Raw genomic sequence first — 144,179 nt, 5'->3', positions numbered from 1 at the left:
CAATCATTCACCTTGGTAACACGATGGACGCATCTGCATACGTTTGGCCCATTTAGCTTCAATGATGACCTTTCTTCTAAACCAAATGAAAAATAACTAAAATAAAATACGTTTTTTCTAATAATGAAGAGGTTTAACTACTAAGATTGTCGGGGGTGTTTCTAACAATTGTCATAGGTGTTACCGTTGTAGTAATTTATCTGAGATTTGCTAAATCATGAAACCAAAAAAAAAAAAAAAATAATAATAAAAAAACAATAACAAAAACAAACAAATAAACATATTTTAATGTAGGAATTTTCATATGGAATAAAAAAAGACCTCCCCTGTAAAATCAGGTCTCAATATGTAAGAAAGTACGCATTCAGAGCATTCCAATACAATAAAACTTAATTTTCTGGCATTTATGATGCCTATTCTGATGTATCCAATGCGTTTGATCATTTAATTGACATTTTCAGAACTTCAGATTTCACCCGTTTTGATTATTTTGTTAATATTGTGATTCAAACAAGCTTTTCTAAGATACAGTGCCTTTATTTGGCGTCTTTTGTTTGAGACCAAGTAATAAATCTTTGGACTAACGATATTTCATGTTCATTAAGGAATAAAAGTGTCACCCTTACCACTGACAAAATATTCTCAACTTGAACCAAATATATAATTATAATTAGCGTATAAATGTTGTAAAAAGGACAAGTTGGCACATTTGTTTTAGATATTGATGTCTCCACGATTTTTTTCATTCAAGCACCTTAATCTCACATTTAATGTGACAATAATTATTATACATGACAAAAAAATAACTAGGTATATGTCTAATGCTTATATAGCACTATGCTTTACCTAAGTACGCTATACTACTACTCCGTCTGATTGTTGTCTTTTCTTGACCAAATCAAAAAAGGGGAATCCCGCAGTTCTTAACCCCGCATGGAAAGAATTGTGAATGATATTGCATACGATGTGGACAAACCGTTTTGTAGGTTTAAACTGGTCTAAAGTCTTATGTCAGTTAAATGTTAATAGTAGTTTCCACAAAAGCCATAGTTAAAAGGGAATGAGTATGCGATTTTGCAACCCTGATGCATTGTTTCGTGCCTGCCGAAATACTTAAGTCTGAAAAAAATATTTACTTCAATAGTAACGCCAATCAAAGTCTTTGAAATTGAAGACGTCACAAACAGTTTGAAATTTTTGCTGACTTAAGTAACTTTTTCAAGTTTTATTGCGCTGGGGCCAGGTAAAGAAATCAGTTAAAATTGCAGTAAAAAAAATTCTTACTAAAATATGTCTTATTTTGTCACATACTTTTGCATCAAAATGAGAAACAGGTTATGAAAAAACATGCAAAATTGCATTAACTGCAAAAAGTAAAAAAGAAAAAAAAAAAGGAACATAAAACGAAACATGAGCTCATTGTACCAATCTCCAAGCAGCGTTACTCTTTCGTTTTCTCTCGAACAAACTGCTGCAAACAGGCCTTCCGAAGTTCTTGGAAATTAGTTGAATCAATTGTCATTTGAAAATTGGAATATGCCACATTGAAAATTTACTTATTCCCGAATTTTGAAAGATTTTTTAAAAATATTTAATAATTTTCTGAGAGACTGCAAAGTCTATAGTCTTACAGTATATCCCGAAAAAAAAGGACTAAGTTTCCTTTTCCAGAAGTATACTTCATGCAATTTATAATTTTTTTGCATTTTTTTTATTAGGATATTTTACCAGTTTGAGCCAGACATGGACATGGATATTCCAGAAATTTAAAAAAGTATTAATCGGGCAGTTCCGAGTTTAGCATAGAAAGAAGCGTTTTATCTTTTCTATCGACAGAAGATTTTTTTTAAATGAACAAGTCACGTTAACCTTTACCCTACCGGTGCACCTGGTCGATTCTCCAAGTTTTTTTAGTGGAGTTCGATCGCGCAAGTTGCTTATTTACTTTTGTTGCTTTTTGTGAATTGTTTTGGTTACTTTATGTTTTTTGATATGTTTGTCAGTTTCCCATGTCTGGTCTTTGTCTCCGGATTTTATTCTTTTGGTTTTCGCTGGAGTTCTGGTTCCCTTGATTACTTATTGTATGACGAAATTTAGGCGAATGTCTATACATTTAAGATCTAGCTCTATGTGCTTATTAAGTACTATGCTATTTAGTGTATCAAGTCAAAAGAAATCCTAATACTCAAATATTTTATCGGTTAATTAATATTTAGCGAGAAACTAACGCGTAAATCTCACAACAACATTCAATTAATAGATAGTATAAAAATGCTAAAACAAGGTACCATTTAGAAACGGGATTCTAATATCGATTATCGCAAGCATATGGCAGTTACCACTGTTTTTTTTTAATGAAAAATCCACACCTATACATGTAAATACTGATTAACTTTAAAATTCGCACTGCCCTGGAAGACCCCGACAAAACGTAATTAATCATGGCAACAGAACGATTACAATTATTCAAAATCAAATAAAAATGTAATGCAAATGCATCATGATACAACGACATACTAATGACCAACAACTCTTGACTATTGACTGTGCATACAATAACTGTGGTGTGGTTTAAATAGTTTTATTAAGTATTAACCATCCCCTGTGATATAAGGTCAAAAATAATTAAAACATCAAACAAATACATCATACAAATCAATTAATAAAACACCCAATTCTCTCGTTGATACACCTAGACATACACCATAAAGTGACAATTAGTGAAAGTTAGTTTAGGTCATATTTAAGAATGGAAATATCATGAAAACTACCTGCATTAAAGATAATCAGGGCAATTAATCTTTGAAAGAATGGATTACAACTTATAGGGAATTATAGTTAATTGACATACTCTACTCTCAATTGTCAATTTTAGCGGTAGAAGAGATACAATCCTGGTTCGATTCATTGATGTATGTGCGTACATTACATGTAAAGATATTGATTACGTAAATGTATGGTAATTTTCTAAAAGGGTTAAACTGTTTGACATACAATTAAACCTCATTCCCAAAATATATACACCAAAACAACGCCGATTAACACATCAAACTGTACAATCTTAATTAGCATGTATCTCACTGATTCCATATACAAACGAAAAAAGTAAAGAAACATAGTAAGGAAAAGTAGGCAAAACAAGGATAACGGAGATAACTATCGAAATCAGTGATATGTTTGTATCATATTCAATTTCATCAAAGCTTTTCAAACATTTACTTGAAATAAAATGAAATCAATGTAAATTATATTTATACTTTTACATGGAATTAATGTAAATTGATTTACACAAACGAACCAATGACTTGTAGAAGTTATGCCCATTAGGCTAGGTCTACCTGCTTTCCTTTAACAGTTCTAGCACTATATGTGTCATTTCTCTTTCTGAATAACAGCTTCGAGTACACAAATCGTGTTTGAATGTATTTGTCTACAACGGTCTTCAAAGATGCGACGATATTCATTCACAGCTTTTTCTTTATCCTGGTGATCTCGTTCTGTCGATAATCCCGACATCAGCAATTGTGTCAACCATGTCAGATAAGGCAAAATGATTTCTTCTGAAAAGATGTTGAATTATCAAGACGGGAAGAATAAACTAATGATCCATGAGACAACGCTGAGAGGAATAGTTTGTATCGAGAAGCAATACATTTATAATATATTCTAAATTTAATATTTCATAATTGAACATCCAGTAATTGTTCATATAATGAACCATAATGTTGTCTTTATAATATATAGGGAAAATGCGAAATATGACCGTTCATTGTTGTCTTGTCACGCTTGATCGAACTTAAACGTTGTTAAAGGATTAACCCCCAGAACATTTGAACATTCGTTAGCTAATGAGAATCGGAAAGAGAAATACGCGAATTATGATAAAGGTAATACTGCCCCATCAATGAAAAAAGGAAAACTGTTGACCGGGTAAACAGAATAATCAAAGTCAAATAGAAAATAAATGCGGAAGTATGATAATAGTAAAAAAAAAATAATAGGAACATTTGTTGTAACTTAAATTGATTTGTATCGATAAAAATATCTAGAGAACAATAACCCAATACTATTTTTTTTTAACCAGAAAGTTACATATAATATTTTATCAATTGCATTGTGAAGGAGAAATAAAAAAAATATAGGTTTTAGATGAGTCTCTAATTGAGATTTATGATCTTTTACATGCATGGCTATTACAAAAGTGTGCCTGAGACACGAGTAGAGCACCCGAGAGGTAAGGGCTGGCGTAGGTATTAGTTAAAAAAGCAAATTAACAAAAATACATTTCTATCACAAAAAAAAGAAGAAATCTAAGAGATCAATGTTCTTCGGAAAAACGTTACATTTAATAGAAAATCAACCTGTAGCACAGTAATTTATCAATATTATTTCCAACAACCATTTTGGGCTGTTGAATTATTTCGTTTATTTGTTATAATCTGATAATCCATAAATCAGCTACATTGTAACTGAGGAGGAACAATGCAAAATAATAAACGTAATTTCAAATGAAGAGCAAATTAACTAGCATTTTGAACCAATTTTGGATGAAAAGTATGATTTAAAAAAAACTAAAACACACCCAATACACAATACATAAAAACGTGTCAGGCCATACAAGATACAATCTATTTAAAATAAATGTTTTCCGGTTTAAGAAGTCAATGTTTTTTTTCAATATTCATTTCTCATGAAAGTAAGGTGTATAAGTCTCAAAACGTTGTTAACGAGAATAAATCCTGGTCTAATATGTAAAAGAATGTAATTTTGTTACAGAACTTTGAGCGCTATATTAAAGAAAACACCTCTCTTTGTAAAATGTCAATGAAAAATGGCAAATATCTATTTCTATCCGATAAAAATGTTTAAAAAAACAATAAACAGTAGATTTTGTTTTGTAATGTTGCGTTTGGAGAACCTGGAAGTAAATGATCCAATGCAGGTCGGTCTTTGGATTTCAATACGTTCTACATCGGAAATTATGGTAAGGAAAATCAACTAACTATGGGACTTACAGACCATACAGCATAAAACGTTATAGGTGTTTCATGTACTAGTTTCGGAAGTGATTGGTATGTCTACGTATGTAGATGATTCCTCATACTTTGTAAAAAATCATTCCAAATAATTTTCCAAATATACAGAGTAAGATGTTTACAAAATGCTGGAATTTTTAATCGACAACACATTTGTCCAGTGTAGTGGCCGTTTTTTTTTCAATAAACGGTCGACATTCCAATGGGAACAAATTGTGCTCCTTTAATTGCTGACGTATTCCATCACTTTGATGAGGCTGATTTTATAGCTGAACTGACCCGAAAGAAAAAATATCGTTAGATACTTCAATCTCAGTTTCCGATGTATAGATGACGTATTATCTTCAAACAATCCTAATTTCAGGGATTTTATACATCGCAAGAACTTGAGATAAAGGATACCACAGACACCGTGAAGTCAGCCTCATATCTTGACCTTTACTTAGAAATTGATGGTAAAGGAAAACTATTGACCAAATTTTACGACAAACGTGATGACTTTTTATTCATAATTTCCTTTCTTCTATGACAACATCCCTTCAGCACCTGCATATGGAATGTTCAGCCCATGGTCTGGGAGGGTCCACCGTGCAGCCCCCACTCATCAACTTCATGGTGATGTTTTAGGTACCTTTATACCTCCCATTATAAATCAATTGCTTGACCGTCTAAGTCTTCCTGGGATAGCATGAATGAACAAACTAAATATATTTAGATATTATCATGTAGCCAAATGTGTCAGCTTTTCAATGATGCCAAAACAGTTGCGGTAACAATCAGAGTTTAGGGGTAAAGTGAATAAAATTAGAACATCCCTTTGTTTGCATTTGTGTGTAAATTCTGACTACGAAAATTCGCAAAATTTATCGAAAGAACCCAAGAAGTATAAATTGTGATAATACTAAACAGAAAATACCAAATAAACCATTTTTGTACTGAAGCATAAATGCTATAGGGGTTTTGACATTGAAAAATATATGTCAATTTAAGCAATTTGTCGGCGGGGTAGGGGTACATTTTATTCCTTTTACCCAAAACCCTACGTGTTACCGCAACGGTATTGGTACCATTATAAGGCTGAGACATTAGGCTACATGTTGATACATTCATATGTAAGTTTACTTCTTTTTAAAGACGAAGTTCGTAGAATCAAAATACTCAAAACAAGGATTTTTGCCTTTACTAGGTATAAAAGTAGCCAAAAAATACAAAAATGCTTCAGGTAATTTTTTGGCAACAAAAATATTGTTAAATAGGAGGTATTAGGGTACCTGAAAATCAATTTTTGGTTGATGAATGGGGTGGGGGTGGAGTGTTATCTCAGCCCACGTACTAGTTCATATCACAACTCATACGTTATGCCAGAGCTTGCCGAAACTACGCAGACTTTTTGTATCGCGCTAGAACTCCAACAAATAGGCTTCTGGAACAGGGTTTTGTTGCCATAAGATTGAATTCATCACTACAGATGTTTTATGGTCGTCATCATGAACTCGTGGATCATTATGGTGTATCCATCGGCCACATGAAAACTGATTTATTCGATGGGTCATTATTTTCCTTTCCTCGTTTGTCCACCTCGGACTTGACTTTTTATGAGCAACTCTGCGGGTGCTTCTAGAAAGGCAGAAGACGCTTACTCTACCTGTACATCTGGTCCATGCTCCCAGTTTTAAGTGGAGTCCGAGTTGCTCATTTGCTTTTGTTACTTTGTATGTATGATTTTAGTTACTTTATGTTCCTTGTTGTGCATGTCTGTTTTCATGTCTGGTCTTTGTCAATGGATTACATTCTTTTGATTGCCGCTATGGCCTTGGTTCCCTTGATTACTTTTACTCACCATAACCTATATCACCCGATATTTCAGAATGATTGACATCAACAAGTTTAAGTTGAAGACTGAACGTTGTATCTTCAAACGGTGCTCGAATTTCATCTTCGCTTCTCTCATACTGCATGAAGTTGATATTTCGTAGTTCTTCCTAGTAATAAACCATATTATAATATAGATCGCAACGATTTATCGAATGGTCCCTTGTAATAAATTTCGATAATTCACTGTGTGAAGTAAAAACTCCCTTCCACACTTCCCCTGCGAAAACATCACTTCACAATTGTCATTCCATCGATCACGAACTTGTAACAAACAACATATTATTAAAATAAAATTATACAAATAGATTCCGTGAATATCCAAATTATTCGGGCCGGACCAAATTCCGTACATTCGTTCAAATTTGGCATTTATCGCGATCGGTACTTATAATATATTTCAGTTTTTCACTTAAAAACAATCATATAAACAAAGAATCAAACAAACTTGGTTGGTAATTTGGTGTTTTGATTTCCGTAATTAGACCTTCCGACTTCAACACCCTTCTTGTGCATCACTGCTTTTGTAAAGGAAAAAAAATAAGAACTTTGTTTTAGCAACGTAAAATATTGTTTTAAAAATACAATAAAAACGGGTTTTTAAAGGATTAGACAAAATCCTATTTCATATTTTGGATCAGTTTAACTTGATAAGCGATGTTTTAAACCTTCAAAATATAGTCGTGCAAGCATAACTGGTAAAAAATTGAAGTCAGTTTTAATAGATTGATCTTTCATCCAGTCCAGTCCAAGTTAACATTAAGTTTAGATCTTAAATCAAAAAGTTACAAAATTTTGGGTTATTTGAATCGCAGAGTGCATGCAGATTAAAGACGCCATGGTGCTAAGTTCATTAATACTAAATAAACCAACTGTGTTGGTCATAGAAGGTCAACCTTTCTGAAGGCTTATTACAAATTAGCTCATATTGAGAAAAGTACTATTTTAAAAAAAGATAGCCGACGCAGTAAAATTTTGTTCTTTTTACTTATAAGTTTCTACATTTCAGTAAAAAAAATTAGTGCATGGTTTCGATACAGTTTTTTGGAACGCCAGTCAGTTATTAGTATTTGGCCCATCGGAAAAAAAAAGAATTTCCATCAGGTGACTTGCGTATCCAACGAAGAGCGCCCTTAACGTCAAAGGGTAAAAAGCGAAACTATACCGAGTGCGTCGGAAGAAAATGCTAAAGTTTCAATCAAGTACAATGAAATGTGAATCACGAATTTCTATCTGTTTTCAAAGAACTGTTACAAGAACATTGAGCTGCAGTGAATGTTTTCGTTATATGATTTTTTCGCGCATCTAAATCTGCGCGAGAAGTTAATGACAGAAATCGGGAACAAAGACTGTCTACATTTGTCGGTTTATTGAATATATTTTTAACAAAAGACAGGGAATAAAATACACATATTAAGAAAGTAAGAAAAAACAAGTACAAAGAAACAGTGTAAACAAGCAAAACAAACTCAACTAAAACATTGATGCAGGCATTGGTAGGCTCAAAATGACAAACTTCATTGTTTCTTTTTATTTAAATAAGACTATATCTATGTTTTTCATTCTTACCTTGGTAATTAACCCAAGCTTATAGATATCAATAAATGTGTACTCTAAAGCTTTTGTGTAAGCCGGACATTGTTTAACAGATCTGATGACAAGATATCCACCTAAAAATAATAATTTTGAAATGAACAAAATTATGGTAAATGAAAACAAAGGACATTAGAACTTATCGTTTGAAAATGTTTTTTTTTTTCAATTCCTTGCTTAATTAAGGAAAGAAAATGGGCTTCGAGAGATCCTAGTAACATGGATATATAATGTGTATAAGTAAGCATAAATTATACGGAACGGGGAAAATAAAAAAAAGATACTTCAATATTTTAAAAGTAATTAAAAATGAATTTTCATTTGATTTTTCACAAAAATCATCGTTGTTTTTCATGCATCTCTTGTATTTGTTCTGATATAAGTCATTTGTCAATCAATGTGAATCATAGTTAACGTTTGAATAAATTAACGTATTCTTTCAGTAAGCAGCGTTCTGTACTAAAAAGTTAGAGAAACCACTAATGACTGTTAAATAATAACACGTTAGAAAATAACATCAGAATTGTGCATTCTCGCAATTTTTCGAAAGTATATATTAAGAGCATAACTCATCCCCATTTGTATTGCTTTTTATGAGCCCTCAGGTATATATCGCTCTCGAATATAACGATCCTTTGGCATATGTATATGTACAAATATATGGCTGATAAAACGTTATTCAAGAACCTATATTTCCTTTCCTGATTTCAGGATTATTTCAAACTTAATTTTAATTACGTATTCATTTTATCATCTATGACATGGCATGTGTGTGGGGTTCTTTGCGCTTTTGTTGGATATTATATATCAATTTTTCGAACAGTTTTGTACAATTTGTTGTCTTTTGTTGAAAGGGTACTTCAACTTGCAGTATGAGTTAGATAAAAAAAATATGAACAGGCTCTGGGGAGTATCCATCCTCCCTGTTTTAAGGGCATAACCTAGCTTCTTTATTTTAGAGAAAACTATTCTTTAAGTACGTACGAACCCGTTTCATCGTTATCGTTTATAATTGGTATCAATTGCTGTTAGCAATATCTTATTATAAATGATACGTCAGTCGAAACGGTTTACAGGTTTACATGTTATTACAATAATGAAACTGATACCGATTTTCATTTCTTCATATCTTTGGGTTAGAAAATGTCTCCAGTCACTTGCAGCCTGGTCTTTCATCCACTGCCTTTCTGTCTCAGTTGCAGTATGCCATCCTATCCCGTTTTCTATTCTTCCCCTGTAAAGATGAATTTAAGTTTAATAAAATGTCTTTCGCCGTTTTTGTTTTTTTTTTGTTTTTTTCCTCAAACTAACTGCATTCCTCATAGTGTCTTCCAAATTTTGGCAGAAGCCGTATTTGATTGATAAAACTATAAAACATACAACTTTACGGATTTTTGTCTTTGTAAAACTAGTTACTTTTGTCAGACAATATTTATTTTTCATTTTCAAAGTTGTTTACATGAGGGTTTTACATGTCACCTTTTCCCCAATACCTTAAATGCGCGATTTTACCTAAATTGGCTATCAAGAGAATTGAGGTGGGTTGGTCATTGATGCAAATAACTTTACCATTTTTGTCCTCAAACAAATACGAAGTTTCTAAGCCCTATCTAATTATTCTTACTTTGTTAAATTTAGTATTGCATATGTACTAGTGCCTAAGTCCAGAAAATCTTTTGGGAGACATCTTTCGAACATATCACACGGATTCATCAATATGTGTACAGTCATTCCTTCATCTTTTAATGCTAAAGGAAAAATTTACATAATTGATTTATTTTTGTAAATGTCGAAGAATTCATTCTTCTTTCATAAATGTCTCCAGATGTTTAATCAGATTGCATATACTGATAATTAAATATATGTTAATTCAAAGTTAATTGGGGATTCTTTTTGTTTTTGTTTTTGTTTTGTTTTTTTTTGGGGGGGGGGTGTTTCAAAGTTAAATTTGAAAAAACGACAGTACAAAACATACTCGAATTCTTGAGATGTATAAAATAAGTAAACGAAGATATAAATCATCTGACACCTAGAAAAAGGCACAACGGATATCTTTAAGAGCACTTGAAAGGTTCGTGAACTGTCCAACTTGATAACTATAGTTTCCATAAATGTTGGTCGTTAAATTACGGAAATCTTACCCCTGACCTTCTTGCTTAATACGTTATAATCAAATCCAGGTAAGTCATTGAATATGAGTGTCAATTCTCCAGAATAATCTTTGCTCTTTAAAAAATCTAAACAAAAGACATATATACCAGATTCTACTGGAACTCTGTTTAGTCAATTTGAAAGTATAGACACATTTGAGGAGGTAGAACAATGGTAATGAAAATAAATCTTACAAATCATTCAAACGATTGTATTAACCATTTAACATCAATCTCATGTAAGCATCAACGTTACTTGGACTGATTTCAATCTGTTTCAAAAGAAGTTTTGAAAGGCTTTGGTGAAATTGAATAATACAAAAATATCACTTATTTTAAGACTTATGTCCCTTTCCTACCTCCGTAATATGAACAGAACTTGTTCACGTTTTAAGTTTAGCAATGCAATGAATCTATTCAATTTTCAATTTTAACATGAGACCACAGTAAGAAATATGAGTCCACTCACTTGAAACTGGTTTGCTTTTCGACGATAAATTATTGGAATTCAACTCAAAATAAATCAAAACTACTTGCTTCAGACGATTGGTACTGAATGATTTTACGGATACGTTGAAACATGACATGTAGTTTATGTTAAAGTCATATGCATAAAGTGTTTCATTTTCAACACCCTAATATCATAAACTGATCGAATGAAGATGACAGTATTTATTTGCAAAAAATACAAATTTGCACTGGTCTGGTCGTGGAAGCTAGTTAAATATTGAAAGACTTGCCCATCACGCTTTATTGTCCTCTACCTGTTTTCTTATGTAATTTATATGTGCAAGTATAATCAATTTGGAAACATGTTTTCATCCAGACAGGCATGTTATATCCAATTATTCATGAACTGATATATTTACTGATATATACTGGCCTTTGTCCCTGGATTACATTCTTTTGATTTCTGGCTCTAATGACTACTCTTATTTCAGCTTAACAAAAAACATCTTGTATCTTATTCGACATTCTACCAATAATGTGTTTCAAAAACGGGATGACGTTTCCACCATCAGAGGTACCGAGGTCAGCTATCACCAAACTTGTAGTTTTTTCTTTCGTAAGATTTTCTGAAATATTACCAAATATTGTGAATTTGATAAATCACCGAAAAAAATGTAGAACAGTAGCTTTGTACAAATAAAAAATACTAATTAACGTTTTGAAGTGAAATATGAAACAAATCAGTATAATATTGTATAAATTTTTATATTTTTTTTATATGTTCCACAATCATATAATGCAATACAGTTTTGTTTAACGTTATTTTAGTCTTAAATATATAATGGAGACAATAAAAAGTACATTATTATCTATTTCAAGAGATTCGACCAGATAACTCAGCCTTTCTAAAAAAATAACATTTGCTGAGTACCCTACGCTTCGTTGATTTGAATTAGGATTATTACTGCATTAACAATAAAGAATCCCGCAATCACAACTTCGTTTGTATGACCTTTAATACACTAACTATCTTCCCTGTATTATAAAAAAAAGGATGAACGTCTGTCCCTAGAGTGCGTTTAAACGCATAATAAACGAATGATACAGTTTGTATTTGAGTCATGCATATAACTAAAAACTACTATATGTATTACATCTGTCAGTGATTGGCTATCTACGTGAAAGAACACATATGTAGAAGGTGTTTTTAACATAAAGTATAGCAGGTAGTTTTAACTTCATACTCTTTTTGACATTTGACAGTTGATAAGACTCTCCAAAGGTGATTCAAAGATCAATAATTGTCCTTCTCCTCTAAGTTGCGAAGTCATTCTAGTATTTCGTCTGATTATTAAGTTTCTTCTGCTTCAAACGGAAAGACATTCTTCTTTTTTTTAAATTAATAATGTTATCAAAATCATTTTTTATTATTGGCTGGCATTACGCAATGTCTTTATGGTACTTACTATACAGTTTAATCATCTGGATGGCTCTTTAACATTGACCCAGATAAGCGATTCAAGCCCCTAGCTACAAGGCTGTGCTGTTTACCTCTTTTAACGGTATTAAAGTAAGCGTATTTTCTATGCATAAATAAATTTAGATTAAGTATGACCTTACTCATAATATACACGCAAATCATTAAATATTTACTGGTCAAAGAGAATACACAACCACAAATTAGTTATATATATTCATGTTAATTGTGCTACTTTCGATTTTAATTTGTATACACATTACAATGGAGTCTCTAATATGTATGATTGTTGGGGTTTAACGCCCGAGCAGCAATATTTCAGCTATATTCAGGCGATGTACATGAAATGGGTGATAAAATGAAAAAAATGGGATGGGACACAAGGATAATAGGGTCGACAAATTCTGATTGCCACTGGAATCATACATACAAAGTAACAAAAGCAAATGAGTCTCCACTAAACACTGGGAGCATGGACCTGGTGCACTGGTAGCGTAAGCGTCTTTTGCTTTTCTAGAAACACCCACCGAGTTGCTCATATAAAGTCAAGTCCGGGGTAGACAAACGAGGAAAGGAAAACCATGACCCGTTGAATAAATCTGTTTTCATGGTGCTGATGGATACACCATAACGATCCACGAGTTCATGATGACGACCATAAAACTTCTGTAGTGATGACTTCAATCTTGTAGCAACATAACCCTGTTCCAGAAGCCTATACAAAAATTCTGCTTAGTTTCGGCAAGCTCTGGCATAACGTATGAGTTGTGATATGAACACTCCAATACCGAAGGTGCCGAAGGGATGTTGCCACAGATGTTCCCATTGGAATGCCGACCGTTTTTTGAAAAACACGTCCACCACCCTGGACAAACATGTTGTCAATCAAAAATTCCAGCATTTTGTAAACATCTTCCTCTGTATATTTCTTACAAAGTATGAGGAATCTCTACCAAGAACTATATATTTGTATCTAGGTGTACCATCTTTTTTGGAAAAATAACGATGTATAATGTTTTTAAGTCGGGATTTTAACTAAGTATGGCAAATAGAAGTATACAGTGTTGAAAAATCATAGGTTTTAATGCTATTATATTCAGATAATAGTCTTGAACTGATTGTCTCCAAAAGATCTTTCGAATTTTCTGTTAGCTAGTTCCGTCTTGCCGGCCACTACTGATTTTCCAGGGACCAAAACAATCCACTTCTAAACTTATAATGCTTGGACTTTTTCAGTTTTTCATCGACTCCTGAACTGGTCGGAAATATACTGAACGAACTTCCTATGTTTCTTGTAAATGTCAGCTTTGCGCACCCTTTGTCCAGGATTGATATTTTAATGAAGCTTTTGCATCAGAAGCAAAGATGGCGATAACGGTGTCGGAGTATCGGCATCCAATGTTGGTGCTGTTAGAGGCCTTGAGGTCATGATTGCTGATTCTACAGAGAGAAACGTTACGAGCATTTCATGTGTGAATTTGTTTCGACGATGATCCATGAGAAGACAATTTATTAAACGACGAGTGACACCGATGAGTCTCTCCCATACTACTCTCATTTGCTAAGCATAAAGCGGTTAAATTGCCGGACGGTTTTGTTTTAATATAGAAAATCCTTGACTCGGACATATTCAACGTTGGTCACCTGTATTCTTAGGTCATCGTTTCACCTAACAAATTTTGTGCTTATATCTCATCTGAATATCGTAACAGGTCTTATGGTTGATACAAATCTACGTAAAGCCACGACGAAAGAGGATGAGCTGATTGCTTTAGTGTGAACAGCTCGTGTAGTTAAACATGTGAATATTACAGCCCAGCTCCGTTAGCTAGTCTCGTTTTGCCGGCAACTACTGATTTTCCAGGGACCAAAACAATCCACTTCTTCTCGTGTAAATGGAGGTCCGGGTTGAAGTCAGTCTGTTGGAAGATCAGACCTCTTCTATTCGCCAAAAGGTCTCCTTAACTTGCGGCATCTAAAACATTTATGTATGACATGAGACGAGAGGTTTTGTTTTTGTAATCCAAATTCCAATAGTTCCTCCGGTGATTTGACGATTTTGGTGCGTGGCAAGTTCGTGGTAATGACGAATTATTACGTAAGATGTGGGTATTTTCATTAACGAGAACTAGATTCCTTTAAAGAGCAGATGATGTTCAGTTACGTAGTCTTCCTCCGACCCTTAACAGTCCATTTGCGTCTAGGAACAGGAAAAGACGATTGAACTTGACATAGACAACTATATGCCCTTTAATAGAAAGTATGTCTCATCCTTGTACACGTCGTGGTGTGCTTGTAAGAACTAGAAACATGTAGCAAGATTTCTCAATATTGAGAATTTTTCAAAGCATGCACTTGGTCGATGTTTTTTTTAGTTTCAGTCATGTAAACTGAGATGGTCTGTCTGAATTCTTTGTCGTGCACTGGGTCTTGTAATCGAAAGATTTCCATAATGAGTTTTTTTCATGTCCGCTTCACGTATGCCACGTGTGCTTTGATCGACTGGAGTTTTCAACGTGGAAGTGCAATTTCATTGATTTGGTGTACTAAATGTATCGATTGGCAACATAACTATAGAAGTGCTACGTGTCGTTGTTGATATATCATATTATTATATTTCATGTCAATATGCTGAATTTTTATTGGTTCATACATAATTGTAGAATCGATTGGTATCGTTGTTGATATATCATATTATTATGCTTCATGTCAATATGCTGAATTTTTATTGGTTCATACATAATTGTAGAATCGATTGGTATCGTTGTTGATATATCATATACTTATACTTCATGTCAATATGCTGAAATTTTATCGGTTCAATACGAGGGTAATATTCTGTTCTATCACATGTCTCAGAGGGTGATTATTGTAATGTCTATTGCCATCTCGTAAAAGGCTAAACTGGTTCGGGTAAAAATTAGTTACTAGTTCAGTGTTTGTCAGGTTGGCGTTTGAAGGAATTTATATGCAGAAGGACTGTTATGACATCGATTGATAAATTAATTTCACCAGGAAATGTAGTATTTTTTTTTTTTGGTTATGATGCCAATTCTACTTCACTCAAACAATGCTATTAGTATTATCCAGTTAAAAAGTCACGGAGTTTGGAATTGGAAAATGTTCAAATGAGAATTTGTTGTTAAATTTCCATACACCGCATTAATGACATTTTAAGTTTTTGTTTTGTTGTTGTTCATTCTGCCACGGAAATACATACGGTAACAGTTGGATTTAATAAATATATACAAGTAAATAAAAGCCGAGAACAAAACTTCTTTTCATTGAAAAATTATCATTTCATGTATAAAACTGAAACAAATATAGAAACTTATGTCCTATCACCTCAATGTTTGAGTAACCCCTGCTAGCATCCCCTTTTTTCTGTGTAACCCCAGCTGGCACCCATCATTTTCTTAGTGTCTGGATTTGTCCATGATGTCAATCACCGATACATTAAATAAAGGTCACAGAAAGGTGTATGATCCAAAATTGACCTGAACGAAAATAAACAAGTAAAGCCAAACATACAAAACTTATTGTTATGGCTTACTTAGAAAAATAATGACAATGGAACATACAGTATAACAAAATACATATCATATACGTTAGAGAGTGACAGAGTTTGTTACCCCTTGAACATATAATGCCACCCTCGGCTACGCCTCTATCACCTCCTTACCTCTGTATCATTTATATAGTACGACCTTGCTGTCTGAATAAAACATGAAGTATCATGTTTTTTTTTCTAAATTGTGTCAGCTAATTCGGTTGAACGTACGACAGAACGAAATTCTAAACGTAAAATGGTGTGTTCAAATGTTGGTGACACTTTTGAGTTCACGAGAGAGAGAGGAAAACTGATTTCTAGTATGTTTGATGAGTTCCTGACGAGTGAGTATGCTACCTCAGTTATTACCTTTTCTGACGCAACGCAAAATGTATAGACAATTTTTTTCAGAGAAGTGAGTAAGGCTAAATGTAAGTTGATCCAGGTTTTGTAAAGAGGCTGTCCATCAATTCCAATTGCTGTGGTTTTCTACAGGCAACGGTTCATCCAATCGTTGGTTATTTTGATTAAATCTGTCTTCTAGTATTAATGGGCTTAAGAATCCGAACGGATCGTAAATAGATTTGATGATAGACAAAACTTCTCGCCTTGAGAAATACTTTTCGTTATCTGTTCTTTCGAATATAAGAAAATCAGTTTCTAGATTCCATCTTATTCCAAGACTGCGTTGAGGCAGTAAAGTGGCAGAATTGTCAAAATATAGATATTCAAAATCCTATGCTAAATCTTCTGACAGAAAATTTCTTACGACGTTGTTGTTATTTGATGCGATTTTATACAATCTGATGTTTCATTTATTTTGAAGTACTTTTTGATTTTTCTTTAGTAAGTTGATTGCATCATCAGTGGTTGGTAACGAGAACAGTCCGTCATCCACGAGAAATTCATTTTCTACAAACTTGATGGCCCCTGATTCCGCTAATCGTAAGCCTCATGTTTCGATTGACGGTGATGCAGTGTTGCCAAATATGTGACCTCAGAAGAAGTGGTTTCATGTGGCTTTGCCGTTGGTAGAATCAATATCTGAGGCCAGATCATGAATATCGTAAAGTTTTATGCTTTTCTTTATCCGATAATTTTGAGAATTTTACTGCTCGTCTCCCAATGGCAGCTTCCAACATCTCTGAATAGCCATATCCCTCTTCTAGTCATCTCCAGACTTTTTCGAGGCCTCGTGCTGGATAGTCGCTGTTTGCTCAGTACATATCGTTTTGACTTAGTACCATTCTATTTAACTAGACGATCCAATTATTCAATTGGTCTTGCTGACAGTTCATGCATCACTGTGCGGAATGACGATTTCCATGTATGGAAGGTCTCTGGTTTGTCGTCTTATTGAAACTCATTTACCTTTGGGTACAGTAATTTAATGGATTCTGTGAGTTACCTCACAGACAGTTATTACATCTGCTGCGTCATCTGTGTAATCTGAAATTCCTTTCATCTTAATGACAGGTTTTTAATCTTTTTGGCGATGGTTCTTGTGTTTTAGTATAGTTCATATCCCCTGTCCCTGTCTATTCTTGCAAAAGCTCCTCTACCTTCTTTAGTCAAGTCTGACATCGTGAGATATAGCTTATTTATAGGGTAATCCTGAGAAAAACGGGGTGATCGGTAGACCATCTTAAAGAAAAAAAAAGAAACAACGTCAAAATATCAAAATTAAACAAAAAATGACATTGAACAGTATTAAATGCAGTTTAATCTGACTATCATAACGGTTAAAATAACAACAAAATTGAAAAAGTGTATAAACGTGGTGAGTAAACAAAGTAATGACCTAATTACACGTGTAGCGAGGATTACAGAATAATCTATTTTTTTTCTTAACGTGAGTGCCGAACAATGAAATAAAGTACAAGGCGCAGGTAACAATGCAAGTAAATTTAGAGAAAAAAACAAAACTAAAGGAAAATGAGAATTTCGAAATATAACCAAACCACAATGTAGTTTTTGAATTTCGTCCCTACCCAGGTAACACAAACCTTTTTGAAAACATTCTTTTAATGACATATTGGTGGTGCTAAAAACGTTCCATAGAAACATTATTTTAAAATTACAAAACAATTTCTGAACAGAAAAAAAAACCCAGTATAGACACATTTCAAACAGATTTTGATAGAACGTAAAGAGTGATCTGTACTCATAAATAAATGTTTTAAAAATGTTTTGTCAAACATTCTAAACAAACATATCAAAAACTTTTTCAAAATGTTTTTTTTTTATCATTTTTGACATTAACCATTAAGAAAGTCAGGAAAAACATTTTAGTCAAATTTATATCGAAACGTTCTTAAAAATGTTAAACAGAAACACGTTACACCAAAACGACGTTATAATTGTTTTAAACTTGCATAAAAAGTGGTAATAAATCATTTGATAAAAAATTCTAAGTTTAAAAGTAAAAACATCGAATAGACTTTGAAGCAGTGATTATAAAGAGAAATAAAATAAAAAATCAAAGTGTTGAATTCAAATCAGGAGTACTTGTACAAAACACGTAATTTGATATTGTCTGCTGAACGCATAACATGAAGTTCTTGGCCAAATGACTTAAAATGATCTCGTAGCTGTGATTACTGTTAATAGAATATAAAAGATAAATGTAACATTAAGTTGAAACTTGAAACACTAGTACTTGTCTTATTAATTCCTTATAGTTTTATTTTTTGTTTAATGAAAAAACAAAAAAAAAATTGTACAAATAACTTAATTGATGTTATAAATCTGGAGTGTCTTGCTACAAAAATGCTGCATTATGGGAAAAGAATGGGGAAAACGGGGAAAACACTTTTTCACTATATAAACGGTCAAAAAGTTTTTATGTCACAGATGCCTCAGGACAAATTCAAATAACTTTTCGTTTGCTTCCCAGATGTATTAAAAATATTTGCAGCAAAAAAATACAATAAAATAAAAAAAATAAAAATAAATAAAAAAAAAATAAAATAAAAAAAATAAAATGAATTGAAATAAAAAATAAAGAAAAATGATGTGCCACTCATAGTCTGATTCTTATACATACCGGTACTTTATAGATTTGATAGCTTTTAAAGAAAATAAATTACATGCAAAAGCAAAGGATACTGCATATATATAGGAAAGTTTTAAAATAAATATGAGTTTTGAAAACTTGTTTTGTATCAATCTACTGAATCTTTCACAAAAAAAAATCTTTAAATAAAAACAAGGAATCCCAATTTTAACATTTAATTTTCTTGAATTTTAATCTGAAATGTTTTTCTTTGGACACACTATTTTTTTCTGTTTATACATTTCATCTGACATTTTTCAAAAGTAGTGATATTCATGAAAAAAATTGTTTTCTTTTACTGAAATTTACTTCAATCACTATGTTAATAAAAAAACAAAACACAAAAAAAAACAAAAACAAAAAATAAAACAAACAAAGAACCAAAAAAAAAAAAGCAAGAAACAAACAAACAAACAAACCAAAAACACAAAATGATATGTTTAACCAGGTCAGACTTATATTGATCATCATCATTATCATAATTTTGATCTCTTGTCTAGATTGACAGAAAAAAGTCATCATTATAAAGCCTAAAATATTACATTTTTAAATATAAAGTGCATTATTCAATTTTAAATTAGAATTAAATTGTCGAGAAATGATCGCAAAACCCACAAAGTTCACTGCATCAATTTATTAGAAAAGGTACTGATTCATTGGTTGTGTCCCTATACCAAGCTTTTCTACAATGCAAATTCTATATTAGAAAACATGTATCTAGAATATCTTTTGCAGTAATTTTCCTACATCCAAGACCAAGACACTCTTATGTTATTAATCCGCTGAACGATACAAATGATTGACAAAAGATATTAGTGCATTCAAACTGACCAGTTGCTATTGTAAGAGCTGATAAATACTCACTAGCTCCTGGATATTTAAATCTGGATTATTCTATATTTTTCATTGGTAAGGAGAGTACAAATATGATGACTGAATGTTTGTTTTATATTTTGAAGGGAAGTTAAAAGAAGATTTATACTACTATTTTGAATCAGAATTTTAATCTTAACCAAATTGCACAAAAGTCTCAAATATCAAAATAAAAATAATACCTCTTTTTTTTCTGCTCTCCTTCATGAAATATGAAGAGTCCTAATAAGGAAACATTTCAATGATGGTTGTATAATTTCTATTGTAGTTAAGGAACAAGCATTATATAAATGCATAAATTTTAAGTTTCATTGGTAATATGGTTTTTGAAATACCCCTATGATATTTCTATGTGAATTTGTAAAATGAGGGCTGAGGGCTTTCAAACTGTGAATGATTTTGTTATATTGTTGATTATAATTATTTCTGACGTTTAAACCATAAGAAGGAGGTTTAGAAGTAGAGTTTTTATATAACTCACATTATTTTTAAAAAAACATCAATATCCTCAGAAACAGAGCATTTCTTCTGGGTAATCAGCAATAAATGATGAAACATTCCTAAAAATAGTTTATGCTTTATCCAGGTTTGAACTGAATTATTTAACATATTGTCCAGAAATTCTCCATTAAAAAAATATTTTGAGCACACAGACAAACAGCTTATCAACTAAACAGCGAACATCAATATAGGCTTTTTAATTTATATCTTATCGATATGCGATAACAAAAACACAATATTCCATTACAAAATTGAGACATCACAAAATCTACCAAAAATATTGTCTTACCTTGTCAATCAATAAATAAAATCATCAATATGAGGACAAAAGACTATCAATGAATAATGGTGTAGATTTCAGTCCATTAAATGATTTGATTGATCGTGTTTTATGCTTAATTTATTACTACCGCCAGCTGCATTTGTCCTGTTTACAGGTCAAAACCTAATATTTACATCATAGAAATATGCATAGTCTGATGCAGTGATATGATGAAAACAATAGAGTCGAAATAATATCTTCATAATGATCATAGGCATTGTAATTCTGTCTATTTCTGACCAAAAAAAAAACAATATTTATAATATTTCAATCCTGAAATGCAAACGAATTAGGAAAGAAACTGGACAAACAAAAAAGAAATAAACAAATACAATATAAGAAACAGTACACAATACGGAGGAGATATCGACATGTACAATTGCTAGACCAGTTTGTAATTAACAAAATGGACAAACTTAAAGTTCGGGATTTTAACCATTAAGAAAGAAACTTTCTGTACTTCACTCTAGCTAAACGAACACTTTTTCTAACAAAGGTAAAAACATTGTCATTCCTATATATTTCATGGAATAAAAGTCACATTTTAGGTTACTACTCCATAGTTAATTAACAGTTTCATAGATATATGAATGTGAATGTAAATTGATGATATTTTCTTTCTGGGGCTTCAGCCATTATACAATACTTATTGTCGTAAAAGGCGACTATATAGTGCTGAGAAACCTAGCCGGGGGCTAGGCGTTCTGCTCACTGAGCAACTGGGATGTGTGCCCCAGGTGGTGGAATGGGGTACCTCTGACATGTTACATGCTGGAGTTGTCAGGCTATTATACGGAAAACCTGACCGCAGTAGTATACCCTGTTGGGAAAGATGCCACGTTCCTCGCACGTTAAAGAACCTTGCTGTGGTAATCGATAGATGTAGAAACCTTTGAACTCCGCCACAGGAAGCTTAATTGCCCGATCCTACCCATCTCTCTCTATTTCCAATGGTAATCAAAATTTGTTGACCCCATTATCCTTCTGTCCCATCCCATTTTTCATTTCATCCTCATTTCATGTTCATTTAATCATCCATTTCATGTTCATTGGTTGAATATAGCTGAAATATTGCTGCTCGGTCGTTAAACTCCAACACTCAATATATCAATCAATGCACTCTGTATCTATCTAGTTTGGTTCATTCTGTTCACGTTTCACCTTATTGGTAAACATTGATCGGTAATATAATTAATAAATAATCACACAATATTCCTCAAATTGTGAATCTGTGTTAAAATATATCTGAATGCGAAATGCAATTGAAGTATTTGTGATGATAATAAGAACCTGTTCTTGGAAAGGGAAAATGCTAAAGACCGATATCTGCGGCTTAGAAGGGAGTTGCTCTGATAATATTATTACGCAAATAATAATAATAATTTTTATTATAATTCTGAGTTTTGCGATGCGATTAATATTCCATAAACATACCGGAAGTGAATGTTAGTATTATAGCACAATTTACTCGCACGACAGGACCGTAATTTAACATTTATGTCCATGGTATGCAAACTATATTAAGATAAAGAACAACCGCACTTTGACGTTATTTGACATATCGGGACGTATCGGGACGTAAATATAAGAGAACCGGCTATTGTATAATTATAAAATCATGACAAAACAAGCGTATGACAAATTGTATTTCATGACCTATGTATTAACTTTATTTTTTTCATTTTTTGTTAATTTATCTAAACTATAAACCATCTACAACAATTTTTTTTATCGTAAAGAATGTGTTCACTTAAGGAGGTAGGATATGGAACATAACTCATGGAATCAGTGATATAATTGTATTATATTATTCAATTTCACCAAACGAAGGCTCTCAAGCATTCGTTTGAAGCAGAATAAAATGAATCCAAGTTAATTAGATGCTTACATAAGATTGATGTAAAATGCTGCATACAAACGTTCCAATGATTTTTAAGAGTTGTGACCCTTACCCTCGGTCTACCTCCTTTATCAGTAAGTCGGTTACGTGTCAGTATGTTCTCTTATGTTCTTGTAGACTGCTCCAAGTTTACTATTTTTGATTAAATGGGTGTAAATGTTTTCTTTAATATTTAATGAAATTATTCGCAAAGCATGGAAGCATGTCACAAGAATATAAAGAATAAGTAGTTTGAACTAACGTTATCATATACATAAAAATTCTTATTTTTGTTTTATTAGGACAAAATTATCCGATTAAACAAGATCCCATGTCACTTTTCAAATCCTAAATGTAGTATATAATTTCCACATTTTCTGTCTGTCAGTGTAAACCATTCAAGACTAGCCTTCTTACTACGTGTATCTGCATGTAATTTTCATCAGTGTCAAATTAAGTCTATTATAATTCACAAATATCAAGTATAAAGGGATTGGTTAAAATTTGCATTTTCCGTACCAACGTTCCCCTAGCACCCAAAAAACTTTTTTCACAAATACTCACTATTACAGAAAATTAGGATTTCGAAATTAATCAAGATATGGAGTTAGAATGTTTTGTCCATATTTCCAATGAAACTTAAAATGTATGCATTTATATAGTGTTTGTTCTTTAACTACAATAGAAATTATACAACCATCATTGAAATGTTTCCTTAGTAGGATTCTTATATTGTATTTGTTTATTTCTTTTTCGTTTTTCCAGTTTCTTTCCTAATTCGTTTGCATTTCAGGACTGAAATATTATAAATATTGTTTTTTTTTTTGGTCAGGAATAGACAGAATTACAATGCCTATGATCATTATGAAGATATTATTTCGACTCTATTGTTTTCATCATATCACTGCATCAGACTATGCATATTTCTATGATGTAAATATTAGGTTTTGACCTGTAAACAGGACAAATGCAGCTGGCGGTAGTAATAAATTAAGCATAAAACACGATCAATCAAATCATTTAATGGACTGAAATCTACACCATTATTCACTGATAGTCTTTTGTCCTCATATTGATGATTTTATTTATTGATTGACAAGGTAAGACAATATTTTTGGTAGATTTTGTGATGTCTCAATTTTGTAATGGAATATTGTGTTTTTGTTATCGCATATCGATAAGATATAAATTAAAAAGCCTATATTGATGTTCGCTGTTTAGTTGATAAGCTGTTTGTCTGTGTGCTCAAAATATTTTTTTAATGGAGAATTTCTGGACAATATGTTAAATAATTCAGTTCAAACCTGGATAAAGCATAAACTATTTTTAGGAATGTTTCATCATTTATTGCTGATTTCCCAGAAGAAATGCTCTGTTTCTGAGGATATTGATGTTTTTTTTTAAAATAATGTGAGTTATATAAAAACTCTACTTCTAAACCTCCTTCTTATGGTTTAAACGTCAGAAATAATTATAATCAACAATATAACAAAATCATTCACAGTTTGAAAGCCCTCAGCCCTCATTTTACAAATTCACATAGAAATATCATAGGGGTATTTCAAAAACCATATTACCAATGAAACTTAAAAGGTATGCATTTATATAATGCTTGTTCCTTAACTACAATAGAAATTATACAACCATCATTGAAATGTTTCCTTATTAGGACTCTTCATATTTCATGAAGGAGAGAAGAAAAAAAAGAGGTATCATTTTTATTTTGATATTTGAGACTTTTGTGCAATTTGGTTAAGATTAAAATTCTGATTCAAAATAGTAGTATAAATCTTCTTTTAACTTCCCTTCAAAATATAAAACAAACATTCAGTCATCATATTTGAACTCTCCTTACCAATGACAAATACAGAATAATCCAGATTTAAATATCCAGGAGCTAGTGAGTATTTATCAGCTCTTACAATAGCAACTGGTCAGTTTGAATGCACTAATATCTTTTGTCAATCATTTGTATCGTTCAGCGGATTAATAACATAAGAGTGTCTTGGTCTTGGATGTAGGAAAATTACTGCAAAAGATATTCTAGATACATGTTTTCTAATATAGAATTTGCATTGTAGAAAAGCTTGGTATAGGGACACAACCAATGAATCAATACCTTTTCTAATAAATTGATGCAGTGAACTTTGTGGGTTTTGCGATCATTTCTCGACAATTTAATTCTACTTTAAAATTGAATAATGCACTTTATATTTAAAAATGTTATATTTTAGGCCTTATAATGACTTTTTTCTGTCAATCTATACAAGAGATCAAAATTATGATAATGATGTTGATCAATATAAGTCTGACCTGGTTAAACATATCATTTTGTTTTTTGGTTTGTTTGTTTGTTTATTTGTTTGTTTGTTTGTTTGTTTGTTTGTTTTTTTGTTATTAACATAGTGATTGAAGTAAATTTCAGTAAAAGAAAACAAATTTTTTCATGAATATCACTACTTTTGAAAAATGTCAGATGAAATGTAAGCAGAAAAATTAGTGTGTCCAAAGAAAAACATTTGAGATTAAATTCATGAAAAAAATGTTAAAATTAGGATTCCTTGTTTTTATTTAAAGATGTTTTTGTCAAAGATTCAGTAGATTGATACAAAACAAGTTTTCAAAACTCATATTTATTTTAAAACTTTCCTATTATATAATGCAGTATCCTTTGCTTTTGATTGGAAACGTAATTTATTTTCTTTAAAGCTACTAAATCTATAAAGTACCGTATGTATACGAATCAGACTATGAGGGCACATCATTTTTCTTTATTTTTTATTTTATTTTATTTTATTTTATTTTATTTTTTTATATGTTTTTTTATTTTATTTTATTTTATTGTTTTGCTGCAAATATTTTTAATACATCTGGGAAACAAACGAAAAGTTATTTGAATTTGTTCTGAGGCATCAGTGACATAACTTTTTGACCGTTTATATAGAGAAAAAGTGTTTTCCCCGTTTTCCCCCATTCTCTTCTCATAATGCATTCTTTTGTAGCAAGACACTGTTTAGATTTATAACATCAATTAAGTTATTTGTACAACTTTTTTTAAATGTTTTTTCATTAAACAAAAAATAAAACTATAAGGAATTAATAAGACAAGTACTAGTGTTTTAAGTTTCAACTCAATGTGACATCTATCTTTTATATTCTATTAACAGTAATCATAGCCACGAGATCATTTTAAGTCATTTTGACCAAGAACTTAATGTTATGTGTTCAGCAGACATTATCAAATTAAGTGTTTTGTACAAGTACGTCCTGATTTGAATTCAACACTTTGTTTTTTATTTTATTTCTCTTTATAATCACTGCTTCAAAGTCTATTCGATGTCTGTACTTAGAAACTTTTTATATCAAATGATCTATTACCACTTTTTATGCAAGTTTAAAACAATTATAATGTCGCTTTGGTGTAACGTGTTTCTCTTTAACATTTTTAAGAACATTTGGATATAAATTTGACTAAAATGTTTTTCCTGACTTTCTTAATGGTTAATGTCAAAACATTTTGAAAAAGTTTTTGATATGTTTGTTTAGAATGTTTGACAAAACATTTTTAAAACATGTATTCATGAGCACACCTCACTCTTTACGTTCTGTTTGAAATGTGTCTATACTGTTTTTTTTTGTTTAGAAAATGTTTTTTTAATGTTAAAATGTTTCTACTGAACGTTTTTAGCAACACCAATATGTCATTAAAAGAATGTTTTCAAAAAGGTTTGTGTTACCTGGGTAGGGAAGAAATGCAAAAACTACGTTGTGGTTTGGTTATATTTCGAAATTCTCATTTTCCTTTAGTTTTGTTTTTTTCTAAATTTACTTGCATTGTTACCTGCGCCTTGTAGTTTATTTCATTCTTCGGCACTCAGGTTAAGAAAAAAACTTTTAATCCTCGCTACACGTGTAATTAGGTCATTACTTTGTTTACTCACCACGTTTATACACTATATCAATTTTGTTGTTATTTTAACCGTTATGATAGTCAGCTTTAATTGCATTTAATACTGTTCAAGATCATTTCTTGTTTAATTTTGATATTTTGACGTTGTTTCTTTTTTTCTTCAAGATGATCTACCCATCACCTCGTTTTTCTTAGGGTTACACTATAAATAAGCTATATCTCACGATGTCAGACTTGACCAAAGAAGGTAGAGGAGCTTTTGCAAGAATAGACAGGGACAAGGGATATGAACTATACTAAAACACAAGAACCATCGCCAAAAAGATTAAAAACCTGTCATTAAGATGAAAGGAATTTCAGATTACACAGATGACGCAGCAGATGTAATAACTGTCTGTGAGGTAACTCACAGAATCCATTAAATTACTGTACCCAAATGTAAATGAGTCTCAATAAGACGACAAACCAGAGACCTTCCTTACATGGAAATCGTCATTCCGCACTGTGATGCATGAACTGTCAGCAAGACCAATTGAATAATTGGATCTTCTAGTTAAATAGAATGGTACTGAATCAAAACGATATGTACTGAACAAACAGCGACTATCCAGCACGAGGCCGCGAAAAAATCTGGAGATGACTAGAAGAGGGATATGGCTATTCAGAGATATTCGAAGCTGCCATAAGGAGACGAGTAGTGAAATTCTCAAAATTATCGGATAGAGAAAAGCATAAACTTTACGATATTCATGATCTGGCCTCAGATATTGATTTTACCAACGGCAAAGCCACATGAAACCACTTCTGAGGTCACATATTTGGCAACACTGCATCACCGTCAATCGAAACATGAGGCTTACGATTAACGGCATCAGGGGCCATTGAGTTTGTAGAAAATGAATTTTGCGTGGATGACGGACTGTTCTCGTTACCAACTACTGAGGATGCAATCAACTTACTAAAGAAAATTCTAAAAGTTCTTCAAAATAAATGAAATATTAGATTGTATAAAATCGCATCAAATAACAACAACGTCGTAAGAAATTTTCTGTCAGAAGATTTAGCATAGGATTTTGAATATCTATATTTTGACAATTCTGCCACTTTACCGCCTCAACGCAGTCTTGGAATGGAATAAGATGGAATCTAGAAACTGATTTGCTTACATTCGAAACAACAGATAACGAAAAGTATTTCTCAAGGCGAGAAGTTTTGTCTATCATCAAATCTATTTACGATCCGTTCGGATTCTTAAGCCCATTAATACTAGAAGACAGATTTAATCAAAATAACCAACGATTGGATGAACCGTTGCCTGTAGAAAACCACAGCAATTGGAATTGATGGACAGCCTTTTTACAAAACCTGGATCAACTTACATTTAGCCTTACTCACTTCTCTGAAGCGTTCAATGCTATGAAAGAAAAAAAAATGTCTATACGTTTTGCGTTGCGTCAGGAACGACAATAACTGTGGTAGCATACTTACTCGTCAGGAACTCATCAAACATACTAGAAATCAGTTTTCCTTTCTCTCTCGTGAACTCAAAAGTGTCACCAACATTTGAACACACCATTTTACGATTAGAACTTCGTTCTGCCGTACCTTCAACCGAATTAGCTGACACAATTTAGAAAAAAAAACATGATACTTCAGGTTTTATTCAAACAGCAAGGTCGTATTTTATAAATGATACAGAGGTAAGGAGGTGATAAAGGCGTAGCCGAGGGTGACAATATATGTTCAAGGGGTAACAAACTCTGGCACTCTCTAACCTATATGATATTTATTTTGTTAAACTGAATGTTCCATTCTCATTATTTTTCTAAGTAAGCGATAACAATAAGTTTGGTATGTTTGGCTTTACTTGTTTATTTTCGTTCAGGTTTGCAGTTGTAAACGTCAATTTTGGATCATACACCTTTCTGTGACCTTTATTTAATGTATCGGTGATTGACATCATGGACAAATCCAGACACTAAGAAAATGATTGGTGCCAGCTGGGGTTACACTGAAAAAAGGGGGATGATATCAGGGGTTACCCAAACATTGAGGTGATAGGACATAAGTTTCTATATTTGTTTCAGATTTATACATAAAATGATAATTTTTCAAAGAAAAGAAGTTTTGTTCTCGGCTTTTATTTACTTGTATATATTTATTAAATCCAACTGTTACCGTATGTCTTTCCGTGGCAGAATTAACAACAACAAAACAAAAACATAAAATGTCACTAATGCGGTGTATGAAAATTTAGCAACAATGACATAAATTCTCATTTGAACATTTTCCAAGTCACTTTATAACTGGGTAATACTAATAGAATCGTTTGAGTGAAGTAGAATTGGCATCACAACAAAAAACAAATACTACATTTTCTGATGAAATTAATTTATCAATCGATGTCATAACAGTCCTTCTGCATATAGATTCCTTCAAACGCCAACCTGACAAACATTGAACTAGTAACTAATTTTTACCGGAACCAGTTTAGCCTTTTACGAGATGGCAATAGACAAAACAATAATCACCCTCTGAGACATGTGATAGAGCAGAATATTACCCTCGTGTTGAACCGATAAAATTCAGCATATTGACATGAAGTATAATTACATGATATATCAACAACGATACCAATCGATTCTGCCATTGAGATGCCCAAACTGTATACTAAGTACCGTAAAGACATGTCGCAAAACTTGTTTGCTGTGGATGTCGATGAAAAATCAACAAAAATGATAATAATAATAAAATCAGAAAAAAAAGATCTTTCCGTTTGAAACGGGAGAGACTTTATAATAAGAAAAAATACTAAAATGACTTCCCATCTGAGACGAAAAAAGACAATTATTGATTTTAAAATTACTTTTGAAGAGGCTTATCAACTGTCAAAAGTCAAGAAAACTACGAAGTTAAATTACTGGCCAGTTCACTTGACGCGCTCCTTTTCCAGGTATCAGTTTGCCCTTTGTATTTATTTATACGTAACAGATCAATGAAACAACGATACGGTTTTTGAATATATAAGAAAAGTACAAACAATCTGATTCATGGTTAGGCTGTACATAAATATAAAAATATTCAACATTATATTTCCCTTGCTTTACATGTTATACTGCGTACTACGTTTATATAAATAAAAAATGACATTTAATGTTCACAGTACTAATTGAATACTGACAATCTTGTGTTAGTTTATAGCAAGTATTTTTAAAATTTGCATTATGCATGATAGAAACGTTCGTTTAAGTTGCATATGTGCATTTACTGATCGTTTAGCATGCTTGCGGGGAAAACTAAACGTCTCAGAATGCATGTAGCTGTTTCATCGGTTCACTACGCAATCGTATTCTTTTTTCATAATACAGAGTAGATTGCTAGTGTAGCTGTCTTTATCGTTAATGCAGTTATAATCCTAGTTCAAATCGACGTAGCGTATTCAGCAATTAATTCATTTGCATAAAGCCTAAGATATCTGGCAAAATCGTCTTGAGGTAGATAATGTACCTCTTGTTTTATCCTACATCATATATAAAAGATTAAAACAACATAAAACAAAACTGAATAGACTGTAAAATTGTAGAACATTTATATAGAAAAATTCCCAACCATGTTAGAACTGTCAAATTTGAGAAGCAACTTTTTGGTCGTTCCCTCTGCGGGACTCGAACTCGTACCGCTGTGACATCTATGGCAACACAGGCTGCAAAAGCTCAAGCGCCCTAAACCACTCGGCCAACTAGGCTATATAAACATATAGCTTTCGCTGGCTGGGTCATTCCTCGTAGGATTTATCACACGATGTATGGTAGTACGTGACAGTAAATAAAGTTTTAAATGACAAGTACCAAGCAACCATGAATGCATAAGTTCAAAAGATATTACGATAATTTAAAACTGGAAGTGATTTGTTTGTTTGATCTGTAACCATATATCTTTGGGTTCAGATGGTTCAAAATAAGACAGATACGATGTCTGTAAATCGAAAGTGACGTTTTATCCATAGCAACAGGCTTAATAAACGTCAATAAAACCATGTTGTTTTTAGTTCAGAGGTTTTGAAACAGTAAAGACTTGATGGTTTAACCCTTAGCGACAACTTGTATTTAACAAAAGTCCCTTCCAACCATATGCGTTTGAGTGCAAACGACCTGAAATAATGGGACATTATAATTGGAAACTGGATGTGATGCTTTTCCCTAGTTACAAGGTTATTCATTATAAATGCTCCTAGCTGCAAAAAAGAAAGACAATTGCGACATTCGATACATTTTGAACACCTGAAGGGCCTTTGATATAAATACTGCTGAGCGATTTCATTTTAAGCTATAGAAATATTTCCCGTATTTAACAAAAAAAATCACATTTCGTAATAGGTTACGCTATTTCGCGGTTTCAAATGAAATGTTGTCGGTCGGTCACATAAACTCTTAAATGGTAAGTCCTAGAAATGTAGAACCTTTAAAATTAGCGTTAGATGATATTCTGTATGTATGACTATGTCAAGGTCAAAGGTGAACTAGAAATTTGGCATGTGCCATGTTATAAAAACTACCCAAAAACGGTAACAAATAGGAAACAATTGTATGACACGTAGAAAGAAAACCTTGCTAAGATATACATGTCAATAAGACATAAAGTATTTGAATGTTTCAAAGATGAGTTTTGACTAATAATCCGAAAACTAGTATTGTAAGTAATTTTTTGCACTTTTTCGGGCAATACATAATAACGGTAAAGACTAAGGAACGTTTACGACTTCATGATTCATTCCAATATATTTCTCCAGAGATTCGTTTTATTTAAGCATTGAATGTTTATTTTTATCATTGGCGTTTAAAAGCGTTGACCGTATCACATTTTCAATGACGCGTGCTATCGATTTTAGTCCAAAATGAGTGACCAGTCAATGAACAAGTTTGATAGTCTGATAATATTGTCTGCCTACAATGAAATCAAAGTGCATGCATACGAGTTACCTATTTCAAAATATCATTGAATTTTATTCCCGTATTAGATACAAAAGTCTAGCATTAAGTCAATTTAGTCTGAACATCGCGTGTGGGTGCATTAATCAAATTGCATTAAAATTTTGATTTTTAGGAAAGGTAAAGGACAACGCATCGCTTTATATATTTTAACATTGTAGTGGACACATTCTTTCTTGAGTCTGAATGTTCTTACCTTTTAGCCAATTTAAGATTTACAATCGATTATTTGTTGATCAAGACCTAGATAGTTTTTAATTTTTGCTTTATTTAGTACTTCTAAAATGTCTGACACACATTATAGGGCGAAATGTTTCTAAAAATACTTTAAAATGGGATGTTGGGGAAAATATATTAAAACAAAGAATTATACAGTAAATTATGACTTCGTCACTGACTTGGGTCAGTGTTTATTGAAAGCAAGCAAAACGGAAGTATATATGAGGATTACAAACTTACCTAAAATTGATTCTTTGTAGAATCGCCATCGCCTTTTCAGTAGTTGATCATGTAATATGATTGCATACTTTGCATATTCCGAATATGAATTATTTCCACTGGTACTAAATATAGCAGTCATCCTTAGATTGACTTTCAACGAAATTGATGATTAAGCGCCTGTTTTTTCAAAGATCCCTAAAAAAGAATATTCAAGTGTTTCAAGTACGCGTCTTTAATATATTGTGCAAAACCTCTTTTCTAAGACGTTTACAATGACCCTACTAATAAAGATATTAGCAGCAATTTATATTGCTGGATATATTCAGACAGCTCATTTCACTTATTTTCTGAGTTCTTAAGAAAGTACGAGAGAAACTATTCAAATATTTTTGTATGATACATTATTGTCTTCAACACTTATGAAAAGGAAATTGAAAAGCCTTTTAACATGACTCATATCTCTTTTTTGAAAATAAAAGCATTTAGATCAATAACTAAAATAGTGTATACATAATAGAAAATGAATGCGTTACAAGAAATACTTTGAAGAACATACTAGAACTAAAATAAATCAACAAAAACAAAAACAAAAAACAAAAAACAAAACAAAACAAAACAAAAAAAGAAATAAAAAATAAACATAAAAAAACAAAGAAAATAAAAACAAAAACAAAACCAAAATACAAAAATAAAAACAACAAACAAACAAGAAACAAGAAAAAATAAAAAAAAAAAATATTCATTATCTATACATCATGTATAGCCCAAAGTTTTGTTCCGTTGTTTTTTGTTTCTCAATCAGAAGAGGAATACATGATAGTCTTCCAACTCAAAGCCATTATGTGTTTTTGTTAACGGTAAGCTCAAAAATGTTTTGACTACAAAAGTTTTGACAACATTATAGAAAGAAATAAGTATACAACTAAGTTTACAAACCTGAAATGTATTTTGTATGAACAAGCTTCTATTTTGTTCACCCTAAAATATCAATGCGTGAGCTACGTTTTAGATAAAGAAAATAAATCTTCGATTAAAAAGTATGATAGGCATGCCAAGATGTAGAGACGGGAAAACGACCATTCTTAAAAATGGTAAATGGTCACTGAATAAACAAATAGAATCTAGCCAGAACAATTTACTTGTACCGCCTTTATGCTTTTGTATGTTTATATACAGTTAAATAATGAAAACAAAAACGGCAACGGTTAAAGCACAAACACTTATTTAAAACAATAAATTGTCGTTTTCCCCTTTATACAATGCAGACACAAATATTATGTTGGCAATACGGGGACGTGATTTATTGGAGGAACTGAGTGGGGAGATGCACAGGCGTTAGCAAACAGCCAAACTAAAACATATGTCGATTTAATTTCATCAATACTTTAACAAATATGCAGTTTTGTAAAAAGTCCTATTCAATGACCATGAAAAAAGATAAATGAATAATAATTAAACAAAATGGAATTAGTATTCAACATTGAGCTGATATATTTGTCGACATCTATTACACAGGATAGAATCAAATGAAAATAATACCAATGACTGCAATACACCTGGATTTGTTTTGGTTTTGAACATTGAATCAATTGATCTTCTATTGTCAATACCACAAGATACAAAACTCCATTTTTGCAGTCGTAGATTAGTTATAGTTGGCGCTTAGAACTGTTTCGCTTCACCATGGAATCAACAATCATAGAAAAAAATGAAATTCATTACCTAGTCTAAATCCATGTTGTCGATTTATTATGCACACTCCCTGTCTTACTATTTCACGTTAAGATATATATATATATATATATAATTTATCTATTCACCCTAAAAGGGTGGATACCTTGCAATTGACAAGGCAAAAAAGAGTGCTTATATAAGTAATACCAAAAACAAAAACATTAATCATATATTTTATTAATTTCAGTATGCTTTATGCGCTCTCTTCAGCAGAATTAGAATCACATCGTACGAAGATCAAAATCGAAAATTCAATGTAGTTATTACGTACTCAAAACCAAAACTATCGAAATAGGAAGCCAAATCTATCCCCAAAGATTCAACCATATGCAATAGTAATCAAGGGAACCAATATTGAAACACAAGGGAAAAAGTCAAAGTCTCTAGGATAATTTAAAATTTAAAATAATACAAATTTAGATAAAGTAACAGAATAACTGATGTAATAATAAAAAAGACAATTAATAAGGCAACGTTCTGTACAACGCTGATTTCATTATTTAAATGCACAAAATATTTAGATCTTGACTTTTACACAAACTATCAGAATTTGGGAAATCGCACTTCCTGTAGAGAGTTAGCTTCTCTTTAAAACGAAATAAAACTAAGTTAAAACCGCAACATGTATACACAAGACGGGAAAAGACATTGGTATGTATGGGAGCCAATATTATAAAGTTCGATATCGGTTCAACTGCAAATGAATATCGACAAGATTGAATTTCGGAATTTAATCACAAACAGTTATAGTCAATGGGCCAGATAAAGACACCCCACCCCCTCCGTATAAGAACTTTTGCAGACGTATATAGATTGGTTGTTATTTATGATTGGAACAGAAGTCTGCTTTTTTCTGCAATTCAGATGACCTTTAGAATACGATTTCATGGACAGGCGGCTGTCTTTTTCAACATGATTCATCCACTACCTGATCATTTCAGAGAAAAGTATTAAAATAATAATAATGTGTTAAAAGCATCTACTGCATTTAGCAGAAATCACAATTATTTTTAATGTATGTACCAAGGTTTAAACACTATATATAATGATGACTTATGACAATTCAATACGATATAAAAACTAAATAAAAAAATCTGCATTAGTCCAATCAATACAAAGAATACCATTCACAAATAATTATGAGGCAGCAAAAATTGGGGAATAGCAACTCCCATAATCATCTATAGGGAGTTTACTTCCCTACAAAATGAAATAAAAAGTTAAAACCACATCATGCATACACAAAACGGAAAAAGAAATTAATATGCATGGGTGCCAGTATTATAAGAGTAATCAAGGGAAACAAGGCTCTAGCAGCAATCAAAAGAATGTAATCCAGGGACAAAGATCAGACATGGAAAACACAACAAAGGACATAAAGTAACTAAATTATTACATACAAAGTAACAAAAGCAAATGAGCAATTCAGACTCCACTAAAAACTGGGAGCATGGACCAGGTGCATCGGTAAGGTAAGCGTCCTCAGGTGTACGATATCGAGTAAACTGTAAATGAAGGTTGGCAAGATTGAATTTCGGGATTTAATCACAAACCATTCTGGTCAGTGGACCTGATAAAGACGCCATATCCCGCCTTAGAGGGATTTTTGTGGACATATATATATTTGATTGATACTTATGTTTGGAACATAAGTCTGTATGTCTGCCAATTTATATTCATGGAATAGTGTTGTTTTCTTTTACTGAAATTCATTAAAATTAATATGTAAATTAACAGAAAATGAAATGTAAAAAAATATGAGTAAGAGAAAGAAAAAAATTACTGCGTCGGCCATCTCTCTCTTAAAGAAAGTATTTATTCTTTAGATATTTGAAGCCCACGGACAAACAGCTTATCAACTTAACAGCTAGCATCAATATAGGCTTTTTATAGTATATATTATCGATATGCGATAACAAAAACACAATATTTATTTACAAAATTGAGACATCGCAAAATCTACCAAAGGTATTGACTTACCTATTCAATCCTGTTATTGTTGATGTGTTCAGTTATCCTTTCAACAAAAGAATTAATGCATATTTATAGAAATTCTAAACATCACAGATCACTGTCCTACTAATATACTAACATACAGCACAAATCTACTTGACATAAGTTATAAAATAAAAAAAAATCAAGGATTAACACGAGGGCATAAATAATGATTTTCCTGCATTAAATATTTTGATTGATCGTGTTTCATGCCCAATTTATTACTACCATCTGCTACATTTGTCCTATTTACAAAACACAACTTAATATTCACATGATATAAATATGCACGAGCAGAAGCAGTGATATGATGCAAAAAAAGAGTCGAAATAATATCATCATAATTATCATAGGCATTGTATTTCTGTCATTTCTTGAAATAAAAGCATATTTATAACATTTCAGACCAAGTCAACGCTTTTGCTCTTTAACATATTATTTCTTTCAAGATGGACTTTTGATATTTGTCAGGTGGGTAGATACAACCTCAACCTTGAAGTTTGACCTTTAGGTACATTTTTAGGTCAATGTAGCTTTTTCTAATTTTCATGTAAAAAAATGTGCCCCGGCTGTAAATATATTATTATTCTTTTATCTTTTGACATATACAAATAACTGTAGCATTTTGATATTTAGCACGTGGGTAGATTACCAAAAGAAGAAAGCTTTCCAGAGTTGATGACCTTAAACACTTGCACGTTTTAAAAAAAATATATTGAAAATATCCATAAGGCAGCAACAAATTCTCCTAAATACCAGATGGTCATTTTACATGTACATATTAAGGTTAATAAACAATCTTGAATGATTGTCCACTTGGTGCTTAACCAGGTCAGTGGTGTGTGGTTACAATGTACACTGTATTTCCCACATCATCTTCTGCAATACTTGTATTGCATCAATCATGACCCATGACAGTCTCTTGCTAATCACACAACAATGAATCACTTGGATAAATGTATTTAAGCTTCTTTACCTGAAACAGTCAGAACAAAGGCTTTATATTTTTCTTTATAAAATAGATTTACTCTACATGCACATTTTGTACTAGTAGCAATCAATTGAAAAGAAGGGGTACAGTAAAACCAATGTTCAAAACATACACAACTACATTGGATAATTTAATACCTTATTATTGTACTTAGCATTTAGTTGTTTGATTAAAAATACATGCACATGTAAATATATTTAGACATCAAATATCACAAGCATTCTATATTGTAGAGACGGGATTCGCGTACATGTATATAAGAATTTATTGACATGGTGATATACATATGCATGTACGTTGATTCATGTAGACCCCATGTGGCCCATCCCTCCTATGAAATTCTAACTCTAAAAAAATATTACATTTTGTATTTTAAGACACTAAAAATATTTAGAAAGAATTAAAATAAATCAAGCATATCTGTTATTTATCATTGCAGTGAATATACATACAAATATATGTACATGTACTGGTTATTTTTATCCACATTTTCCTGGAGGAAAAATTTAGGTAAGGGTCTTTTTCCTTTTGCAAACCTCTGGATTTGCTCAAATTAAGCAAAACAACATATACAAAAATAATATACTCCATTGCTGCTAAGCATGCCAGTAGAGGTCAAACCTTAAACAGATGGGGCAAATTAAGTTTTGTTAGTAGCGACCACATATACATGTATCCATGTGTGTGGAGGCCCAAGTGGTTTGAAACATGATGTTACTCCTTAATTTATAGTTAAATAAAGAGTTTTGCAGAGCAGATCATAATACAACTACAGCATGTTAAACTCTCCTCACTTTGGGCAAGTGTAGACAAAGAGTTAGTTTTTAAACAAAGCAACTTACATGTACAGCTCAACTGGTTTTGAGGCAATATTGCACAAAATTTGAAGTTCAATTTAAGTTGAAAGAATATATATATATAAGACTTTTTCCTTGAATGAAAAGCATTTATAAAATGATCGTTCCTTTGTATACTCAGGAACGACGCACATCCCGACGAACAATTTGTGATACATTCATTTTCTGTAATTCTGAATATAAGAACACATTCCAATCATGTCAGTAGTTACAATGTACTTATGAATAAGTCTTTTTATACTAAAAAAATTAGGCATTTTTAGTAGGGATAACATGTACAGGGAAAGGAAACGTCTTCCAGTACACTGCACTACATCGTACCAAGACTAGCTCGTCTCATACACGTGGGTTCTCAGAAATTTGTTTTCAGTGAGTCTTATATGTCATGCTGTGTTAAATTGATTCGAAATCAATTATTTCTGTACTTGATATAAAACTTGAATGGGTATACTTATATATCCTGAATAAATCACTTAAGAATTGTCCCATTTTTGCCAAAAATACCTCTATTTCACATGTTGAAAAAAATATGAACATATTAAATGCCCAGCGTGAAACTTTATAGCATATAAATATAATACAGTTTCTTCTTTTTGATTACAACGATGATAATTTTAAGCGTTATTTAAGCTTGTATAGGCTTTTTGATTATCAATGGTAAGTCATATGAAAATTGTCCTCTATTTTCTGAAACTTGGCACACAACCAATTTTCACAAAAGGCTAATTGACTGACTATTTCACACTTCTATGTATATAAATATAACAACTTTACATAAAATTTGGTCACTTCACACAACATAACAAATATTAATAACTGATGACTGTGGTCCATATTTGTCCATGAAATACGGTACATCATTAAAGAAATGCCCTTAATACCTAAAAATGACTGTTACTAAAAATAGCACAAAGTCTGGTCATTATCATATGCATTTTTGGGAATCTCTTATGACCTTCTTTCATTTCTAATATAAAATTTACAGCAATTACAAAATGACTTTCGGACAATCTTTTTCAGTCTTTTTTTGGATTTCTCGTAGACAGGCTCTTAAATTGCATTGTGATGGGTGTCAATCTTAAAACAGCTAAAATGGTAAACTAAAGGGATTCCTTTATATGTCATACTGAATGAAATGCGGTAGAAATAACTGATATTGTTTACACTGTAGGTCGATTTTGACTTCTCAGTGATCCATACTATAAATATAAGCAGCAGTCCAGGTAAGAAACCCTGCAAAAGTCGATTAATGCATAAATACAAAGAGGAAGACAAAGTTTTATTTAATGATCAATATAAGCTTTTATCACTGTAGGATAAAATTTTTGAACCAAAATAAACAAATTAAGAAGACTAGTAATGTACGAATACTGTTTTCCTTATTTTGCATGATTCTTACACGGATTGATACTTAAGGAGGTAGACCTAGGGTACGGGAAACAACTCTAAAAATCATTGAAACTTTTGTATTTAGCACATTACATCAATGTCATGTAAGCATAAAAGTAACTTAGATTAATTTCATTCTGTGTCAAATGAAAGCTTGATAGGCTTTGATGAAATTGAATATGATATCACCGACTTCATGAGTTATGTCCCTTACCCTAGGACTACCTCCTTAATTAAATCCCATGGGAATTCTCTATAAAAAGATCCACAAAAGGGAAATTTCATGTAATACATAGCATATTCTTTAAAATATATGTGTACCACACATAGTCTTATGTAACAATTAATAGCCACAAAATTGTTTTAGTATAATATTGGAGAACGCCCTCGAAATAAAGGCCCTGATAACTTATACATTTCTTTGAGTATGGATGAATCTAAATATACAAAACATAATCAGTTGTGTATTTTAAAATACCTTATCCTTGAGATGTTCTTTATACATCACGAGGATTTTTTGAATATGGTTGAAACGATGTGTATTCTAGAAATTATCTTCAAATACCACACGGATTCAAATAATATAATTCCAAATGTTATATTAGGTGGAAATACAAAAGAAAATCAGGATTTTAAAAACGCGTCTATACAGTGTAAAGTGAAATACTTACCTTCCAATGATTGGTTTGTAAAAGTCTTTTATGGGACGTAGCGGGCATAATTAGTCGTTTCCATGAGCTCAACTAAAACTTATTAATATATGTAGTAATTATTTTGAAGTAACCATTTCATGATCATTCATTTGAAAATTCTATTTTAGTATAGAAATATAGTTGTGAGAATTCTATTCCGTGCATGCTAACTAATAGAGATAGCACACAACAAACGATGCCTTTTGCGCTATGTTTGAATGGGTTATGTGGCGATAGGTAGTACATGTAATGCGTTGATAAATACAGATACGTTCAGTAATGTCCTCTATCGGGAGGCCAAGAAACATAAAAGAATACATCCGTATTAAATAAAGTTGACAGAATGGCACGACATAAACTACAGTGGAACAAATTTTGAAACATATGTAAATCGATATATTTTTTTCTTAAATGTCTTGTAAAATTGATGTATTGAAATATACTTGAAGATCCCATTGTATCTGAGCTTTCGAACTTGAAATTACTCTAAGAAATATTGTTACTTATACAAGTTATCATAGTCATTACCTTCAATTCTTTCTTACCAATATTTAATTGGATTATTGTTCTTGAGATCGAGAAAGGCATTCATGGTTACATGACATGGTATTTCAAATAATTCATAAACCAAAACATGTATAAGAGTTCTAACATACGGAAAGCATTTTGTTCAATGCGGAAGGGTGCAAAAAGAAACGAGACAATCGAAAATGGGGCAGTGTCGCAATGAAGGGCAGGGCATTGGACAGGGGGAAATGCCACATAGTGCAGTTGGGAAGGGGACATAGGACGGAAGGGAAGGAGACATTGGGCTAGGAGAAAGGAAATTGACATTATTAGACACACATATATGATAAACAAATGTTTACTTTATTTGTATGGAAAATAGTAAAACTTAATAAATTTTGTAAAATGCGTAACCAGGATAGGAAACTCACTCAAATTCTAGCCAGTCCTGAATACAATTTTTCAATAGATTTACTATATGGCTATATAAATTTTTGCTAAAATTGGCCAGTCCTGCCAAAAAATAGCCAGTCACGGGCTTGCGGGCAGGCTACTATTTCTGACTCTGACGTAACTCATGTTTTATTACGTGAGAGCGATATCGAACATGAATGAAGAATACGACATGAGAGATGTGTCAGTTGATTAGTGGGGAATGGAATGAGAAGTTTTCCCAATGAAGTTGTCAGAAATTATTAGTTTAGACATTAAGATTAAAAAGTGTCTAATTAAAGTAAATTATGTCTACAGAAAATAAAGAATTGCTTTGTAATATGAAGGGATAAGGAAATACATTGACACATTTACTTATACATTAAAAGAGTATTTTGTATAATCTTCGGCCTTTGTAAGAAAATTTAATTTCTCAAAAGCGTAAAAAGCTTTTAACTATTTATTTCTTCTACTTACTTGACGCTGTGTTTCAATTCAAATTGAACTTTGAACAAACAAACAAAACTGACTTATTTCCTTAAAATGGAAATATATGACAGCCTGAATAAATAAATGCCCTTTTGTTTTGCTTCCTCAATAAAATTGGTAACAGTTTAAAGTACACATTTGCTTTTACATGCAATAATATCCATTTATACCATATGTTTAAATAAAAATATAACTTTTTATATGCATTTTAAGTGTGTGCTCAGACCGCATAGCATATAACGATATCCTATATCGCAACCCCTATATCACACCTCTAGACATACCCTTTATCACATCCCTAGGCCTGTATTACATACATTATATCGCTCCAAATTACAGACCAAGTATGGTTTAGGTATTTGATATAATGAACATGACATGTTAAAATGTTATCAACCCTCGACCTACATCACCCCGTGGACCGGTAGCCCTTGGTGTGATATACGAGTCTCTGTTTGTAACAGAATGTGATACATATGTTGACATGTAATATTCAGTTTTGATTGCCCCCTTTAAGAATGTTCGCTGCTCTGTTAAAATCTGTTTTGAGATATAAGCATTTGAAAGTTTGCCAGAAAAAGCATTTCTCTGCATTTTGTATAGGTTTGTCGTTAGAAACGAAATGTAATTGTAAGCAATTTCGACTATGAAACCCCCTAACCTTGGCAAAACAATATATTCGAAACGATTAAGTACTTTTACCCAATAATGTCGACTTATTACTATACCATTGTCTTCCTTTCGATTGATGACTGACCTATTGCGAAATCGTCTGCATGTACATTCAAGGATGCGTTAATACGTAATTCAGGTCAATATGAATGAGGCATTTCAAGCGTAGTTGTTTTCTCCCTTTTACTCTATTATCATTTATTGATATGATGTCGAAATCAAGCACGATCCACTCCTAAAATACGAGTACAATTGAAACTTGCATAACTCGTACAAATATTGCTACAATAAATATTCCTACATGTACTCAATTAACCTTAATATAAACAACGTAACCTTACTCAATATTTTTTAATTTTTGTTTTCTTGAGAGCAAGGTTGTTAGAGATCATTTTGTTTTGGGTTTCTATTGTTTGTTTGTGTATTTTTGGTATTGATTTTTCTTTGCAATTATATTTAGTTTTGTAAGCGTTCTAGATGCTCTTTTAAATATGAATTCAAACAGCAAGCTGTTCATTTTAATTACGTGTTGTCATCTATTGCTTTTGTTAGATATGCGAGATACGTCATGTTATATAACTATCTTCCATTCGTTTAATGAATAAAGAATAATAAAGCTTTTATATTCTTTCATTGTTGTTTAATAAATGGATTAAACCTTGAACTCACATATGTTATATGAATCATTTTAATTGGTAATAATTAAAGTTGCCCATAAAACGATTTAAGGTACATGTAGATCATACCTAATATTTTTAGTAGATTAATCACCTTTTTTTTTAGGTTTACATTAAGAACACTTACATAACATTATGTCATCATTCAAAAAAAAAACCAAAAAACAAAAACAAAAAAAAAAACAAAAAAAAAAACAAAAAAAAAAAAAAAAACGAAACATTTTCTTGTAATATTAAAAGAAAAACAATAGAAACCCCATTATTTTATTCTGCCAATTAATCAGTCCTTACAATAGTTCAATAGTTTTAACAATTAATTTTTATCGTTCTACTAAACAACTTTTTCAGGTTTTTTTCTTGTAATTTAAACATAGCGTTTTTTACATCATTTAAAATATATTTGGTTCTTGAAAATGTAATCGTTTGAACGATTTTGAAAGTTAACAGAAAAGAGTGCTCAATGTATTAGGTATGATCTGCTTTAAGATAAAAGTTCTTTACTAATTAAGTGAAAGAAAAAAAAACTTTTACAAAATTTCATTAAACTTTGTATTTTGTATTCTATTTTCATTAATTGTTATTGATTGTCATGTTTCCAATTTTTAACTAGCTTAGAAAGGTTCAACATTTTAACACGTGTTTATTAAATGAAACAAATAAATACCTTGAACAAAAATTTCCTAGGAGCTTCCTACTCTAAGCATATTTTGTCAGAATCTTGCTAGGACATGTATTTTATATCTTAACAAGAATGTGATGCAGTTTGTAAAACGATATTTATTTGATTCTTGTTTAATAACCATCTAAGTTTTCTGGTTAAATCGACATTAAATATTTGACTCCTTTTAAGATTAAACTTCATGTTGTTGTAACGTCATACTTGTGGGAGGTAGAAAACATCATGAAGTACTTCATAGCAATAATGTGGTGACGCGAAATTTCCGGTAAAAAGAGAGTCCTACTCGTGGAAAGTAAAACTAAATTGAAATAAAGGAATTACTTCAGAGTAATTCGGATAATAGTCGGCAATATATTCAGTGACACTTGTAGTTTTATTTATACAATGCATTACGTGACAATAACTATTTACAAGCTTTATAACAAATACTGGGAATATGTCAAAAAGACAACAAACCCACCTGGATGAAAAATGTCGGCTCGAGACGTATCAGAAAACGTTGTGTTCGTAGCATACTTGTGCGTCATTGGTAGTTAACTGTCCCCATGCATTCAAATTAATGTCGTAGACATATACAAAGAAGTCAATCGGCCGTTTTCCCAATCCTATAATTAGTAAAATTGTGTTTCTGATTATAAAAGATGAAGAGAAACCTCTCATAATTCATAACCTTTTAGATGGAATTTATAGCACATTAAGAAAGCCTACACTATTGTTTACAAACGCAGTAAATTAGTGCTAGGTAGCATATTCACATAAAAGACTTGTTCTAACGATCTTCGTGTAGCTTACTCATAATAAATACTACGTGAATAGTAAGGAAAAAAGTTAGCATCATTGTCTTAACAAATTAAGTCTAAAAATGGAGTAAGTCGTTATAACGAAGTAAACATTCATTCATGTCCATGCCAGTTTTTCATTTTCGAATTTACATTTTTATTATATCAATATTTACCATTCTGGACTCGATTTTATATTGTAACAGCATTGATATCATATTACTGTCCCATGTCCACAGCCCACCAAGAATCAGCCTGATTCGTATCCGTATGAGTGCAGTATATACCATAAGGATTGTTAAAAGTCTGATTTCTGTTCCCATCATCCGCCCAATAAGCACCGCGGTCAACAAATACAAAGTCGGAGTTTTGATGCGATTCTTTTCCATGTGCTTTATTCTCTTGCAAAACTTCTGAAGAGACAAAAAAAGATAAAGATATGCTACATTTACTTTAAACGAGATATAAACGATATTGCAGTAATGTTATCGTTAATAAAATTGATACAATAAGTTTTACCACCTTTAAGTTTTACAAAAATGAAATAAAAGTTGATTAATGTAATCGCTGATATGAATCCGAGTGTCAGCTTTTTGTTAGTACTCTTCACGAGAAAGTCTTATTATTTCTTACAAATAAAATATATAATTTGCGATCTCGCCATAGTACTTTAACGTTGCCACATTTTTGCGCCTGCCAAAGTCAGGATTGTCTGGCCTCTGTGTGACTTTTTCGTTTTCACTTTCAGTTAATTTATGTTCCTGGAATATACAGAGGTAGAGTTTTCATTGTATCTGTGTATAATGTTCTGTTTGGGGCCAACTGCAGCTTGCCCAGTGGTATGAGGGTTGCATCGTTGTTCATTGAAGACCCATAGATGGCCTTGAGCTGACATTTTTGTCCCCGTCTGGTTGCTGTCTACATTGTATATTCCATTATACTCATACATATCATATTAATTTGGTTAAACTATAAACATGATCAGCCAGCTTTATTAATGTATACCAAAATGCCCGCCTTGTCGAATATCAAAAAGCTTATGTACAACTTCAGATGGAATATGTACCGCACACGTATTGGAAGTTCCGTCAGAGTCCTCATTACGGTTTTTAAAAATCGTTGGGACAAATTCATGGTCTTGAAATTGAAAGATGATAAAAATAATGATAATAAAAACGAAGTAGAAAACAATAAGTCAACCCCACTTTGTAGTTGGTGACTTAATAATAATAAGGTTCAAAGAAAGATCAATAAGTATTTTACTAACTTCGTGGTCGGTGATCATAATTATTTATCCATTTTTACAGGAATAACACCGTCAAAATAGCAAAGAAAGGAACTTATATAATATATTGATACATTACCACTTTTCCACAGTACAAATATAGCTTTGAATGCAAAATAAAATTCCGAATTTCAAACCATGCATGACTATTACAAATGATTTTATCTTTAAATGAAATGATGAAGAAAATACATAATCACATAGATCTCAAACTATTTATCCGCTACGAGAATATATACATCTAGAATCCAAATGCCGTAATAAGAATTTCATTTCATTCCTACTTTAAACTGCTTTAAATCCTATTTTATTGAATTTTGATAATGATTTTTGATCCGCTATCATAGTTAAATAGCGTATTTATAAGTGGATTGAATCGTTAAATGCCTAATCGGGTAACACATGTTTTCTATTTTTCTTTACTTAGAACAGATATTTCTAAAACAAGTTATGCCCAATAAAAACACAATGTCCCAATCTTATTCAAAGTTATTTCCTCATATGGTTATGTTAGATAATAAAGAGTAAGTTTTTTTTTCTATTGAATTTGAATAAAAGAAATATGTTCACTTAATATTTATGTAACTCCTTTTGAAAAATCATTTCCCTTGATAAAGTTTTTTTTATAGTGCAAACGTACTATTTCAGCAGTCAAAATGTTTGGTCCGAATATTTGTAAATGATATACGGTCACTGACTGAATATAACTTTACTGTTATGACGACACGAACGTTATATTGTTTTGAAGTTGCCAGGATGTTGTTCGATTCGAATAAAAACAACATTGTTTTTCTTGCATGAAACGTTATTTTTTGTCTATAATTTTGTTGCAGTATAAAGAAAATAAATGTGTACTGACTTAACCAGTACTTTAATATACGACTCGACTCGAACCAGTGAAAACGATCGACACAGACTCGCATTTCCCGCGGTTATAAGACTCATCCGTATATCAGTCAGTGCACTGTTATTGTCTTTCGTCATCACCCTTATGTTATATGTCCTCAATTCAAAATCCAAAAAAAAAATGTACACTTTTTCTGCCAAGACATTTCTATCTTCCCAAAAGGATTAAGTATATAAAGTTATATCCTATGTGTCAGTCTCTGTAAGAATCAGGCTGTGGATGAAACATGGTACATATAAGAAAAACTCTCCATTTCAAAGTTAATTTGGTTATTTGCACCATCAGAATCAAGGAAAAATGACAAGAATTTCCACATTACTTCGGTAAATTGTGTTATTATTTCATTGCGATGCACTAAAAATGACAATTTTAAGGGCTTATAACTCTGTCTCATTAAATAACACTAAAACAATAAAGTTATTTATAAAGCTAAGACAACGTAGCTTCGAGGATATAATTTGACGGTCTTAGTGGATATAAACCACAAAAATTCCCCAAAACCTTTCGTAACGTGGTGTTAACCAATCAAACGCTCGATATGGGTGACACTGGCGATCAGTTGAGTGTTCCTGTACTGTTCCGTTTTTGTGCTAAGAATATATACTCAATTCTTTGCACTCATTTGTTGTATTTGATTATGACCGACTAAGTGAGTGATTCTTAACGTCCTTGGCCATTATTTGTTCATAGTACTATAAATACTAATTTTATTATTTATTTTACAGTCTCTGAAAAGCCAGCACTGATGAAATGCACAGGAAATTATTGTAGTTCTTTCTCCTAAAGGTGCAAAAATGTTGGGGAAATGGCACCAACTTTATTGCTTTGATTGTAAGAAAAGTTCTAATTCATGTAACTTCACGTAATCTATAACAACCATGCAGCTTCCTTTCAGAGTTTTGGAACTTAAAAACTTCAGTACAGAAATGTCTTTATTCAATGTAACTGATAGCTACCACACTGTTACTTTCTGTTAAACTAAAAAACCTTAAGATAGTCCAGATTTAGAGCAACTAATCTATATTTAGCGAAATGGTCAATCCTAAACATGAAATAGCGAAGTTCCACAAATACATGCAAGTACACCCTAAGATAAATATATGTATATAACTTGACATAACATATAAATCTAAACCTTAGTTTCTAAGAAATAGGACTTCAACACTGAAAAACAAGCACCCTCCATTTCCTGTATAATATGTGTCATGATTTCATTTAGAATGGTATTGATTTATTTGGGGATCTTTATTTTCTATCATGAAATAAATCGAGTTTGCAAAGGTGACTAATGTCAAAAGACCAAGAGCCATGACTACATAAAGAAAACACTTTTTTTTTAATTTTAAGTAGCAGTCTTTTTAAGAATCATGCAAATTCTGTAAAATGTGATGCATCGCCAAAAAAAAAAAAGGCTAGACTTTTAATTTTTTTTATTAAGTTGCTTTATAGGTTTATATGATGAAATGTATAATTATTCATTCCGATCCATCTGCTTTTAATGAGACAAGCCGCATGGAAAATCAAATAGTTTCTATTGTATTTTAGTGTCATTCATAAAGTTATATCCCTTGATTTTGAATCAAGTACAGTACATTCTATATATATATTTACCTCCTGTGAGCATGGGTTATTTAAAAAACCACATGTTATCTGTTAACTATGACATTTTAAACAAAATATCAAATATAAAAATATGTAGGCTTTCCAACCAGTAATCACAGTTTGCATGATTTTGTTTATGTAGAGTGCTGCTTAAAACATTTTATACCAATTTTGGTTGTATTTCCAACACTTATTGTATAATACTATGTCCACATGTAAGAATTATCAGGCACCCGAGTTGTGAGATGTGATATTTTTAACTTTTCAAAAAGATCTGTTAAATAAACATTTCGCCTACATATTACCGTATAGTGCACACAATAAAATACATTCTTTACCTTCTCCCTCTTTTACATCATTATTATTAAATCTTCTGAATACATATGTGTCAATTTTAGTTTTATACTGCAAACGCAATTTATGTATTTTTTATGTTTGTTCTCCTTTTTTTTCTTTTCCTTATGTCAACTGTGTAAATTTATGAACAAGTCGACGGGTGTATCTAACAAAGCAAAGCCTTTAATTTTATTTCTATGTATGGGAATTTTGATTATTATTTTCTCTTTGCAGGTGTCTATTTTTTGTGTTTAATGTTATCTCTGGAGAGTGTTCTTTGTTTGTTACAGTTCCTCTCGTGCTTCCTCTGATTAACGCATTTCCTTGTACACACTCAGTTGCAGGTGCTAAACAATGAAGCGTTGTAACAAAACATAAAAGAAGTTCTTTACAATTTATTCTCTGTACTGCACATAAATTGCTTCCTCATTTATTCTACATGCATTTTAACACCTTGTTATGCATATTAATTGCTTCCTCATTTATTCTACATGCATTTTAACACTCTATACTGCACATAAATTTTTTCCTCATTTATTCTACATGCATATTAACACATTGTTATGCATTTAAATTATTTCCTCATTTATTCTACACGCATTTTAACACTCTGTACTGCACATAAATTTCTGCCTCATTTATTATACATGCATTTTAACACTTTGTACGGAACCTAAATTTCTTTCTCATTCATTCCAGATGCATTTAAACACTCTGTACTGAACATAAATTCCTTCTTCGTTTTTTCTACATGCAAATTTACACTCTGTACTGCACGTAAATTCCTTCTTCAATCATTCTACATGCATTTTATCACCCTGTAATGCATATAAAGTCCTTTCTCATTCATCCTATATGCATCGTTACACTTTTTACTGCACATAATTCCATTTCCCTTTATTCTTCATGCATTTTCATACTCTGTCCTGCACACTATTTCTTTCCTTATTTATTCTACATGCATTTTAACACTCTGTAATGCATATAAATTCCTTCCACATTCATTCTATATGCATTTTTTAACCCTTTACTGCACAGATTTCCTTCCTTCTTTATTCTATATGCATTTTAACACTCTGTAATGCATATGAATTTCTTCCTCATTCATTCTATATACATTTTTAAATCCTTTACTGCACACAATTCCTTCCTTCTTTATTCTATATGCATTTTAACACTCTGTAATGCATATAAATTCCTTGCTCATTTATTCTACATGCATTTTTACACTCTGTATTGCATATGAATTCCTACCTCATTCATTCTACATGCACTTTAACACTCTGTACCGCATATAAATTCCTTCCTCATTCATTCTACATGCTTTTTTATACTCTGTACTGCACATAATTCCCTTCCTCATTTATTCCATATGCATTTTAACAATCTGTAATACATATAAATTCCTTCCTCATTCATTTTTTATTCTTCTTTTCTCTCTTTACTGCACATAGTTCCCTTCCTCAGTTATTCTACATGTATTTTAACATTCTGTAATGCATATGAATTCTTACCTCATTTTATTCTACATGCAGTTTAGCACTCTGTCATGCATGTAAATTCCTTCCTCATTCATTGTACATGCATCTTGACACTCTGTACTGTACATACATATCTTCCTCATTCTTCTTTATGCAGTGTTATACACTCTACTTCATATATGTTTTTCTCACACATTTTAAAAAGTAATTTTGCCAACAAATTTTAACGTAAATTCCATTTCAAGCATTAGACATGCACATTTTCATCAATACTACACATTCATTCCATATAAACTAAATTTATGACCATGGTGCGGCAGTTGTGTAAATCTGATCAAATCAGATTAATCTATATAATATTATTTCTGTTAAATTAAATTGACCTTCGATTCCAACATTCATTCATGAATTTGATAGTTATTTTAGTATTTCTATAGAGCTACTGTTTAATATATCTGCTATGTCTCTTGGTGTAAGGTGAGGTTTGGATGAAGAAATTAAATTATGGTTGTCTAATTTCATTCTGTATTGATTTCTTTGCGATGTGTAGTGGGTGCACACCGAGAAGAAGTGATATTCACCCTCTATGTTCCCACTATTACATGATTTACAAATACGTTTTTTTTTTCTTTATATTTTTGTACCGAACCCTTTCTATTTCTAGTGCTTGTGCACTCAAAAGAAATTTACTGGTGATAGATCTTTCTCTTTTTGATTTGCATAAATCAATATATGGGGGTCTTTTTGACGATATATTTTACGGGAAAATGACAGTTTGTCACTCATAGCTAGTGAGCCTACCAAAATTTGCTAAAATTGATCGTGTAGTTTTTGTTCGATTCTTTTGATATGACAGAACCCTAATTTAGTTTTTTTACATGGGACATCCACAAGTTGTTGTTTTTAACTTCTCTGAACATTTCGTAGACTAGTGTATCAGGGGAGTTAAGAATTTGGTTTAAACATTTAATCGTATTCAATTGAAATTTTAGATGTAGAGATGTTCTGTTCAGTTCTGCTAAGCATGCAATGTTTGTAGTTTTGCTGTTTACTCCAAGGATTTCTTGCATGAATTTCAAATGTTCATACATGTATGGACCAGAGTCCCTGAAAGTTTTTCCAGCTCCCCAGACCACACTTCCGTACAGAATTACAGGTATTACCAAAGTGTCAAATAACATTTCAAGTAAATTACTAGGTACATCTATCTTTTTCATTTTAAACCAGGCCTTTTTTCTCTTCTCCATTAGGTTAATTTTGATAGATTCAAATTACCATTATAGTTAAATGTAATGCCCAGGTAGCAGGAAGATTTTACTGCTTCTAGCCTATTTTTATCAATATTAAAGTGATTGAGAAAACTTTTACCATGTGAATTGAATGTTATAATTTTTGATTTTTTTGTATTCACTTCGAGTTTCCATGAAATGAAAAATCATTCAGAATTTTAAGTGCATTTTGCAGGCCTTTTTCTGTTTCTGACAGCAGAAAAATATCATCTGCATACATAAGTTATGTAATTTTTAAATTATCAATTAATATTGGTTCAGTGCTCCCATTTTTAAGCTGAACAAAAATACCATTTATAAACAGACTTAAAAGGGTCGGACTGAGGACATCAGCTTGTTTAACTCCACAACTGGAGGGAAAATATTGACTTAAACTGTTTGGGAATTTAACTCGGCATTTTGTGTTCTGATACATAGAATTAATGATATTAAACATATATTCGGGACTTTATGTTTTGATAATATACAGAAGAGGCCCTCTCGCCAAACCGTATCAAACGCCTTTTTAAGGTCTAAAAAGGCGACAAAGTCTTTCTTTTTCTTTCTTTTGTAGTTATCTATTAGTGATTTTAATGTAAATATGTGTCCAGTAGTTCATGATTTTGGTTTGAATCCAATTTGATTTTTATCGATCAGTTTATTGGATTCAAGAATAATTTTATTAAAATGTTTATCTAGACTAGAGATAATTGATATCCCTCTATAGTTTGATGGGTCTAATCTATCTCTTTTTTTGGTAATAAAGAGATGTAGCATTCATTCCATATTTTAGGGAATGATCCTGTATTGAATATTAGGTTAAATTGTTTACATAGTGGTTTCAATAAGACTTGTGTACCACAAATGATCATTTCATTGGAATTAAATCAGCTCCTGCTGATTTGCCATTGTTAGTGTCTTTATTGCCTTTAATATTTCATTTGAGTCTATTCTGTTGTTTAGAGTGTGATCATTATTGAGATTATTTTCTGCAAGGTCATTCTGAAGGTTTGAAATTATCATTTTATGAAAATTGTTATTTTTTGAATTACCAGAATTCATGTCCTTAAAAATTTTTATGAATTCTTCTTCATAAAACTTTTCATCTTTATTGCTTTCTGATAACCTGTTTAGTTCATTCATAAGTTTTCAAAAGGAAGTTGTTTGATATCTTATCATAGATTTGTGCTTTGTATTTTTTCTCTTCTTCTTTACACCGCCTTCTATATTTAGATCGGAAGAGTAAAATGTTGTTTTTTTCTGTACTCACCATTATTGGGATTTTTATTTACAAGTGAACAGTATTTGTGTACATTTACATGAAGGTCATGGCAAGATTATGTGACCCATGGTTTGGGGGAATTTCTTTTATTTTTATTTTTTTTGGGAAGCTTTTAATAAGTTTAGTAGAGTTTAAGTCTGTATCATATGAACCTGTATTTACGTTTTCAACGGCTGTTCCACTGTGAGTGTGTGCAGTTGTCATGAAATCATTTAACTTTTGTTTTACATGAGGGCTTTGAATATTATTTGAGTATTTAACCAGTGTTTCTTCATTCCATATGAACTTGCCCGGAAGGGGTTTATGGTTAGCTTTTTTGAATTTTTTAAGTTATTAAAGCACGTGAACAGTGAGCAGCTAGTTGCGCAAATGATCTGAAATAGTTGTAAAGTCATGAACATTGAAATTTCCAATATTATTGAAGAGATCATGCGATGCTATTGAATAATCAACAACACTACATTCCTTATGTGTTATACAAGTGTAATTACTAAGTAAATCACCTGGTTTTCTTCCAAGTAGTATTCCTATACCTCCTTCTCTACATAAATCTAACAAGAGTTTGCCACTTTTATTTAGGTTTCTTATTGAGATTGTTTCTATAAAGCTGAGAATCACAAACATATTTTGGATCAGTCATTTTTGGGAATTGTGTATCATCAGTTAGAATAAAATCATGAATATTACCGATGTATGCATATAAGTCCCCTTGGATAAGAATATCTTCTAGGCTATAATATTCAATATTTCTAAGTAAATGAGAATATCTTTCATTCAAGTCATCTATTCTATTAAGAGAGTTTTCTGGAGAAAAATAAGCTATTCCAAGATATATGTCTTTCTTCAGATTAAAGAACGTTTTGTCTAACTTGGCCCATACAATGTCTTTATGATTATTCTGCAATGCTGTTACGCATTTACCTAAATTTTGATCAACATATATGGATATACCACCAGAGTTTCGTCCGTCTTGTTTATGTTTACGTCTATTGCTATTACAAATACATACAAATCTAGTGATATATTTTTGTGGGTTACATGTACCACTGTCACACCATGTTTCAACTAAACTAACTATTTGCATTTTAGAAACAAAATTTACAAATTCTTGACTGCTTATCGTTTCATTTGATAAGCCTTGTATATTCCACATTCCAGTGTTAAGGTTAGAATTGATATTATGTATTTTTGTCATTGTTTTCATCTTTCCGAATCACCATGATGCATCAATTTCCCAAAGTTAGGATTGTTTAAAGATGATACGTCATCTATATAACGGAAACTGAGATTAAAGGATCTAGCTAAAATTTGAATAAGATATGTAAATAATTAGAAGAAAAATACCTTAAAGCATATATTTTGAATAAAGAGCCAGTTTTCAGTGGATCTAGATTTGAAACTGGATAATGTTAACGAACTGTAGCATTAATTTCAAGCTTTTTTTAAAACACAAATTAAAAAAAATCAATGGAAATTGATGGTATTATTTTTCCGTACATTTTCCGTTTATTTAATCGGCGAGTTTCTTAATATTTTAACTTAAGTTCATTACAATAATTCTGAGGACTACACAACAATATCGGATGAATATTATAATGATTTAGGAATGCAAGACAGTAATATATACGAACCTATATCTGGGCCGTATCTTGGACTTAAATGCAAATATGACAACCACAAAGAGACAGGTCCTGGAGGATACTATACGGATTTAGGAAATGTTGATGACGGCCAGAACAATAAAACGTCTAATTTAAAGAAAAACAAAACAGAACTGGGTGTGCTAAAAGGACCCGATTCTCAAGTGAAATCGGAAAATTATAAAATTTCAAACCATCTTTAAAAAAAAACATGCGGTTATACTGATAGTAGTAGTACTTGTATTGGGTACATGTGCCGTATTATTCTTCAGTTTTGCTTGGCCTGAAATAAATCAGGAAAAACTTACGGAAGGTATGATATTTTTTCATATTGCATGCTTTCCCTGTCTTTTTCCATTTATTGTCCTTTCCTTTTTCAAGCTCATATAGATATATGTTTTATTTGATAGAACCATAGGATATGCACTATTTAGAAAGTATATAAGAATAAAACGTCCAACATTATATATTTTCCTTATTGTTATAGATAACAATGTTTTATCGAATGTTCCCAGTGTAATACATTTCGATAGTTCACCCTGTGAAATAAATTCGGTAATTTTACTCTCGGATTTTCTCGCGCCAAAACGTCACACCTTTGATATCAATTATGATGAAAGTCTACATAATAATTAGGATAATTTATTGATTTATCTTGAATAACGAAAATATGATCACTCGTGTCAAGAACAAGTTCCTCACATTCGTGAAATGTAGGCTTTCTTCGGCAATTGTGATAATATTTCGGTTATTCACTCTGTTCAATCAATTATCCTATTATTATATATACGACTTCCTTTTTCTTTTAGAATATTTCATCCTTTTCATATTTGCACCATTTTTATCCAAGAGGTTACATTTTGTGGTTCCTCAGGATTAAGAATAAAACTGTCTCCAAAATAAATTAAACTTATTAAATGGTCATGTCACAACCATTTTGGTAGCAGAACGAAAACAGTTTTTAAGAGTATGAAAGTCCTATAATCCTTATTAAGATCAAGCTTGCTTCTTGTTGTTTAAGGGTCCAATTGAGGGCAGATGCGGTATTGATCGTAGGTCGAATGCTCATTTATAAATTGGATGTTTTTGAAATCCCCATATTTTTTTCTTTTGAGATTTATAAAAAAAAAAAACCGTAACTAAAAGATGTATGGTAAAAATATACAGAAAAATGCAAAGGAAATAAATGACATCTGTTAAATGAGAAGCGATGACTACGAACTCCTATAGCATGTTCCTAAAGATGCGGTGTATTTCTGCAACTCTGCATGCTTGCGTGTCAACTGAACGATATTTGTAAATGGCGGAATTTATACCATTTAAGGAGGTAGACCTAAGGTAAGGGACATAAATCATCTTATCATTGGAAATCATTGGAACGTTTGTATTGTATTCAATATATTACATCAACCTCATGTTAGCATCAAAGTAACGTGGATTTATTTCACTCTGTTTCAAAGGAAAGCTTGAAAAAAGCTCTGGTGAAATTGAATATGATACAAACATATCACTGATTTCAAGAATTGTGTCCCTCAATGTAGGTCTACCTCCTTAAATGCGTTTAACAGTGTTATAAAACTCAATTTATAATAAGTATATCCCTCATTACATCCCTTTAAAATACACATGAAAGTGTCACAGCAATTATTTTTCTATTGGTTCGCGGTATTTGTATCGTTTTATTATACGATGAAGACTACTTGTATTGAGCTTAACAATTTGATGCACAAAGAGTCGGATTGATTAATTTTAGTGGATTTGACTGTTCTTGTCAAGAAGGATATTACGGAAATCAATGCCAAAGTAAGTTAAACAACAATCTCATGTGTTGGACATTTTAAAAGTGAACTTTAAATGACTCTATTAGTCCCTCAAAGTTTGTTAGTTTGGTATTTTCCCCTTTATTAAGATCAAGCTGGCTATTTGTGGATTAAGGGTCCGTGATATAACGAGGACGCTTACCTTACCGATAAACCTGATCCATGCTCCCAGTTTTTAGTTGAAAACGTTTGTTAATTTGTATGTGTTATTTTAGTTATTGTATGTTCTTTATTGTGTGTGTGTGTCTGCTTTCCATGTCTGGTCCTTGTCCATGGACAGCATTTCCTTTCCGCTAGAATCTTGGTTCTTTTGTCCACTCTTTTAAATTTCTTTATGTGAAAGCTGACAATTGATTAAGAAGTTAAGGGTAATTTTGTTATTAATAATGATGAACAAACATTCATCGCCTAGTTTCAGATTTATTTATTTCAATGCAACATAACTGCTTGATCGAGTGCAAATCCCAATAGAGTTTTCTGGTCTCGCCATGTGACTCTCTGGTTTCACGACAATGGGTCCTGTAGCTTCCATTTAAATTTGAGAAGCTTTGTTACAGAGTCTTTTAACAGAGTCTGAGTTCAGTATTAAAGGCAAAACATCTTTCATGTAACAGTACCGATAACAAATGAAACGTTTATATTTCTACATAATAAAAGTGTTGAGAAAAAGCATAAAACAAAACAAAAACAAAACAAAACAAAACAAAACAAAAACAAAAACAAAAACAAAACGTATCGAATACTGCGCTACGAGATCCCAGAAGTAAACAATTAAATGCAGATCGGTCTCCGGTTTTTATGACATTTCACGCCAAAAACGTCGGTAAGAAAAAGAAACAAGGACGAAACTTTCAAACCCAAATATATTTTTCATTATTCAAAATAGTTATAAATTTGAGAGTCATCAGAAAATATAATGCATTTGATTGTTTATATTTCTTTGAAATACATGCCATACGAAGAGCGCATAACAGATTGCTTTTTCATAATTTTGTACATGGTATACATTTCTTATACCTATTCTTATTCTTTATATTATAGAAAACTACTGTGATAGGCGTCCCTGTCTCAATGATGGAATTTGTCTAAGTACAAAAGGTGGCTACAATTGTTCCTGCTTAGAGGGGTACAGTGGGAACCACTGCGAAAGTAGGTTGAAAAACATACGTATCACTGATTCTATATATTAAGTATAAAGTTAAACCTTTGCTGTTCGAATCTTGCAAAAGGCTTGATGTCACCGTGCTATTTTCATATTTAATATGCCAAATTAGGGATGAGCAGCATCGTCTCGACATATGACAATTTTTTTTCAATAAATTTTCATCCATTTCATATCACAAATGCATCCTGTCTCAAAGTTTAAAGTTGGTTTTTGAAAACTGCAACGGTTAAAGAGAATCACAATGCATATAAAACATTAACATTCATTAAAATGGGAGATAACTGTTTAGTTTGTGCGAAATTTGGTTTCGTTGTTAAGGAACTTTATAATCGTTTTCCGGGCCATCCATTGTCGATTTAAAACATCTTTTTACTGTTTGACATGCACATTGAATCAAAAATAATACAAATGGATAAAATTTACCCTGTGCCAACCATATAAGGACAGCTTCTTAAATGTTGATTTGCTCTCCCTTTGAATGTTATAAACACTGTTACAGTTCTTTAACGTTTAATCACAAGCGGTTGACAATGATATTCCATAAACAATACTCCATGTAATTAGATATGTTATGATCAGCCAATTAAAATTAATAGCGGAATCTTTCTAAACTGAACCCTAAAAAGACGAAAAACGGTCTAAACAAACAGTTATAAAGTTCTTTCATGGCTTGTTCAGAATTTCAAACGATTCACGTATGATACAATACATGAAAAACTAATAATTTGTTTGCCATTTTAATGGAGGGATTTTACTTATATATATGTAAGCTTTATTTTTAAATGTTCACGGGTAACAGATGATTAAAGCCATCTTCTAACTGTTGATTTATCTTTATATGAAGGACGATTGTAATGTGCGATTCCTTCTGGATTTCTTACCAAATGTATATATGAAAATGGCTGAAATGAAACTGAAATCGGTTGTTTGTGACAAGTGTTATGATTTCAATCATTTTAACAGGGACTGGGCTGACGCTAAGGTAGGATTGACGGACATGATTATGGTTATATCAAAAATAGAATTAAGATGCTCAGAGTAAAAAAATAACCTGTTATCGAAAATTTACGAGACAATATATGATATTCGGCTATGCCTATGATAGACGGAAGTCAATGTATGCCTTCAAACTTTCGTTACAGCAGGTGGACGGTGGATAAATCTTTGTTTAAGGCGCATCGCCGTTTTGCTATGGTCGCAGCTTAATTCGGTGAGGAGAATGTGTAACTCACAGGAAAGCTTGATAGATTTCTGCACAGCCAATGATTTCGAAAACATTTTTAAATAAATGAAAAAAAAATTATCGACGTATATAGAGACAAAATGTCACATCCGCACTTGCGCAACCGTCTACTTCTGTGTCGACCCTCTTCCGTCGCAATATATTTAGCTATTCATAGTTCTGGTCTTACATTCTACATGTATAGGACATAGATGACGCTCCATTCGTATTACACCCAGAAATGAACGCTGGTTTTGTTTAGTAAAGTTGACAATATTCACTCAATTCGTGTTTATTGTTTTAAGTGTAAGGTTTTGTAAGAATCAGGCAAAATGAAAACCATGCATGTCAAAACACTACCGATCTGATAGTACAATTTCATTCAAGAATACTTTCTCCACGTGGAAGGACCAGTCTTTGATATCTGCGTCACTGGATTTGCTAAAAAACGTCTCAAAAGAATGTTAAAACAATGATCGAGTTCTCTTCCACTGAAATGTACTTTTTCTGTGCTTTCCAATGAAATTATAACTGAATTTACCGAAATGACATAGAAAATTTTTTGTTTGTTCAGATGGCGCAAATATTCAAATTAAACTTTCAAAATTATGGTTTTTCATGCCATATTTCATACACTGCCAGATTCTTAAAACGACTGAAACTAAGTATCTATCCTTTGCATGTTTATTACCGTTCTTCCCTTCATGCCTGTTTCCCTCAAAATTTGTCTTACTGTGATGTATCCGAATTTCACGATAAACCAAGACTTCACAGGTCGCTTTTTTTCATTTTAAACCCAAAAATGGAAATTTGGTTTTTTTTTTGTTTTACCATTTTTTCTTTACTTGTGTTCCTTCGTTAAGTGTGAGATGTCCTTTGTGCTGTAATTTACGTAAGAAATGTCTTTTAATATCATTTTAAGTTTCCTTAAGATTTTCAAGTCTTCAATATATGGTTATTTCTTTCACAAATGCTTCCCCGATGTGTTACGACCAAACCATTCCCTTAACAGTACACTTATTTAAATAATTATAATAAAAAAACACTTTATTCATAGTCTTTCGGGTAATTATGTTCGAAGATAGTGTGCAGCGGGTATCAATGTTTGTGTTTCGATTTCCATATAATGAACGTATAGTTTGCAAGCATTAGCGTAATTTCTTGGTACTATATATATTAATGACTTTACAGTCTCGCTGTGAAGAATACAACAGTTATCTAGCAGAGCCGAAAACTTCATCTGAAATCGCCTTTCTCAGGTCCGAGGCAAGATCAAGGGGACACAGTAAGTGCCTTTACTAAAAGGGATTGAAAAAATGACTCTTGTGTATTTCGTTTCCTTTATTTTCTGAATAAAATTACACGAGGACTAGTATGATAAAGGAAATAGATAATTATAGCATCGAATCAAACAGAAATGATTTACTTGTATTCATTATATTGATAGCAGTGTTTTATCGAATGTTTTCAGTGTAATAAAATTTGATAATTCACTCTGCGAAATAAATTTGGTAATCTCATTCTAAGACTAATCATAGAGTCGAATCGTACATAATTTTTTTACTTGTATTTCACTTAAGCATGTGCAGAAGTAATCAAGGAAACCAGTGGTTATTTTTATATAACACATTGCAGGGAAATAAAATGTTCACATACGTTTTAGTTACTTGTCGACAAAGTGTTTCTATAAAATACTGAAGCCAGTTGATTATATTCGAACATTCTCACCTATGCCTCTAAATATTTACACACTAATATTTTCATTGCATTTAGTCTAAGTTTAAACTATCATCAAAATATTATTTATCCATAGAATTGTTTTTTCATTCATTTCCCAGACACTTAACTTCAAAATATTCAAGGGAACCAAAGTAATAGGTAATCAAAAGAATACAATCCAGGGACAAAACCAGCCATGGAAAACATGGAAAACGGACAAATACATACATATACAACAAAGAACATAAAGCAACTAAGATCACACATACAAAGCAAATGAGCAATTCGGATTCTACTAAAAACTAGAAGCATAACTAGGTGCACCTGTAGGCTAAGCGTCCTCTGCTTTTCTAGAAACACCCGCATAGTTGCTTATAAAAAGTCAAGTCCGGGTTAAGAGGAAAGGAAAACTATAACACGTTGAACAGATCAGTTTTCATGGCGGAGATGGATACATCGAAACGGTCCACGAGTTCATTTAGGGCAAAATAAAACGCAGTAAAAGGAAATAACTACATACCTCGTATTTCTATTTTTGGTCTATTTTTTTTTATTTGTTGTTGGTGTAATTGTTATTGTGTTTTATTTATGTGGTAAAATACTTTAGATTTCAGTTAATTCAACTGTCTTTGTATTCTATAATGCAAATAACTTAAAAAAAAATAAAAGTCAACTATTCGGATTTAAAATATCAGTTATAAAATTTTATCGCTAAATAAACATGTTAGATCAGGAAAACGGTAAAAGTGGTATTTCTCATAAATTGATAATTTCTAGCTAGTTGAGTGGGAGTATTTATCATCTTCGATGCTAGTTATTGTGAGTAGTAAACAAACATACTACAGATCTTAAATGGTATAAGCGTCACACTTATACCATATACCATTCCAATTCCCGATTGAAAATTTCCAATCTCCATAAAAAATCCTCATACCCCCATAGAATCCAAGTTGCGTATTTTTCTTTTTTTTAATGAAATATTTACATTATCATTTAGATTATATATTTTTCTATTCTTTATACATTTTAACTGATATTTTTAATAAAATTCAATACATATTTTTTTTCAAGAAATACGTTAAATTCTAAATTCCAACACTTCATATACCATCCTCATTCCCTATCCCCATCTACCATAGTATGTAAAGTTTTCCCCATACAAGTACTGATTTGTAGTCCACGATAAAACATTTTAAAGCATATTGGCTTGGTGCAACTGACAGACAATGGGAGTCCTCTTGGAGATGGGAACATAACAGATCATGGGTTACCATTACGGACTGGCATACCAGGACTATCATAGAGCCTAACAATGAGGATGGGAATGAAGATTGTCTGGCTATATCACACGCTCTCGACTATGAATGGAACGATGACAAATGTTCTAGAGAAAACGATTTTATCTGCGAAAAGAAGTAAGAGGACAATATATTTTTATTTATTTTATAGATAGCAGTGTTTTACTGAATGTTTCCAGTGTAAAACATTTCGAAAATAAATCTGTAATTTTCCCGCCAAAACATCACAAAAAATATATTGTTCCGCCGTTCACAAAAATTGAAATTTAAGGTTGAAAATAGGAACGAATAATGTAGGAGAACTATATAGGATAATCAATTCTCAATAACCACGATCGCAGTAATATATAACTTGTGCGCGGAACAATTCCCGCCCACTCATTAAATCTAGACGTTCGACGGCACTCGTGATCATATTTTTGTTATTCACTCTTTCAAATTAATTAACCTATTATCATTTGCTACATCTGTAGAACAGAAATATTTTGGTGACAAATCATATCTTATTTTAACGTTACATAAAATTGAGCGAAAAAAAATGGGACAAAAGATAAATGTGCCTAGCATAAAATTTGTGTACGCCATTGTTTACATTTCCTGAACATTTGTGGTTAACATTTCTTAGAATAATGAGTGATGTTCAACATAGAACTTGCATAAGTACAAGTTTGATAAACGTAAGTTTGTATGCATACCATTGGGTAAGCAAAGCTTTTTGATGGTACATGTACAAATTTTCAATTTACAGTATATATCATCCCCATTCCCTATCCTCATTGTCACCATTTGCCTTCCCAATAGCAAAAATCCCCATCACCCATAGATTCTTCATTGCTTTTTCTTTATGAAATATTTACTTTTTCAAGTTAAATTGTATATTTCAACAACACTAAAAATGTTATTTTCAATTGAATTTGAAATGCTTATAAAAACATACACTTTTATAACTTATTTTCCCATCTTACCCATTGATATGTATATTTTTTTTCAAAATATCATGTGGCGTAAAGTGTAATGTCATTTTTTTCTGTGACTTAAGTATTAACTCTTATTGTAGAGTATTTTGGTATCGCATTGCTTCTAATTGCAATAACTATCATTGAAAAATTGTCTTTTCAACAACATACTGTTTTAATTCTTTTACACACTTTACTAGTACGATTAAAATGGAAGATCAAGTAAAGGCTTCTGGATCATACTGTCACCGTGTTCTTTTAAATACACATATTTGTTAGTCATAACCGTTAACGTAGATTTGTCCTCTCATAACCGCGTTTTCTTAGTAAAAATTATCAAGGGAATTCAGCGTCGAGCGTTAGTTAACAGAATATTTTCCAAGGATAATTACTAAACAGGGTAAATAGACACAACCACAATAAACAACAAACATCACACAAAGCAAAGAAAATCAAAATTAATGGGAGCATGGACAAGGGTCGCCGGGCTAAAGGTGATTTTGCACAATGACGATCCAAAAGTTCATGATAACAACGACAACATTTATTGAAGGAATGAGTGTTATACTTTTTGGTCCATGAAAAAATAACCTAAATCACGTGGCACACATATAATTACCTGCGTATTAGACCATGTTAAAGTGTGCACCAGGGGAATTGAGGTTATTTCAAAAAGACCGAAAATATATAACAGTCATTCCTTACAATTTAATTTAAGTATTAAAATTCAGCGAGTAAATCACACAATTTGCTCTATGAGATGATAGACGAAATTTGTTATCCAATTAGATATTGTGTTACTTGTGAAATTAAATAATTAGTAATGCTTTCAGTCTTGTTGCAACGACAAAATATTCTACAAATTCATTTGAGAAATAATCACATTAAATTAAACTGTTATAGTTAAGAAGGTGTACCTAGGGTAAGGGACACAACTCTTAAAATTAATAATGTTTGTATCACATTCAATTTCACCGAAGCCTTTCAAGCTTCTTTGAAACAGAATGAAATCAGTCCAAGTTCCTTTGATGCTCACATGAGACTGGTGTAAAATGGTAAATACAAACTTTCCAATGATTTGTAAGAGGTTGTGTCCCTTCAAATTTCCCTTTTTTATTTACATTCTTCAAGCCTTAAATCTTTCAGAAAATCACATGTATGATTAGAGAGCAAATAAGAGTTGTATATTAGGTAGGAAAAGTAATTATTTTGTTCAAACAGTCTAGTTGCAATGCAGTTTTTCCCATTAAATTTGTTCAAAACAGGTCGCTATGTAGTATGTAAATTAGCTTTTTCGCCATCTTCCTAGCCTTTGATTGCTTCTGAATCAATATGAACAGTACTGGATTCATTTGCATGTTTGAAATCGACGAAAAAGTTATCCCCCTTTGAATAGGTCAACGGTCAACAATGAAAAAAAAACATCCTGTGTATATTCTTTCAGTATATATAATATGTTCTTTAAAACAAGAACTCTTTTTCCATTTTGTAATATGAATTGTATGATGTGCTTAAACATAATGAATAATGGTATGAAACAATGATTAATTATTACCTGTACAATAGTACCTGTATATGTTATAACATATTCAAGTCATTGACAGAAAATCCTTCTATTTGTGCAATTTTGAAAGTTATTAGATTTAAGTGAATTAAAATATAATTTCATGTAGTAAACAAATAAGAATATTGTTTTTTGTTGAAAGGTAATATATGTATACACACCAAAACGAAATTGATGTTCCTTATAAGATCTATACAATTTTGCCTGAATTATCATATTGTTATGTAAGATGGGATTTATGGTTTTGTATTTGATTTTTCGGGTTTTCAATTGAGTATCAACTTTTGTTTTACATTTATGTATTATTATGTCAATCTCTTATATCAGTAGATATTCGAATGTTAAAGCCCATATTATCAATAAATGACTTATTTACACATGAGTGGGCCTATATATTTGTATTCTATACCATTGTAATGATTCTCATGAAATTAGTTTTCTTAAGTAACTGTCTTTGTAAGAATCGTGCAAATTCTGAAAAATGTGATACATCCCAAAAAAGGCTACATATTTAAATTTTTGTAATTAAGTTGTTTTATGGGTCGATACTATGAAATGTGTAATTATTCATTCAAATCTGCCTGCTCTTACAAGATAATCAACATTGAAAATCCAATAGATTTTATTGTATTTGAGTGTCATTTACAGAGTATTATCCCCCTTAATTTTGAAATCTACAGTGCATTCTATATAATTTTATCTCCTAAGAACACGGGTTATATGAAAAACCAAATGTTTATTTCTGTTTACTGTGTCAATTCAAACAAAATATCAAAAATAAAAATATGTAGGCTTTTTACCCATGAATCAGATTTTGCATGATTCGTAGCTGGAGTGCTACATAACAAGTTTATAATGCATATTTAGACTATGCAATTTATTTATTTCAAAACCGTAAATAATCATGTATATCTCTTATATAAGACTATTGATATCAAAATGTAAAAGCGTGTTTTGATATTCCTTATGAATTAATTTTAGTACAAAAATTCAACGAGTAAATCATAGGAAAGGTTGATGACGTCACAGTCTTAAAAAAAATTGGCTATTGAGATGATGGGTAAACTTTTATCCAATCAGAAAGCGTGTTACTTATGAAACTAAACTATTGTAAATTATCAAAGATCCCACATTCAATTATACTAGTAGACAAGATTTTTGAATAGAGATAAATTAATGATTTTCATTTATTCGCAGAAAAGATGTATGTTTGCAAGTCCATTTACTTATGTCTTTTTGGTTATAAGAACCATTTCAGAAATGCACATAATGAGGCTGAAAATAATTCGGTCTTAATTTTGCCTCAATTCCATTTCTTAAGATGTCATATCAAAGCTATTCGCAAACTTCTTAAAATGGTGGGCAGAGTTGCGAACTTTGCAAGTGTAAAAGTGGGTTGTTAAATTTTTACAGTTGTGTATTACTCTTACAAACACTTACAATAAATATCTGTGTATAAATATCTTTACCTACTGCATATCAGTTTCAGTTACCGTTGGCAATTTTGTTGACGAGATTAAATAGTTTCATAAACAATATGGCACGTTTTCAGTCATTTGCAACAAGGTTTAAAATTGCGTCATGGGACATTTTTGTTACGACGAAAATTTCATGTAAATCCTACTTAATTTAAACTATAAAAAAGTATCAATACATATTCAACTTTGTCTCCTTACAGGTTTCTCATATTATCAATAATGATAATGTAAAATACATGTTGTAGTTATAAAAAAGGAACGGGAATTCTATGAAGAATTTGGGTTTGATTTACAGGAATTAGGCATTGAGGTAATATATGATGTATTTTATACAGTTCAATAGATGTAGTAAAACTATTGTCTATATATCTCGTCATGTTTTACTCGAATTTCTTGTCAAATCGCATCTATTATTTTCAAGGAAAACATGTAATGTGTATAGTCAAGATACTTGAACTTATATATAAATGTAAATATCAGCCTCAATCTTTATTTGTTTATTTGATAACTGACAATACGCTCTTGACTTTTTCACTTAAGAAAACTTCCTGTTAGAACGAGGACATAGTCACATGTTACTATAACTAAACTATCAAAGTGCAACACTGTGGTTAATAGGGCGAATGTAACGAGGACACTGGGAATTTTAAACGATGTCATATAACTATTAAGTATCAGTCTTTATAAAAAAAAAAACTAGACTGAAAGTGATTCATGCATGTCAAAAACCCACCGAATTTCAGTTTTATATCTCGTGCAGAAAACGTTGAAATTTACATAACCAGTCTTAATTTTTCATTTTGGGGTTGCGCTTTTAAAATTTAAAAATATAGAACATGTAGACCACAAAAGCATTGTCTGATTTATATTTTTTACACCATGACTCACCTTACCATAGGCAGTGTCCTAATTGTATATGGTCTGGTATTAAATATGTTAATAAGTGGTTAAACCATAAGTTTTCAGTCGATATATCAACCACATATATATTTATCTTTTCATAATGTTATAATTGTGACACTAACTTAATTTGATGAAAGACATGTTCCTAAAGTCAATTTGCTATTAATAATTCAATGAAAATTCCTGTTTCCCCAAAATATACATTTATGGTTGCCGTAAATCATTCGTGTCAGTATATACGATTCATTTTTTTTACATTTTGTTTTGATCTATTTCACACTTCCTCTAATACCTCTTCTCCATTTCACCATTATCAACTCCCCCTTCTCAATTTCACCATTATCAACCCCCCTTCTCAATTTCACCATTATCAACTCCCCCTTCTCCATTTCACCATTCCCATCTCTAAATGTCCCATGCTCAATTTCTTGAGACCGTTTATTATTAAGTAGTACTTATTTTTGTTTTAAATGTTATTGAGAACAGAAACTAACATGTGGCTTTTCATATATACATGATATAACCCTAGCTCTTAGGAGATATTATAATTCAAAATTAAGGGAAATAATTCTGTAAATGACACTAAATTACAATGGAAACTGTTGGAACTTATTTATATCGAAGAGTTTCTGTTACGAGTGAATTGATTATATGTTGGATCCGGGTTAAATTTAGGTAACTCAACTGATAACTGTGTCTTTTCACCGACAACATCTAGGTGAAAACCATAATTTACATGGTAACCTTTTAAGTGATATTTGTAAAGATTTTCAATTACGAATATTAAATAGGAGATTTCTCGAAGATTCATAGGGGTACATTTTTTTTCTTTACTTTTCATAATAGCAATGGAGAGAGCATAGTTGACTATATGATTGCTTTTCACAATATTTTGTATAACATTGAACTTTTTATGGCACATAGTCCTGCTGAATTTTCAGGCCATTGTTTGATTTCAACTTATATGAAATCAAACGTACAAAGGGATATAACTCCAAAACAAAATGTAACCTATACACGTAATTATAAATGGTATAGAAATCAAAGTAGCACCTATTTAAGACTCAAGACTTAAAATATTTTTACCCTTAATTCATTGATTAAGGATGACAAATATGACGATATTGATATTATCGTATCAAAAATGAATGACATATATCTTAAAGCAGTCCCTAAAAGGTTCATTTTACAGACTTTCTAGAAGGCCTTATAATAATTTCAAAAATACCTAGAAAACCTAGAAAAACCTAGAAAATTTGGATGTCAAATGATTGTCTTTCGATGAGAATAGAGGTAAGGTCTTTTTTTGGGGGGGGGATTACAAAAAGATCCTTGCAATATTTTAATACGTCACACTTATTGCAACTGTGTTCAAGAATATAATTAAACAACACTATAACGATAAAGTTGAAAAAGACAGCATTTTCCGTGTATCCGTTACACCCTTCCATTATAAAGCTAGGACATCGTTGCTTCTAGGAGATAATCAAGTGTCTTTGTTGATATAAACAACTAAAATCCTCAAAAATCTTTCGTAACATAGTGTCAGTCAATCATTTGCACGATATGAGTGACGCTGACCATCGGATGGCTGTTCCAATACTTGGTTTAATTTTCGTTTTTATGCAAACATATACAGTCAATACTGTTATACCCGGTTTGCACTCATATGTGGTATTTGCAATACATGACGGACTGAGGGGTTTCCTAACGCCCTTGACTATCATTTGAGGTTTCTCACGGACGGTGTAAGCGAAGCGTTAAAACAGCCCCAGGACATAATGTTTACGCTCACCATTCTAAAATTTTGTAGGGTCGGTAGGTGGTGATTTATTTTGATTTAAAATTTTTGAAATGAAATTAGACATAATGACACCAAACTAAGAATTCAATGAAAACCAAATATCCAGAGACTAAACATGTAATAGGGTATGTAAGTCTCGTTCTAGTTTCATTTTCTTTACCGGAATTTACGAAGTAGAACGTATTGAAAACCGAAGACCGATCTGCATTTTATTGTTTACTTCCGGGTATTCGAAACGCTGTATAACAATGCAAAATCTTCTTTTTTATATTTTTTCTTAATAACTTTATCATATACAAATGAATATTTGTCATTTTTTATCGGTATTTTTTTAAACAAAGATGTTTTGCTCTCAACACTGAACTAAACGCTTTCTAAATGACAAGTTTCCATGCTTTTGAACGGTAGATTATAACCCATTCTCGTGAAATCACGGGGTCACATGACGAGACTTACATACCCTACAGACTAAGGTGGTGTTCAAAAGAAAAAAAAATATCTCAAATGCCAATTCCAAAAGGGATTATCTACAAGCAGGAGCAAACTCACGGCATGTGTGTTTTCAATCGATTCCAAATATACACAACCAGTATTTCTCTTTGTTTTCCATCCAGGATAGAAAAAAAACATCTTTTTTTGGCTTTATTTTCTTCTTTTTTTTCCTGAAAAGACAATCGGCAGATTTGTTAATTATGTTTTTAAAGAACAAATAAAAACTTTTGGGTAGGGGGTCGGAAGGAGGGTCGGTAGGGTGACCGGAAACATCTTTTAGGCCTAAATGGATGGGGTCCAAGGTTAAATATGAACTTTCTTTTACACATCTTTTAGGAGCGTATGTCCCATTCACGTAAGCGTATATCATGTATATGAACTTTTCGACGTTTTGTTGCAAAACACATAGCACTGGGGAGTAGTCAAATTGGCTGTCCATTATGAACAGGTATAAGTACAATGTACATGTAAGAACATTCCCGAGTAGATCCAACGATTTTTAGTTTTGCTATATATGTATATCTCAGACTGCAAGTACTGACAACTTTTAATATGATTTTTAATTTAACCACTTTTTTGTTTATGACTTCATGCCAATATTGCAAAGTTTGTAAATGTACAAAAAATATAATTTTATTCAACACTATATATGTATATATTACTCTTTTTCAAATATTTACCATATAAAATATATTACAATACTGATAGTTTAATTACCATATTTTGTTTATTTTCCGATTTATAGAAAACAATCACATTATGACATGTCATGGTGTGTAAAGTTTATGAACTGTACAAGTAAGACTGGCTTTTGACTTAAATACATGTATAAACACGTACAAAGTCTTAACTTGACAAAATTGTTGATTATTTTTCAGGTTTCTGTATATATGTGCATGAATTTGTATCATTCAAGATTCTCTCTCGGTATTATTTCTCCATTGGCATGATTGGAAATGGTAAAATGTGATTTTCAACATTTGAGCTTTAACATAATAAGCGGAGAAATAGTTCAGGTATTAGAAATGAGGTTGTAATAATCTCCTTTTCTAAGCTCATTTTATTATGAAATTGTAACATATGTAATATGTTATATAACATAAATTCTTTTCATCTTTCATAAATGAGATAAACTTAGAATGGGTTGAATACTATAAATCTTTGTCAAATGATATTATTATGATATAAACAGGGATGACCCAACTCCAGGGACACCCCAATCCTCCTCCCCTTTAGATCTCTCTTGTAACTGGAATGAAGTTAAAATAGGTATTAAAAGGCTAACAAGTGGTAAAATAGGGTACTTTCTTTATTCAAAGTTTATGAATACAGGAAACTCAACTTAAATATTAACTTTGGTCAAATTGTTTAATAATTTTTTTAACAGTGGAAAATTTTCAAATTTTTGGAATCACTCATAGATTTCTTTTTAAAAAAATCAGGGGATCCACGTGATTGTAGTAACTACAGAGATATTAGAATAACTAATTCCTTGGGTTAATTGTTTACCTTATTATTACAAAAATTACTTCCTTGTAACAAATAAGCTTCAATCAATGGGAAATTAGAACCACTGATCTTATTTTCATTCTTAAAACATTGATAAATATATATTTGTAGAAACTGAAAAATTTGAAAAAAAATACGGACAACGTAGATCAAAATGCCCTCTTTCAACAAATAGTAAAGAAGGGCAACTTCCTGAAAGTTGTAAAAGACATATATTCTAACACACTATATTCATGTAAATTTGGTGACTCATATAGTGAGCCATTTGTACCACCATAGGAGTAAAACAAGGAGACAATCTTAGACCCACTTTATTCAATTTATTTGTTGACGACATGGAATCAACATTTCCTAACACGGATATTAATAGTACTAGACCCGTGAGTTTAGGTAACCATATTTTTTATCATCTTTTTCAGTAAGAATAGGAAATTCTAACATCAGACCTCTTCCATAAAGATAAAGAACTAGAATTTTCTGAGATTTGGGTAGCAGATCACAAGATAAACTTGGAAAATATACGTAATTTTATTTTTGAAAAAAAACCCACAAAATTTGATAATGAGACATATTAAAGTTGTGCACAGCGATCCAAACTAGCTATTCCCACAGAATTAGGACTAGCACCATTATGTTTCAAGGCTTTTAAACTTATGCTCCCAGTTTTTAGTGGAGTTCGAGTTGTTCATTACTTTTGTTACTTTATATGTATTACTTAAGTTACTTTATGTTGTTCTGTGTTGCGTCTGTCTGTTTTCCATGTCTGGGCTATGTCCCTGTTTATCGACTAATGATAATTGAATCGTCTACAGCATATGTAATTTATATATTTGCATTTCAGGAAGATAAATTAAAATCTAAAAACTGCCCTTCATAAATCAGTAGAACAACTAAAAACTTTATTTAACTTCGTTCTTCCTCTTGTACGATTTAATAAAGAAATAAATGAGTATTATTCTTGTAAATCAATATATAAATTGACTCATATCAGAAATAACGAATCATGCACACTGAGATTTTATATCAAAATTGTATCGTATTTTGAACTACAAAAATACATAAAATTTAACGTGACTAAATATTAATGCTAAAATGTAACAGAATTAAGGTTAATATTAAAACCAGCCAGTGTAAGATTGTGTAAGACTCCAATAAAAGCATGGACCAGGTGCACCGATAGTGTAAGCGTCATCTGCTTTTCTATAAACACCCGCCGTGTTGCTCATAAAAAGTCAAGTCCGGGGTAGACGAAAGAGGAAAGGAAAACTATGACACCTTGAACAAATCAGTTTTCATTGCGCAAATATTGTATTATATGTAAATCATGTAAAGATAAAGTGCAAGATATTCCCATATATAACTCACTCAAGGAAATGCTTTTTTTAAGTATTTGATAAAAATTATAACGAATCTTCGATGGAGATAGTCAACCGTCTCCTAAATCCAAGAAGTATTTAACTTTATAAGTTGATAAGTCGATGGCAAATGATGATATCTATTCATCATGGAAAACAGACATACACAACAAAGAACAAAGTAACTAAAATCATACATGCAAAGTAACAAAAGCAAATGAGCAACTCGGACTCCACTAAAAACTGGAAGCATGGACCATGTGCATCGGTAAGGTTCACAGATTAATATTTGTGAGAATTGATTAATTTGTGTAGTTAACAAATACATATACTATACATTATTTACATGATCTACACATTCTGAATTAGAGTTTAAAATGGGATATTTATGCACTAGAGACTTACCGGAAATTAGTTTTAGATTATAAGGAAAACAGTGTTATTTTTTTCCTATTTTGATAATCTTAAATATTTTATAACTTGCGTATTGATCATACCGTGTATTTACAATGGTTATTTATTATTTCAAGTTATTTTTTATTGTTTCCTATGTATCTGATGTTATACGATGCTTAATGAACAATCAGAACCTGAGATTGTGTTCTATATGGAAACTAAAGCACTATAACATCAGTTTTTGTGGAGTCCGGATTGCTCATTTACTTTTGTTGCTTTTACGTATTATTATTGTTTGTGTGTTTGTGTATGTGTATGTGGGGGTGTGTGTATAGTCTTTGCCCTGGATTACATGCTTTTGATTTGTACTAGAATAATGGTTCCCTTGATTACTCCGTGTGCCTTACAGTGGTCTCAGAAATTATTGCATCTCGACTCGGGTTCCATAGGTTACCTAATTTAAAGTTTTAGAAAAAAAAAATATTTATGCAACATATTCCTTCAACTATTTTGGAAAAGTCTGTTACACTTAAAATAAAGAATAGTCTAAGTTTTGAAGCCACCGTTGCAATCATCATCAATTTGGTAGGTTTTTATGAACAACCCATTAATGTTTGAGATTAATTAACTTTTGAATGGGTAAGTGCTGCTCATTCTACGATAGTACACCTGAGTCTATACGTGTTCCTTCTGTGAGGTCTGGTTGTATTTATCTGTAAATGAAACAGGATCATAACAATACTATTTCGATTAGATAGACTAGTTGAGAGTAAAGTCGTTAGTTCCATATATGAATATAATCAAATCTGCCTCTTCTGACGAAATTAATGAAAAAAAACTGATTTTCATTGGGGTTTTTATGTACATATTTATATAGATAAATGTTTACTTTGAAACTCTGCATCACTAGACTATTTATTTACATGCTTATGTTCTATTTTTTTATTTTATGTAAGAGGAAAGACTCGAAAAGTTCAACATGCAATATTTTTATCTGAATTTCTTTATATTCAAGTTCAAATAAAGCAAATGAAATTACTTTTTTTAAATAATTCAGTTTATGATCATAGATGTTCAGATTATTCGAAAATTACAAACTATTTATAAGTAAAATCGTTACCTGCAATAAAACCGTAAACAGTCAAATCTGCCAGAACAAAACCCTGAATAAACTAAAATTCTGTCTATACCAGACAGTACTTATTGTCGTTTTTAGTAGCAGTCTAAAATCAGACAGTAGGTGATTCATGCATGCCACAAACCTACCAAACTTAGTTTTGTTTCCTGTTCAGAAACAGTTACTGATCACAGAAATAGTATTAGTTATAAATTTGGTTGTTGCGCTTTTGGGATAAATATTATATAGATTGTATATGAAATGGCATTTTGCAGTTGATTAGTTGATTGCAGTGGGAAATTAATGTATTGCTTTCTAAAACGTGCAGATCTAAATGCAGAAATGTTTATTGGTATGTGAATGTATATAATACGTACACTGAAAAAGCATCGTTTGTTTAGTGTCTTTTTCTTCACCATTAATCACTTTACCATCGGCAGTGTCCGAATTGTATGTTGACTGGTAATTAAATCAATAATAATGGAAATCGAACTTTTGTAAACCTAACATATATCTACACAATACCTATTTTACACACACAAAGGGGTTCAGCTTAGACAAATTTCACTGTATATTTTTCTTCCTTAGATAGTCCATATATATATATATATATATATATAGAGAGAGAGAGAGAGAGAGAGAGAGAGAGGCACCAAATTAACTAAAATAAAATAACGACCAACATATCCCAATTAACGGTATTTCGACTGTCCTTATTATGAATGTGGTACGGATATCTGTAGTGTAATACTCTACGTGGTTATTCTGTGGAAACTAATGCATTTTTTACTGAATAATATCCAACTTTTGGTAGATATGAATACTAAAGATGAATTTAAAGCACTTCACCAGAAAATGCAGGTCCTGGAATACAGTAACAGAAATTTAACAACTGGATTAACTCAAATGTTCGATAAAGGTTTGTCATTGTTTACGGCAGCATGTTTTTTAAACTTACAGGCTAAAAAATAATTGCCATTTATTGTCATAACGTTCGTCTCAAACCCTACATTTTTGTGTAATGAAAAAAAATGGAGAAATGATCATCCATCAAAAGCCATAATTTCGTACTTTCTGAAAATGAATGTTGGGTTGTACATTGCAGAAATGGTTGGAGCGAAAAAAAAATAAAGTTGAAACACAGGAAAGTTGAAACTAAAGAGAAAGAAGCCTTTAATATGTTCATAATTAAGTTGATCTGTAAGAGCATTTTGAACATATATTCTCAGTTATCAACTCTTGATACAGAAATATACGTTCGGGCATAATAATGAGTCTCACATTCCATTGGTTGGGATATTTTTACAGTGATGCCCATATCATAAGATCTGCCTGGTTCCTACTTGGACAACTCTTAATATGGTGATTACAAATTATTCATTTGGTATATATCAGACTAATTGAAAATTGTGTTTATCTTTAAAATTCACGTATAACAATCGAAACAAAAATCATTTATATTAAAATTTATCTAAAATATATCATAATAGAAAAAAGTATATAATTTTAATTTCCTAAAATTCATTTGAATTTCATCGTTATAGCCTAATTTATTTTCTTGAGCTTTCTTCTATTGTACATTTATAGAACTGGCCTTTAATTCTTCTTAAAATATATTTTACTCTGTTTTATACACCGACTCAATAATTTGTACTCAAGCAACAACAAACCTTAATTTAGATAACTAATTAACTGACATAATCATTACCTAACGGTGTTTAGACGACATTCCTGTATTTTTTATTCTATTTTACCACTTGTAAAATAATTCGATGTTAATGTTTGTGTTTTAATTCTTTGCAGTGTTTCTCACTACATGTGCTGTGAATATACCAAATATCTTCGAAGGAAACACAATTTCATTCAGCAATGTAAAGTTTGCGAAAGGAATATCTGATGGACTTGTCAACTACATTAAATCTAACGGCACCTTCACGTGCGAGAAACCAGGAACTTATTTGGTAACGGTTTAAATAGTCACAGATACTGTTCGAAGCTCTTTTAACGTTCTAAAGAACAATGAAGTTATTGCTGATGCTTACTTTTCAATGACAACGTATTACCAATCTGCCGCTGTGACTAGTGTTACTGATTTGCAAATTGATGACGTCATCTCCGTCTCTCCTCGACACGAATACCTGCGTGTGTTTGGTGATATTGAATCCTGTATGTCTATAGTACAACTGGAAGTAATTCCTGTTGGTGACTAATTTGTCTATGGACCAGTAGAGCAGTAAATGTTTGTGAAATTTCACTTTTGTATAAATAGCATATAGTCAGTTTGAGCTTCATTTAATTGTTAAAATATTTGAACATATCTCATACAAATTGAATGTTGCATTTTGATTTATGTTCATATGGACAACATAAGTGTAATTTAAGTTCTTGTTTCACTCTTTACAAACTATGACTACAGTAATGAAGTCCCCTACATAAGATATCTGCTCAAAGTACAGAACCGAAGTAGTTTCATCTTGAATAAAAAAGTAGCGTGCTTATATATGTAGATAATCTGGAACAGAGTTGAACTTTCTATAAAAGTTTTGCATATTTCATAGAGAATACAACCACACAAGGACAAAAAACGTCAGCTAAAGGCCACTCATGGGTCTTCAATGAAAACATTCCACCGCTGGGCAGACTGCAAAAAACTGGCCCAAATACGATATGATTTACAAGTCAGATATGTGCTATTCCAGCACAAGAATAATATTATTGTAAAAATGGTTGCCTTAGCAAATTATTCTTGGTGTCAATTGAAAAATATACTATTTTTTTCTTTGTAGTGTTTTGTGCCATTCAGTACTCATGTATCTCTACAAATAAATAGGTTACTAACAAAATGATATATGCAACAAATGTAAATCGATTGACATATTGGAACCTTCCTTATTCATATCTTAGATTTTAAACATCATTATTTTGAGGGCTGATAATTTCTGAATGATGTTGTTCAATTTACGAAACCTAATATATTTTAGAAACCGACGGTATGTCTGTCGTGGTAGATGATTACCATTTATTGAAACACCGACGAACTCATCTGAAACAGTGTATGACTGTGATGAAAGACAGACAACTCTGGTGATATGTTATTGGAAAAGTCTGAAAGCAAGCAAGGCTTAATCTGCGGTGTGAGCGTAGAACGTTACAGCACCATACACGTGCAAGTTAACGGGGTGTAGAATTTTGAGAAAAAAACATTGATTGTCAAGAAGGGTTGTGTCGCGACTAGGATGTAAGACAACAATACGACTCCCACATAGCTATTTCAAATACAAATGCAAATCATACGTCGATATGCTGTACACGTGTTTCAAGGAGTAACTTCTCATCAGCCGCATTATAATCAAATATATGAGAAGATCTAAATCCAAATAGAAGTACGCAAAAACAAATCTGTTGAAATAGGAAGTCAAATCCAGCACTGAGAGGGTTTTTGTTCATGTGCAAAACAATGAATGAAGCCCCAATGCTTTTTATATTTTTAAATTTGTAATACTGCAAATTTTTAAAAAGATGATGAATAACATCTGATATAATTCAGAGTCAAAGTCTGACTACTGGGTTTGTGAATGCGGTTCTGTGGGTTACCAGTAGTAGCATCAAACCCGTGGTTATAAATATATCAAACATATATATATATATTTAATTTCGTCATGTTGTTCACCTGTTTCACACAAGGAGTAACCTCCCATCAACAGGACAAAAATCAAATTTATGGGAAGATCTAAATCCAACAATTAATTTATGCAAGAAGTAATCAAACACACAGCTATCGCAGTAGGAAGCCAAATCTAGCACCGAGATGTTCTACCACGTACAACACGAGGAATATTGGACGAATAATCTGTTTGTTTAATCCGTATGAAGTAATGCTTAATTTGTGGCAATATTTTCTCTTCTACAATGGAAAACGATTAAATACAATAACTCACCCGATTAGAATGAATAACCGTCGATTTTTTTTTCAAATAATGTGTATCACAGTTGCACAACGTACGTGACGTCACATAAAACCTCATTTGGAAGCAATTCATCTGGAGACCAATGCAGTGACCTGTTGTTACTTCGAAATGCCCTCCACATCCTTCTTTCATTTTTGATCTGCGTGAATATAAAAAGTCCGATACCAATCCTTTATTTTTACAACAAAAATTTTCTGAAATTAAAGCAAATTATCCGGATTTTTCGACGGTGTATACAGATGGCTCAAAAGATGGCGATAGCGTTGCATGTGCTGCTGTCCATGGTGACAGAACTGTAACTGAACGGTTGCCATCGAGCGCTTCCATATTCACAGCTGAAGCTCGAGCCATATTGTTAGCACTTAAATTGATTACTCAATCTAATCTGTCACAGTTTATTATTTGTTCTGACTCTTTGAGCTGTCTTTTGGCAATTAAGAATCACAAACTGAAAAACACTCTTATTTTACAAATTTTGTATTTTATTCATCGACTTCGGGAATTTGATAAAGAGATTGTTTTTCTCTGGGTACCCAGTCATGTTGGTATTCAGGGGAATTCAGTTGTAGACAAGGTTGCCAAAAAGGCATTAAATGAAATAATAAAGGACGTTAGTTTGCCATACACCGATTTTAAACCTTTAATAAGGAAATATATTTTAAAGATGTGGCAGGACCGTTGGGACGGTCTTGAATACAACAAATTCCATAAAACTCAATCTAGGCGTTCATCAATCCGGGTCGGGCAATCGCAAAGAGCAAGTGGTCATGACTAGATGCCGCATTGGACATTCTAGATTTACACATGGCCATTTGCTTGTTGGTGATCCTCCACCTGAGTGTATCCCATGTGATTGCCCTTTCTCTATCAAACATGTTCTTCTAGATTGTGTGGATTTTGCCAACACCAGGCAAAATTATTTTGACTGCGCCAATATGTTTGATTTGTTCAAGACCGTTTCATCTGAAAACACCATCGATTTCTTGCGGGACATCAGTTTATTTAATAAAATCTAAATTGGATACCTTCCTTAGTTTTTCAATATTTTAAATGTTTTATCGAATTTATGTTTCTATATGTATTTTATGTCTTAGGTTCACCTTTTATGTACCTTTTTATATGTAAATAGCTGCTTCTTTTTAATTTCATTATTTTATGAAGAGACTTTGATCTTAATTTTAATATTTTCCTTGCATTAAATGTTCTTGCCGTGATATGGCCCTGGTCGCCGAAACGGCAGTAAACAGCAATAATCAATCAATCAATCAATCCGATTAGAATGAATAACCGTCGATTTTTTTTTCAAATAATGTGTATCACAGTTGTACAACGTACGTGACGTCACATAGCAAAATAGATCCGAAAGGAAAAGGTGCAACGCTTATAAAAATTACATATTTAGGTCAGGAGAAACTTCCTCTCGTTGAAAAAAATTTAAATGATCTAATATTATTCATCATCTTTAAAAAAAATTGCAGTATTACAAATTTAAAATACAAAAAGTATTGGGGCTTCATTCATTGTTTTGCACATGAAAAAAACCCTCTCAGTGCTGGTTTTGACTTCCTATTTGAACAGATTTGTTTTATGTACTTCTGTTAGGATTTAGATCTTCTCATATATTTGATTATAATGCGGCTGATGAGAAGTTACTCCTTAAAACACGTGTACAGCATATCGATGTATGATTTGTATTTGTATTTGAAATAGCTATGTTACATTACATCCTCGTTGTTGCGACACAACACTTCTTGACAATGAATGTTTATTCCAAAAATTATATACCCCGTTTACGTGTACGTGTATGTTGCTGTAAAGTTCTACGCTCTTGCCGCAGCTTAAGCCGTACTCTCAATAAGATTTTTACGATGATATATCACCACAGTTGTCTCTCTATCACCACAGTCATAAACTGTTTCAGTTGAGTTCGTCGGTGATTGAATAAATGGTAATCCTCTACCACGACAGAGATACCATTTGTTTCTAAAATATCTACATGTGTCGCATATATAATTTTGTTAGTAACCTATTTATTTGTGGAGATACATGAAAACTGAATGGCACAACACTACAAAGACAACAAATTGTATTTTATTTTCAATTGAGACCAAGAATAGATTGCTAAGGCAACCATTTTTACAATAATATTTTTCTTGTGCTGGAATAGCACATATCTGACTTATAAATCATATCGTATTTTGGGCTAGCTGCAGTCTGCCCAGCGGTGGAAGGGTTTCATCGGTTTTCATTGAAGACCCATGGGTGGCCTTCAGCTGACGTCGTTTGTCTTGTGTTGTTGTTTTCTCTATGAAATATTTAAAACTTTTATAGAAAATTCAACTCTGTTCCAGAATATCTACATATATAAGCACGCTACTTTTTTTTTATTCAAGATGAAACAACTTCGGTTCTGTATTTTGAGCAGGTATCTTATGTAGGGGACTTCATTACTGTAGTCATAGTTTGTAAAGAGTGAAACAAGAACTTAAATTACACTTTATGTTGTCCATATGAACATACATTAAAATGCAAAATTCAATTTGTATGAGATATGTTCAAATATTTTAATAAATAAATGAAGCTCAAACTCACTACGTGCTATTTATACAAAAGTGATATTTGACAAACATTTACTGCTGTAATGGTCCATGGACAAGTAAGTCACCAACAGGAAATATTCCTGATATTATGCCAGTTGTACTATAGACATACAGGATTCAATATCACCAAACACACGCAGGTATTCGTGTCGAGGAGAGACGGAGATGACGTCATCAATTTGCAAATCAGTAACACTAGTCACAGCGGCAGTTTGGTAATACGTTGTCATTGAAAAGTAAGCATCAGCAATAACTTTATTGTTCTTTAGAACATTAAAAGAGCTTCGAACAGTATCTGTGACTATGTAAACCGTTACCAAATAAGTTCCTGGTTTCTCGCACGTGAAGTTGCCGTTAGATTTAATGTAGTTGACAAGTCCATCAGATATTCCTTTCGCAAACTTTACATTGCTGAATGAAATCGCTTTTCCTTCAAAGATATTTGGTGTATCTACAGCACATGTAGTGAGAAACACTGCAAAGAATTAAAACACAAACATTAACATCGAATTATTTTACAAGTGGTAAAATAGAAAAAAAAATACAGGAATGTTGTCTAAACACCATTAGGTAATGATTATATCAGTTATTTAGTTATCTAAATTAAGGTTTGTTGCTCGAGTACAAATTATTGAGTCGGTGTATAAAACAGAGTAAAATATGTTTTAAGAAGAATTAAAGGCCAGTTCTATAAATGTACAATAGAAGAAAGCTCAAGAAAATAAATTAGGCTATAACGATGAAATTGAAATGAATTTTAAGAAAATAGAATTACCTACTTTTTTTATTATGATATATTCCAGATAAATTTTAATATAAATGATTTTTGTTTCCATTGTTATACGTGAATTTTAAAGATAAACACAATTTTCAATTAGTCTGATACATAACAAATAAATAATTTGTAATTGCCATATTAAGTGTTGTCCAAGTAGAAACCAGGCAGATCTTATGATATGGGCATCACTGTGAACATATCCCAACCAATTGAATGTGAGACTCATTATTATGCACGAACGAATTTGTCTGTATCAAAAGTTGATAACTGAGAATATATGTTCAAAATGCTCTTACAGATCAACTTAATTATGAACATATTAAAGGCTCCTTTTCTTTTATTTTCAAGTTTCTTGTGTTTTTTCGTTCTTACCATTTCTGCAATGTACAAACCGACATTCATTTTTCCAAAAATACGGAATTATAATTAGTTTAAACATATTTTATTTGCATATAAACAAAAGGGATTGAACAAAAGTGAATCACACTTACGAGGTTCTCTCCTATAATCTTTGATGGATGATCATTTCTTCATTTTTTTTTCATTAGACAAAAATGTAGGGTTTGATACGAACGTTATGACAATAAATGTTAATTATTTTGTAGCCTATAAGTTTGAAAAAAAAACATTCTGCCGTAAACAATGACAAACCTTTATCGAACATTTGAGTTAATCCAGTTGTTAAATTTATGTAACTGTATTCCAAGACCTGTATTTTCTGGTGAAGTGCTTTAAATTCATCTGTAGTATTCATATCTACCAAAAGTGGGATATTATTCAATTTAACATTAACGAAGTAACAAATGCATTAGTTTCAACAGAATCACCACGTAGAGTATAACACTACAGATATCCGTACCACATCCATATAAGGACAGTTGTAATACCGTTTATTGGGATATGTTGGTCGTCATTTTATTTTAGTTAATTTGGTGCCTCTCTTAAAGTGATAAAGAAAGTAAACACATCAAAATATAATGTATATTTATATATTTTGCAGGAGTGGACGAAAACAGAATTAATGTAATTTATATCTACTGTTACTGTTTCAGATGATCCTTGAGAGATGTTATTATCATCATTAATTTAAAAACGCTGAACTAAATACTTATTATTCTAAATGCAGCAAAATTCAAAACAGGTATATTTTGATACAAAAACGCATAAATTTCCCGATGCCAAAATACCTCAATTTACGAATAAAAAGACCTTTCCATGGTCATTTGTTTTCCTCTTGAAAGAGAATATCGAAATTGAAGCCATCGCAGAGAATAACTTATGTCTATTCTAAGGAAATCGATATGCTACAAATTCAGCGAAAACCACCATGATGGTAAAACACAAAAATGTAAAACCCCTTTTAATTGGAAATGTTGACTTAATCAAAATTCAATATGAACCGATAATACTGCGTATGAATAATGAACAATCTTCTAAATCCAAAACAACAGTATTGAAAACAAACAAACCATTCAAAGTTCAGAAAATGAGAACTCAACTTTAAAAAAAATTCAAGGGCTCAAATCTTGTGCAAAGATAGAAATGTCTGTTCAATATGAGTCTACCGATGTTGTTTTGTCGAAGAAAGAAGGCAGACAGTGATGAAAAAGTATTTCATAATCAAATGAATTGTAATTAATTTAATGGTAAGTTTTATTTAAATATTATTTTACCTGTTGACTGTTTGGAGTTAAACAACCCAGTGAAATCTTGTTTCATAGTCGTTAAATTACTATTTATTGTTTTTATCCTATTATCTACAGTGTTAAGTGTGAGCTTTAACTCTTTGATACTATCGTTCAGTTGAGCGGTAGAATCTCTGCTTTTATTGTTGTCCGCTTTCGCATGTTTCAACTCCTCTGCGATGTTAGCAATTGTCTTTTCTGCAACAAAGGAAAAGAATGCTGAATAAAAAAAAAACAGCAACCAAATTATTAGTTGAATTATGATACAAAAACACTATAAATTACATCTCATTTTGAAAAAAAAACATGTCTATGTTAACTCCATTTTTAACCTCAAACTTTCAAAGTCAGATATTTTTACCGTATTATGTTATTTACAAAAAAGAACATCGATTTTCGTATGATCTTTGATTACCCGGAAAGATTTTTTCCCTATTTTTTTCCTATTTTCATAGAATCAGTATGTGTGTAAAAGAATTGTACATAGATTGACATACAACATCTCTTTAAAGATCAATTATTTTGATTAAAACAATCCCTTAAATTCATTCCATGCAATATGAAGAATATTTAAAGACCAAAAAAAAAAATGAAGTAAATTTTAGTTATGGATACACCTTACTATATATATGCAGTTTTATTAGGCATTTTAAATTATACCATAAGTGCACTTAATATCCCCGGCGAAGACTAAAGAGACGTATTCGAGAGAGCTTGTAGGAAACTTTACTTCAATGTCTTTTAGTCGTTTTTTTTTAAATATTTGTTTTCAGAATTTTCTTAATGATTTCAGCAACACAAGACTGCTATGTTGGCAGTTTGACCATATCACCAGAGGTACTATAAGAGAATCTCGATTTACGAGGAAGTGGAATTGGTAATATCGTGGATTGGAAAAGAGTACAGGCAGAGGATCCTCATACGAATAATATCATGCAGTATGTCAAACGTAACACCTTGTCAACAAGAAAACATATAGGTCTTAATCAACATCTTAAGCAGTACAGCCACTTGAAGATACTAGATGGCGTATTACGTCGTGGGACAACAGTCAAAGAAGAAGAGAGATACCGTAAAAATAAAATGTAATGATAATAGATGTTTTGCACTAAAAACTTGATCGCATAAAGAGTAAATGTCGACTATATTATCAAGTAGGTTCAATTAATGCTACACACCGTAATTCAATATAAACACGAACGGCTTCTGCGAGAATTGAAACACAGGAAAGGACAGGGAATGAGCTTTTCAGTAAATGCAATTTACTTTTAAGTTATAATTGCAATCGAGTGTTAAGGATAAATATCGTATTATTTAACATGTTTTCACCGTTAAGCTAGATGGTTTGATCTCAGTTTCTGCTAAACAGATGACATTATGCATTTAAATAATCCTACATTCGGCGATTTTATCAATCAAATATACATGTGCCTAAAAGAATGTGAGATAAAGTAAGCTTACATGTACATCTTTGCTTTCTCTTAGAGATCAATGGAAGATAAAACATATTACCAAACTATACAAATGCAATGAATCCGTTTTATTAACTTTCCTCTCATTTTTCATCATAAAAAATACCTAAACATAAAATACAAACCATTCTGGGAAATTACATGGATCTTTGTGAAGATGTCAGACTGGTTGGCTTCAAGAAATTGTGTCCTTTCTTGTAGTAATGGCAATGTCTTCATAGTTTCAATAGCTATAAATGTAAGATAAATCGTTGTCTCTTAAAAAAATCGATCACACCAATGTAAAAAACGAAAAACAATACATCATTGTCAAGTACATGTAGATAAAAAATAAGCCTTCAAAAATCTGAGACTTGAAGTAAAACAGTTAGCCAAAAAGAAAGTATAACAGAAGTGTTTTGGAAACGAAGACGTAATTATTTTACTTTCATCTTCATTTCGTAAAGAAAGACTTTTTTAGCAATATAAAAGGATAAGATGAAATCATTATTTTTTACAATCATAGCTAAATTAGTAAATGTCTTGTTCCTTGTTTCAACAAACTTTTATCGAACAATTTTGACTTTGCTTATTTTGCAAGAAAAAAATTAAAAACAGATTTAAATGAACTACAAGTCAACAATGTCTACAGATATCATAATCCACATACATTCATAACCATGAAAAAAAAAATACAAATAACTTATCATTATGGAAAAATAAGTTTTTCTCTATAAAGACTATGGTAATGTTAATTAAAATTAGTGATTATCATTGTCGAATAATATATGCATTCTTTGTTTAAATATAATGTACATATAATTATAATCTTACATTTTGTAAAATTTTGGGTACTCGAGTTGATACTGAGAAGGTTCACTTTCAGACCATTAAGTTCTTGTGTAATGTTGGTTATTTGTTCATCTGAAAAAAAAAGTAAAAAACTAAACGAATTTTAAACAACTGAAATATATAATAAAAAGAACACAAGACATTGAATAATCTCTCCTAATTTTTAATATAATTGATTTTAATGCTGCTGATGAGAGGTTACTCCTTGAATCATGTGTAATACATATCAAAATTTGCAATATATATGATTGGTATTATTTCGCATCTTATACATAAAATCTTCGTTGAAAATATAAGATGTAAGATGTTTATATTTAAGCACTACATTTTTTTTATTTTAATTTGCAAACAAAGGAAGTTCTTAAATTCATTGACGCCTGTAACTTGAATATCTATTAGGACAACAATCGTCTTGTTTCTGTATTCTGTCAACATAATACAGTACAGCTCGCAGCATAATCTGATAAGTACATTGCATACCTCATACCTGGCACCCAATGCCAGGTATTTATTGCTTATTGGCTCTTAATTAACAAGACCCCCATCTCCCAGCATCAGTATGATAATCTGTATCCAATATACAACAGAAAATGACTAATTAACTGAACAGGTACATGTACCTACTGGTTACAGTTAATTACCACACACAGGTGGCTATCTCAGCATTTTAGAATTAGTTAATAAGTAGAATAAATTAGAAATAAGTTTTGTTTTATAATTTAGGATTTGAAATTTTAAGTATGTTTGACTTAAATTTCAAAAAAACTATTTAGTTCACCGGAAATTTGTAGATGAATTAGTGTATTTACCAGTGTTTTGATTAAACATTATACATGTATATGTAGAAATTTTTTTGTCTTTAAAACGTTTTGGCATTTTGATATAAAACTGAATTGTATTATTACATGTGTGAGACAATTTATATATTTATTATTTATCATTTTGAAATATTTTGAAAAATTAGTTTGGAGTTTAAATATTTTAAAAAGCATAATTAGGAAACTATATTTTTTAGGTGTTGTTAGATTTATTTAATTACTTAGACAATGATATTTGTTTACAAATTAAAGTAACAACAACACAACATTAAAGTTAAAAATTGATTTATAACAGTGGAAATCTTCATATATAACAGCATGAAATGATTCCCATATTAAAATCTACTAAATATTTTTAGAGGTACATTTAACATTGAATATACCATCTATGATAAAACACGTCTACAAAACTTTGAGTTGCTACATTTAATTATAATCTGATTTCAAATAAAATCAAACCTTTACTTTGAAAAGATATATGTTTTAGAGTGTTGATATGGTTTTGTTTATTTGTTAAAAATCTAAAATGTGACATTATGATAAACAATTGATATATCATTTATTATTTATTTTTTAAAAGTTTTCCATAGTAAGCTATTTTGCCACTATCTTTTTTCCCTAAAAATATAAAATAGTACTGAGTGACAATGATTTGCTATAAAACAAAGTATGTGAAGTCAATCTACACTACTGATCGTATGTGATAACTTTCTATGTGCTCTCTTAATATTTCCATGGACATTTGATTTTTAGGTTAACCGACAAAAGTCACAGGAAAAATACTGATGTGTTACAATGCTTGAAATCATATATAATCCTCAAGAACATTCTACATCTAGTTGGTATGGTTTAATGCACATGTCAATTTTAGCCGTATTCTCTAAGTTATTTTCATGGTAATATGTAACGATCATTTAAAGCAGTCAAATTCCCAAGCAAATCGGGTCCTCTTCTGGTAGATGTGGCCTCCCTTTTTTCAATACATGTAGTAAGTGAATTAAAATAATTAAAATAAATGGATTCCTTGCCAATGAAAAAGAAACTGTTTTGTTGTCATATTTCAATGTATGTTTTTTTGTTTTTGTTTTTTTCATAAAAATGAAATTTTCAAATTTTCAAACACGTATGCAAATATAATATAAAATTATTTAATTTCAGTATTAAATGGTATGAAATAGGTGATAAAATACAATTTTTTTTTCATCTCTTACAGTTGATATTTTCCATAACAGCTCCAAATACATTGTACGTCTATAAACTGCAATATTTTCTGTGACTTTTCCCTACAAATAATTTTTACTGACACACCTACATGTAATCCTAATTATTTTAAAAATCAATACAATTTTTCCTATGTTGGCATGTTAGGATAGAACACAAGAGACTTTACATTTTATGTATTCTTGTAACTTTGGAATAAATTTATTATTTAAAAAGTCCTTTAAAGTAGAAATAGAAAATACATGTACATATACATGTTTTTTTTTCAAATATTCACCAGTCTAATTGCTCATTTCATATCAATAACAAAATATATTCATTTTTATACACACTTTTATTAGTTTTCAAGCACTAATTTAAAGTCAGTTTTATCTTACAAGTAAATTACATTTTCTACTCTCACCTGCCCTGGTGGACAGATAAATTTTACCTGAGACACAAGAATTTATTAATCAATTAGTGAGTTGTACATTTGTATATAACAAGTAACAGAATCATTTTCAAAGAATTCATTCCTGGCATATCTGGTATTGGAGGTATGCCAGGTATGCTGCGAGCTGTACTGTACTACACTCGAAGAATAGTAAAACAGTAATACCATGATGGCCATTGTTTGGAATATAGAACTAAATTAATGAGGTAAAATTCATCTCCATACCGGTAGTGTACATACACTGTACAAATTTTATATTGACAAGTTTTACCTTGACTTTCAACAATGTTAAAGCTAACTCATGTGTGTCAAATATAAAACAATGCTATCAATCGCTTATAGACGTAATTAATCTGTGTGCTGAAGCAGTGCCATATTAAACTTTCATATATACATATATGGTTTGACAAGAGTGTTATTTGCTTTTCGTCTTTCATTTACTACGTTAACACCTAGATAATCTTTAAACCTTAGTTATGTGAAGGACATCACGTCATATACAAACCTTTACTAGCAATCAAAGATAAATCTTTTGATAGAGAAGACACGTTTCCTTTGAGTTGGTCCATCGACTTTTCAAGTGTCGTTAAATTCCCAGTAGTATCCATACCTACAAGTATTTGTGGATCATGCTGGTACATTATCAATTGAACAAGGAAATAATTTAGAAAGTTTACCTGGCAGTTCATCCGCCGCAATAGCCTAATGTAAATATACCAAAACATTGGTCATTTCATATAAAAAAGGATATCGATTCTACATTGATCCAGGTATTTTCCTTTACATATAAATTAAAGAAACACTCAGTGCACATCGGTGTACTTGACAAACATACCAAGTATTCACCAATTCATTAATATATAAAAATCAATCAACAAAATTATTTAACACTGACAGAGGTATTGCTATATATGAAATACATGTATATTAATGTACCAAACTTAGAATGTTTTGTTGATGAGTTCAAACAACACTGTATTAAAATAAAACAAGATGAGAGTAATCTTACATTTACATCCTGTATTGCTGTTTGTCCCTTTCATTGTACCAACTTCTTGTAGTGATTTGGACATGTTAGCAACCTTTTCCTCTATAATAAAAAAATAAAAAACAAAAAAAAAAACAAAAAACAAAAGACACACAACACATAATAAAACACCATAAGTTATTCAAAGAGTACACACAAAATCGCAATATTATTGGGCAACTTGGAATCAAAGAAAGATGGAAGCATGGATAAAAGCGTACCTGTAGGATGCATCCTACGTTTTTTGTCTGCTAGAAACACGAGTAGATAGTGCATGATGTCAAAGCTGGGATAAGAAATAAAAATAAAAATATGTTTTCATGGTGGATTCGGTCACACCATAATGATCAACGATTTCGTGATGTCAACCGTAACTCTTTTGGGATGAAGACATTTAGGCAACATAACAATAATGGTATATATTTTACAAAAAGATAAATATGATTCTTTTCTCGCAAATGTTACGAATGTGTAGTAATTCAATTTACGCATGTACTTCAAATATCAATGTCATGTAAAAAGTAATATCAGACATATTAATTATTAATTTGTCAATTAAATTACCTGTTTTCATCGCTAATTTCAATATACCCACTAAGTCTTGTCTTATAGTTGTCAATCCACTTTCTAAATTTGCGATTTTAGTATCAATGACGCTGACTTTTTCATCAAGGTTTTTGCTTTCCAATTTATCGAGACGGGCTTTTAAATCCACCAGCGATTTGCCTACATTTATCGTTCTACTTTCTTTTGTGGTTGACGATAAAAAAGTAGCCGAAGGTATTGGATTTGAGGTAGAGTTGAGTACTGACGAAAGTGATGTGGATAAAAGAGTTGTGATAAGTTGTGATGCGTGTGACTGCATTGTAACATTGGATGATGTGATCATCATTGAAGAATCCGACGTTGATGCATAACCTTTACTTGTCGTAGAAGTTGCAGATGTTGTATTTTGTGAACTCGTTATTCCAATCAGTAAAGGAATCAGAAGTAATATTAAGTGAATGGAAGTTAACATCCTCAATAAAAACAACACTTTATTGTATTCAATTTAGTATGAAGGTAAACACTAAGTCCTGTTCCTTTCAAATATAAAAGTCTACACTTTTTAAGTTACAACAATTTGTGTATCAGCGATGTGTTCGGTTGACACCTAAGAAATGAGGATGTACCTCTTCACATGTACATTTAATATTAATCACTTTGGATAAGCCAACGTCAGTTTAGTAATACTTCAGAGATAAACATACTGCGTGATTTTGATATTTTATTATAATCTGACCTTATTCTCATAAGATGAAATACTTCAATAGTTCAATACTTGATTTTGTTGATATTATACAAAATTTTGCGACGCAATAAACAAAGAAGTAAACCTAAGGTTTATCAGGGATTCTGGTCTAGATTAATAGAAAAATTTCCATTTTAGTCATTTTAGACCCTCATGGAAATTAAAAGTGTTCGCACTCATACGTTTTGTAAGAATATGACATTTTTAAAGAATTTTGACTCAGGTAAATCATCAAACCATCCACATGACAGTTATATGAAAAAAAATAGCATTTAAATCATTAATTTTAGATCCTTACGGAAATTAAAAGTGTGTAAGTTTATACATTTTGCAGAAATATGTCAATTTTAAGAATTTTGATTGAAATATATGTCTCGTATCCACCCACATGATAGTTATATTGAAAATTTTAGCATTTTAGTCATTAATTTTCGTGGGAATCAAAAGTGCTTACACTCATACATTTTCCAGGAATATGACATTTTTGAAGAATTTTGACTGAAATACATGTGTCGCAGTCACCCATATGATAGTTATATTAAAAACTAAGCATTTTAGTCAATAATTTTACACCCTCATGGAAATTAAAATTGTGCACGTTCATAAATTTTGTAGAAATATTTCAATTTTAAGAATTTTGATTGGAATATATATGTTGTAGCCACCCACATGATAGTTATATGGAAAAAATTTAATTTAAGTTATTAATTTTATACGCTTTTGGAAATTAAAAGTGTTCGAACTCATACATTTTGCAAAAAATACGTCAATTTTAAGAATATTGACTCAAATGTGTATGTAGCAGCAAGGATTTTTGTAGTACGACGCCTATATTTAACTTCTTGGTAGCAGTCACACACACGATAGTTATATGGAAAAATTTAGCATTTTAGTCAATAGTTTTAGACCATTATGGAAATTAAATGTGCTCGCACTCATACGTTTTGCAGAAATTTTTACTTTAACACAGATGCAACAGTCACTAACATGAAACTGATATTTACAATTTCTACATTTTCTACATTGATTTAAGACCATATAGTAAATTGGAAATGCTCAAACTCATATTCTATGCTAAAAATGGCATTTTGAAGAATTTTGTCCAAAATATATAGGTAGATATAGGTAGTAGTCACCCCACCCATTCAATGCTAAAATTGTCAATTTTAACATTTTACAGAATGATTTCTGACCCGAATGATATTTAAAAGTACTTTCACTCGAAAACTTCTTTGTCCATCTTGAATTTCGTAAGAATTACCAAACATCTGAAAGGTATCGGTTACCGTTTTTACACTTCGAACAGAAACATAGACCTTCAATTTCTGTCACGAAATGTGTCTTGACCTAGGACAGCTTCTTTTAGACCCTGTCAGGATCTGCCAGGATTTCTGTTCTATCTACTGTGGTAGAACTGTTGTCCTGACAGATTCTGACAGAATTTAAGAGAGGTCAAAGTGTACTTCCATCATAACACCTGACGTCAATAAAGTTAATTTACAGGTGATAAAGAAAAGCAAAATTCGCGGACAAAGGCAAAACCATCTATTCTACTGTAACAGTAAATACAAGCAAATAGCTTTTGAAAATACTTTACTTGTGTTGCTAGAAAATGTTTAATTTGTATTATTTTTCTATTATCCAACATTAAACATGTTACCTTATTCTTTTGATCTCCATTGAAATATACGTTGTGTCAGTGCTAAATTACGCATGACAATCCATGGGGTAATGGTAAGATACATCCAGGTATATGGCAAAGCAACGCCCGCGTGTAAGGTATTAGCCAATCCAAATACCGGAAACTAACTAGAGCAGGGATACCGTCATTTTTGTTTTTTTTTTTAGATAGAACATCAAACATACAAACTTACACACCTTAAACATAAAGTAGAGGGGTGAAGCCATTCATTTCAGGGTAAAAGTTAAAATAAAACTAAAAAGGATGATAATTAATGGAAAACAAGTATAGTTATAATTTTTTAATTGATGAAATGATCCTTACGAAAAGGCATATATAAGTCCCCATTGGATCGAATTTGTATGACATTTTGTAAGTGTTATTGCACTTGGAAAACAAAAATTAACGGGTTTTTTTTCACAGTTTACAGGCAATAAAATGGAAATCAAGAAAACCAGTATTTGAACAGAAATCAAAACAAACATAATATAAGGAAAACGATTATTCAAAGAAATGAAAATTGACCCAATAAAGAACACACATACAAATAAACATTAGAAAATAAATTGGGATGATGGACCAGGTGCATCAGTAATACATGTCTCCTGCTTTTCTAGAAACATCCATGGAGTTTTCCAAAAATGTCACATCCGGGGTAGACGAATGAGGAAAGGAAAATTATAACACGGCAAACAAATCGGTTCTCATGGTGCAAATGTAAATACCATAAATACCAATGAATTCATATTGACAAAAAAAACACTTTTGTAATGATGACTTCATTCTTGTAACAACATAATCCTGTTCCAGGACGGTAAGGAACGAGTAGCCATCGTGTGTAATTCAGATTTGTCAATAGTTTTCCATTCCGATCTTAAAGAGAAGGTCAAAATATGATGCTAACTTCAAATTATCTGTAGTGTCCTTTTCTCAAGTTCTTATGATAGATCATGTGTATAAAATCCCCGAATCTAGGATTGCTTATGTATTCTACTGATCTCTACATAGAAAATACCGAATGTCAAAACATACTGGTAATTTATCTTCCCGGCATTGTGTTCAGGACAGTTTTTATGGTGAAAGTGGAAAAGCACTCACTATTAAATTTATATACTTTCTCAGTAATAATCAAACAATTATGAAAAAAAATCAAAATAAAGATCACACGTAGTTGTAAGCAATAAATATTGATTAGAACACTATCATTTATTTCAAACCACAACTAAGCATTGAGGAAAATTAGTAAAAGTAATGCAAAATAATTAAACTAAACAAATGATGACATTAGAGTATAGTATAGTCGGTGACATTCAAAATCATCCCTTTATAGTATCATTATGATAAAATATCATTGTTGATCAGGGTACAATAGGAACCCTGTTAATGTTGATTCATTGTCGATTTTACAAATCGACGTTCCATACCCACGGTTTCTTAGACGCACTGTGTCACCTGTTTTCAAATGTACACTAGCAACGCTTGGAATAGTCTCCGCATATGAAGCAACTTTATCAAAAGTGGACACCAACCTCTCTGGGCCTTTAATAAGATCGACGTAGCAAATTGAATTGTTGTATGCAGCACGTATGTTAAAAGAGAAAATATAGATTTCTGAGATCTCTGTGGTAGACATGCCATTTGATGAATTGTACTCCCGTCCTAAGCAGAATAAAACACGATTAAAAATATAGTTTCGTAATGTTTTATATTCGCAATATCACTTTAGTTTCTGCAGTAAAAGACGCTTTCTGTCCTAAAACTTAAAAGAAAAATAAAATTTAAAATAGAAATTAATACAAAATAAACAGAAAAACCTTGTGCTGTAATTGTGGTATGTAGTGGTACACAGCGATATGTGCAAGAGTGATCAAGGGAACCAAGGTTATAATTATCATATGGTGCTCGATTCACATGATAATCATATATAATGGTAATCATATGACAATCATATGATATTTAACATGTGGTAATCATACGATTATCATATGATGCAAACCATCTTATTCTCATGTGTGGCACATTCGTCTGTGTAGGGGTGTCCATTCTTCCTTCATTTTTTCCCACCTTCCTTCCGTTACATAAATGGAAATACATCTCTTATCCGTTGCATCTCTTACACCACTGAATAAATTTGATTCAATTTTTACAGAATCTTAATGATATATTCCCATTGTGTCCTTATATTTCATTTTTAAATAAGGGTCAAAGGAATCCATCTCTTATCCGTCATTCCTCATACAACGCTCAATGGAATTAAATGAAACTTTCACACATCTTTATTGTGTATTCCAGTTATACACCACCTATTTCAAATATTGATTTGAATCAAGCTTAACATAGCATTGTCATTTATGAAAATGCGGATATGGGGGGGGGGGGAGGAGTTCTGATCCATCACAACTCCTCATACATCGCTAAATTGAATTTAATGAAACTTTAACAGAATCTTTATTGCCTACTCTCATTGTGCACCTCTTATTTTAGATTTTGATCCAAATCAAAAAGGGGGTGAGAATGTATCAATTTAGGAAACATAGCTCACAGCTATAGTTGTGATATGCAGTTTGTTGATTTTTTCTGCCTGAAAGTGGGTCAAAATATTGATTTCCTGAACTTGAATAGATATGGTGTGTTCTTATGATTCTCTTAAAATCATGTTAACTAAACTAAAAACATCACATTGTTACCAGCGTCAAATGTAACAATAATAGGTATGGTGTATATGTCAAAAATACAGTTCTAAGTTTTCTTCCAATACGTTTAGACTTGTTTACCAAAGAATACATTGTGTCTTGATTCGCCACTGTCGGTAGTTGACCTGAGAATGTTTCACTTTTTGGTAGAGTTCCATCAACATGTTAAAATGTTAATCAGACATTGAACTAGTTTCATGTTCAGTACTAGAATCCAGTAGAAATCTGTGGCAAAGATGAAGAAGCATGAGATGTATTAACCACACCATCTTATAAATCTAATGTTTTAAAGCGCAACAAAAACTAAAAAATTATCTCTACCTGGAAGTCAAAGGTAAACTTTTCGGTCAATATACTTGAATTTACAATAATAATAATAATAATAATAATAATAATATTCACAAATCTTAAAGACTACCTGTCTGTAAAACTGACATTTATAAACTTCGAGATATTCCGTGATAATAAACCCTGCACTTCAGCGTCAAAAATGCAATAAAAACACCGTAATACATTCTACTATGACGTACATTTGTATTTTAAAAGATAGACTGATTTCTGTGTAGATTAAGGCACTGAAGATATACGTGCTTTATCCCAACATTCAGCCAGTATATTTTCAAAATATTATTAACTTGACCTCGATTTACCTGGTCACTCATTTGTCATATACTACCTCTGATCAAAATAGTCAGTGACACTCCTAGATTTGTTTTATTTCAAATTATTGAGTATAACATTAACAACCATACCCCTTTACAAAATCAATGACAAAGTTGCATCTCTTGATCGACTAAAACAATGTGACATAATGAACTGCAAAGAGAAGCATCAATACGAAACGGCAAAAAAGTAACAAAAAACAAAAATATCAAACAAACAAATCAATAAATACAAATAGAAAGTTACACCCAAAAAATACAAACAAAAAACCAAACAAACAAACAGAAATAACATTTTATGTAAACTGTATTTCTTTAGAAAACATTCTTTTGATATTTTGTTTTATATCGTCGTTCATACAATGGGGAATTTCAATTACATGTATTAATGATTTTAATTTAAAGTTTGAAAACAATTAAAATCCCAAAGTAAGTAAAATAGAATATTTCTTTAGATGATGATAGATGAGACTTAATATGATTATAGAACATTATAATGAATTGTCTTGAGAGATTTATCTTGATTTTACAGCAATGTTTGTCTTTGTTCTCTTATTGCAACTCGTTACGTGAATTACTGAAGTATTTATTTGCGTTTGACGACTCTAATCCGATTTGTTTTACAAGACACCGGGATAAAAGAAGCAAGTACTATCTTTTAAAAAAATATACCCAGCTAGCACAAACACGTAATAAAAATGTTTTAGAAACGCTTCCTTAAAAACACTGAAAACGTTTTTTTAACGAATGTTGTTAAAACGTAAAAATGCATGGTTGCAGAAATTTTATAATAACGTTTTCAATAACCATTCACCATATTGTTATATTAACGTTTCTTAAAAAGATTGAAAACATTTATAGAAATGTTTTTAAAACGTAAAATTGTATGGTTGTAGAAATTTTATAATAACGTTTTCAACAACCATTCACTATAATAATAATGTTTTTCAATAAAATTAGTTTTTTTTTCAAAACAATCTAATTTATGAATATTTTAATGCAAAAATTGCATACACATACAACAGGTTTAACATGAGATAAGAAATGTGTAGAGTTCTTTATATTTTGTAGATGTAGCAACAAACTAAACACTATTTCAAAGATAGGTTTTGTCAGTTCACTTATACATCTTCAGGCACCTTAAGCAGTGTCCATTTCCGTTATTTGGTTTCCTGAAAAAAAGATGTACATCATTAATGGTATAGTCACGATATACATACCTAGAGTAGTTATAATTATAACTAAAGGAAAAAACATATACATACTATCAATTACACATTACTTATCGTTTTTTGCAACAGGTGTATGTATCAATCATGGAAATACCATTGTCTGCTAGAGTAAGAGTAATCAAGGGAACCAAAGTTATAGCGGTAATCAAAAGAATGTAATCCAGGGACAAAGACCAGACATGGAAAACAGACATACACAACAAAGAACATACAGTAACTAAAATTATACATACAAAGTAACAAAAGCAAATGAGCAACTCGGACTCCACTAAAAACTGGGAACATGGACCAGGTGCACCGGTAGGGTAAGCGTCCTCTGCTTTTCTAGAAACATCCGCCGAGTTGCTCATAAAAAGTCAAGTCCGGGGTAGACAAACGAGGAAAGGAAAACTATGACCCGTTGAATAAATCAGTTTTCATGGTGCAGATGGATACACCATAACGATCCACGAGTTCTTGATGACGACCATAGAACTTCTGTAGTGATGACTTCAATCTTGTAGCAACATAACCCTGTTCCAGAAGCCTATTTGTTAGAGTTCTAGTGCGATACAAAAAGTCTGCGTAGTTTCGGCAAGCTCTGGCATTAATAAAACATGCTGTTTTGTATCATTCAAGATTTTATTTGCACTTTGAAAAAGCATGAATTGAGTTTTTTGAAATTCTGTTGAGGAGAGCTATGCACACCTTCAAAATGTATGTCCTCTTTAGACAGGAAGTGGATGTCCATGGAATCAAACTTCATACATGTGTTCTATAATTAAAACTATTGAAGTTCAGCAAAAACAGAGGTGGATCGAAGGTCCCCCTCATATGTGAAAAAAAAATAATTTGATTTTATAGAAAATTAATGATACTACCAATAGTGAGCCCCCTCAAAGGCCATATTTCCCTACCTATTCGGAGTTTCTGGATCTGCTACTGATTTATGTAAAACAGTGATTGCATATTGCGGTCAAATGAATGAACAGATACACTAGAAGACTAACAAATGCCATGATCACTTGTCATGGTCCAATCATATTCTCATCACTATATAAAAATTACCTTAAAAATAATTAATCATCTTGGTTTATTGGGGACATTAAATCATTAGATATGAGCTTCTTTTATAATCCTTATTCCCTGCAAAAGAGAGAGATCATGTGTATTTATTATAAAAAAAAATTTACAAACATGAATATGCAAAAAATCATAAAATTTGAAATTGACGGAACATGTTCAATATTATGAATACAATTTTGACAATATGTGTAGTGTAAATGTTTCAAAGGTTCTGTCAATTTGGCTTTCCATACTAGTGACCGGGTTAATATCTATGACGTTCTTTTGTAAGATAATACACACACTGATAAAGATTTGCTCTGACATATTTCAATAGCAGCATGTGGCAAATCAGTTACACTATCATCTATATCGTGCATTCATCTGTTCTTGATAGCGAAGCGCATAGGCAATATGACATAACACGCGAAATTTGTGGTCTATTCACAAAGAATTAACCAACTAAACCCTTCCTTGATTCTATTGGGCTTTGATTTCGCTATGTTGCGTATAAAGGTATGCATAATACCAATAAACTTTAGTACCCTTTCATTTTACCTTTCTCTTAAACCCCAAAAAGCTCATATTTTATGCGCCTACCTCTCCCAACACACATTTTGAATGTTAACAAATTTTATTGAAAGTGGTATGTCATATATTAAGCAGTCATGCGCAGTCCGAATATAGGCATAGCTATGGCTTAATATTTCTTACCAGAAAACGTTAAAAACATCATGACATTATCATTGTTTTAAGAGATATAGAAGAGCAATAAAAATATGAAAAACCTAATAATTTTGGCGCATTATAATATGAATAACCTTGTATATCTTTGCTTCTATGTTTTGTGTGATTTATGTGAAAAATGGCAGCATCGCCTTTGCAATACAGGTATGTGTACTAAAATATTTATAACTAATACTAAAAGTTGTCAATGCCAAACATAAGATTTTATTTTTTTATTAGTTTTAAAGACAGTTTTTATAAAGTTTATGCTTGTGTGTGCTTTTTCGTAATTTTTGTATTCACTTTATGATGATTAAAATACAAGAAAATTTGAATGTTCTTTCTTAAATTACTAGTATATTAATCCTTCCGTCACTACCTACCTTAATCCTTCCGTCACTACCTACCTATGATTTCTCTTAAACTATGACATAGTAACAGAGATAATAACATATTTACAAAATACAGATATGAATGCATGTGTGGAAATACATGTACATGAATACAGTTACCTAAGCAGGAGGATTTATGACAGTAGATATATATTTTATAAATCTACACAATTTTTGTAGTTCAGCTAAATTATGTGATGAGAACAATTGGTTAAACTTCAAAATATTATTACTTTGCCAATGATGTTAGGAAAGATATTTCTTCCTTTTCATTTCGAAATTAATTACTTGATAGTATGTAATGGAACTCATCGCCGATTTCGGTGGTGTCGCAGAGTTGGCACAATGTATCCGCTCCTGGGATGTTATGCCACCTCCCCATCTCCACCGGCAGTCGATGATTTCCACATCTAAACTTACAGAATTGTCTAAATTGGTCTTTTAATCGTTGTTCAACTGATAATACGATCCTCTCTTTGGAAAAGAATTCTGGTTTGCGCCATACGTTTGACATGCTACAACTATCAAATATATTTATGAAAAAGGTTATCCAATTATTCTCGTATCCATGCTCCTAGTTTTTAGTGGAGTCCGAGTTGCTCATTTACTTTTGTTACTTTGTATGTATGATTTTAGTTACTTTATGTTCTTTGTTGTGTATGTCTGTTTTCCATGTCTGGTCTTTGTCCCTGGATTACATTCATTTGATTACCGCTATAACCTTGGTTCCCTTGATTACTCTTCCATAAAGGACAAACAAAAGTTTATACAATATGGAGGAAATCTTGTTTTCTCTTGCAAAATTAAGTCGAATCCAAAATTGTATCATCCTTAATTTTAAAATATTTGAAATAGGAATTCTTCCTAATTCCCCATAAACTATAAAACTGGGTGTGATTGTTTCAAACGAAGTATAAGTTTACAATAAAAGAGATGAACTCTTTCTAAAATATCTAAATTTTCAAACCCCCAAATTTCACAGCGAAGAAGTAAAATTGGATTGATGATGGCTTTATCAAACATATCCAATCGGCATTTAATTGTTTGCTCGGCATTTTCGTATAATGCTATACATAGCTTTATTAGCTTGATCAGGTAAAAGCTTTTGAGTGGCTAAAAAAGACCCACTTTAAGAAAATAATACTCCAAGATATTTATAGTTTTTGACAATTTCTAATTCTTCATTATTGATAAAGAATTTTAATGCATCTGGTATTCTACCTTTCGAAAATACCATAACTTTTGTTTTGTTAATATTTATCTTAAGTTTCAATTTGCTACAATATAAACAAAGTTTATCTAATAATAATTGTAAATCTGTACTAGTTTCCGACAATAAAATAATATCATCGGCGTACAACAACAGGAATAGCTTAAGATATAGATTTAGTTCATTTCCAATGTCATCTGAAATGGACTTAATACCATTAACATCAAAATTTTGCAAGTATTCCTGCGGGTCATTTAAGTACATGGAAAACAATAAAGGGACAAATTTTCCCCTTGTCGCACACCAATTTTACTAGCAAATGTATCGGAGACGTTGTTGCTATGAACAATACATGATTTAACTGTAAATATTTTGGATTATTTCCAAAAAATTACCATTAACATTATTCAGTATCAGTTTGTGAAATAGAGAGTTTCTGTGAACAAAGTCAAAAGCTTTTTTTAAAATCTATGAAAAAAGTTTTTCTTCTTTAGAGACAGTAATTCAAATAAAGCATACAATTGAAAAATATGGTCTGTTGTTGAGTACCCTTGCCGGGAGCCTGCTTGATTTTCCTTAAGAATATCAGGTTCATCAGTAAATCAGATAATCTCTGATTTAAAATATAGGTAAAAATTTTTCCCAAGCAAGATAATAATGAAATAGGCCTATAGTTTTTAGCCTCCATAATATCCCCTTTATTTTTATATATCGGAATTAGGTTACCAATTAACCAGGCATCCGGCAAGACACCATTATTAAATATAAGATTAAAAATCATAACGTAATTTTCAATCATTACGTCAAGAGATGAAGGGGTATATTCATTTATTATTTTATCTTCACCAGATGATTTATTATTTTTCGCCTTTTTAACAGCCTTTTCAATTTCCTCTCTGGTGATTATACTATTCAGTGTTTCAGTCAACAAATCATGGTTCATATCATTGTCTGTATTATATTCATCTTGAAAATTATTCTCATTCAGATTCTTAAAAAACTCAAACAGTGACTCAAATGGGACATCGTTTTTAACTCGTTGACGTCCTTTATTAAAACTTTTCCAAAATTGTTTTGGATTTGAAGACTTTTGAATTTTCATTTTACTTGTCATATTGGCATTATACATTTTAATATTTGTATCCATAATTTTCTTATATATTTTTTTCACTCTCACGAAGTCGTTCCTTAAACAAGTTAGACCCATGATGCTTATATAGTCTCTCAGACTTTCGTAATTCTCATTTAGCCTTATGACAGTCAGCATTAAACCAATCCTTGTCATTTTTCTTATTTGAATTCTGAGATTTTGACTTTCTATTAATAGCGCCAAGCGTTGCTTTTGCACTTTGAAGCAAAATATCAGATATATCTGACGTTATAACAATTACATTATGTTTTGTTAAATTTTCTATACCCATATTTAAAAGATTGCATGAAAGTAAGTTAACTCTGTTTCTATCTACATTTTGTCTAAAACTATTTACCTTCTCATTATCCCATTTCTTATTTTTCTCTTCCTCAGAATTTTGTTGAATGTGTGTGTTTCTCTTTTACAACAAAATTACCCGAAATATCTATGTTCAGCGATATTGCTGCATGTACATCAGAATATAAATTACATAATATATAATATATTACACTATTATGCTTAGTTGTAGGTCTACCTACGACTCCATCTTCCATTGTACCATTCATAAAAACATTTTATTATTTCTACAAAAATTTGTAAGTTTTCCAATATAACCATTAACCACTGTATCACAACTGTTTCTGTTTCTACTTATTTTCAAATTGTCAAGAACATCAACATCAGTAAAGTCAATCTCTTCTATGTTCATTAAATCATAATAATCGGTCATATTTGCAATTCTACTATTAAAATCACCAACTAAAACAAATGATTTGAATTTTGAGAAAATAATCGTAATTCATTTTCAATATCTGAAAAAGCATCGTCTGATGCATAATTCGAGTTCACTGGTGGCACATATACAATACCAAAAATACATCTTCCGGTAAATTAAATACAATTTTATCAACTTTAAACCAATATAAAAATTGGCAGCTAGTTTCAATCGGTTTAATATACTTTTCTAAATATTTTCTGTAACATAGCGCAATATTACCTGATCTATGATTAGATAGGTGCTGAAGGGATGTTGCCACAGATGAAAGGAAAATTGGCAATTTTGAATGAAAAGTCATCACGTTTGTCGTAAAGTTCGGTCAATAGTTTTCCTTTACCATCGATTTCTAAGTGTAGTTCAAGATATGAGGCTGACTTCACAGTGTCTGTAGTATCCTTTATCTCAAGTTCTTTGGGGGTAGATGCGATGTATCAAATCCCCGAAATTAGGATTGTTTAAAAATAATACGTCATCTATATAGCGGAAACTGAGATCAAAGAATCTAGCCAAACGATATTCTTTCTTCCGGATCAGATCAGCTGTAAAGTCAGCCTCATAAGAGTGAAAGAATATGTCAGCAAGTAGAGGAGCATATATGGTCGTCATAATGAACTCGTGGATCGTTATGTTGTATCCATCTGCACCATGAAAATTGATTTATTCAACGGGTCATAGTTTTCCTTTCCTCACTGTCTACCCCGGACTTGACTTCTTATGAGTGTTTCTAGAAAAGCAGAGGACGCTTACTCTACCAGTGCACCTGGTCCATGCTTCCAGTTTTTAGTGGAGTCCGAGTTGCTCATTTGCTTTTGTTTCTTTGTATGTATGATTTTAGTTACTTTATGTTCTTTTTTGTGTTTGTCTTTTTCCATGTCTAGTCTTCGTCCCTGGATTACATTCTTTTGATTACCGCTATAACCTTGGTTCCCTTGATTACTCTTACATGTACATGTATAATGCATGTGTAGAATACATTTATCCTTGTTCGGTCATCTTTTTTTATGTTAAATAATGATGTAATTATATATAGCCTCTATTGTCTCATAGTGCTGAATTATCAACATTTTGATTTCATGGCCTATTGATTTTGTATTCTATATTTGATATCTATGAGAAAATTGTTTTTGTTTTTAATATCTAATTTAAAATAGTTCAGAAACATTCTGTAAATTCGTTTTAAAACGTCTTTAAAAATTATATATTAAAATGTTTTTCTTACCTTTCTACAACTATTTATTGAACATTTCAGAAAACCGTATTTAAACCATATCTGGAAATGTTTTAACCTCTTTCGAAGGAATGTAATGAAAACATTATCACAGAATATTTTTTCGTAACATATAAGAAACATTTTTATAACATATCCACATAATGTTTAAAAATTTAGATCCAAAAAACATTACAGAGACATGTTATTTAAATATTTCAAAAACATCTCAATAAACAATTCTGAAAAACTTTCTCAAACTTAAACGGTAAAATGTTTCAAATACGTTATTAAAACATTTTGAAAAAAAAATCAAAATGCTTTAAAAACGATTTTTAAATGTTCTGTTGAAAATATTTTAGCAAACTACCAATAAACTCTAAATAAAATATTTCGAAAAAGGTCCGTGCTACCTGGGTAGCCGACGCAGTAAAATTTGATCTTTTTACCTATAACTTTCTAAAGTAATACATTACACACACTATTTCCGGTACAATTTTTTCGAACGCCACTAAGTTAGTAGTATTTGGTCAATCGAGAAACAGAATTGCGATCATGTGACTTGCGTTTCCATGCATTAGCGTCTTTAAAGTCAAAGGATAAAAAGCGAAACTATACCGACTGCGTCGGAAAAACACACACGTACTAGAGTAAGAGAGAAGTTTGGCAAAATGCTAAGGTAGCTCTTAATAATACAAATGTCTTCATTTGACTTGTATTATAGTCATGCAGGATTCAAAACCAGTATAAAGTGAAAATGTACGCCTAGAAGTGATGTATATAGTCTCATTTACATTCAACTCGGTCATAATAACGGTTGTTGCTGTTTCATACTGGTTTGCTGGTGCAGAACCAAACGCATCACCCAGAAGCGTCCCATTCCTCACAATATTAAAGGCTATCTCGCCTGACCTGCCTTGAACAAATGCGGATATGTGGTAAACTCCCTGCTTCTGGCAAATGAAAGTTCCGGTAGTTCTAACCGCATTCACGTTGTTATAATTCTGAAACACTCTAACACTTTTGAAAGGTATGGTATCATCTCTTTGTACCATGACGTTTCCACCATCCACACATGTAGTCAATATTACTAGAAAAAAATATCTTGCTTAACTAAAATAGCTTGAATAATGCCGCCATCTAAGAAAGTAAATAATGGATATTTATGTGCATGATGGTTTTACATGTATTTTTTTTTAAATCAAGAGTGGAAAACTACTTCAAGTCAAGACTTCAATTAATTAAATATAGTAGAATACTCGTAGAATATGAAAGGGTGGGGCCCTTAAAAAAATCAATTACTGCACTAAGATAAAGGAGTTACTTACATATGTGTCTATTTTTAATGAAACATGTACTACTGAAACTATTTAATTTATATGTATTCGGGTTCCGCGTAGGGAACGACCAAAAAGTTTCGTTTCAAAATAATGAACTTTGCTAGTCTAAAAAAAACCCAAAAAACAACAAAACAACAAAAACAACAATAACAACAACAAAATACAAATAAACAAAACCCAGAAAAAATCAGCCACGATAAATGACCAAGGCGAACTAAATTGGAACCATGTGCATTTGAATGTCAAAGCCTCCCACTTTACTCTCACCTTCTGATTTTTTTATATTTTTTTTTATGTCAAAGCGATATGTTGAATACTCTGCTTTAATGTGTAGACATAATGTCCGACATCAAATATATTATGACAAAAGTAGAACTGTTGATAATGATTATAATTTTGGAATATCATTAAAGCTACAAATTGCACCATCAAACCTTACCTCTGTCGTTTATTGTTCTAATCTGTTGGTCCAATCCTTGGACATTTTGGTATAATGCAATAAAATCCTGCTTCCGGGCTGTTGCGTCGCTAGATAAAGAGTTTAGACGATGATTGAATAGACGATTTTCAGTTTCCAATTGGTCTGTTTTGTTTAACAAAGCCATAAGCGTTTGGAGATCAGAAACAGAATCCAGGTGATTTAGAGATTCAATGTTTTGTTCCAAAGCCATAATTTTATTTTCCAATTGTGAATTTGTCTTGTTCAAAAATCTATTTTGCTCAGAAAGTTTCATATACTTCAGTCGTAGATAATTTATATCATCGACAGTTTCGTTTTGGTTCTCCAAAGAGCACGGACTAGATAAACTCGTGTTAAGATTTCTTAAGTCGGAATCAAATTTTACATTCATGTTTCTAACAGTATTATCTAAACTAAGTACGTATCTTTCCAATTGAACCCTTGATTGTCTTTCATCTTGAAGAAGTGTCATCAGCATATTAAAATGTTTATCAGACATCACACTTGTAATGTTCTGTCGCTGACTGCCATCGAGGAGAAAACCTGGAATCGTAACGAAATTTACAACTATGATAACGGTAGTAAAACATGTTATAAAATCCATCATGCATTGAGATATTCTACAGAGTATTCGTATAGAAATGTCTCCAAATTGTTTATAGTGTAATGAATGTATGACGTTGTTGCACACCAGATCAATGACTTACTGTAAGGATTGGTAAAATAGTTAGACTTAAAGTTCCTGCACTTCTATAGTGACGAAAAGCTTATAATCTCCCTTACCCCTAAATGATCCTGTTATATATTCAATTTGACATACAAGATACCTATTAATTTTAAACGTAGACATGTCCAACATCTTCTTTATTCAGCATTCTATCATCATATGGTATTAATATTTCTGACTATGGGGTCTTGTATATAAAATTAACCAAAATCACTTCCTGCAAAAATACTACCATGATGGTCTTTCCTTTGTTTTAAAAGTAGAAAATATGTAAGATTAATCTCTCGTTGTGACATTAAGCAAATATTGCAATATTGCAATACAAGATAAACTTTTATCGATTGACCTTCATTTCAGAGATAACCTTTATTCACAATTTTTTTCGTTTTCTGGGGATGTACCTTTTTGGACATTCAGTTTTGATTTTTTCACTGCGCATGCCTCGTTAGATTTAAAATCTCTTCTTGGATGGTGCATAAGAATTTACTATAGTTTTTGAAAACGATACTGTGTTTTATGTATAGCCGTCTTTTGGGTTTGATTTTTTTTCTTTTATGAGATATTCTATAAAAGTCAGGCAGCAGCGAATCGTGGTGGAAAAAAAATACACACGTCTTTCCATGCAATCTTATTCTTAATGTTATCTGACATGCAGAAAATAGGTGTCATTAATTGGAGGTATGAATTATATGAAATGTATTTCAATTTCACGAACAAAAGATGATAACTCTCTTTTCCCCTATCATTCTATTGTATCTTTGAAATCACTTTTCTGCATCTTCTGACACTTTCAAGGTCAACGAACTGTCATTTTTGTCTTCAATAGGCCATCAACTAGTCAATTTTGTGTTTTGCATTATTTTTCAATTTTGCTGCTTCTTATAGATTCCAGCACTTACATATTTGGTGGTGATTCTTTTAGAATATACTTACCGTACTCATTTGGATAATAACTACATGTAATGTAATACATGTATAAAGGTAAATCTCAAGCACATTTGCAAAGCAATAATATTAAATATGGTCGCAGATCGAAATATTTTTTCCTTATGTAGTAAATATTAAGTCATGCAGTGTAGGGCATTTTCGTTGAATGATTTATTCGGCAAGTTCTTTTGTGCATTTTCATACGACCACAAAAAGTTGCGGACTTATTACGTAATGATATTGTCGTCGACGTTGTCCTTGTTGATATTTTCGTTTTCGTAAATATTATACCAATCAATCAGTCAGATATTACAAAACTTAGTGTGATTTTCCGTGTTTCAAGGAGAAACCTCTCATCTGCAGCATTAAAATCAAATACATAGAAAGTTCAAGATTCGGAAATAAATTGTATATACATGCAAGATGTATTCAAAACCAAAGTTATCAAAAGAGGAAGTCTAAATATAGCACAAATTAGCTTCATAAGTAAATATCAAAGGAGCTACAAACTTAATACAAGTAATGACACATCAGTTTATAGGAGTTTTCGAATTTTGTGCTGTACATTGTAAGTATAATGTTCAAAACCTACATGTACATGTACATTAATTTATCTTTCCATTGGTATATTATATACGGCTTTATCATATATTTTAATTAAAATATGCGTTTTTTTAATATGCATTATTAGTAATTGTGTAGACTCTATATCGCATACTCTATATCACACTCCTAGGCGTATATCGCAAACCTTATATCACACCCCAAGACCTACATGTATATCGCATACTCTATATCACACTCCTAGGCGTATATCGCAAACCTTATATCACACCCCAAGACCTACATGTATATCGCATACTCTATATCACACTCCTAGGCGTATATCGCAAACCTTATATCACACCCCAAGACCTACATGTATATCGCATGTCATATATCGCACCAGTACATGAAGTAGTAGAGTTAAAATAAATAATAAAATGAACGTAACATGTTAAAAACTGTAGCACATGCTGTATCAATCTTCGACCTATATCACACCATGAACCAGTGGTCTTTGCATGGGGGATATATGGGTCTCGGGTTATGGCTTGTGATACTAATTTTGACATACGATATTCAGTATATCTCAGCTCAATAAAATCGAACGCTAGAGCACTTTTCATGCTCGTCCGTAAAACCATTTATGAAACAAGATATTGTGCAGTATGTTTTTGTACTTTGTTATCCAAATAACTTTGAATTATCAGTAATGTGCTTGATCCTTGGATTAAAACAAACATGAAGTTGTAAGCGTTGTGCGCCATGCTATGCATATCCCAACTTCCGTACTTGAAGTTGGTATCCAAGAGCAGCCGAAATTGCTTACAATGTATTCCTCATATGTAAGGGGCCACAAACCAAATTTGAAATCAATCCATCCGTTTAAATTTGAACGGACGAACAGACAGAATGACGGACGGAGAAGATGATTCCTATAAACCAAACACTCGTAGAGAGGGATAAAACATTTCACGGTAAAACAAAACGCAGAAAATCGTGAACAAAATGTTTGTTGTCACAAATTGACCAATTGAAATTCAATAAAAAAAATGAGGAAAGCACTACTAACTCTTACAAAGGCCCTCTCATTATTTTTTTCTTTAAGAGAGAATTGCTATACCAGATTTAAGGAGGTACACAACACTACATGTTAATTTGCGACATTCTGATATCAAACTTAAAGCATCTTAGTGATCTTAGTGATCAAAAGTTTTATTGATGAAGTTACTATATGTTCATTGAATTTATACCTATGAAACATGTGGTCAAATTCTGGAAATTTATATTATTTTGCTTCTTTTATCAAAGTAAAACACTGAATAAAAAAATTTAAACAAGTGCTGTACATTTTAAAGATGATAGTAGGTACCCCCTTGATCAATCGACTTCTATTTTGATGTCATCATCAGAATCCTCAATTTTAAAGCTAGTCATCGATGCTTCAATTTTTGTCACACTCATTGCTGAACCTTTCCTATGACTTTCTGGAATTTGTGAGTAGATAGTTGACCTTGAGTTAGTTTTTTGTAATGGTGCCCTGTTTAACATCAAGCTTCCTTTGAAGCTTTCGTCATCAGGAATTGTGTCAAGACTATTTGTTGAACCTATTTGACTCCCTGTTATACTCTTTACACTTGACCTTGACCCAGTTCTGGATAGTTCTTCCTCTATCGTTTGTAAATTTGTTTGAGAAGAGAATTGGGTCTCTACAATACCAGTAGGTCTAGAGGATCGAGCAGACGACGCACGTGATGTTGTAACCGATTGTAAAAACTCAAAACGTGCACATGATTTAGCCCCCGTTTCATCTGATATGTATGTACCGATCATTTCTTCGCCAGCGAATTCAAGTTCAACAGTTCCGAACACGCGCTTTGGCCATTTTCCATCGGGTGGCGGTACAACAATTTCAGCATGCAGGCGACATCCTTCGTCTGTGGTGTATACGGGCGCCTCGCTATCGCTGGCATATATCTGCACCCTGATTGGTAATAATCTCTTATCCTGTGTTTCCTCACTGTCGAAAACATCTATAACTCTAATAGATCTCACCTCACCCTCCTTAATTTCTTCATTGACTGTGAACAATACGCGAAAAATGAATGAGCAATATGGCTTTCCGTTCCAAATTACTCTGTGTGACATCGGATGACGTCGTTTACTAAAGGGAAGCATAGCGTTGACGCCATAAGTAAAGTTACATAATCTCATACCCACAGTTCGGGGATTATGTCCGAATATTACCCCACCTTTCAAAACAGCAAGACCACCCTCAACTGGAATGAAAAACTCCAAATTTGGAAACGCATTACGAAGTTCTAGCTGTAGAACCTCTGATTCTGAGAACCCACCAACCATCAAAATCGCCGAAACGTCCTTACACCGGGGGTGATTAAGAATTTTCGTTACTTCATTGATGAGGTTTTGTGTAATTTCCTCGTAAAATTCTTCGAATACGTCTGAAGAAAGATGCATTTTAGATCTTTTATATCTAACTTTTCCTCGATATGGTGAACGTTCGATAGCATCTACTATTTTGTCTTCGCAATAAGTTTCAAATAAATCGCACAACTCGAACGGAATTCTAATAACAACGTCATTTTTTGATGATCTACTGTAGGTTTTCTTTTTTAATTCAAATTGTCGACATAAATCAAGATAATCCGGTCCATTGAAATCTCTAAACTGGGCCATTGTTTCCTCGCCAAGTATGGTTGACAGCATACGTAGAAATTCTTCATTGAGACGGTCCCCGCCCCATGGTCCACCGGTAACTTTATACAACATATCGATTTCATCCCCACATGTAACTGCCTGCGTCGAAATATTTATAGTGCCACCTTCAAAGTAAAGTAAAGTAAAATCGATTTAGACCATGATTCTAAAAAAGAAAACTTATTTTGTTAATTTACATTAAATTATTTGGAATTTGAAATATTATAATTTAACGCCCCAAAATTTGTTCTGAATAGAATACGAAGTCCTAATAACAGTAAGCAGTACAATTTTTTCCTAAGGACTTAATAGCACTGAGAGCTAGATTTCATCCTGACAGGAAAGAAGTAACCCGATATATAATGTAAGGGTCCATTCTAGTTTCGTATTTTTAACAACAAATCAAATTGTTCACAGCTCACACCTTAAAATCATGAAGAAAAATAAATACGAGTTAATGTAAACTGTAAATGGCATATTCAACTTCCACTTGTTACAGGTTACACCTCTCTATTTGTTATATATTAATATTAATATTAATTACTGAAATAAGACGTCAGTGTGGTGTTTGATATGATAAAATTTAGGATGCACTTTCTTTTCATTTGATATGGTACAATGATAAACAGTTACCAACCTCCTGCATCAACCACTATATACTTTCTACCAGCTTCAAAAGATTTGAATGCTGTAATTTGATTAGTTCCTATGAATTTGTCAACAGGAAGTACTCTGCAGTAGACTGAGGCAGCTTCCGGTTCAAACAAGATGGAAAGTTTTTCTCTTTGTATGTTTGCCTATAACAGGTAAAAGTTTCTTTTAAAAAGATTCGTATATACACATTTAGTTAGCTTAGCAAACTAGAAAAAAAGAAAATAATATGAGGCAGGTTCAAAATGTCGAAGGAATAAGTTGAATATAATGGTAAGTTACGCATTTTTCAGTTTTACATTAATCTATGATATATTTTCCTTCATAATTTTACAACATTTTATGATGTTATCTACATGTAAGAATATTTTTTTGTTAAAGATATGAAACTAGCAAAGATTCTTCCTCAGTGTAAAAAGTTAAATTCCTGTTAGACTGAAATCTGGCTAAAGTTTATTGCTTATAAGTTTATAGGTTAAACTCGTGGCTTCGAAATTCATGATCACGATATCATGATGGGAAATGCGATAAACGATGAGTTTTCTGTGAACACTTTTGACTTTGGTCAAAAATAAGTATAAACTTATAATTTATACAAACACTCAATAATATACACTAGTACCTTTTCTGCACATAGCGCCATGAACTCTTTTGCAGGTTCTGTCCACAGAGACGGTACGGTTATCACCCACCAAATCTCACTTTCATGCAGTCCAATATTACGTTCCTTTAACTGTTTCAGTAAATGACGCTTTAAATAGTTCAAAGCAATGGAGAAAATTATCCTTGCCGGCATCGGCTTGCCTCCGACGTCGTTTATTTTGAAGTCTTTGCTGATGTCCTGTTAAATGTTAATGAAGCTATAAAATTAACTCGCACCTCTGTTTCAAAGGTATTAATGTACATGGAACTTGAATCTTCTATTTGCCAATAAACAGACAAATACAAAAAAGAACATAAATAACTAAAATCATACATACAAAGTAAAAAAATAAATGAGCAACCCGGACCCTACTAAAAACTTGGAGCATTGACAAGGTGCATCGGTAGGGTAAGTCGGTAGGGTAAGTCGGTAGGGTAAGTGTCCTCAGCATTTCTAGAAACACCCGTCGAGTTGCTCATAAATAGTCAAGTCCGGGGTAGACAAAAGAGGAAAGGAAACATATGAAACGTTGAACAAAACAGTTTTCATGGTGAAGATAGATACACCTTAACCATTCACAATTTCATGATAACGACCATAAAACTTCTGAAGTGTTGACTGCAATCTTGTTGAAACATATCCCTGTTGCAGAAGCCTAATTTTAAGAAGTCGACCGCGATACAAAAAGTGTGCATTATTACGGCAAGCTCTGGCATAACGTATGAATTGTGATATGAAAACTCCAGATGCAGGTGCAGAAGGGATGTTGCCTTAGATGAAAGGGAAGTTGGCAATACTGAATGAAAAGTCATCATATTTATGGTATAGTTTGGTAAATAATTTGCCATCGATTTCTATAATAGTAGGTCAAGATATGAGGCTGACTTCACAGTGTCTGTAGTATCCTTTATCTAAAGTTCGATGTATCAAATCACCGAAACTACGATTTGTTAACGATAATACAAAGTGTGTTAAATGTTTGCAATTGAATAATTTAATAACAGAACATCGTCGAAATACAATAAAAGATCTCCATTTCTCGACGATACATTTTCTTCTACAAACTTAGCAATATACCTGTCCTTCTTGAATAGCATTATACAGCAACATCTTGAAACCTTTAAAATAGTACCAGTCATCCTGCATATTATCTCCAAGAATTCCTTCATATTTATCTTCTGCTTCGTAACCAAATGCAATGAATCGTTTTTCCAGGTCTAAGAGAACCGTGCATGGTGCCTTACTCGTTACAATATCCTTACTTCCGGTTGTCCATAAAAAGGTTGCTATATCTAACGGATTCGTTTTGTAATCATGGTGGAACGAAAAGGCATACCCTGCTGAAGTACTACCAAAATCTATTGCAGCAACAAGAAGTTTGTAATCTTCATCAATATTGGTTTCCATTGTACGCTTTTTTTCTACAAAATAGCGTTTAGTCTTATTTAAGCGTCATATTAATCGTAAATTGTATTCTTTGGGTTAGAGATGAATACCATCCGGAGTATATACATTCAAAAGCAAGTTTAAAAGACAAGGTTTACAACGAAAATAAAACAAAAACTTTGACTTTTTATATTCTTTAGGAACAATTCTTTAAGACACTGTGTGCCAACATGTATAATAAGGTAATTTTTGAGCGATAAGTGGTAAATCAATATACAGCTTACCTTACTAGTACTTCTACATCGCAATCACATCTTTTTCTCAAGATCGTCAACTTCGATGACAAAATGATTATTTCATTGGGAAATTAATCCCATTCTGTCTGTACAGTATATATCATAAAAGTATATATACCATTTATTGGCTTGCAGTTAATTCTAACAAGTTGTTAGGCATCTGATAAAGGGTGAATGATTTAACCGTCACGGACAAAGCGGGCGGTCAGATGGATTAGATATCATTGACTCAGACTGATTTAAACATAGGCAACAAGTTTGATATGAAATTTTAAACAAAGGCTATATGATTTAGAATTTAATTATACAGCCGAATGTAGCTCTATTTATTAACGCAGTTGTCTTATGGGAGACTATGTTTTGGTTGCTGACTCGTTCCCCCTTTTTTACATTCTATTTGTTTTTTAATGTTATTTCGTGTCATACACATTTTGAAATAGTTTACTGTTTATTTCATAGCGAAAAACAGAACTGATTTAACTTAAATTCAAATACCGTGAATGGGACGCCATGTTTAAAAATTTCTTGTTTTATATTTGTCGCAACATTGCTAATTTATACCAAATTGTTACAGCCTCGCTTTGTAAAAGAGAAATCAAGGGAACCAAGATTATAGCGGAAATCAAAAGAATGTAATCCAGGGAATGTAATACAGGGACAAAGACCATCACAACAACAATAACAAAAATTATAATGTACCTAAAATAATACATACAAAGTAACAAAAGTAAATAAGCAACTCGGACTCCACTAAAAACTTGTAAAGTCTAGAAAAAATATATAAAAAACCGTGACATTTTTTTCCTAATCATAAGAATCTACATTTTGTTTAATATGATTCGAATACATGTATGTTTGTTTTGTAGAGACCAACAGAAGTTTCAGCCATCCTTCGATACGTTAAACTATTGTCATTTAATTAACATTCTACAACTATTTATTAGTATTAAAACAATGGAACAAATTGTATATAAAATTTAAAGGGTGGATTATTGGATTGATATAACCAGTTAAACAAAACTTTTGCTCCCTTTGAATTGAATGTTTGACCTTTATGACCCTATTTTTTATGGCAGCAACATAGTTTTGAATTATCGGATATGCACTTTGGCAAAAATCAGCACACACTGAGCTTGATTCCGAACAAAGCTTCGGAAATTCCGATCGGCTTTCTAGAGAAAGAGTTTTAGTTTGTATGTTCCATTCCTGCCTACATTTTCTATAGTGATGTGTGACTGCCTTACGTCCATCGATGTATAATCTGTAAATTGAAAGATAAACCCATTTAGGAAATGTTATGTGTCTTTCATTAATATATAAATAGCGTAGTAATGTAATATTTTTTTATAAAAAAAAAATGACATAATTGTCATATGTACATACAGCTTATTAGTGTCTTGAAATTTAATTATTTTGCCAATGTGAGCTGAACATCGTCGTTCGATCTAGAGACATTTTGTTATAAATTATGTGTTTACAATTTACATGAATATTTCTCCAAATTCTAGTAATTATATTATAGATTTATAATACTAAAAGGAAAATAACCTCGAGTTACCTCTCTTTTCCCGCACACTTGTTTTTTATGTGGACAAACGATCGACATTTAACCCTATGTCTATAACCTGGTCGAAGAGTAACATTTGATGCATGTTTATTTTTACCGTTTGTATCCTTCCAACGGTTGTAGATCGTGAACAGAAATAGATTCTAGAAGCACTCGTTGTGGCATGAATATATTTTTAGCTTTATGAACAACAGGAGTGGTTCCTGCAATGTATTTTTCTAAATACAGTTGGCTCGATTCTTTGACAGAGATTCTAGAATCCAAGTGATACACTACGGGAAAGGTGATACTCCCTATAGGCGCCTTGAAGCGTTCTTCCTATAGGTAAAACAAATTCAAGTTTATTTGTAAGATATATATATATATATATATATATATATATATATATATATATATATATATAGCGTAGGCTGGTCGTTTGAATATGTTACATATATTAATCAGGTTTTTAAACAGTAACATTAGTTTATAATATTTCATTTCAAATAATTACACAAATACTACGTGCAGGTTTTGGGAAAAAAAACCTTTTAGTAAGCTAATGTGTATCCGTCTCCTATCACATGACAAAATGATAGCATTAACTGAAAAATCATTTTAAGTGATATTTTCATTTTTAAACCCGTAAGAAAATTCTTTTCACCTATTCCTATTTAACCATTTTAGAAATTGAGATAGAGGAAAATCTGGACATATAATTGAAAGCATTAAATATCGGGCGGCCATAGAACACAAAGAACAGTCCAAATCATGCATTATACAGGTTTAGATAAACAAACAAATTGGATTTTAATTTTCCAGTCTTAGACACCAACATTAATTCCTAGCCCAAGCCTATGATCGCCTGTTTAATTTTATTTTTTTTACCAATTATTAAACTGTACAATATTTTAATTAACTAACCAGAAAGTTCCACCACGATCCGTTCGGAGGATACCCATTCGGTATCATAAATTCATCGACATCCATGACAGACACATACCGGAAGTGATACAACCGCATCATACAATCCATGAGAACTACGCGTTCATCATAAAATGCCTGCATTTTCTTCTCTCCCACACTTCTTGGTACAGAATCTAGATAAATAAATTCACTGTTATATTCATATCAAAATTACGGACGTAAGGACAGCAGGTTTGAGTGACGGAATGTGGCTGCTCTTAGTTGTAGAGGTACAATGGAAGAATGCGGTTCAAGGAAAACAATTGAATCCTGTCGTGCAACATGTATTTTACACTTTCTGCCAAACCAATTAAGAGGGTCAATTCTATGAAAGAAAATATATGAAGATTGGAGGAAAAAAAATCCCATGAGAGAAAAAAATTCCATGGGATTTCATGAAATCCCCTTTGATAATGAAAAAGCCCATGGGATAAAAAAAAATACCATGAATTTAAAATTGTTACTACAAATTTATTTTAGGAAATATTGTAAAACAAAATGCATTTTATTAAATCCCATGCAAATCTGCATCCAATGGTTACTCACATGACTTGATAGGTTGTAGAAAAAGCGGCGGAAGATTTGCAATTTAGCGTTTTGCAAATTTAATTGTCTTGTGTTCAAAGCGTTAAGCTTACTTTGTATGAACTGAAAAACCGATCGTCCTAATTGTGCATGTACAACACCAAAAAATAGGTCAAAGTGTTGAAAAAGGTCAAGCGAAAGATCCTTTGAATACATGTTTAATCTAAAAAGGTATATGGAAGAAAGAACCGTGTTGACAATTTCTAAACTCACCCTTTTCGGGAAAATCGAATCCTTTGACCATGTGCAGCACACCTTCTTTCTCATAGTGTTCCAAAACTTTCAAAGCAAACAAACTCTTTATTTCGTACGGGTAAGCTACAATTCTTTTTACGCCGACAAGTTTTTGGAATTCAAACCACTCTATGAGACGGTTTCCATTTATATTCCCATATATTAACTTAGCACACTGACCAATTCTCCCTTGATGTTCAACGTCAGTAGCAGTAGGTCGAACATAAACCTTAGTGTCCAGAGAACAACTATGATTGGTCAGTTCCAATGTGACCCCCTTCATATGTTTTAAATCTACTTCCGGTTGACATAAGTACATTACAACAATGAGTTCTTCATCAAAGAATATGCTCCAAGGCATCACTATATCTGCATTGGTTGACATAAGTTTAGAATTATGCAAAAGAATACAGCATTTTACTTGTCTTTTTCTGAGAGGTTCATGAATCCACGCAATGGCTGTGATTTTTGAATGAGAGAGATCATTTCCCTGGTATTTTGATTCAACATATGCTGAATATATATACAGTCGTGTGTTCGGTTTGTACATAGAAGAATTGCGTGTCTTAGAGCCATGTGATCGGTGCGTCGCTGGCCCACTGATATACTAATGCAAACACAGATATAAATTAAGTAAAGCAAACTGAAATGAAAATAACTTTTTCAGTACAATTTTGGTATATCAATTACTAGTACATTTGTATTTCAACATTGGAAGAGTATGTTCTTGGCATGTATAACGTACGTCCCATTTCTGTCGACCATTAGATACTTGCCATGTTAGACATACGTGTAAATGTTACTTTAATGAGATACATGTACATTGTATATCGCCTGAATATACCTGAAATACTGCTGCTCGGGCGTTAAACCCCAACAAACAAATGTACATTGTGTATGTTTAAATAATTCAATTTGATTTGAAACAAGCTTTCTGATTGGTTGGTTCTCCTTGCGTATACCAGGTGTGGTACTATGACATCATCAATGTCGACCAATTGGTCCGTATTCCGCGATTCAAATAATTCCAAAAGTTTTGATTACATATCAATTATTGATATATGGACTGTCACCCATTAAAAATTGAATTATAAGGAATGTTTCTATTTTCTGAACATGTTATGAATTAAACTGAAACTGGTTTAGGACTGATAACACTTTTTATAAAACACTTAACGATTTATAAGTGCAAACTGTCGCAAACTTGGTTATTTTGTATAACATGTTACAAAAAATATAGAAATATTCTTAAAGAGTTATAAATGTAATCTTACATGGTGTGTTGTGTTGATCAAGCTTAAGTTCAGGATCGCAACCATCAGGCCGGAAAAGACGACACCCATCAGCAGGATTGATACCTTGACCTTTTTTACAAACCTACCGTTATATCTATATACAGAAACGGACTACTAGTATATAAACATACATTTATAATCATTTTTAAAACATAAGTCGTTCATTCAGAATTTCTAAGAAGTCAAAAGAAACTAAATAAAAAGAACACAAAGTTAACTATTTTTTTTTGAAAGATGGAGTCTACCAAATTTAAGATAAATTGCCTGTGGTCCTCTAGAACAACTACACGGTGACTAACGACTCTCTATATTTTGAAAGATTTTATACTAATAGCACTTCCCTTCTCGGTTATAAAATATGACATTAGGGTAGTTCTTCGTGGTGGATCACGACGACGCTTAGACTACAATGAGAATACTACTGCATGTACTAACTTGAGCTTTGTACACGTATTTCTGAACTCGACACACCAAAGCATTCACACTGGATGACGGAAGGAAAGAATTTTGTTTCTCATAACACGCTACTCGTAAATACATTCGTTCTTACAGAATCGTTCATGGAAATTGCTTGATTGAATTTGATGGATTGCAATTGATTTTTTATTAAATTCAAGAGCGAAAACATTTAGTGAAGAGTGAAACGTTAAATTTAAAATGCTCTAGATAACATAAAACAAGTCCCCAACCCCCAAAGCAGATATGTCGTGGGACATGCTTTGTGCATGACGAAGAGAAGAAACTATATATCGTTTCACACTCTTGATATAAACGAATTGTGTATTACCTCATTTTCATTGTCGAACATGTCCAACTTGCATCTATTTCCCATTCGATTTCATTTAAATGATTAATTAGAAACCTTATATCACAACACAACTATTTGTGTTATAAAAAGACAGAAACTTCGTTAAATCAATCGAGATGTCATTAAAGCATGATCATGTCATCAATGTGTCATTTTTGAACATCTGTCGTCGACATTAAGCACATAACAGCTGCTGCTGCAAAGACAATTTCTACATTTTGTGATCAGCCATCGGATTTACTTTGTTTCTTTGTACGAGTTATTTTGATTATTTTAGATTCTTCGTTGTGTCCGTGTGTCTGTTTTCCCGGTCTAGTCTTTGTTCTTAGAAAATATTTTTTTTGATTTCCGCCCGAATCTTGGTCACCTTGATGATTGTCTCCTATAAGTGGTCTAGTTTATACAGGACTGGTATAACAAAGGTCTTTATACAGCCTTACAGGACTGGTATAACAAAGGTCTTTATACAGCCTTACAGGACTGGTATAACAAAAGTCCTTATACAGCCTTACAGGACTGGTATAACAATATCTTTATACTATCTTATGGAAGTCCTTATATAGCCTTACAGGACTAGTATAACAAAGGTCTTTATACTGTCTTATGGAAGTCCTTATATAGCCTTACAGGACTAGTATAACAAAGGTCTTTATACTGTCTTATGGAAGTCCTTATATAGCCTTATAGGACTGTTATAACAAAGGTCCTTATATAGCCTTACAGGATTGATATAACAAAGGTCTTTATACTGTCTTATGGAAGTCCTTATATAGCCTTTCAGGACTGGTATAACAAAGGTCTTTATACTGTCTTATTGAAGTCCTTATACAGCCTTACAGGATTGGTATAACAAAGGTCTTTATACTGTCTTATGGAAGTCCTTATATAGCCTTACAGGACTGGTATAACAAAGGTCTTTATACTGTCTTATGGAAGTCCTTATATAGCCTTACAGGACTGGTATAACAAAGGTCTTTATACTGTCTTATGGAAGTCCTTATATAGCCTTACAGGACTGGTATAACAAAGGTCTTTATACTGTCTTATGGAAGTCCTTATATAGCCTTACAGGACTGGGTTAACAAAGGTCTTTATACTGTCTTATGGAAGTCCTTATATAGCCTTACAGGACTGGTATAACAAAGGTCTTTATACTGTCTTATGGAAGTCCTTATACAGCCTTACAGGACTGGTATAACAAAGGTCTTTATACTGTCTTATGGAAGTCCTTATATAGCCTTACAGGACTGGGTTGACAAAAGTCTTAAAACGGCCTTACAATACTAGGTTTACTTACAGGGTTCGGTTGATTTACCGAACTAGGTTGACTTACAGAACTAGGTTGACTTACAGGACTGGTTTGACTTACAGGATTTCGTTGAGAAATGTCTTTATACAGCACTCACAAGACTAGATTGACAAAAGTCTTTATACAGCTTTACAGGATTAGGTTGATTTACAGGGATGGGTTGACTTGCAGGACTAGGTTGACTTATAGGACTGCGTTGACTTACAGGATTAGGTTGACTTATAGGACTGCGTAGACTTACAGGACTAGGTTGACTTATAGGACTGCGTTGACTTACAGGATTAGGTTGACTTACAGGGCTGGATCGACTTACAGGACTTCGTTGACAAAAGACTTTATAAACCCTTACATGACTAGGCTGACAAAAGTCTTTATACGGCCTTACAGGACTGGGTTGGCAAAAGTATCACGCTAATAACTATCACTTTTTATTATATTTTGAAAAGCAAAAGATGAAGTAACAAATGCTTTAATGTTTATGCTTAAATCATGCATCATCAGTTGAACTTATGCACTGAACACATGATTAATTATATAGGAGTTTTGCAGTGAGAAATCATGCTATTAAAGAGAAATTAGATTAACGAAGTTTCAAATATTCAGAACATCGGTTTTATTGAACATTATAAAAATAAGCAGACACAAAGGGGTGGAAGATAAATCACAATTTAAAAATATTTTTCATATATACGCCATACATATTCTCGTTACACATGGAATAAGTTAACAAAACTTTAGAAAAGCGGGATATATATTTGATGGATTAGTGTCTGTTACACTTCAATAGCGTAAACATATAAGCTCATCTAAGAACCCGTATGGACGTTGTACATGTTTACACACCAAAAATTACCAGAATGCATTCAGTTAACATACACCATAGCTATACGTAGTATTCTTCGTTGACATTCACAAGCAATAAAATCTATGATTCACAGTTGTGAGTTGTATTGATGGTGCCCTCAGAGATGGTTTCTCATTGAGGTTGTAATGATGATACCTCACTGATGTTGTAATGATGGTGCCTCACTGAGGTCCATTCCATCAATAACAATGTTCAATACAACTATTATAAAAACAAGTATGAGGACGGCTGTATTAAGCTTCATTGTCGATTTATCGTTCCTCAGTTCGTTAGCCTGCTCCTCTATTGTTAGTTGTCGAAATAACTTCTTCGGCCGTTTCAGAGCCCCTTTATCCGTTTTGTCATTCAGCAGGTCTATAAAAGAGTCATCTCCCTCATGTCCATGACTTTTCTGATCTGGGACTTCTCCATTTGTGTGTGTACTTTTGTTTCCATGTTGTTCCCGAATACCCAGTAGTATCAGCATAATCCCGACGACAATCTGCAGAATGATGGACACAGACAGGAAAGTTATACCGGCCACGCATGTCGGCATTTCAATGCAGTCTTTTACCAGCAGTTTCTTGATCCGTGACACATTAGACAAGAGTAAAGCAACGTCCAGCATGCCTTTTGCTATTGACTTCCGGGTATTGTATTGGATCCGCGCCATCGTTGGACTGAATAAAATAAGGTAAGTTTAGCTTTTTTTTTAATGCTCGCCATCTTTGTAGCTTCTTATTTTCATGTTTGAAGTATATCAGTGAAAATATTTTTTTTTTCCAATAAAGATTTATAATTTTATTTTCTGAATGTTGAATATTGTATTTTCGTAATGTTTGCTACAATGTTTGATGATGTTACGGGTAACATCGGTAGTCCGACACTCATTAGTCCGACGCTCATTGGTCCAACACTCATAAGTCTGACACTCATTGGTCCGACGCTCATTGGAAATTCCAAGATTAAAGTTGGAATTTCCAAGATTAAAGTCGACAATTTAAAAAAAAATAAGGATGGCCCTAATACGCTTCCGTAGTATATGCATACGATTATTTATATTTTATTAGTGTGAGTTATATTATGTGAAAGTATTGTTCATTTGAAGCATTAACGTTGTGTTGATCTGTTATAGATATGAAGTTCAGTTTTTGACCTTGACCTTAAAGCTGGACATTAAAGTCTTAGTTACGCGAGACACATCGTACATTGGCATTTTTGGTGGTGAACAATCATGTCGTAAATGACTTGTGTATTTAGACCTACTTGGGTCGTATCATACATTTTTTTGGCGATCTTATTTGAAGAACATGTATGAAGTCTGGACCTAGAATTTAGTATAGGAGCTATATTTTCTTGAACATTATATCTACAGATTTGATAGTTTATTCTGGATATGGTGTTTGTTTACAACCATACCAAGTATCATTCATTACACTGTAATAAATGGAGAATTTGTAGTTATGGTTGGTAATGTGACGACTGAAAACATTTAAGAGATCAAGACTTATTTTCCGCGGGAAAAGTTGTCAGGGTGACGAAATGTTAAACCTTTCTAAATGAATAAATCAAAACAAATTCCGAAGTATCAGAAGATCCCGAAAGGCAAACACCTGGTGGTCTCTTTTTTCGTAACCTTCCTTAGTCAAAAAAAATATTATCCAATGAAAAATTATGGTAGTTGATTTTTATCCAATCGCTGTACACTATTGCTTACTTCCGTTTTCCGTGACAGGTCAGAAGCGATCAATTTTACTGCCCATCTTCTTAGGACGGGAAAAAGTATGTCAGTTTTGTTTTTAAAGAATTATTTGAATTACGAGCAATCTCATTCAACTATTGTCATGGTGTTTAATACGGATTTAACAATTAAAAACAACCAAGGGAGTGACGAAACAGAAAGTGAAAGTGCATGTATTTCGAATAGATGCTATTAATGTTACGACAAGGAGGGCTTAATACTTCAATGAAAGTAAAGAATATGGAGTTATGGTAAATTTGAAAGAAATACAAACACTTTACAGTTAAAACAGATATGAGATAACAAAAGATAAGAGTAATCAAGGGAACCAAGGTTATACATGTATCAGTAATCAAATGAATGTTATCCAGGGACAAGACCAGACATGGAAGTAACTAAAATCATACATACAAAGTAACAAAAGATGCTTAAAGATGATACGTCACCTATAAAGCGGAAACTAAGATTAAATGATCTAGCTAAATGATATTCCTTCTTTCGGATCAGATCAGATCAGCTATCATAAGAGTGAAGGAATAGGTCAGCAAGTAGAGGAGCACAATTTGAGAAATGTAATAATGTATATAACTTAATACATTTATATACAACAAGTAATACAAAGATTGAAATAAGAAATCCAATATTCTATTATATAAAAGCAAATTCTGAAGTAATCTACAGTATTATATGTATAATCATACTCACAGTCATCAACTTTGTTCTACACCTGGGGAAGTTCTATAGATAACAAAAGATGGATTAATTCGGATTTTTGTTGGGGGAAATGGTAAAAAAGGAAATTCGAAAAGTTTGTTTCCGCGTTATTTAATCTACAGGTGCGTGTAGGAAACACGTGGAAACTACGTATCATTATTACATAATTACAGCAGATTTAATGACGATCTAACCACATATTTTAGTGTTAAAATAGAATAAAATTATTTGGTTTAAATAAAAAATGAAATGGACCGTTCAGTTGATAAAAGTCTTTACAGTATTTAAATTTAAATATCGACTGTATACAGTAAGTTTATCATAAGGAAGTTTAGAGAGAATGGAATTTAGAAGATATTAAATGGGGTTTACAAGGAGTGGGTCATTGTACTGGTTATATTACTGTACTTTTGGGTTTACAAGGAGTGGGTCATTATACTGGTTATATTACTGTACTTTTGGGTTTACAAGGAGTGGGTCATTATACTGGTTATATTACTGTACTTTTGGGTTTACAAGGAGTGGGTCATTATAATGATGATATTAATGTACTTAATCTTTTGTTTTTTATTCAGCCATGTTCTTTTTGAATTGTTAAATAAACGATGATGACAGGTACTCGTTTATTAAGTACAGACTATTAGAAGAAAGAACTTCTAGCAGGTACTAAATTACAATAGACATGGATGCAAGGGATTTACAATTGGCCACAGCAAACGTTAGATAACCAGAAATCTGACTCCTTAATTTCTTTGTACTCGGACGTAGTAGATGTTCCAAAAAATATCAGTGACCACGATGCCGTAATAGCACTAGTTGAATGTCCTAAATTGACATTTCGATCTGACTATGTGATCATGCAGATTTCAATTAGTTTTCCGAGATGATGCGCAATACAGACTGGTTTGAGTTGTTTAACGGGAAATCTGTTGCGAAACTTGCGAAATATTTACTGAAATATTTCAGACAATTGCTGGTGACAGCATACCATCAAAACACGTTACCATCCGCAGTCGTGACAACCCATGGTTTAATAACCAAAGAAATTCGTATAAGAGATAGACTACGGAAAAAGTGCCAAAGTTCGGACGCGATTCCGATAAAGCACGGTATAAAAAACAAAGGAAAAAAGTGAACAATCTTAAACAATGACTGAAAGAAAAATTTGAAAATAATTTAGATAATATTATCTTGGAACACACATCGAATCCTAAGGCATATTGGAAAATAATGAAAATATTAATAAAATTAAACAAAGGTTCCAATGAATTGCCACCCTTACAAAACATTATCAATGACCGCAGTGTAGAAGCAAACGCTTATAGAGACGGAGATAAGTGTAATCTATTAAACAAGTATTTCTCATCCATGTCAAAAATTAATAACATAAATCTTCCTGATTTCCCAATTAAAACTCATGCTATACTTGATTTACCAACAGCAAATTTACAGGACATTGTCAACGTCATTCAAACTCTAAGGCTAAATAAGGCATCAGGACCAGACCTAATAAGTCATAGGATGTTACAAATGTGCCCCGAAATTATTGCTAAGCCACTAGAATTTATGTTCAATAAATCCTTACAGCACGGTATATTTCTCTCGCAGTGGAAACTTTCAAACGTGATTCCAATTTTCAAGAAAGGTGATACTTCATTACCCTCTAATTACAGACCCATTTCTCTTATAAGCTGTGTTGGGAAAGTAATGGAAAGGGTTGTTTATAATTACATTTACAACCACCTTCATTCAAACAATTTACTATATAAGTTTCAGTCGGGAATTCTACCAGAACGATCCACAGTTCATCAGTTAGTTGAATTGTATAACAATATACTCAATTCAAAGGAAAAAGAAAGAAATATCATGCTTTGTATTTTGCGATTTCTCATAGGCCTTTGATAAAGTATGGCATCGGGGGTTATCGCATAACTTTTATTCATAATTTATATAAATGACATAGCAGATAGTCTATTTTCTTTTGTATGATTTTTGCTGATGATACATCTTTCGGATACTCAAGCAACAACGTAACAGAAATAAAAAATGTTATTGATCGCGATCTTTTATCGTTGGACAAATGGTCAAAAACATGGTTAATGGACTTTAACCTAAGTAAAACAGAAATTATGATGTTTTCAAAAGTCGATCTTCCAACTATAAATTTCAGTCTGAACGGAAAAGACATTCCGCTTAACAAAACTCATAAACATTAGGGAGTTACTTTTAGTGACGACGCAAAATGGAACGATCACAGAAAATCTAGCTACCTCGATTAGAAAACATCTTAGTATTCTTCGAAAATTAAAATTTAAACTTTCTCGGAATCACTTAGAAAAACTATTCACAGTGTATATCCGACCTTTATTTGAATATGCCTCAGAAGTCTGGGATAATTGTGGGATAGTAAACACTCAAAAGCTAGAAACTTTACAACTCGAAGCTGCTAGAATGATAACTGGCTTACCGATATTCACCAATTCGGAGCATATCGAGAAATTGGATGGGAAAAACTAGAAGATCGAAGAAAACGTACAAAATTAAATTTATTTCATAAAATATATAATAAAGTGGCTGCGCCTCGGGCCAATACAGGTGATTGAAACACAGTTGATGATTATGGAATACCCATTTTATGACACATTTGTTCACTTATCATATTTGAACTGTTGTTTTTGCGAAAAAGTAATGAGTTTCAGTGGTCTTGTCTTAACATGGATTTTAGTTGATCTACCGGAATTTGAAATTTTGTATAAAGACCAACTAAAGCCATATTCAGACCAGTAAATTATGTATAAAATCACTGATTTTCATATTAAGAAGTGAATTCTGTATAAAAAACCAGATTTTTTTTCTCTCGCAAAAACAACAGTTGAAAGATGATTCTCTATAAACTGGTCCATTTCTGTTGTATTTAAACACGTTCTTAAATAATATAGAATACAAAAATAAACAACTACATAACTGTAAATACAGCTAATTTTGTCATGTCAACTGATTTCTGTTACTGTCGTTGCATTGTGTTATTTTCCCGGTTTTAGAATTCGAAGGACAATATTTTGTTGACATTTGAACAAGAAATAATGTTTTTGTTCTTATTATCACACAAAAACAAATCACGTGTTTTTGCAACTCAACGTTTTTGTCTAACTTGGGGAAAATGAATGAGAACACACTTTTCTAATGGTACTTCTTGTACATTATTCTATAACATATGAATATTCATGCTACTTTTGATCATTTTGCACTCTTGATTAACCAAATGTACATGTACTGTTACAAAATCCTTTGTCTTAATTAGTAGTTGGTTAATTGAATTGTCTTAATTAGTAGATTGGATGATTGATTGATGTCTAAGCAGCAATATTTCAGCTATATTCTAGTGATGAACATACAATGGCTGATTAAATGAACATGAATATTAAATGATGATGCCTCACAGGAAACTGTTCAATTATTTCGCAGTGCTATCTTTGAAAAAAAAAAAACAAAAACAAAAACAAAAATAAAATAATAATAATAAAAAAAAATCATTATTAGCACGTTCGTTATCGGCAGAGTAATCAAGGGAACCAAGGTTATAGTGGTAATCAAAAGAATGCAACCCAGGGACAAAGACCAGACATGAATAACAGACATACACAACAAAGAACAAAAAGTAACTAAAATCATACATACAAAGTAACAAGAGTAAATGAGCAACTCGGACTCCACTAAAATCTGGGAGCATGGATCAGGTGCACCGGTAGGGTAAGCGTCCTAAGCACTAGGGTAATCACCGGTAACGTAATACATGAATAAATAATTCAGACGTCAGTTAATTATATCTAAGGGATCCTTATAAATAATTCAGACACCAGTTATTTATATCTAAGTAGATAAATGAACAACAATTATAAATCTGTAATAATATCTGACAAAATAAAAATCATAAAACACTCCAGTAATTATTTAAAATTTTGAACAGTTTATCACGATTTACAGAACACCCATAAGTACCGTACATACAGTCAATATAATCGGGAAACAAGCCAGATATATTGTTTGTTTCAGTGGATAACATTCGGAATAGTTTTATACCATGATGACTATGGAATTGAAGCATTAACGGATTAAAAGTTACCAATAGAACTGTTTGTAGGTCTACATTACTGAAAGGAACCATGATAACTGATGGAGATAAATTTTGGAAATATTTTATTTATACATATACACATATTTCATTACTTTTTCAAGGTAGGCTATTTGTTTTGGTTTTTAAATTAAATTTGGCCACTTTTATTTTAAAGTTTAATAAAACAACATGAAAACAGTCGTCACTTTCTGAAAATTAATTCCAAATGATCACCATTCAAAAATATTATATGCTGCTGTTACACCATATAATCATGTCAAATAAATGATGGAAATAGAAAAACAGCACTACCGGATATGCCAACAATAGCAGAGAGATCAGTGGACAATAAAAATAACAATAATGGTGGGGGAAACAATGGACAAACTAATACAGGTCACACCAACGAGGGAGGAATCAGTGGACAATATAATACTGGTAACACCAACAATTGGGAATCAATGGACAAAATGATACCGGTAACACCAACCACGGTGAATCAGTGGAAAAAAACAAGACCGATAACAAAGACGATGGGGAATCAGTGGACAGAACAATACCGATAACACCAACGATGGGGCAATCTGCGGACTAACTATAGCGGTAACACAAATGATGGGGCAATCTGTGGACTAACAATACTGGTGACACCAACAAAGGGGAGTCAGTGGGCGAAACAATTACGATATCTCCAACGATGGAGGAATCACTGGACACAAAAAATACCGGTAACACTAACGATGGAGAATCAATGGACACAACAATACTGGTAAAACCAACGATGGAGGAATCAATACCGGTAACACAAACGGTGTGAAATCAGTGGACAAAACAATACCGGTAACACCAACGACGTATTTATTTGTAAATAAGTAACACAATCTGTCGCACTCCATTCGATCGCAGATAGATTAACAAATTTACACCTGTCTACGTTATCTATATTATTCCGCCCACAAGGGAGACGCCACACAGGGAACACATTATACAATTCGTATTGGGAATAACGTTCCTCGTTCAGGAAAATATTTTTTTTTGATTGCAGTATAAACACAATAATAATTCTTGACTTCACCTAAAAGGGGAAAAAGGATTCGGCACATTTTATGTGAAGTGAAGACACAATTATTGTCTATTTAGCCCTCTAACAGCATTATCATGTGACGTGAAAATTACTTTCGGAGTGATACGTATCAGTAAGCGGTAATTAGGTCAGTGGAAGATATAGATCAATATTTTTATTGACGTCGTCGACACTGTTATACAGACATTGTTCTTCTTACTCTAAATTAAAAGGTGTTCTTGAGAACGAGTTACACCTGTTCTTCTTACTATACAATATTACGTGAAAAACATTTGATTATTGAGGATGAGATTAAATATGGATTCAATCCATTTATGATTACTATTGGGAAATAATACTGTTAAACATTACTTTTTATTATTCATATACTGAAGTCACTAGAGAAACTTATTTTAGATTTAAACATTGATATCCTTTACACAACATGTAGATTATTTCTATGTTTTACTGTTGTGAGTTTCCCTTCATTATGATTAAATAAATAATTTAAAATATGTTAACAATATGAAAATCCAAACGAGATAAAGGTGAAATTAAAAAAAAAAAAAAAAAACACTAAAAAAGTAACATATCAAACATAATTAAGATTACTTTTACATAACCTTTCTTGAAAGCCGGCAATGTTTTGTCCAAATGTATTTTCCCTCCTTTATATCTTCATTTATCCTTGCGAAGTTTTGTCCAAGGAATTTCCCGGACTTGACTTTTTATGAGCAAATCTGAGGGTGTTTCTAGAAAAGCAGAGGACGCTTAGCCTACCAGTGCACCTGGTTCATGCTCCCATTTTTTAGTGGAGTCCGAGTTGCTCATTAGCTTTTGTTATTTTGTATGTATGATTTTAGTTACTTTATGTTCTTTCTTGTGACTGTCTGTTTACAATGTATGGACTTTGTCCCTGGATTACATTCATTTGATTACCGCTAGAATCTTGGTTCCCTTGATTACTCTTTCCCTCCTTTGTACTTTCGGTGACCTTGGCATGTTTTGTTCAAGGATTTTACCTTCATGGGTTTTTCCTCCTTTAAACCTTCATTTATCCTGGCGAAGTTTTGTTCAATGATTTTCAAGTCTTTGAACTTTCGTTGACCTTGGTGATGTTTTGTTCAATGATTTCCCTTCGTTTAACCCTTTATTTATCCGGGTGATGTTTTGTCCAAGGATGTTTTGCTTTTTTTAACCTATGTTGACCTGGCGACGTTTTGTCCATGGATTTTCCATACTTGACTTTTTATTGATCTGGGCAATGTTTTGTCCAAGGATTTGCCATACGTGACATTTTTACTGATCTCGGCGATGTTTTGTCCAAGGATTTTCCTTCTTTTAACTTTTTATTGATATCGTCGATGTTTTGTCGAAGGATTGTCTATACTTGATATTCTCACTGATCACGGGGATGTTTTTTTGTCCACGGATTTTCCTTTTTTTGACTCTTTATTGATCTAGGCGATGTCTTGTCAAAGGATTTTTGTTTTTTTTTACTCTTTATTGATCCCGGCGATATTTTGTCCAAGGATTTTCCTTTTTTTTTTGACTCTTTATTGAGTTTCCTTCATTTGACTCTCTATTGATCCCGGTTGTGTGTTTTTTTTCAGGGATTTTCCCTACTTTGTGTCTTAGGTGTTGATACTTGATGTTAAATCTGTTACGTATTACTGAATCGTAAATTATTGTAAATGGTTTTATAAAGAAATGGTAATTGTATTTGCAGCCTGAAGAATTAATGTTTAGCTCTACAGCAGAAAATCGTCAAAAGAAAACTGTTGTATTCTATTTTAAGGTTGTTTAGGGCCTTTTTGTGATGATAATTGGACGACATGGTCAACGTGTAACCAGAATATGGTGAAGACTAGAACCCGAGTAGAGTACAAAAATTGTAACCATGACAAGCAAGTAAAAGCAACATCAACTTTAAGTATGCCCTGTTCTAAAGGTAATAAGAATTACTATTGTGTAAACAATACAGACTGTTTGTTTGATTGAGATGCAGAAACCAGGCAGTGGCTGGCACATGACACATTTTATTTTCAAAAATTTTTATTCATTTCTTATCATAAATACATCTAAAAAACTATCGCTTAGTTTCTCATTAAAAATAATTAAATGCGATGTCATAAGGATGTCAGAGAATTCATTTTTTCTGTATCAAAAATAGATGACTTAAGAATTTATTTTTAAGTTCAAATTAACTAAATCATGAACGGATTAACTTCTTTATATCAAATTTTTTTTTTCATCCTTACCATTTCAATAAATAACAAACCAACATTCAATTTTTAAGAAAATATGAGCTTATGATCTGTTATATAAGGACTTCCATGTACACCCCCTCTTTAATTATTTCTCCATGCAGTTCAATAAAGTATTTCGAAAGTGTAGAACACTCGTGTGAACACTCATAATTCATTTTACAGTAAATATTTATATAAAGTTCTGATACACAACTGGGGAAATAGGAGAGGGTGGAACGTTTAGACATCAATCCTGGGTCATTAACGTCTGTTATCTGTGAAAAGGGTTTATACGTCGAACTTAAGAGGCTTAATTTCATAACACTTTTTTCAGAACTCTTAAGAACTTCTGTGTCAACCCAGCCAATCTCATATCATGATTCACCGACAAAGACATCATATGAAGATGCATTAAGTTCAACGAAACCAATTTATTCGAACATTCCCACTACATCAATTCCGTTTTTGACCGTTACACCGAGTTGGGAATCGAATACACCAGAGTTGTCAGACGTATCTACAAACATGTTATCCAAGCCATCAACAACCCATGTTTCAGGCATACTGAGTTACACAATGGGGTCGACTTCCAGTCTCCACACGTCAACGCAGGGCTCTGTATTTCCAGAAAAAACATCCATGCAATCAAATACTGTTTCTACACCTGGAAAAAAGTTTTCTTTATCTGATATCTACCACTGCTTGTGTCCTTGCAGTGATTTTAGCGGTACAAATAAATGGGCACATCTCATGTTACTCAATTTGACCACAAAAGAAATGAAGATTATTATGAAGAAAGAGCTAGAAGAGTTGTTAGCAAACTTGTACGTCAAAAAGAAGTCAACTAATGCATATCAAAGAACCCTTATTTCCGCAAACGACGACCGAAAGTCGGCTGCTAGAATCGGTTCAGTCGGAGTTGTTATCATTGTCCTGGGTTTTGGTCTTATTATTATCTTTGATTGTATCAATACGGCGAAATCGATTTACCACAGAATCCCCGCTGCTAGAAACGTCAACGCTAGATATGAACAACACGGACGCCATCGCTAGAAATAAACCACGTAAATCTTGTTTTGCTTGATCATTTAAACGCTGTCTTATACATGTACATATGAATAATCTAAATTCAGGCTAAACGTATTGTCCAATAGGTTATTCATACCTAAATTAATCAATAAACATTTATTTCTGATACTTGTTGTCCAATTATTTTACAACATACAGCTTGCTACTAACTCCTTATATTATGATTGCGCAATGCAATTATTACAATTTAAAAGTTTAATCATTCCCAAATGTCGTTCATACATAAGTGGTAATCTACCTAGTTCATAGTAAATCATGACATTAGAAGTTAATATTTTAAGGAGATAGACATAGGGAAAGGGACATAACTTATGCAAATCATTCAGCATATTATATCAATCTCATGTAAGAATCAAAGTAACTAGGATTTATTTCATTCTGTTTCAAATAAAAGCTTGACAGACTTTGGTGAAATTGAATATGATAAAAACATATCACTGATTTCAAGAGTTATGTCCCTTACTCTAGGTCTACCTCCTTAACATTAAGTAACATTCTACAATAATCTATCTGTACCTTTTCTACAAGTGGATATTTATGAATTCACCAAACTCTGTCAGTGCAACGCTGGTAAAAAATTCTATAGCATAATGGCGTAAGTCAATAACCAAATTCGGGTCATTATTTTATACAAGAAGTACAAACTACCAGTCATCTTCTAAAACTGACCTGAAAGTGTGCAAACTACATCTTCCTTTGAAATACATAGAAAAAACAAACAAACAAAAACAACAACAACAACAAAAAGCAAAATAGACAAAAAACAAACACGTCAAAATGGGTATTTATAAAGGTCAGTTTTTCACCTTCAGCACCTGCGTATGGAATTTTCATTTTACAATTTGTTAGTTCAGAACTTCATTCATGGATTTTTTTTTACCGTGTAAGTCTACTGGTACAATATTATGTTGCTGCAAAATGTCATCACTACGAAAGTTGTTTTGTAGTCAGTATGGAACGTACGTGCATCCAACTGCATGATCAGAATTTTGTTCATCGTCCATTCCATCCTCTTTCATCTACCACGGGCGTGAAATTTTATGCTCAAGCAGTCCGTTGGGTGTTTCTAGAAAGAACAGTGAACGCTTACCCTATCAGTGCACCTGGTCCGTACGCCAAGATTTACTGAAGTTCGAGTTACTCATTATACCCCCGCAAACGAAGTTTCAGGGGTATACAGAATTTACGCTGTCTGTCTATCCACCTGTCTACTATTTTCTAAGCAGCTTCCAGTATTTTTATAAAACCTTGCTGATGTGCATACTGCCAGGAAATTATGTTGTGACAAACACTGTTAATATGAATTATGTTAGAATTAGGTGTTTTTCAGCAAACCTTTGCCTCATGTGTTGGCCACAACTCCTCAATAACGACTTTCAGGATTGTTCTGAAACTCAGTGGAATGTTTGACTACCATATGAAGATGTGCATATTGCGAGGAACTTATATTTGGGAAATGGCGTGCAGTAAATTGTGCGTCAAAAATGCTTAGTCTATCCGCCATAAATATTGTGTCCGATAGGAATCGTACTTGTATGTTCATATCGATCTCAAAATGTAGAGGGTTAAACCGGCTGTTAGAATATTATTCCTGTTAGAGGCAATGTCTAGTTTACTTTTGTTTCTTGTGTATCATTTTGGTTATTTTACGTTCTTTGTTGTGTTCGTCTAGTTTCTTTTTCTATAGTCATCGTCACTAGATTATGATCTATTTATTAAGCGTTATTATTCTGGTTCCCTTGTCCAAGCTTAAGATGAACAAAAAGTAGTGTATGAGTACATCAAGGTGGTCATGATGTATTTGTGTTAAAATGTAGTATAATTAAAACTAGTACACTACGATCACGGAACGAAGAGCTAGCTTTAATTTGATTGGTTCAAATGCACCATACTCTATATTTGTTTTCACAGATCAAAAGTTAACCCTTTATGATATGTACCATAAGTGGCCAAGATGTGTACCTGTAAGAATAATCAAGGGAACCAAGGTTATAGCGGTAATCAAGTGAATGTAATCCAGGGACAAAGACCAGACATGGAAAACAGACATACACAACAAAGAACATAAAGTAACTAAAATCATACATACAAAGTAACAAACGCAAATGAGCACTTCGGACTCCACTGGGACAAACTTTACGACAAACGTGATGACTTTTCATTCAGAATTGTCAACTTTCCTTTCATCTGTGGCAATATCCCTTCGGCTCCTGCGTATGGAGTGTTCATATCACAACTCATACGTTGTGCCAGAGCTTGCCGAAACTACGCAGACTTTTTGTATTGCGCTAGAACTCTAACAAATAGGCTTCTGGAACAGGGTTATGTTGCTACAAGATTGATGTCATCCCTACAGAAGTTTTATGGTCGTCATCATGAACTCGTGGATCGTTATGGTGTATCCATTAGCACCATGAAAACTGATTTATTCGACGGGTCATAGTTTACCTTTCCTCGTTTGTCTACCCCGGACTTGACTTTTTATGAGCAACTCGGCGGGTGTTTCTAGAAAAGCAGAGGACGCTTATCCTACCGGTGCACCTGGTCCATGCTCCCAGTTTTTAGTGGAGTCCGAGTTGCTCATTTACTATTGTTACTTTGTATGTATGATATTAGTTACTTTATGTTCCTTGTTGTGTATGTCTGTTTTCCATGTCTGGTCTTTGTCCCTGGATTACATTCTTTTAATTACCGCTATAACCTTGGTTGCCTTGATTACTCTTCCATAATATGCTACACCACAAGGTCAGACTTTGATTGATTCATTGGGTATAGACTTTTCAGAAATTAGTCTTTTTATCTTTGGAAAAAAAAGATTTCTCTCGAAAATTCCAACCAGCATTTTTCAATCAGATTTCAGATATCTCTTACTGTTTTCGAGTTCTAAGGGGCCAGAGGGACCACCTCCCCCCATAATGAACCTTCGTTTATTTTTGGTTCGTTTTTTAATTTTTTTTTATTGGATTCTATATGAAAATCACAGCTTATTGCAAAAACGTTAAGAAGTATGCATACCAAATTAACCCTATTATTAATTTGCGTTCATAAAGGGAACTACATTGTACCATTTCATTTTAATATGGGGTTCGGGTGAAATTTTAAGAAAAAAAAAACTGGATTTTTCATTGTTTGAATATATGTATTTAAAAAAAATCTATTGTGCACAGGACCTACATGTATATTTCTCAAAATATTAGACTAGAATAAAAATTCTATCGAAGCAACCCCCCCCCCCCGAAGAAACAAAACGGAAGGTAGCTCCCTTGGTGATTGTGTGCTGCCGTTTTCATTAATACTGTATATATACATGTATATGTTCTTATTCTGCTCTCTTCATTGTGTATGTTAATTACTTCTGTTTTCCTGTTTTCACGGTTTTCTTGTCATATACTTGGGATTTTTTCATCATATTAAGTACTGTTTCCTTACTCTTTTCTTTTTAAGATACTATAGAAATGATCAAAATAAATTACTTTTCAGCCGATCCTTGGCCATATTACTTACCTAAAGACCGTCTTTCTTATCCTAGTTAGATTGTAGATACTTATAAATGATCAACATAAATAGCTTGTCAACCCCCCTCTTTTCCATCTTTCTAATATAAAAATAGAAGCATTATATTTATCATATTCTTTCAATACAAACGACTAAAACTGCAGAAAATACAACGAAAATTCAATTGATGTTTTAGACTAGGTCTCCAAAGAATTTAATGATTTCATATGTTGAAGACCTATTGGAAACCATCAATTGAATTTTCGTTGTATTTTTCTGCAATTTTGGTCGCTTTTGCTACATTTCTCCATATCCTTTCTCTTTATATTGATTGTATTCTTGTTAAATATATTGCATTAGAATTAATTATCATTTTGTTTTAAAACGTTTATTATCTGTAGAAAACACATATGTACGTATGTACATAACTAGATGGAGTCTTCCAGGGCAGACACGTGGCCTGCTTTCTAAGTATTCAATAAACGTAGATGAGCCACTGTCATCAAAAAGATATACACACTATCGTACGATATGATAAAACATCCTGTAAAATTTTCTATATGTCACCTAAGGGTAAAATATATAAGTATTCCATAAACAGGAAGTAGATGAGTCACAGCCATGGAAATGGTATAGACGCTATAAAACTAAAGAATAAACCATTCTGTAAAATATCTACATATAAGCCCTGCTGCATGTGGTTGCTGAGAAAACTGCGATGAAAATTTTGTATATGTCCACTATGTGTAAAATATCTAAGTATGTTCAAGGGGGGCATTTGACCAGTGAAGTGGGTGCGGAAATTGTAAACTATGTAATGCCAGCACAACAGGCTAGAGGGAGATGGCGTCCGAAGTCTTTATATACATTTGGCTTGTGCGTCGGGGGTGCCGATTCACCCTTAGCACGGTCACCTGATCGGGTGATACAAAAAAGAGTTTGCCTATGTATTACTCATGCGTGTGTCGTCATAGGATCCTGTTGAACTTTGAATTGGTTTTTCATACTTTAATGAAATCAGTACCAGTTTAATTACCGGTTTACAAATTCTAACACGCCTCTCGCTTTAAATTATTTGTGCCAGGGAACAGATCAAAACCGGAAGTCGTATTAACCCTTAGATATGCCTGACGCCATGACGTTAGGCAATAAGTGTCAGATAACAACAACATTGTAAATACATTAACAAATAAGGACGATTTATTTTCTCTCACATAAACATTGCCTCTCTAACCTATTCTGTACAGTGTCATTAAGATCTTCCTTCAATATTGGAAACCTCTCCAAAATGTGAACTGTATAGATTTGTAGAATTTTAAGTTTATTAACAAAAATGTATTATTCCTATAATTATAAATAAATACTAAAATTAGATAAGCGTCCCCTGGATGGTGTATAGAAGCTGGGAGGTACCATGGAATATGTAGAAATAATGGGTATTGTTATATGTATGACCTGAATGTAATAGAGGACGAATTTCATTTAATTTCGCAATAAATATTCACGTTATAATGTACATGTATTTAAAAAGAGTATTATTGGTCTAGGCCATCTGCATTATAACTTGTTCAACTACTTTCTGTCGAGAACACAAAAGCTCTTTATAACTTGGGAAAATATTTATGTAAAGCAAACAATATTAGAAATATATTTAATTCAATATTTCAGACGTATCATGATTTATATTTCAAGTTGTATCTTAATGTTGTATAACTATGTTTGTACTATTTATATCGATAGTAATAAAGAATTAAATAAATCGAAATGTATATTGCATATAAAAATGAAATGCTTTGCCGAGTGCCGCATGATACGACCGTAGCCAGTCGAACTCTGTTCACTTGAGCTTGGACCAAACTGTAACAATTCGCAATAAACTTACAATTATTCTCATCGTATGTATTCGTAAAATGCTCGTATTTAATCGCAATGAAGAGTGAACAGTTATCGTATATCATTCATTCTTAGTAAATCGTAAAATGAGCGTTTATACTCGTAACTATACGTAAAGCATTAGCAAATTACTCGTAAAAGTGGCTTAATTCGCAAGGATTCGTGTTGGTATGAAGCTTGTAAAATTTTTAGATTCGTAAAGATTAGTAAGAAAAACTCATGTATATGAGGGGTATAAGTAATTACGTCACCATGTTAGATTTTATTATCACGTAATATTACTGGCGATCAATTTAACACTTACTACTTTTTGTGAAAACATTTGTACGTTTCGTAGAAATATTTAGGTTGTATAGTAGCTCTAATCCAAATACATACTGTTCATTCTATAAATAAAGTTAAAACTGACCGATCCATAATCAAGTCAAGTCCTGTTGAAATCTGACAAAACAGATATTACACCACTGCAGCAGCTGGTACCGCAATGGTCCTGATTTGGCACAGATATTCAAAACAAAATGGTGAGTAAAATCAAAGTCCAGCAGTGTATACTAGTGGTGATATGATATCATTTGCATTCTACAGTGTCACATCATCGTAACGAATAATTAACAAAAAGCAATCATTACTCATTGTCTTAGGAAAAACTTAGTATTATATGTGTCAGTACATGTAAGAATCAAGCAGTAGGTGAAATATGGTATGAACAAACAACCATTTTGATAGTTTAATCTGGCTGTATTTACAACCAGAAAGCTGAAAAGATTTTCCATATCATGCTGGCCCACTGAGTTGCAATTACCCCTGTCCTAAAAGATACACACACCTGTCTTGGAAGATTGGTGCATACCCTGTCTTAGAACATTAATACGAACATGTACCTCTGTCTTAGAAGATTAGTACATACATGTACCCCTGTCATAGAAGATTAATACATGCATGTACTTCTGTCTTAGGAAAACTAAATTTAAATAAACATGTACCTCTGTTATAAAATATTGGTGCATACCTCAGTCTTAGGAAACTGATACACACACATCTTAGAAGACTGATTCAAACCTCTATCACAGAAGATTAATACATATCCCTGAATTAGAAGATTAATACATGCCACTGTCTTAGAAGATTAATCATACTCCTGTATTAAAAGGTTAAAACATACCCCTGTATTAGAATTATATACACACTCTTGTCTTAGAGCATTAATACATACCACTGTCTTAGAAGATTAAAACATACCACTGTTTTTGAAGATTAATACATACAATTGTTTTAGGAGATTAATACATACCCCTGTTTTAGAAGAGTAATACATACCACTGTATTTGAAGATTAATACATACCACTGTATTAGAATATTAATACATACCACTGTCGTAGAATATTAATATATACCACTGTATTAGAATATTAATACATACCACTGTCGTAGAATATTAATACATACCACTGTATTAGAATATTAATACATACCACTGTCGTAGAATATTAATACATACCACTGTATTAGAATATTAATACATACCACTGTCGTAGAATATTAATATATACCACTGTCTCAGAAGATTAATACATACCACTGTCGTAGAATATTAATATATACCACTGTATTAGAATATTAATACATACCACTGTCGTAGAATATTAATACATACCACTGTATTAGAATATTAATACATACCACTATCGTAGAATATTAATACATACCACTGTATTAGAATATTAATACATACCACTGTCGTAGAATATTAATACATACCACTGTGTTAAAAGATTAATACATACCACTGTATTGGAAGATTAATACATACCACCGTCTTAGAAGATTAATACTTACCCTGTATAAGAAGATTTATACACACCCCTGTCTTAGAGCATTAATACATACCACATGTCAAGTATCAAAACATATACATATATACATAGAAATGACGAAGCAAACAGGTATCATGAACATGTCATAATTGTATTACAGTAGCTTAACCTTGTGTCTAATAAATATAGACAGTATGATTAACAGCTGGGTATTACACAATGAGAACATACCTTCCATTTTATATAGTACTGGTGGTATTAATTTGGTATAATTTTTGTCTCATTTGAACTATACGTTAATTAATGCACTAATATGAAATTCATTGCCAGTACTATGGTGACAAAAGGTATAGATTCTTTGGACTATGGGCGTGTTATTCAATCAGCCAGTTTCAGTTTGGAGATTTATGTTCGATGTTCGAAAGTTTTTTAATAAAGACTCTGTCCTGTTTTGGTAATCTAATTAAATATTCCTCTGGTTTGAATTTCTTTTTTCAATAGTTTTGTAGAATTCCTAAGATGAAATATCCAACTCTTAAAATCATTTTTGATGACATAAACGCTGTCTGATAACTGGTTTCAAAGGTGAAATACAAATAGGAAGCTGTGTATTAAAGACATAACTTAGTCCTATATCATCAAAAATATGTTGTAAAAACGCTGTCTACTTGAAATGCCTATTTCCTATATAAATATATATTGCACATCAGTTTATGAAGTTTTGAGCTGAGTTAATTTTCATTACAAACAAGTCTATTCCAGTAGCAGATCATTCTTATCTTAACTTTTATGGGCAGAGGATAACACCCAAGTTCCCAGTAAATCATTCAACCCCCATTCCTCTGAACCATAATTCTGGCCCTACAAGAGTATTGAATAGTTTTAACTGACAAGGAATAGATGGTTTTTAATACGCCTGTAAACAACAAATAATGCTTTGCCTGATCAATCTATTAATTTTTATCTAGCTTTAACCAATGATCCATGGTAATAGTGAACCAAGATAATTCATTATTTAAAGTTGGAGGATTTACTGAAAATCATAATTTTTGACTTTGAACAGTTAATGGATAGTCTCAAAGTATCACAATATATACTAAAAATATCTAATTTCTTCTGCAGCGCATCATTAGTTTCTACCAGAAACACTGTATCATCTGCATACAAAATAATATTTAGATATTCTACACAAAAATATATTTTTAACCATGACAAGTGGAATTCCTTTAAATTGCTTTTAAAAATCTTCAAGATTTTTACATAAAAAGCAAAAATAAGAAAGGGGATAAATTTTCATCCTGTTAGACATGGAAAGAACTCTGAATATTGATTTTTTTCATTTTAATTTTTGTTCCCAAAGTCAATAAATGCCCTATATAATTTTATTCCAAAACAAAAAAATATAATGATATTAAAGCATGGAGGGAGAATATATTAAATAACAATGGAATATCCTTTTATTAAAGTAGTCTGACTCTATGTAATAAGACTAATCTCACAAAGTCCTAAGCGTCTATTTATAATAGCAGTAAATAGCTTCTCCCAGACAACTAATTAATGTAATGGCCCTGTAATTGTCAGGGTCCTTCGGACCCGCCTTATTTTTGTAAATATGTTGAATAATTCCCATTGGCCAGCTTTGTGTAACTACTCACCTATTGAACACTATATTAAATAAATTAATATATTTGGGTATGTCGAGGGATTTCCACTTTCAAATATTCGTTAATAATTTTATGATACCCAGCAGTTTTATTATTTTTCAATAATTTAATATTATCATCCTTTTCTTTTTCCATTATCTCAGAGTTGGTGTGAATAAAAATCAGACCTTCCAAGATTTTAAAAGTAGTTTTTATGCCTGCAGATGATCATTCTAGAATTTGACCTTACGGAAACAGGACGATTATGCTTATATTAGACATAAATTAGGAACTTACCGTAAGCGATTGGCCTCCGTGATCTTATTCATCTTTGTCTGGACCACAAGTCAAAAGTCCGTCCCGAAAGGCAAGAACGATAACCGGTCCCGCTTTAATTTTCGTGGAAGCACGCCCTGACCTCCCTAATATCCATTGGATTCTCTTATTGTTTTTCTTCTGAAACCAAGGTTACGGAAGAAAGCTGAAAGGATTAATTTTTTTGGAATCCGACTGACAGTGCATTCCGAGTACGCAAAAACGATTTTTTAAACATGTTTTTTCCTTTAAATTATGTTAAAGATATGATAATGGGCCAAAAATTTACCTGACAACCAGAGTATCAAATTTGAAAATATTTCCATAAATTAAAGCCATAAATGAAGAAAATCGGTAAAGGAACAGCTTGCGGAATGAATTTTGAAATAGGTATGATCTTTGACATGTTTTTTTTTTCCGGCGGCAATTTTTCTCAAAGTATCGTCACTTCATACGTTTGTACCAAATGACCAACAACTTCAACAACAATGAAAGCGGTATATTTAGAAAGAGAACTGTCTCATCGGCAAATATATATGTTTTTTATTGTCATGCAATGGATTTTTACAATTTTCTAACGTATTGAATATGACCCAAAATTGAAAAAATTGCCCTCGCAAGATTATCGATAAAACGTTCGTTAATTTCAACGGGCTCGTCGTATTCAACGCGACTATCATTCGCATCCGTATTATCAGTGATTAATTTTTTTAAGTACTCAAGGAGTAATCAAGGGAACTAAGGTTATAGCGGTAATCAAAAGAATGTAATCCAGGAACAAAGACCAGACATGGAAAACAGACATACACAACAAAGAACATGAAGTAACTAAAATCATACATACAAAGTAACAAAAGTAAATGAGCAACTCGGACTCCACTAAAAACTGGGAGCATGGACCAAGTGTACCGGTATTCAAGGAATTCATTTAGACGTACATCTGGTGCTTTACTGCTTCGCCTGGAATATTTATTTAGTAGCTTCCAGAGAGATTTTGTGTCCGACTTCTAGGTTTTTCGTATGCATCAGTAGAAGGCTAGCCAGCAATTTGGCTATCAGCCAATTCTCGGCGAGTAATTTATTTAACGATGTGCTGGACATAATTGATTCAGTACATGTATACTTTGATTATATATATTATAGAAGTCATTTTAGGATTTATCATGACAAACAATGGTACAATATTGAGATTTTATACAATAGAACTCGATAGAGAAGATATATAAATTATTCATTAATGACGTAAGTTCTCATATTTTAGTATTCCAATGTTTTGTATGATCTAATAAATGTTTGTACTTTATTTTTACAGCGTTACATTGAAAATGTAAAGCTAGCCAGTAATGTTCATCAATCTATACCAGACGTTAAACGTTAAATTAGTCGTGAAACGTTTGCAAATTGATCGAATAAATAATTCAAATATTTTTTTGGAATTCGTTACATTTAATTCTCCTGACACATTAACGCAAAATCGTTCAAATGGACAGATTTCTAACGGTTACACAATGTAAGCTTGTTAATGTGAAATTATTTGATTTTCATGAATGATCTAGATTAATTAATATAAAACAGCCACACATACCTAATGATTTAACTACGAACTACTACCTAATTTTTCCGTCTTTTTTTCGATTTTGTTTTCCTTTTTTTACAAATTTATTTTCAAGTTGTAATAATTCAATCTCCACGGCTCCAGGTCAAAACTGTCAGCCAAACCATCTAAACGTAACCGCCAGATAACGTTAAGGTATCTTAACATGCAATAATAGGTCCTGTGTTACAGCTCTTTTATGGGGCTAACTTCACCCCCCCCCCATTCAACATTATTCAGTGTTCCATTTCCCATTCATTCTCAATCCTAAAGCATCTGATCCAGAAGAAGGAAAATTGTTTAGCAGACAGATCATTTGATCGCAGTTTCGGCTACGTAGATGACGTACTGTCTTTAAAAATCCTAATTTCGGGTTCTTTTTACATCTACCCCCAAAGAACTAGAAATAATGAACAGAAACTCTGAAGTCAGTGTCAGATCTTAACCTACAATTAGAGATCGGTAGAAAAAAGAAAACTTGTTGACCAAACTTTACGACCCAATGCGATGACTTTCCTCTTATCTGTGGCAAAACCTTTTCAGCATTTCATATCACAATTCATGGTTCCTTTGTTTACTTCTCCTCATCTGTATTAAATACTACATTTTACAATACATGTACATGTTAAGAGGTTAATCTAAAACATATTTTACTATTTTTTTTCACAATTATCAACTTCGTTTATTATTATTGTGTACATGTAAGGTCACAGTATAACTAGCTCTTTGTTCATTATATCATTTAAAACGCAGAGGTCTTAGTTTATCAGTAATATCTGATGGGGGAAATACTAGTCATACATTATAAAGTTTCTGTTACCCCTATAGCTGTATTATCACGTGTACATGTACATGAAACAAACCTTATTTTAAAAAAATGATGTTGAAATACACGGCCAAATAGTAACGTAAATATTTAGCTAATATTACCAGGTCACAGAATGTCAATAATCATAAGGGCAGCCTCGATGTTTTGGTAAGTAAGTTAAATCTTTATATACAGAGGGTGACCTAATTAGAATAACTCTCACTGGGACCCTCTGAAACACAAATATATGTTAAACAAGTAAACAAGATAAACACAATAATATATACAATAGTAAAGGTTCTATACATTTACTAGTGATTATCGTTACGGTATATTCATCTGCGCCATGAAAACTGATTTTTTCAACGTGTCAAGCCCCGTGCAGGTCCGGTTGTCAAATGAATAGGCCTGCAGCAGCGCTAAGCTTGTCGTAAACGGCGACTAAATAGTGCTCAGAAACCTAGCTGATAACTGATGTGTTCAACGTGTCATAGTTTTCCTTTCCTCTTTCGTCTACCCCGGACTTGACTTTTTATGAGCAACTCGGCGGGTGTTTCTAGAAAAGCAGAGGACGCTTACCCTACCGGTGCACCTGGTCCATTCTCTCGGTTTTTAGTGGAGTCCGAGTTGCTCATTTGCTTTTGTTACTTCATATGTATGATTTTAGTTCCTCTATGTTCTTTGTTGTGAATATCTGTTTTCCACGTCTGGTCTTTGTCCCTTGATAACATTCTTATGATTTCTACTGGAATCTTGGTTCCCTTGATTACTAAAGCTGGGTCAGTTTGCTTTTGTTGTAAAGAACTTATCAGTTTTGCTTAAACAGCATGGGAAAAATATCCTACCACTGTGTCCACAGCTTTTACACTTACTTTCTCAGAGGTCGGTTTTGTAACGAACTGACTATTGAATTGATCACCAAGATCATTTTGTACAGGTAAATGAGTACTGTTTTTTTTTTTGTAAGATTTGGACGATGACCTTCCTTGTGTCAAGAACAGCAAAATCATTGTCTTTGGGGTTATTTAGTCTTAACCTATTAAGCAACACAGTAAACTCTAGATCATTTTCTGTTTCATTATCTGCGTAAGCTCGTGCATTTAAACAACTGCTTCCACAAATTAGAAGCAAGGGCAGATATGCCTTCGTGTAGGTCCTGGAAAATCCAATCTTCCTTACCCTACCGGTGCACCTGGTCCATGCTCCCAGTTTTTAGTGGAGTCCGAGTTGCTTATTTACTTTTGTTACTTTGTATGTATGATTTTAGTTACTTTATGTTCTTTGTTGTGAATGTCTGATTTCCATGTCTGGACTTTGTCCCTGGATTATATTCTTTTGATTACCGCTATAACCTTGATTCCCTTGATTACTCTTTCAAATACTGGCTTCAGTTGGAAGAAGTCACCAATTGCAATCACACTAACACCTCCAAAAAGCTGATTGTTGCCTTTAATTTTCTTTAATCTAGAATCCAGAACTGAGAACATTTTGTTTCAAATCACTGAAATTTCGACAATCATCACTACTGATAAATTTCTGTATTTCATTCTTAGAGTATTAAGAACATCACATGACAGAGATTGGTCTAATCATTTATTTGTCTGTATTTGAAAAGCATTATGTATGTTCAATCCATTAATGATATAAGCAGCTTTTCCTGTTGGTGCAAATAACAGACTTCTAATATCATTAGGATTTTCACATTCAATGGATGTCTATGTAAAGCTTAAAGAAGTGCTTTCACAACTAATGATTTATCTACACCTGCACCAGCTGTCAAAAACAAATACAAAGGGTCAGGTTTTCATTTATCCCGTGTCAGTACATGATGGAAAAAAATATCTTTGTTTTTATTATTCAAAGACCTAACTACCTTATACTAGTCATCATCTTCAATGCGATTGACGTGATTTATAATTTCTATTGTCCTAGCAGCCACCCAACTTCTTATGAAATGTCATAATGTCTCTATTCTGTTGGTCTATTTGGTTTCAAATGTAAGTACTTATCTGCTTCTTTTGAAGCTTCTTCAGCATCTTCAAGTTCCACTTACTGAGTTCCAGGAGCTCCTTCATCGCACTGATGGCAATCATTTACTGTTTCTTCTATGGCTTTATCAAGTTTTTCAGCATTATATTCATTCTGTTTAGCTTTACTCTCCACCATTCTACGGACGGTATTGTAGTACTTTCGTAATTTTCCTTTCCTCTTTTTAAATCAGATTGTTCATTTCTACAAGGATTGAACAGTGGCGACAGTTCCCGAAAAAAAAATTCTGAGTCTGTTTTTTTATTATATCTGACATACTCTTGTTGAATTTCTTTGTCGAATGATTATGCCATTTCGAGAGTAATTTTGATTTTTCTATCATTCTCATTTTATAGTTTGAGTTCATTTTCAGTATCAGATTCGTGATGGCTTGCTTTCATTTTGCTCATTTGAAGCAGGAAATTTCAACTCAAGTTGAGATATGTAGTCAGCAAGTCACCAGTTTTCTAATTGCAATGGACGCTTTGAATAATGTTTGATATTATTATTTGACTCTATATCAGTAAAATCAGGGGATAATTTTTTAAGCTCTGATGTCTGCTTTAGCAAAAATGTTCCCTGATCTGACGGAGAAGAGTTAATAAATACTACTTGTTTGGTAGCCGTTTCAAGGGGTATTTGAAGCATTAAACAGACTGCCTCTTAAGCACAAGTTTCAATCGAAGTTATGAAAAAAAATCCTATATACCTTATTTGTCGTTTGAGGTCCAAATTTCCTTCTCTAGCGTCTTTTGCAGCTTGGTCTAGTCATACACAATTTCCATTTTGAGACTTGCTACTCGGAGTCCACTAAAAACTGGGAACATGGACCAGATGCACCGGTAGGGTAAGCGTCCTCTGCTTATCTAG

At 32.1% G+C, this 144,179-nt stretch overlaps 8 protein-coding genes across 13 annotated transcripts; 2 read left to right on the top strand and 6 right to left on the bottom strand.

Annotated features, from left to right (window-relative positions):
- Nucleotides 1-2,565: 2,565 nt before the first annotated feature.
- On the bottom strand, nt 2,566-41,043 carry LOC148603893 (uncharacterized). 5 transcript variants are annotated; one of them, XM_088551560.1, is made up of 10 exons: nt 39,735-41,043; nt 35,812-38,907; nt 32,116-32,292; nt 11,632-11,727; nt 10,643-10,738; nt 10,126-10,249; nt 9,611-9,735; nt 8,478-8,578; nt 6,877-7,018; nt 2,566-3,560 (listed from the first exon to the last, which is right to left on the bottom strand). In XM_088551560.1, exons 3-10 carry the CDS (start codon nt 32,234-32,236, stop codon nt 3,373-3,375), a joined length of 993 nt encoding a protein of 330 aa, XP_088407686.1. In that variant the 5' UTR covers nt 32,237-32,292; nt 35,812-38,907; nt 39,735-41,043; the 3' UTR covers nt 2,566-3,372. The 5 variants fall into 5 exon arrangements, with proteins under 5 accessions (XP_088407686.1, XP_088407688.1, XP_088407685.1 ...); XM_088551562.1 differs by lacking the exon at nt 39,735-41,043 and having other exon boundaries at nt 2,566-3,557; nt 35,812-38,971; XM_088551559.1 differs by lacking the exon at nt 39,735-41,043 and having other exon boundaries at nt 35,812-38,938.
- Nucleotides 41,044-57,674: 16,631 nt separating this feature from the next.
- On the top strand, nt 57,675-61,136 carry LOC148603892 (perlucin-like). Its single transcript, XM_088551471.1, has 3 exons — nt 57,675-57,758; nt 59,190-59,283; nt 60,916-61,136. The coding sequence occupies exons 1-3, from the start codon at nt 57,675-57,677 to the stop codon at nt 61,134-61,136; spliced, it is 399 nt and encodes a 132-aa protein (XP_088407597.1).
- A 17,971-nt stretch (nt 61,137-79,107) lies between these two features.
- Nucleotides 79,108-88,622, bottom strand: LOC148603891 (uncharacterized). The gene is made up of 8 exons (XM_088552319.1): nt 87,987-88,622; nt 87,405-87,485; nt 86,901-87,005; nt 83,906-83,995; nt 83,218-83,322; nt 81,609-81,818; nt 80,587-80,691; nt 79,108-79,632 (listed from the first exon to the last, which is right to left on the bottom strand). Exons 1-8 carry the CDS (start codon nt 88,438-88,440, stop codon nt 79,244-79,246), a joined length of 1,539 nt encoding a protein of 512 aa, XP_088408445.1. The 5' UTR covers nt 88,441-88,622; the 3' UTR covers nt 79,108-79,243.
- Nucleotides 88,623-94,776: 6,154 nt separating this feature from the next.
- Nucleotides 94,777-105,029, bottom strand: LOC148603890 (uncharacterized). Of its 2 annotated transcripts, XM_088552320.1 has the most exons (4): nt 103,250-104,369; nt 97,564-102,560; nt 96,029-96,106; nt 94,777-94,921 (listed from the first exon to the last, which is right to left on the bottom strand). In XM_088552320.1, exons 1-2 carry the CDS (start codon nt 103,875-103,877, stop codon nt 102,175-102,177), a joined length of 1,014 nt encoding a protein of 337 aa, XP_088408446.1. In that variant the 5' UTR covers nt 103,878-104,369; the 3' UTR covers nt 94,777-94,921; nt 96,029-96,106; nt 97,564-102,174. The 2 variants fall into 2 exon arrangements, with proteins under 2 accessions (XP_088408446.1, XP_088408447.1); XM_088552321.1 differs by lacking the exons at nt 94,777-94,921; nt 96,029-96,106 and having other exon boundaries at nt 102,526-102,610; nt 103,250-105,029.
- A 1,628-nt stretch (nt 105,030-106,657) lies between these two features.
- On the bottom strand, nt 106,658-111,338 carry LOC148603889 (heat shock 70 kDa protein 12A-like). Its single transcript, XM_088553095.1, has 5 exons — nt 111,150-111,338; nt 110,557-110,900; nt 109,459-109,677; nt 108,823-108,982; nt 106,658-108,310 (listed from the first exon to the last, which is right to left on the bottom strand). Exons 2-5 carry the CDS (start codon nt 110,884-110,886, stop codon nt 106,848-106,850), a joined length of 2,172 nt encoding a protein of 723 aa, XP_088409221.1. The 5' UTR covers nt 110,887-110,900; nt 111,150-111,338; the 3' UTR covers nt 106,658-106,847.
- A 756-nt stretch (nt 111,339-112,094) lies between these two features.
- On the bottom strand, nt 112,095-116,727 carry LOC148603888 (uncharacterized). The gene is made up of 6 exons (XM_088551470.1): nt 116,575-116,727; nt 115,767-115,881; nt 114,472-115,099; nt 113,632-113,807; nt 112,826-113,046; nt 112,095-112,422 (listed from the first exon to the last, which is right to left on the bottom strand). The coding sequence occupies exons 1-6, from the start codon at nt 116,583-116,585 to the stop codon at nt 112,095-112,097; spliced, it is 1,479 nt and encodes a 492-aa protein (XP_088407596.1). The 5' UTR covers nt 116,586-116,727.
- A 1,592-nt stretch (nt 116,728-118,319) lies between these two features.
- LOC148603887 (ninjurin-2-like) lies at nt 118,320-121,355 on the bottom strand. The gene is made up of 2 exons (XM_088552969.1): nt 121,195-121,355; nt 118,320-119,428 (listed from the first exon to the last, which is right to left on the bottom strand). Exon 2 carries the CDS (start codon nt 119,419-119,421, stop codon nt 118,906-118,908), a length of 516 nt encoding a protein of 171 aa, XP_088409095.1. The 5' UTR covers nt 119,422-119,428; nt 121,195-121,355; the 3' UTR covers nt 118,320-118,905.
- Nucleotides 121,356-125,154: 3,799 nt separating this feature from the next.
- On the top strand, nt 125,155-129,799 carry LOC148603886 (uncharacterized). Its single transcript, XM_088552330.1, has 3 exons — nt 125,155-125,439; nt 128,179-128,331; nt 128,964-129,799. Exons 1-3 carry the CDS (start codon nt 125,367-125,369, stop codon nt 129,680-129,682), a joined length of 945 nt encoding a protein of 314 aa, XP_088408456.1. The 5' UTR covers nt 125,155-125,366; the 3' UTR covers nt 129,683-129,799.
- Nucleotides 129,800-144,179: the final 14,380 nt, after the last annotated feature.

Source organism: Perna viridis, chromosome 11 (assembly GCF_037379345.1).
Source record: "Perna viridis isolate PV_CMFRI_1.1 ecotype Kerala chromosome 11, ASM3737934v1, whole genome shotgun sequence".
NCBI lineage: Eukaryota > Metazoa > Mollusca > Bivalvia > Mytilida > Mytilidae > Perna > Perna viridis.
The sequence above is the reverse complement of the archived record's forward strand: the minus strand, read 5'-3'. Positions and strand labels throughout refer to the sequence as shown.

Bases quoted from the DNA above. Each gene is read 5' to 3' on its own strand.
- LOC148603892 (XM_088551471.1), top strand. From the start codon at position 57,675: ATGGCTGAAATGAAACTGAAATCGGTTGTTTGTGACAAGTGTTATGAT. The intron at 57,759-59,189 runs GTAGGATTGACG...ATGACTTTACAG, and splicing joins GGGACTGGGCTGACGCTAAG to TCTCGCTGTGAAGAATACAA. The intron at 59,284-60,915 runs GTAAGTGCCTTT...AACATTTTAAAG, and splicing joins GGCAAGATCAAGGGGACACA to CATATTGGCTTGGTGCAACT.
- LOC148603886 (XM_088552330.1), top strand. From the start codon at position 125,367: ATGATAACTGATGGAGATAAATTTTGGAAATATTTTATTTATACATAT. The intron at 125,440-128,178 runs GTAGGCTATTTG...TTCTATTTTAAG, and splicing joins TATTTCATTACTTTTTCAAG to GTTGTTTAGGGCCTTTTTGT. The intron at 128,332-128,963 runs GTAATAAGAATT...CACTTTTTTCAG, and splicing joins AAGTATGCCCTGTTCTAAAG to AACTCTTAAGAACTTCTGTG.
- LOC148603893 (XM_088551560.1), bottom strand. From the start codon at position 32,236: ATGACTGCTATATTTAGTACCAGTGGAAATAATTCATATTCGGAATAT. The intron at 10,250-10,642 runs GTAAGATTTCCG...TTTTTCCTTTAG, and splicing joins ATTAAGCAAGAAGGTCAGGG to CATTAAAAGATGAAGGAATG. The intron at 9,736-10,125 runs GTAAGAATAATT...TCATCTTTACAG, and splicing joins GCAATACTAAATTTAACAAA to GGGAAGAATAGAAAACGGGA.
- LOC148603889 (XM_088553095.1), bottom strand. From the start codon at position 110,886: ATGGAAACCAATATTGATGAAGATTACAAACTTCTTGTTGCTGCAATA. The intron at 109,678-110,556 runs GTATATTGCTAA...AACATTTAACAG, and splicing joins ATGCTATTCAAGAAGGACAG to GACATCAGCAAAGACTTCAA. The intron at 108,983-109,458 runs GTACTAGTGTAT...TACCTGTTATAG, and splicing joins TGGCGCTATGTGCAGAAAAG to GCAAACATACAAAGAGAAAA.
- LOC148603890 (XM_088552320.1), bottom strand. From the start codon at position 103,877: ATGATGGATTTTATAACATGTTTTACTACCGTTATCATAGTTGTAAAT. The intron at 102,561-103,249 runs GTAAGGTTTGAT...ATTTTTTTCTAG, and splicing joins TAGAACAATAAACGACAGAG to TAATATTGACTACATGTGTG.
- LOC148603887 (XM_088552969.1), bottom strand. From the start codon at position 119,421: ATGGCGCGGATCCAATACAATACCCGGAAGTCAATAGCAAAAGGCATG.
- LOC148603891 (XM_088552319.1), bottom strand. From the start codon at position 88,440: ATGTTAACTTCCATTCACTTAATATTACTTCTGATTCCTTTACTGATT. The intron at 83,323-83,905 runs GTAAGATTATAA...TTACATTTATAG, and splicing joins TACCCAAAATTTTACAAAAT to CTATTGAAACTATGAAGACA. The intron at 80,692-81,608 runs GTAAAATAATAT...CACTTTTGGTAG, and splicing joins TAACTCCAAACAGTCAACAG to ATATGAATACTACAGATGAA.
- LOC148603888 (XM_088551470.1), bottom strand. The intron at 115,100-115,766 runs GTAAGATTACAT...TGTTTGCATTAG, and splicing joins TGATCAACACAACACACCAT to TATATCAGTGGGCCAGCGAC. The intron at 113,047-113,631 runs GTTAGTTAATTA...TTTTACCTATAG, and splicing joins GATCGTGGTGGAACTTTCTG to GAAGAACGCTTCAAGGCGCC.